This window comes from Ptiloglossa arizonensis, chromosome 9, assembly GCF_051014685.1.
Source record: "Ptiloglossa arizonensis isolate GNS036 chromosome 9, iyPtiAriz1_principal, whole genome shotgun sequence".
In the NCBI taxonomy this organism is placed as follows: Eukaryota; Metazoa; Arthropoda; class Insecta; order Hymenoptera; family Colletidae; genus Ptiloglossa; species Ptiloglossa arizonensis.
Genome location: NC_135056.1, coordinates 6,543,888 through 6,688,066, shown reverse-complemented (window position 1 = coordinate 6,688,066; position 144,179 = coordinate 6,543,888). Strand labels below are relative to the sequence as shown.

Genomic DNA, 144,179 nt, shown 5'->3' with positions numbered 1-144,179 from the left:
TATCGTTAATGTGGAAAAATTAACGTGTATACGGTACAACACGTCGATTGTCGAAAAGTAAAACGTTAATTTCTTCGAACGATGTTTGTTACGTTAAAAAATGTTTTAGGTCTTCGAACGATATTTGTTATGTCAAATAATTAGTCTTCGAACGAAGCTAATCGTAAATCTCGAAATATTTTCGGGTACAAACGTTTGCACACTACCTTTCTCCAAGCCTTTGATCGTTTTAATGCAACGTTTAATGCATTTTTAGTTTCGAGGCTCTCGCGAAATAGTGGGTTAAACGAATATTTAAATATTACAGCAACACGGTTTTATCGTCGAATAAAGTTAAAGGAATATCAATGTTATCGAATCGCATGGCTCGTAAGTATCGCTGTATCGTTGAAAGGGTCGACGTATATTTTCTCGTTGTATCCAAAAATCGTGGTCGCGAGATATTTCAGAATTTTTAATTTTTACGAATTGAAAATTGTAATTAACCTGCGCGGACTTCTATCGACGAACGAAAAACCGATTTCGATGTAATGCGCGATACAAAATTTACGACTCGAAACAACTTTCCGGGTTAACTCGATTTCACCTTATCGATCGATGCATAACAGAGTGAACGACATTCCACTATTTCGTATAAAAAATGTACACAACGGTATTTTACAGATTAAATGAAATACTTTGGTTTACTCTCGCTGGTTTTAGAGAAGATAACGAGAAAAGGTCTCCGATACGAAAAACGGAAATTAATTTACTCGAAACTACGACTTTTCGTTAATTTATACCCCTATTTGGGTCAACCTTCAATTTTATACGAGCTAACAATACGAGAAATTTCACGGGGAAAAAAGAAATTCGACTCTTCGTTCGTTATTATTTTACGCGTAAGTAATGTTCGTAAATTTGTTCTCTCATTTTTCAAATACCTTGCATCGATAGCTTATCGCGTATCATTCGAGGCTTGCATTCTAAACTACGAACTTGTCGTCTCGTTACTTCGCGAAATTTATTCCGTCCAATTATCTTCGAGTTGTTGGTGAAATAAAATTAGGAAAAATGAACGCGTCCCATTTGGTCGGTATCGTTTCTCCGTTGACGCGCGGGGCTACCGTTGCTCGTAAAACGCTCATCTTTGAACGTCGTTTTCCAAAGATAATTATCGATAACATCGACGACTCCGTCGCTCGACCGTTCCAAGGATTAATGGTTCCAGATTCGCCTGCGAAGGTTCTCGACGCGCGGCGCGCGCCACTAGCTTCTGACCGTTGAAACATCCCGCGGGATAGACCTCCAATAATTATTTTTTTCGCGAGTCTCGCTCCCAACCGGCGGAATTTATTCCGTACGGAGAATTTATCGTCGAATAATTGTATCGGTCCGCGAACCGTTTGTAATTTTCATTTAACCGAGCGGTCGAGCAAAATACATACATACGTCGAACGCCGGAACGAACCCGCGAAAAGTTTGACGCGCAACGCGGCGGAAGCGATTCGTCGATGTAATTTCTCCAATTGGAATTACCATGTAATTCTGTGCCGCGTTATCGCGTTATCGACTGTAACGTTTCGTCCCGTTCGCGAGTTCCGCGAATCCCCTCCCCTCCTCCGCGGCGCGCAATTAAAAAGTTATCCAGGATACCGTGTCGATGTTACCGAGGAAAATTAATATAATTCACTCTGCGAGAAACGTAGCGCGTCGTGGATAATGGAGACCGCGTGGGCGTTCGCATCGGTTCGCTTCACGAGAGCGTACAGATCGTATCTATCGAGGCCTGCGAATAGTACGGTTACATTGTCGTAAAGCGTGAACCGGTCTCTATCTCTTAGCGTGTACCTATATATCCCGTGGTTATTGATACCTATACACCGGACCGTCCGTCTCTCTTCGTACCCTGTCCCCCTACTCCGACTGTCCTCGCTTGCCCCCTCCCTAGCTCGGTCGACTCGAGACCGTGCCGAAACACCGAACAGAGACGGGCGTTATCCGTGCCCGAGCCACGGATTTTCAGCGAAGAATATGAGTACAGTCGCGGAGCGCAATAAAACGGATTTCTTTCGTCGAACGTCGGTCACGATCTGGATAATGGACACCACGTGGGTGTCTAAACTGGATCAGTCCACGGATACACGGTCCCCTCGGTTCCCCGATGGAAACATTCGACTCTGTCGTAAAGAACGAACCGGTCCCCGGTATCGATACCTACGCGTGCACTTGTAGATCCACGTGTATACCCGAACCGCCTATTAATATGTATAAGCGCGCGTTCGCCTCTTTCTTTTTCTTCTCTCTCTCCCTCTCCCTTTCTCTACCTCTCTCTCTCTTTCTCTCTGTCTTTCTCGTCCCTTGGCCACTCCCCTCCTCTCTTTCTCGTGCCTCGACCGCTTTCATTTCCCTCTACGTTCTTTATTTTTTCGGTTCTATCTCGGTTTTCTATTTACCGCGGCCGGCGATGATTCAACCGACCACCGGTGTCGGTGAATTGCAAAAATGATCGAGAGGCCGGGCCGCTCGTCGCTTGTAAAAATCCGCGTAACCGGATAATTCCGTGAAAATCGTCCGGGGTGGTCCCGGTACGAATAAATCGAAATCGATCCACGCGTGCCGAACAATTTGCGCTTTTGTTTAGGATCTCCTCGTTCCCGTTCCCTTCTCGCCATCACTGTGAAGATTTTTCAAACCGCCGCGGTATGCGGAGAAGCGGTTTTGTTTTTATCCTGGCAACTACCTGTTTAATAGGGGCGGGGTGGCGCGGCGACGGTGGGCGCCGCGGCGGTTTTATTTTTCCGCGGTACACGAGTTTAGTGTACGCGCAACTTCGAGTACGCGAATAGGGAAGGGGGAGGCGGAGGGAACGGAGCAGCGGCGCGGCGGTGGGGGGAAGGGTGAAGGGGAAAAAAGTAGAATGACGTATTTCTCACGTTCTCCGCGCGATGAACCGACTTCTGGGCTCTCTACGCTCGCTGCGCGCGTAAATTGTGTAATCTGCCGTGCAAAAATACGGCTTCGAGCGCGGGTGAAAACTTATCCACGTCGCGGTGCACGTTTCGAGGGTGGTGTTTTCCAAACTGGGTACGGCGCTACTCAAAGACGGGGGGAGGGGCAGAGAGAGGCGCGAAAGAAAATTTTTAACACGGATATATTACGCGACCGACTCGTAGATCTCTCCATCGCGGGGTTTAACCGGAGGTATTAATATCGTTACCAACGAACGGGAAGTACCATCGTCGTAATTGCTTTTTTCCACGATCTCGATGAACTTTCGTAAGACCGAATAACGCGCCGTTTTTTTCCTATCCATTTTCACGACTGTTTTTGAGAAAAAAAAACACGCGATCGGAGACGGAAAAAACTTGAGACCAATTGCAAAGTACGAATAAGACAAACGTGTAACAATGTATTCGCTATTTATTCGATCGGATCGATAAATTTGCATCGCGGAATATTTCGTTCTATAATTCATTCTATAGATTTATTAATTGTTATTCGAAGTGTCACGGATACGAATGTGTTCGACTTTCGTTTAATTGTTATTTTATATTTTTATCCGGATAACATTCCTCCCCATTTATGTGCACAACAACCACGGTGCAGAATTGGAGAAATTGCAAATTTCTTGTTTGTTCGACGTTATCGAACGGTTTAACTACATAGAAATACGTTCTCCAAGATTTATTTTCAGATTCGAAGAATACGAAGATCGTGGAATATTTTCGGAAGCGTGTCAAATTGCTCGCGCGAATTACTTTGAAATTGTATTGTTTGAACTGGTTGTCAGGATTTCTCGAAATGCAACAAACCTTTTTGACGTAAAATGCGCGAAATTTTAGACAAAAAATGAAACTAACTTTACACTGCAACCATTCTTTTTAAATTTATCATTTTATAAACGTCCGTGACACATTATTTATAAAACAAAAAAATACATTGGACGCGTTAAGTACAAATTTTTTACGTAGAGGAAACTCGAATAAATATCCACTTATGAGTAAGCTTCGTTAAATGCGAGAAATATTAGGTTCGTCCGAGTCATCGTTTAGATTATGATAATTGTCCGTTTCCTTGTCGCCCTTGTTCGAATAAATTAGTCAAGACGCGTGCAATTTCACGACATTGTGCAAATTTCTAATAAACAATTCAAATCGTGGAAACGTCGAGTTAAATATTCATCGATTATATAAAACTAAAAAATTTTGTTCACTTTATTTCTATGCGTTCACAGTTCGGCGAAAACAATGCGAACAATAAAACAATTGTAAACACAACGCGTTGCGCAGTTATGGCCGTTTATCGCAAAATGATATTACCGTAAACTGTGAAACTTTTGTCGATCAATTGTTACAAAATCATTCTCGAAGATACACCGGTATTCAACGAGCGAACTTTATCATAAAAATATTATTAATAAAATTCTTGAACAAAGGAACTATCCAAACTCTTAATTTCCAAATAACGAAAGCTTACAATTATACGAATTCGAGTTAAGATTATTAAAATATATCTGTCTTCTCTCAGTTACGGGTTTCTTATAATTTCGTTACCTAATTAATCGCGTTACGCTGTATCGTATTATAGAGTTACGTTATAATTCTAGTTCGTGTCTTCCGCAGGGAACCAGCAAGTGGTCGAAACGTTGGGAAGTAAATAAAATTACATATGTATTACTTCCGGACTAGCGTGCTCGGGTAACCGAATAATTTACACAATGGCTCTGCATTGTCTAATACAGAAATCTCTGCTTTCGAGTGTTTGCATCCGTGCAAATGCGAACGATCGCTACCTACCCCCGTTACAAAGCGGATCGAAGATCCGAGATTTGATCGGTCGAAAGCGTAAATTATTGTATCGATGCAACGCGTACAAATAAACCAGTCTTTTATCGCTTTTCCCCTCTAGGTTGCATTTGTATTATCGATGCATTTAAGAGTGCTCGTCCGCAATAGTAATGATAAATGCGCGTGCATGCCGTATTCGCGGTCTTTGATGCGTGTACACGTGAACGCCACGTCCCTTTTGACGTTTCACAAATGACCGTACGACTCTCGGCGTTTAAAAATTGGAAAAAACCAGCACTGAAAGCCCTTCGTTAATAACATTCGCCCAGCAAAGTAATTTGGCGAATCGAGAGATCGAAGTGCGTTAAATCAACACGGTGCGTGCGCCGAAACGTATGCGTATATATATCTAGATAGGTATGTGTAGTTTCGCGTAGATTGCACTTCAGGTGCAGTCATTAATTCCGTATGAAATGCCACTGAAATATTGTGTCACGTTCCAGCGCTCGTTTAACGGACGCGAAAAATATTTGCACGCCCCGTTTCTTGCAATACGCGTAGATACGATTTTTAAGCAGTACCGGTACGTCAAACCGAGTATTCCACGTATTTCACGCGACCGGAGCACAATGGACCAACTTCGAACTTTCTAAGCCGCGTGAGCAGTGTGTTCGTACGTTAAACTCGAGCAAAGAAACGAGAAACGGAATCAACCGTACGCGACACGTAAAATTATTTAACTATCTGCGATTAATGATAAGGTTTGCTCGATAAGTTTCGTCGTTCGATGAGAAACGAAGCTATTGGGGTTCGTCGTTTCATTTTTTCAAAGATGGTATTTACCGCTTGATGAACGTGCGCGAAGTTTCATGCAGATCTGAATATTCGTTCGTATATTTACGGTTGTTCAAGGTTGAAGCTTCGTAGTATTATTTTTACAATGGAAGAAACGACAAAACTTATCGAACGACCTAACAATTGCGATCGACGAGACTTACAATTTGTCGCAATTCAAGTGCACAATCTAGATAGCAATATTACATATTGGTGTTTCTTAAGTTTTATTTTCTAATATATTATTACGACTATCCTTTGAAAAGAATGTATTTGTTTGAGAAAATTATATACAATACAAATGGTTTCGTAATTTTCAATTCAAAATTCGTATACGTTATTTGCTGTAACAGTCTGCAGAAATAAATACAAATTGGGATTTATTTAATATTACTCGATGATAAATTCATTTCTTTTTCGTACGATACTAAATATTTTTTATCGCTCGATTTTCGAAAGAAACGAACAGGTACGTTACAAGAATTAAATAACGCCAATAAAACTGTACGACAAATTTCAACTGTTCCAATTTTCGTCGGTTTTGAACTTTTAAACTTTTATATTCTTTTTTCGATGTTTCTACTACCGACGATAGAAAACTTTTTAACTCGTGTATAACAAGAATAAAATACTACGAGAAGCATTCTTCTTATCTCGTAGTACGATGTACTATTTTTCCATCTTCCGGAAGTTCAATATCAGAAATAATGTTAGAGACGACGGTTTCGAGAATTTTTATACCTATTAAATCGGTTGTTGATCGATGTAGAAATATATTTCGATAAAAAGTACTTGGAAAAGAAAGCAATTTGTTCGTTTCTGTGAAACTTGTTCAATTCCATGATCTTTCGAGAAAATCCAAAGGCGAGGTTTTCCAATCGATAATTTAATCGATCTTGACACACATTTCTACGTCTGTATACCATTTCCTTCCGTAACCAACGAATGATCTAAATTCTTCTACGTTACGCGGAATTCTATGTGGAATGTTCGTTAGGATAATCGCTGATATAATTGGTGAATATCTAAAGGGATGTTTCTCATTTTACGCGAGCAAGAACTACATTTCTTTAAATTTTCTTACAATAAAATAATTCGAAAACGACCCATGAAAATTTTACACTCACATTCGACCAAATGGAATAATTACGAAAAGAAAGATTGTGGAAAATAATTATTTTCACCACATTTCAGAATGAAAAATTCATGCAGGAACATCGATAGTGTTACTCGAGGAACGTAAAACTTCCTTATCACTTTCCCGAGGAACGATGAGAAAGTTGTAAAAAATGAATGCAAACGTGCGAATGTGATAATGATCGAACTCACCTAAATGTTATACTTCACCGTCATCTTCTTCGGACATTGAACCATCTTCGAAGTAATTAACGAGGAAACCGGCAGATAAATCAAACGTAGACCGAGATCGAGCAAAACCAAAGTAAGTACTATAAAATCGTTGCTACGTGAGAGCAACTCATCATGTGTTCACCGACTTTGCATCCACATGTATATGTAAGAATTGCTTACAAACCTGCTTTACTTTTATCAATTAGTACTTAAACAAAATTCGAACGACGGGAATGCAATTTCGTTTCAGGTGAGATGCTATTCTTCTAGCTCCAATTCGATTTAATATTTTTGATAATAATATGGTGATTAAAATTCAAAGGCTCCGCTTTCATTTACACGATCAACGTAATGCCCTTGTTCTTGTTTAATTCGATATGTATCGTATATAAACAACGATCCTTGTAATTCGTTCTTGAAAAGAAACTCCAATTCTGTGGCTGTTATCCACCTAAACTGTGCTCGTTTCACGTTTAGATTTTCATCGCGTGTGACGTGCGATAAATTGCTTCGAATATTGTAAAATTCTATGTGCAATAAGATCATCGAAGCTGGATCTAGACACAGGTTTGGATCTAAGCAGTGCGGTGTTTCAAACATTTCTGTCGAAGCACGTGGAACGAATTTTTGCGCGATCGTTAATTACATCGACAATATATCGGTTTTTGGTAACTAATCGTGATCGACTCGCTTGTTCGATTGTTAACGGTCTTCGAGATGAGCTATGAAAATTAGTTCATTTTGTCAATAATGCTTCTATTGCGAAAAATACATAGACGCCAGATATCGAATTGTAAAAATAATTCGTTTAAGATCGAGGTATCGTGTTTCGATTCTGGATAAGGACCTCAAACCTTTGCGATACAATCATCCGGGCAAACTGTCGCCATAAGCTCGATTAAGTTTCCATGTTTATGTCTGGAGTAAGATTGACTTTGACAAGCAAAGATCGCACTGAACGAGAACCTTGTATATTTTCATGGACAGTGACATTACGCGTGATTGAGATTACATTTGCAGCGTTACTTCGATTCAACAACAAGTTTTACAACACAGTTCATCGAAGCAATAGTCATTTTTTGGAGCTAATTCTTTGAACGTCTTACCACGAGTTGTAGAAATCTTCTCCATCTTTCTGTTCGATCTTTATCCGATTATTATTATATTTACACTTACATTACATTTGTTATAATATATTTACACTTGCATTACACTTATTATAATATATTTACACTTGTATTATACTTATTATAATATACTCGCACTTATATTACATTTAGATAACACTTCTGGTGAAACGGTACTTTCCACTTTGACAATAGGAATATTTTCTATTCTCTGATTTTTAAAAGAACCTACTCTCCATTAACACCCGCACCGATCGAAATAACGATTCGAACTAATGCAGCGTTCTGTTTCCTCGTTAGAGAGCGTTCGAAAAGAAAGAGACTCTTATCGTAAACTGTAAGGTAAGACGCCAAAGATAAACACTTCTTCACTCGCGCGAGATAGACGAATCTTACGATAACAAATATCAGAGCTACAGCAGAGACAGCTACAGAGATCTCTTTCCGCGATACATTCTCCGTACCTTATGACTGCTTCGTTGTTCTTATATAGAAAAGACCTTTTGATACTAATCTTTCTCCATTATATACATATACTCGATTTCAATCTTCGTTTGATTTACCTCCCGGTTCCCTCGCTAATTACTTCGAAGATGGTTCAATGCCCGAAGAAGGTGAAGGTGAAACATTGCATTTAGGTGAGTTCGATCACAATCGCGTTCGTGCTATTCACATTTAAAAACTTTTCCATTATTTTTCGGGAAAACGATAAGGTTGGTTTTTGTTCCTCGAGTGACACTCTTAATGCACCTGCATGAATTTTTCATCTCCAGATGGGGCCAAAAATAGCCATTTCTTACCATTCTCCTTCAAAGACGTTCCATCGCGACGTGAAATAATAATCGGAAAGTTTGAATATCTCTAGAGATATTTACAAAAACTGATAAAAATCCTTCGACTTCAAATTCTAATAGCTACAATAATTGTTTCCTTATTAGTAAAAAAAAAGGATGGAGTTTTCGTACTTTGTTTCTTTCTTTAAAACGATCCCACTTTGCGAATCGTATCTATTTTTGTTCCTTTGTAATATGAAATTATTGTAGTCGTGGTTTCTGACACTCTCTCCTTCGTTTGTCGTTTTTATCGTTTATTTTACGTTACAAACTAAATAAGCAGAGTCTTTTATAAGACTATTCGATGGTTCGTTGTTAATTAGTATCTGTTATTTGTATCGCATGATTTCCGATCGATTCGTCGAATAACGGTGAAAATTAATCTCGATCGCAAGAATTTAGTAGGAATAATTATTAAAACGGAGATATAACGACGATTTATGCCCCGAAGAGTAAAAATGATACGCAGCGAGAAAGACTACGATCGCTAATATCGAAAGTATGTATCTCGATTGAGCATTCGTGGAATTGTAAAGAAGCTCGGGTAGTTTCAGGCGTACAAGAAATGCACTACCATGTAGTTAAACGGGTTAAAAAATCTTACGATATGTCCCGGTTGGAAAGATACGGGGCTTGTAAACTTTCTAGAAAATCGTTGATTTGTATTACAGTATTTCTGTCGATATCGTTTCCGTTACTTGGCATCGAGTACCAAACGAAGGACATCGAGAAGAGAAACGTTTCGTTATTAAAAAATGTCTACGATACTTAACACGTTAAAAAACCCTCTAATTGGAAATTTAATCCAAACATTCCATTCTTTTCGATGAAAAAGATTCACTCCGCTAAATCTGACGAGCAGATTTATTGTGTAACTTAAACCAATACCAACGTACAACGGTAACTTTTAAGTTTATACCCATATTAATTGTTCACGCCAACGGTTTTACTTACAATTCCCTCGGAGGAATTGATTGTAAAATATTCTAAGTAATAAAAAAAAGAAATTTAACACGTTAAACGTGGTGGTTCCTGAGGACGATTCAAAGTTACAATGATTTCCAAAAGCGCTTACAAGACACGAAATCTAATACTTGTAAACTTTTAAATAGCCCTACTCTCGTTAATACTATACAAAAATTGACAAATTATCGAATATTTCAACCTTTTACACTACGGTTCGAACAAATATCGAGTACATCGCTAGTTAATACCATAAAAAATTGACAAATTATCGAATATTTCAACCTTTTACACTACAGTTCGAACAAATATCGAATCCATCGCTAGATTCACCAACCGGTAAAAATGGCTGGTCTCGACTGCTTTTACAAAGAAATTTACTTAAAATTCCATATGATATTTTCAAAAGACGTTACGAGTTCTTCTATTTCATACACGTGAATCAATTTCCCAAGTTCCTCTCTTTGTCAATGATCGTTTCTCCCGAGACATGTTCCCGTGCAAGAAACATTTTAATATACTGAAATCAATCGGTAGTTCTAGCGTTAAATGCAAAAGACTCACGTCGCGTTTAACGTGCGAAACTCGGTGCATAACGTGACCGAAGAACCCCGGTGAAACGTACGAAAGAACCGTGGAATTCTATCGAAATGTTATATTTCGTTATTTTTTTTTTTTTTTCTTCGAGTAACCGTGATACCGTACACGTATCCCGTGTACGCGGCAAAGTGGAAAATGGCGCACGGCGGGGAGGAAGTCGTAAGAAGAATAATTTTCCTCTGGAAATATTTTCGCACTTTGTTCGAGTAACACGTTGCAGCTATTAATATGCATAAGCGTTCATCGGTCTTTCTCGTGGGTCCGCGAATGGTCCAGCAACTCGGGGCGTATACGCGTTATCCTTCTAGGATCGCACACTTGTCCGGTTGAGGTGAAGTCCGTGCACCAGCACGGCGGATGGGAGAGTACGCAATGCAAAGCAACGAAACGGAACAGCAGATCTTATAGCTCCGTTACAACCGGCTAGCTGACCGTTCCCAACGAATACAGCCGGCACCACACCCGCTCGGGTATTTTGAACGGAATGATCGGGAGATAAACTCGTTCGCTCGACGCTTAAACGAGTACGCCCGGCGTAACGAGTCTCGGGTTTCCCGGCGTGCGGGTAAACTATCGCGTTAGATCGCCTCGAATTTGAATTTTATTCAACAGGACACTTTCTATTTGGCCCCCGTGCCCCTCCATTCCTAGGGAATTGCATCTTGCTCCAATTGCGCGTCCCTCCTTTTCGACCACCTCTCCCCTCGTCGACCGATCTTCCGAGCCTAATCTCAAGTCTTTCCGTTTCGCACGGAACCCTAATTCCGAACGAATGTACAACGACGAGCGTGGAAATTACTCCGATTGTACGGTTCCTCTTTTCGGCTCCGTTTCGTCGACTTGCGCGGTAAAACTAATTCTTATTGTTTTTTGGGATGAAGAGTACTGAACAAGAAAGAAAAGTAAACGTTCTGTAGAAATATGCAGTAATTGGTGTAGAATTCTAATTTTGAAGAAATGTAGAGCGACAATTGTCCGGAACAGAAAGAAAAGTAAACATTCTGTAGAAATGTGCAGTAATGGGTGTAGAATTCTAATTTTGAACAAATTGTACAGTGACAAATGTCCTGAACGGAAAGAAAAGTAAAAGTTCTGTAGAAATATGCAGTAATGGGTGTAGAATTCTAATTTTGAACAAATGTAGAGCGACGACCGTAGAAATTGCATCCTGTTTCGATTGTATAGTCCTTTTCGACTACCTTTTGTCGACTTATGTGGCAAAATTGATTCTTCCTGCTTTTTGGAAGAAGGGTACCGAACAGAAAGAAAAGTAGAGAAAGTTCTGTAGAAATATGCAGTAATGGCTGCGGAATACTAATTTTGAACAAACCTACAGTAGCGGTGGTAGAAGTTGCAGCTTGTGCGTTTCATATTTTTTATTTTTTTCCGTTGACTTTTGTCGTAAGATTAATTCCTTTTGTTTTTTTGTTTTCTTCAGAATTCTAATCCTGCATAAACACACCGTAGTGGCTGCAGAATCGTAATTCTGTACAAATATACTGCAGTGGTCGTAAAATCTTAAATCCATATAAACGTATAGCAGCGGCTGTAGAAATTGCATCTTGCTCCGATTGTATATTTTTCCTTTTCGACTTTCATTCGTCGACTTGTGTTGCGAGATTTCTTCTTTATGTTTTTTTTCGTAGAATTCTAGCTCTGCACAAACACACAGTAGTGACTAGAGTATCGTAATTCTGTACAAATATACTGCAATGGCCGTACAATCTTAAGTCACAAATGTACAAATGTGATAGATTGTTCAATGAAACTTATCGTTTAAACTTAAGTTTTATCGAGTTTGTCGTTCGATGAAACTTATTGAACAGTACTGTTCAATGTAGTACTGTGCAATAAATTTTATCGAACGACAAAACTTATTGACCAACCTAGTACCATACTGTTCAATAAGTTTCATCGAACGACAAAACTTATCGAGCAATCTAGTAGTTACAGTAGCGATCATAGAAATTGCATCTCGCTCCGATTTTACGTTTCTTCTTTCCGACCTTATTCGTCGACTTATGTCGCAAGACTTTTTCTTTCTGTTTCATCGGAGAATTCTAATCCTGCGCAAACATACAGTAGTGGCCACAGAATCTCAATTCTGTACAAATATACCGTAGCGGTTGCAGAATCTTAATTCTACACGAATATGCAGTAGTGGCCGTAGAAATTACACCGACTTAAAACTATCAACGTTTTTGGTTTAACCTGCACACGAGCTGCAACCATTCGTGTTATTCAAGGGTTCGTTTACATACGAGAAAATAATTTATGAAAATGAAATAACCTAACGTAACTGCGATATTTACAATATGACAAACCGTAGTTTCAAAAAACAATGGAATTTCTCTAGCCAGTACACCGTACACGAAACAAAATTAAGTTTTGCGTTAACTCGAGCAATTTTTGAACATTTATTCGACAAAACGTTTTCGAACGTAATTTTGGCCAAACCTCGACGATACAAAAGTCTATAACGATTGAAAAAAAAACAAAACAGAAAGAATGAAATTTACAGTGAAAGCTTTTCAATTTACCACAAAAGAATGGAAACTATAGCTCAAGGTAGAACGAGTTTACGTAGCACGCATTATCGATTAAAATGTCTTCGTATTTTATTTTTTAACCAACAAGAAATCAGTTTATTTGTCGCGTTTGTGATATCGCCGGCAATACGTGACCATATTTTCCTCAACAACCGCCAGTCGCAATAAATCCTTAGCAATTATTATTCTTTCTTTACTCCGACCCTCGGTGTACACGATACACAAAAAATAAGTTACTCTTTGTCGCGAAATTAATCGTGTCCCGCTACGAATATAATTTTTTGACACTTTTCGTGACCATCGAGCAATTAGGGTTCGATCCACGTAAACGAAGATACATTGACGCGTTATTATTTCCAGGATCAACACTCGATAAAATCGAACAAACTGTAAATATTTATTCGTATCTACCGTACGTTGATCTATCACGGTAGAAAATATCGGCACGGTTTCGTGATATTTAACTAAGATACAAAGCGAACGAATCAAAAGCACCACGGTGTCCGAATATTTCTTACCGCGTGTGTGTTCTATTTACAGAATTTACGGGAAAGAGGAAAAATGTAATGCAATGTTTGCGTCCCCTTATTAAAAATATACGGTTTATTAGCAGGTGCGAGCGTGTATTCGTACGTACATAAATATTTATGATACCGAAAGATCGATAAAATGGGATGCGGTATTGGTGCCCGATACTTGAACCGCGATATAATGCGGCTCAATTTGTATAACTATAAAACCTGAAATGGTTTATCGACCCTCTCGTATTCTCTTCTTAAGAACTTGACCGTAAAGAAAGCCTCGTACACGTTTCTTTCGTATACGAGGTGAAAGTGGATGAAAATTCCGTTGCACGCGATTACGTATCTATCGGGTGTATTTCTGTTTCGTTTCGACGTACGAGAACGTATAATTGTAATTAACGACCAACGAAAATCGTGTAAAAGAGAGAAATTTCAAGAACGTGAAACGTTGACAATTCGAGCACGGTGGTGTTCAAACGACGTGAGTTTATCAAGGGAGTGCGCCAGCGTGTTACGTTGGAAATGCTCGTTTCTAAAAGTAGTGATTGATGGAGGTATCGATGTGGGTTCTTTTAAATTTAGTACAGGTCATTGCGCATGAAACGCCTGATTTGTAATTCATGTGCGTCGTGTTTGTTTTCACGCGCGTAGTTACAATGAATCGATTTAATTAAAACCGTCCGAGTCGCGTTATTAATAGAGACGTAGACCAAAATCATCAAAGACGTTACGTTTCGACGGGAAATAGTTAATTGTCGTTCCGTACTTGCCGAAACTATAACAACAGAACCGAGTGGATGGAACTTCGTAACAACATCGATTGAAAATAACTCGAGGTGAAGTTACGAAATGTTTCAATTATCTACGAAAAGAATCGGAGCATGTTTCAACGGAGATACGATTTCGAAATTCTAATTACTTACCGAGTGGTTGATTAAAATGTCGGCGAAAACGTGCAAAGTTTCGACGAATTTCTGTCTCGACTCTGGATAATCGTTCGATCGATTATGTCGCGTTTAAAAAAAAAAAAAACGTTTCTCGTTGTTCAAGTGCGTGGAAAAATCAATTCTGCGGTAATCCGAAATCCACGTGAAAATCAAATACACGAGATTCGATTCTTTTATTCGTTTCAAGACAAAGAATTTATTTAGCGCGATTCTTCCGTGATTAATCGCGCGCTTTCAATCCTGCACGATCCGCGGATAATTCAACCAGTGTTGTGTACAACAATAGGCCCCGTATAACGAGGTAAAAATATTGCGACAATCCTCGTATAACGCGATGGAGACAATTCTATTTACGGAAACACACAGGAATTCCCAGATGTGTAAAGACTTTTAAACGACTTTTACGTTTGTCTCGAAGCGAAACGAAAAATATTTTACAATAATGAGGATACGCAACAACTACGAGCAATTTATTGTTAAACGCTTTCCATTATCTTTTTCTTCGTCGCCCTCAGGACAACGGTGTAATTTGATCCGGAATAATGCCGGTTTATCGTGGAACAACCCGTACAAATGCGAAGAAATTATTATCAAATTGTAAATAAACTTTTATTCTTCTTCTTCTGCTATTTTTTTTTTTTTTTTATTAAATATACAACGTATATTTAAATTTTATACGACCTGTAAGTTTCGTATAAAGCAGAACGTACTCTCAGCGTTACACGGGAATTTGTTGTATAGTACACGTTGTTAAAAATTACTCCTTTTTTGTTACACGAATCGATGAATTTAACGAGATGGAAAAAATATGCTGCAATTGGTACACATTGACCCAAACAGAAGAAGAGCAAACGAACACTCGTAAATATTATTGATTGTGCAAATATAAGGGAGGAGGAAATTGTCCCAAATATCGTGTTAATTAATAACCTTTCTTACTCGATAACGTTCTAATTGAAAGACTATGTATACAATACTCCGTCCTTTAGAAACCCTTTGTACCATAACCTAACCGTTCTGTATTGTGTACAGTTCATTCAATATCGTACGACTTTGAAGCACGTACGTAATTATGGAATCTGTAAGTAAACGGAGAAAGAAATGAGAACATTACGAAACTCGACAAAAGACGTACATTAAGATTGTCTTTGTTTAACCATACTGTGATATTGTCGTATAGAAGTCACCTGTTTGACGAAATACTGAAACAGTGGATTTGGAAATATAATTGAACGTGTGATTAATTATTATATTGCCAAGTAATCAATGAACACGACTAATACAAATAATCGTAGGAAATGTAATCATCGAACGCAATTGATTGACTTGTTAATATTAAAAATCAATCACAAAAGGATCACATATTTTGTACGATAAATGAATGAATCAAGATTAACAAAAATATTGAACCTCGTGCAACATCAAATATCAGAAAATGTACACGGATATTAATTAATTAATTAAAAGCATTAAAAGAATTACTGGTTACAAATCGTAAATCATCGAGTACAAATTGGTTTCATCACTTTCCAGCTGCGACCTTGTGCCCTGCAATTATCATCCCGCGTGTGCATCGTAAACTGCATAAAGTGTTGCAAGCCATTTTCTCAGGTAGATATCATTTTTTCGAAACCAAACCTCGTAACGAACTTATTGGATAGTTGAAACGATGATAAACAAATGCGTGAACTCGCCAGGGTACGTGAATAAAAAATTATGAACAACACCATTTGTTTATAATTTTTTTCCGAATGTCTCCAAAATCGATTTTTATAAATACGAAAATAAAATAATTCAACGTATAAAAACGTTCGTCTATGACGAAAACATTTATTCGTTTCACTGATACGTTTCTATATATATTTTTCTTCTGGTCGGCTTGTTCGTGTATTTCAAACGTTATTGTCAAAATAGAATTAATAAATATTTACAAGTGCGAGTAAACCGTTTTAAACATTTTATAATTAATCCCTGTCCCGCGTCCTTCTAATAGAGAATGTTTTTCGTCATAATTCCATGATATACGAAATATTTCCAATGAATTTTACTAAATAAATGAATATGCTATTTTGTTAAATAAATATATAAACTCTGGAAATACCGAACAGGTATTTCATCGCTATTCTTCGTTGTTTCCGTGCGATTGTTGCTTGTAAAATTTTATGAGTCACACTGTACATTAACGATTCTATGGTTTACTGAAATAATGTCTCATTTTCTGATTACAAATCGCTAATTAATGATTACAGATTACAAATGTCATCTCGGCAATAATTAATCGATCAATGATTACTTTGATCATGATTATATCATTAATCATTTACGAAAGGAATAAAATAATAATCGATTACTATTCGACCCCATTGAAGAGACATAATTATATTTCTCCATGCCAGTATTGAGAATTAAATTGTTCCCGTGTCAATTTTTATTAAATACCAGATTGTGTACGCGTTACGGTATCCTAATGTTTCAATGAATTATTAATACACTTTGAACGGTTGTAGTAGATTTTGAAATTCTACGCGTTGTTTTTATTTTTGAAAGTTGTAATTCATTTTGAATACGAAATTTTGTGTAACATACATATTGAAATAATTTCGCATTATAATAATTACAAAATCACATTAAAACCGATATACATTACAATGAACAGTACTAATTAATTTCAAAATAATTTACAGAATGTCTGGCACAATAACAGACGACCTTCATTTACCGGAATAATGTTTATTTCGATCAATTTGCTTAATATTATCAAATACGATGTTTATTTTATACGTATAATACGAAATATTGTTAAACAAATATGCAAATTCTACTATAATATTAGAATATCGTAAAATTTCAACACTTAAACGTTACACGATCTTGTAATTTACTAATGAAAAAAGTATAACGACCTAAAAAATTATTTCTCTTGGTATTATTAAGTTACGATTTAAAATAAATAAAAAATAATGTCAGTTTGGATTAAATTATAGTGTTCAAAAACTAAAATATTCTAGGCTTTTTAATTCGAATGAAATAAATTTTTAAATAACAAAGGATACGCGAATGGAATGTAAAAAATGTATACAACAATAATTAAAAAATTTGTAAAACAATAATTATATTAACGAATATTACTGAAAGTAGCTTAATATTCCCTAGAGTATAATGCATTATGGTGGGTTCAGAGTGAACAGCGCTCAATACGCGAAGTACAGAACCAATCGCGTGCCGGCTATTACAAGGTGTCGTCATTTATACTTGGAAATACAAACTGAAAACAATCGATCGTAACGTGGTATTTTTATATATTGAAGAACAATGTATTAATATTTTATAGGTACTGATTAATGAAATTAAGTAACAAGAAGTGATAATGGTTTGTAAACGAACAAATAAATTAAAATCCTATTTATGTAAATATTTTGTCCAAAAAAGACAAGGTCGATGGAAAATTTTAATTAGATGGGCTAGAATGAGAACCGACAATGGAACGCACACAAACCAAGAGTCGCTGAAATAAAAATCACTAGATGGACGCGCACGTATGTATTCAAAAATACATATACCCACCTTACTACTGGTGATTCTGTGTTTGATAGTACGCGCGTATTTCGCGGCTATCATCGAATTTGACCGACGTTAACCGATGTTTAACGAAGCCTGCGAGTTCCGTGTGTGTTAAGTGTTCGTTGGTGTTTAGTTGGTGCGCCTCGACTGGGCAAAATCGCGTAAAATGGAAACAGAATTTCGTTGTGAGGTTGAGGTTGGCCGTTGAAAAAAGTGAACATGGGAAGGTCCAAGTTTCCCGGGAAGCCGCCGAAGACGGTCACCAGGAAACGGATTAAAGTTCTCGGCCAGCCTGAGACAGTCCAAAGCGATTCGGTAACCGTCGCCGAGAACATCTACTACGGACTTTCCCTGTTCAACGAAACATTTGGTGACAACGAGAAGGTAATTCGTAGTTTACTTTTGTGAGCAGTATCTGGTGGAGGGCGTCTAATTAGAATCACCTGGAAAATAATCCTTTCGCAACTTACAAACAACCGTATTTGTTTTATGAGCGTCATAGGGACCCATACGGCGCCGATTCGGTGACCAGAAAATCTCGAAGATTTGGCTGTATAATGAAGGTTAACCTATTAGAAGGGAATCGCAGCCTCGGAATGGCAGATGTGTATAATATGTACTGACATACTGCTATAGTTGAAAATGTCAATGACTCGATAAAAGATACTTTTCTGTCTTTGTTTTTATTCTGTAAAAACAATTTATTTACATTTTTATTTCCTCTTGTTTTGCTTTTAACAAACTGCAAAATTTTGATGTATTATTATAATGTATTTTTAAGTTATCAAATATCTTTCATTATACTTCATTTATCGTGTTCAATGCCCAAACAACAAAGATATTGTATAAGGATACACAAATTTTGTGTATACAACACTGATAGATTAATATATTTTTGAAATAATAGTTAATAATAAAATTAATATAGGTTGATTTATTTTTAATGTTTATATTGAATTTTTTATCAACAGGAACATCCACCATTTCATGGTTTTAGCACTAAAGAGGCTAATCTATCCGTGTCTTACATAAAAACGCAACAACATGACACAGAAAATACAACGGTTAAGTCACCACCTGATGCTGTTGAGAATCCCATACCAAAATCAAATGAACAAAATGTCACGGATATTAAAAATTCTCCTTCAAATAATGAAGCTAATACAGATCAGTTATGCAATAAAAATTTAGAACCAGCTGAAGATGTTAAGAAAGATGTGACTGTATTAAATTCCAAATGTGCTTCTAAATTTCATAGATCCAAAAATCGTAGAAGTTGCAAAAATATAAAGTTCTCCAATTTTATGAAAACGCCAGTATTAAAATCAGTGAACAATATCTTAGATCAGCATCAACGAACAAGACAACTACGTAACAGTACTGCAAAGAGATTACTACAAAGGGCAAAATCTAATAGTAATAATGCACGTAATATGACTGCACAATGTGGAGACAAACCAAACGCTGTAAGGAAATTTATTTTACCAGTTCGAAGTGCCCATTCGTCAAGAGTTATTAAACCAAATAAAAGATTTATCGAAGAATTGGAAGAAATTTCTGGTACGGAACACAGTGAAAATGAAATTGGCGCACATGTGAAGAAAGCCAAATTTGCATTAAATAAATTTTGTAACCAGGATCCAAAATTAAAGGAAGGAAATATTAGTAAATTATGTACAAAACTGAAAGAGAAAGAAGTAAAAAATAAAACTAAGAAAATTATTCAGCGTGCACATTCCAATGCCCAAAATATAATACAATCTGCAAAAAATTTTGATAAATTAGCACCTTCTGTACAAGATGTACAAGTATCAAAAATTGTTAATACAGATGTAAAAAGAAGTAATGTATCAAATAAGAACAAAGCGATAAAAACTTCATCCGATGAATCCAGTAGTACTCAAGATTGTTCACAAAATTCAATTAGGAAAGTAAAAAATTTTAAATTAACTGTGTCTAAAAGTCAGAAACCAATTTCTGTTCCTACAAAAGTTCTTCCTGATTCTGATGTTCCAAGTTCAGAGTCTTCCAGGATTCAAACAAGGTCAGGAACTCAAAGTGAGATCACTGATTTAGAAGTTGAAATAAATTCTGAAGATACTGCAAAACTAAAAGAAAATACTAATTCAAAGAATCAAGGTAATTCTGATAATGGGAATAAAACTACAGAAGGAAATTCAGATAATTTTGATACGGAAAGTACGTTATCTGAAAGTGGCAGCGAACATAGTAATCATACAGAAGATGAGCAATCAGAATGGACTGGTATGAAGTTAAATGGTGGAAAAGTCATTTTAAGAAAAGCAAGGTTAAAGTTAGATAATAAATGTGTTGGTGGAACTGAAGGACCTTTTTCAACAACAAACAATAATGTTACAAATGGTAACACCAACTTGGGTATGTCTAATGTTTCCTTTAATTTTATACTTTAAAATAAGATTGCTGATGAAATGATATTGCTGAATTTAGAAATTCAATACATATTTTTATTTTTAATAGTGTATTATAATTAAAGAGTATAATAGAAAACATTTTGTTGAACTATGAAATAACAAAATGATTTTATCTTTATAATGTTTCAGGATTAACGGGTACTATTAAATGTGGTGTTTGTGGTGCTGTTCGATTTTATCGATTTGTAAAACAAGCTCGAAAGTTTGGCATTCACAGTTGTGAATCTTGTCGAAAGTTTATCAGTAAAATGATTAAGCGACAAGCCTGCGCAAAATCTACAAACAATACACTTCCAGTCCTTCAATGCCACAAAGGAGATGGTTTATGCTTAGTTCCACCTGTTGTAAGAAGTCAACAATGGAATCTCATGAGATGTGTTTATAAAGCTAGATGTCCAGCTTGTTGGTTAAAAATGTGTTTGAAGTGTTATAACATTCCTTCTTCACTGAGAACAGGTTTAAATGCGTTATTACCACCAATAATGAGAGATCCTCTGAGTATTCCTTTATCATTGAATCAAGAAGACAATGATAATCAAGGACAGAAATTAATATCTTGTAAGTTAGGTTGGCCTGCAGAAGACAGTTCAGAGAAGAACTTGTTCAAATCAGCAATGAGTTGGAGAAACATAGAAATGGGACAGAAAACCAGTTATCAAGGCACTACTGGTTTTCTGTACACAAAATTAGATAAATGTACGTTATTAGTATGTTTCTTCTTAATATATTTCATTTCTGGTGGCAAATCTGTGTAAACCAGAGTTTTGTAATAATTATAAATATTTTTATAGTTGATTCATCACTGAATATATCACCTAGTAAAAAAAGAAGAAAAAACAATAGGATAAAAGTGAGGAAGAAAATAAAAACTCCAATATTCTCCTCATCATCTACAAATCAGTGTCCACAACCGCTTAGACAGAGACTTGAATTAAAGGGACCAAGAGTTAAACATGTTTGTCGAAGTGCAAGTGTTGCTCTTGGTCAACCAATTGCTACTTTTCCTTCTGTAGATGGAAAAGAAGATACTGAGAGCAATAAGCACATTCCGAAAACATTGAAGGAAAGTGATAGGACAGAGAAAAAGGATTGCATAAAAGAGAAAGAATCACAAAAACATAATGACGAAAATACTGTAAATCATAATATTGTCAATGCAACACAACAGTCTCATCTAAAAAGAGGAAAACCACAGCAAAATATATCCACATCAAATTTTCAAGTGGTAAGTAATAACAAAAAACTTAAATATATTATTGTTTACAATTCACTTGATATTAATATTTACAATTTAAAAAAAAAAACAATATTTCAGGTACCTAAAACAAATAATGATACACTACATACAGTATCCATAGACTTTTGGGAACAGTATGATCCTTCAGAGGTTGGTGCAAAAGGTTTTGCCCTTATTGGTTCAGAACTCTTCCATATTCCTGCTATTTGTTACCTTTGTGGAAGTGCTGGAAAAGAACCAGTAAGTAATGTATATATGTATATTATTATATACAGTTGTACATTGTAACAATCTTTCCAGCTCATCCATTGTCAATGCTGTTGTGAGCCATATCATGCCTTTTGTTTGGAACCCAGTGAATGGAATGCTTGTGCCCAACCAAATTGGTGCTGTCCTCGATGTACAATATGCCAATCCTGCCATCTAAGATCTGGTCCAAAATTGTCTTGCATTCGTTGTCGTCAATCATTTCATCACTCGTGTTTGTCAAAATCTGGTGTTAGTGCGAGACTATATAGTCCTGAAAGACCTTTTGTGTGTCAAAGTTGTGTCAAGTGTAAAAGCTGTGGTAGTGAAGGAGTTAATGTTCATGTGGGCAATTTACCATTATGCTCCATGTGTTTTAAATTACGTCAACAAGGAAATTATTGTCCTCTGTGTCAAAGGTGTTACAACGAAAATGATTTCGATACAAAGGTGGGTATATATACAATTTTGCAAGATTAGTAAAGTTTTAACATGTGCATAACTATACTACTTTTTCTATAGTATACAACTTTTATAGTAAATTACATTTTAATAATCTACACAAATTATGTATTTCTTGTTTTAGAAATGTTTGAATTGTCTATATGTTATTCTGTCTCTCTTTACAATTAAAAAATTTGTAAAGGAAGAAATACATAATTTATATAGATTGTTAAAACCATATTTAGAAATTTAACAATTTCACATTGTACTTTTCAGATGATGGAATGTAATGAATGTTCTTATTGGGTGCATGCCCGTTGCGAAGGTCTTTCCGACGAACGTTATCAAATTCTTAGTTACCTGCCGGATTCTATTGAATTTACATGCAGCCAATGTTCCTCTCTTCCTAATTCTGTTTGGAGAAATGCTATAGAGGCTGAACTTAAGGCTGGTTTCATAGGGGTTATTAAGGCATTAAGTAAAAATCGTAAGGCTTGTGCAGCATTAAAATGGAGTCCAAGAAAAGAGTGTTTATGCAGACCCATTCCCAGCATAAGAAAATTAGATTTTTCGAATGAGAAAACAGATTCGAATATAACAAATACTAAAGAAAATCTAAGTGTAGAAGAGTCTGAAGAATCTAATAATGAAAAGTCTAAGGATACCGAATCTGGTCCCAATAATAATTCAAAATCTGATGTAACAAGTAAACAGAATGATGAACAACCAACTGATTGTTCTAATAGAAGAGGTTTAAGACGACTTCGACAAAAGTTTCATTTAAAAGAATGTTCTGTTCGAGTAAAAAATTGTGCTCTGAAAGATATTCAAGATAGTGAAAAAAAGGATTCAGTGATCCAAGAAAATTCGAATAGTAATTCAAATGATACAGAGTGTCATTGTTCAGAGCAACAAATTATTGTTAGACCTTCGCCTACATTAATGTCAGTAAAACGGAAAGTTAATAACAATGAATACAAAACGTTATCACAGTTTCATTGTGATATGGAACATGTAATTAATTGTACTGGAACTATGGAACTGATTGATGCTTATCATGAAATTTTACAGGAGGTATTTCCATGGTTCAGTCCAAAAAGTATGAAAAGTAATAATGGAAAAAATGATGCAGTATCGGTCATCAAGGATAATAATAAGGATGATAGTCCAAGTACAAAACTTGGTGATTCTGTATTGGAAGTGTGGAAGGAAGAAGTGATGAAAGTGCCGAAAACAATTGCGGCTAAAACAGCAAATTTATATAATATTAATGTTGAAGACAGTCGATCATGTTGTTTGTGCAAAGGTTTAGGCGATGGTCAAGAAACAAAAGAAGGACGACTCTTATATTGTGGACAAAATGAATGGGTTCATTCAAATTGTGTACTTTGGTCCAATGAGGTATTTGAAGAGATTGATGGTTCTTTACAAAATGTTCATAGTGCTATTTCAAGAGGTCGTTTAATACGTTGTTCCGAGTGCGGAAAGAAAGGAGCAAGTATTGGCTGTTGTGCAAAAAATTGTAGTAGTACCTTTCATTATCCTTGTGCGAGGAACATCGGACTAGCCTTCAATGATGATAAAACAGTATTTTGTTCTTTGCATTTAAGCAATTGCTCACATAAATCGTTACAAAATGAGAGTGAATTTAGTTTACGGAGGCCAGTATATGTAGAACTGGATCGCAAGAAGAAAAAGTATGCGGAACCGAGTAAAGTCAAAGTTATGATAGGTTCATTAATGATTGATTGCTTAGGTTCAGTTATACCTGAGTACTCTGATACAGTTGAAAAATTAGTACCCTGCAATTATAAATGTTCCCGGTTATACTGGTCTACAGTAAATCCACTTAAAATTGTAAGGTATTACATTAGAACATATGTACAAGTGTATCTACCAGAATTTTCTCCTGATCTAGAAAACAATATAACCATTGATCATTCTAAAGAGGAAGAAAAAGAAGACATACTAGATACACAGAAAACAGAATATTTAGCTGTAAAACAAACGTTAGATACTTTAATCGATACAGTCTGTAATAAGGAAGTTGATGAAAACTTAGCAGAACAAAATAACACAGATCTTTTACCTCCAGAATTGAAAGAAGCCATTTTCGAAGATTTGCCGCATGATTTATTAGATGGTATTTCTATGCAAGATATATTTCCAAAAATGACATATGAAGATTTTTTAGCCATGGATCTAAAAAATGATGGCACTTTTGCAACTGATCTATTTAAAGATGATATGCTGGCATCTGAAGTAGATGAAATCATAAAACCACCTGAAAGCAAAATTTCAAAAGTAGATCCTTCTTTGTTAGAATTGGGACCACATAATGATCTTTGGGTTCATCTGGAAACAAAAACTTCTGTTCAAGACCTAATGGATGATTTATTGAATTCTAAAAATCAGAAACGTGGAGGTAGAGAATTAAAGAGATCTAAATCAGAAGTAATGTCAAATAGTCCATTAATTGTTGGAGGACAAAGACACCATCAACGATCTTGCAGTTTAACTTGGAGTTGTAAATTGGACAGTCCTTATGGTCCCACTATAAAGAGAAGAAAATTGTCAAGAAACTCAAGTATGACAAAATCTAGCGAAACAAGTGTAATGGTATTAGATTCCCAAAATGAACGTCCACCTACTTTGCATGAGTTAAGAATTCCAGATAGTATCATGGTTACTGTAGGCAGAGCAAATACTCCTAACATTTTATCTGATTCAATGCGAGAATTGAAATATTGTATCGAAGATGCAAATGGTATTAATCGTCGGAGACTATCTACAAACCGTGAAGAAGCAAAAGAACATAAACGGCTCTTTTGGCATGCGAGACAACAGCCGCGAATATTACAAGTTGATGGACCTGCTGATCCAAGCAGTGCCAGTGAATGTAGTTCACCAGAATATAATATCGAAGAGAATACTACAGAATTATGTGTACCAGAACATTTATCTATTCCACAGCTGGATGGCATCAACGATGAATCATCTTGTGACAGTAATGAATATATTTCATCTGTTGAAAAAGATTTTAATTCCTGTACAAAAACTTCAAACAACATTTTACGGTCAAAACGAATATATGGATTTATTACATCGCATATTGCCAAGAATAATGATAAACCACAAAAAGTAAAAGATAATGACAGCTTTTCCAATTGTTCAAAATGTGCGACGCATAAAATTAATTTTTTTAGAGAAAATAATTTAAAAGTAAATTTAGAAATTCCTCAATTAGACGGAGCCGATGATATTTCCAGTGACGATGAGTGCATATCATTGCAACATATTGAAAATGAAAGACCTAATGTAATATCTCAGTGTGATGCACCATTTGATCATATAGATCGTCCAGTAACTTGTAAACGATGCCGTTGTACCTACAGAACGCAAGATAGTTATAATAGACATTTGACACACTGTGATATCATGATAACAAGTGACAGTGATTCAGAGACTATGGATAATAAATTAGCATCACCTGATTCTAGATTTTCTCCAAGTATTGGTTCTGTGTCTCCACAATTTATAACTCTATCACCATCCGAAGGACACACTCTTTCTTCTGATTATCCAGACATTCAAGCTACATCTCCTTTAGAAGCTTCTGTACCATCACCTCATCCAGCCATTCAAATCGAACCAATAGCACAAGCAATTATTACACCACAAATTCATACACACGCCACTGTGGAAACTGTTCACCAAACAGTATTAACATCTAACGATATGATTGTACAAACACAGTATACTAGAACAACAACTACATTACCAAATGCTGCAGTATTACCTCAAGAGAGTACTGTTCAAATAACAGAAATTACAGATCCACCATCTGTTGCAAGTGATTCTAGTATTACACAGAATATCATCAATACACCAATAAATTCCCCAGATGGTGCAAGTTCTCAAACTGTTCCAAGTCCACAAGTATCGCCTACATTTTCTTCTACCGGTGTACAAACTACAAGTAACGAGTCACAAGGAAATATTCAGATAACAAAATTAGCTAAATCAAAATCTCCAAGGGCACCAAAGTCTCGAACAAAAGGAATTAAGACACAAATTGTGAAAAATACTGTACAGCCACAAAATGGGCATCCTAGGTTTCAAACAATGCAAAGTAATACTCCAGTTATACAATTGCAACAAGCTCAAAGACCAAGCGCGCCAACCGTAATATTACAGCAAGTTGCACCTCCTGGTATTATGTCCGCATATGTTGAAACATTGCAACAACAATCTGGACAAAATCTTCAGTATGTAACTACAATTGGTGGTCAACATGAAGCAGCATTTAAACCTCAGTTCATAACAACTAATCATTTAGTTCCTGGTGCATATATACAAGCACCTTCTGATAATTTATTAGCATTACAAAATGGAGGTATATCAATATTACCAGGTGTACAAATTGCCCAGACACAACCGACAGTTCTTGGAACAATTATACAACAACAACCTAGTGCAATTCAGTGTGGAGTTATATCATCCGAGCAACTACTATTAAGTTCAACACCAACATTGGAAATGTTTACCGATTCAACAGGCAGTATGTTTCTTTCGAATCAACCCATGTACTATGGTTTGGAAACCATTGTTAGCAACACAGTAATGTCTTCCAGTCAGTTTATGGCTGGCACGGTACCACAAGTGTTAGCAAGCAGTTACCAAACAACAACGCAAGTGTTTCAAGCTTCTAAACTTATGGAACCTATTGTGGACGTTCAAGCTGTTCCAGGTGTTCCCACTGTAACAGCAGTGCAGACTGTACCTGGAGTACCTAATGTACCTAATGTTACTAACGTACCCAATGTACCCAATGTATCCAATGTACCCAATATAGCTAGCATACCTAATGTACCTAGCGTAACCAATGTACCTAATGTTCCGAATGTACCCACTATACCAACTATATCCACTGTACCCTCTGTATCCAATGTATCCAATATAGCAAGCATAACAAATATTCCGAGTGTATCCAATGTACCAACAATACCCAATGTACCCAGTGTACCTAGTATACCTAATGCAACTAGTGTACCTAATATACCTAGTGCATCTAGCGTATCTAGCATACCTAGTGTATCTAATGTACCTAGTGTATCTAACATGACAAGTATACCTAGTGCACCTGCTTTAGCTGGTACTTCAAATGTACCTAACATACCAGCAGTATCTAGTGTTCAAAATGTATCCAATGTTTCCACCCTACCACCCAGTGTACAATCTGTAGGGAATGTTCCCAACATGCCTACAGTGCCCAGTGGATACGTAGTAGTAAATCAGTCAACACCTATAGCGGAATCTATTGTAACGCCACAAATTAATATATCTGCAACACCTGAACGAAGCTTTACTGCAGCCACGTGTAATACCATATTGCCTGTATCGTGTCATAATGTTGCTGAGCCAATAACATCGATACAACTACCAGATGCATGCCCATCAGAACCTCAGACTGGAACAAGAGTGACACCGTCTCCTAAATTGTTACAAAACTCCATACCAACGATTCCGAGGGTAGCTGTACGCCCAAGTCCAGTTTCTAATTCAATTGCGCAGCTAAATAATGCACCATGGAAAATTACAGAATCACTGTTCGGTTCGGAACAGATTATAAACAATAGCGTCCAACCATACTTCGACTCGAAACATGTGTCAGAAAATACCAGTATGATAAAGTCTAGCATATCATCTAAAATACTCCCATTACCTAATCACTGTATAACACAAAGGGATATAATTGTAAATAAGTTAAATCATGATGTAAATAATGTGCATAATAATTATAGTGGTATTGTACCGAATTCTAACAATATTAATGTAAGTACAAGTAATAATCCAGCTATCACTAGCTCGACTATACAAAATAAAATCACAATGTCTACGAGCAACGTACCAACGAGTCGACCGATGAATAGAGTATTACCTATGCAAGCTGTAACTCCGAAACAAGACACGACTAAAGTCACACAGAAAACGGAAATTATTATAGAAGAACCAACAAAACCAGTGATTAAACCAGCAGAACCGGAACTAGAACAAAAAATTACGGAATCTAAAAGGCAAATTGTCGAGACTATAGTAGCAACGGCAAAAAAGCCCGAAACGACTATAAGTAACATAAACGAGACTTTGAAATTGAACACTGAAGCTATCGAAAAGGTGAAAGAAAACTTTAAGTTAGAATTGGACAAAGAAAAATTACAAAACGCATCGTTGAAAATAGTGTTGCAAAAACAAATGCAAGATGGTTCCTATAAAATTACACACAATATGAAAGCAGTGACGCAGAATAAGAAATCTCCGCAAGTAACGTCTGTAGAAATATTGCCATCGAAGCAAGTACCTCAGATAGCCTCTTTGCAATTATTACCGATAAAAACGTTTACATTGAAAACAAACAAGATCGATGAGAAGGTTAAACCTATCGATAATAAATTTAACTTACTAAAAAACAAGACTCCACCGGTTGCTGTTAAAAAGCCGAGAATCATCAGCAAATCGATTAAATCTATTTCGCCCAATTTACAAAGTACCCACACGCAAAAGAACTGTGCGAGAGGGCCGACTTTAATGTACGAGATAAAGTCGCAAGATGGATTTACTCATACTGCTTCCTCAATGGCTGAAGTATGGGAAACTGTATTTCAAGCTGTTCAGAGTGCTAGAAAAGCACACAATTTACCTCCATTACCTCATAATCCTCTTATTGAAAATCTGGGCTTGGAAAATAATGCTACAGTATATCTAGTGGAGCAGCTACCGGACGTAAACAAGTGCAGTAAATACAAACCTAAGTTCCATAATTTAGCACCGCCTAAAACAGGAGAAGCAGAGAGTGACCTACCAAAGGCGTGTGACAATGGTGCTGCTCGCGCGGAACCGTTCAAAGGAAGAAAAGTGCATGATATGTTTAGTTGGCTCGCATCCAGGCATAGGCAGCAACCAAAAATGATTGCCATTTCAGAAGCTGAGTCCAGGTAAAGATTGATCCATTATTATGGTTGTAAAAGAAGATAAAATAAATACAAGGTACACCAATTTTTTTGTTTCTTCTGTTCTTTAGACGGGTGGCAAGTACAAATTTGCCAATGGCGATGCGTTTTAGAATACTTAAAGAAACGTCAAAAGAATCTGTTGGAGTATACCATTCTCACATACACGGTAGAGGTCTGTTTTGTTTAAGAGACATCGAAGCTGGAGAAATGGTCATTGAGTATGCCGGCGAGGTACGTAAAACCACGAAAAAGAAGTGCTTTCATTTGGTAAAATTGTTCTTCCACGAATCACAAAAAACTTTTTATTAAGTATATTTTAAGTTATTAACATTCTATACATATTTCTAGGTAATTCGATCTTCTTTGACAGACAAACGAGAAAAGTACTATGATAGTAAAAATATAGGGTGTTATATGTTTAAAATTGACGATCATTTAGTCGTCGACGCTACAATGAAGGGAAACGCAGCGAGATTTATTAATCACTCATGCGAGGTATCTATTTCCATAGTTTTTTTTTTTTATTGTTATTATTATTATTTATTGCATCTTTATAGCGATGAGATTTCTAAAGTCACAAAATTGTCTTACTATAGAATAGTAGGTAAATCTAGTTCATAATTGAAATTCATGCAAAATCTTTCTCTAATTACTTGTGTGTATACACTTTAAATGGAACTATTGAATGTATCCGTAACCTGTACATTCTGTTACAGCCTAACTGTTACTCGCGAGTGGTAGACATCTTAGGTAAGAAGCACATTTTAATTTTCGCTCTCCGTCGCATTATTCAAGGGGAAGAGTTAACATATGACTACAAATTTCCTTTCGAGGATATCAAGATTCCATGTACCTGCGGTTCTCGCAGATGTCGTAAATACCTCAATTGAGACTGCATATACAGTTATCGTAAGCAGCCAACAGGTCATCACAAACATATGTGCTATAATTATGCGCGCTTTGGAATAGGATTCATTTTATTGAACGTTATTCATTTAATCATCAAACTATTTTCAGAGATTGCAGCTTTTTATTACTATAAAGGAAATAGATATACATTTAAAATATTAGAAGGCCAGATATAGTACACGAAACATCGCGTTATGACAATGTTACTTTAAACGGCTACACTTCGTAGTTGATTTAAGGGGTATACTTGTAGCAATAAATGATTGAACATGTCCTGCTTTCATATCCGACGAGTCCCGCGTGTCCTGTCACGCCCCGACTCATGAAAGTGTTACTTTTATCCACGCCTGTGCTTTTATGCACGTCTTCTAGACTCTACTTATTATCTACTATTGAGGCTTAAGTGTACAAGTTATCGTCACTTTACACTAAATCTGAAGCGCCTTTAGCTTATATATATATATATATATATATATATATATATATATATATATATATATATACACACACACACACACACATATATATATATATATATACATACACGTCGTTTTTATATATTTTACTTTGCGTTAGAATTTTAATAATTCTATATACGATTGGACCAACGTGAAATGTGAAATTGAACAAAAATTGCACAACACAAAATCGTCGTACTTAGAGGGAAGCTTACGTTTTCCACGACTGTTACTTACTTTTTTTAATACACATAAACGTAGAAACAGTCTACATTTATTACATATTCAACAGGGCTTTAAAACCGGAATTATTTTGGGGTCGGTAATTTTTCGGTTAAATCGTATCAAAACCAGCAGAACCAAAAAAATACCGAAACGGTATTTTTCTGGTTTTCGACTAACCGATACGATGCTTGTCTAACTTCTTTCAAACTTATACATAGTGTGCATTATACAGATGTAACATTACGAATACATACGTTAATGAATACAATGTATACAGAATTTACAAAAATCGTACTAAAGGAGTGGGTTTTATGAGAAGAAATATCACGTATGAGAATATTTGCCGGTAAATAAGGATATACCGGTATTTTCATATCTCTATTTCTATAAAGGTTTTCTACTCGCAACCGGAAAATATTTATATAATACCGGTACCTTATGCTTTGGTTTAAGTCCCTGATATGAAATACTAAATAAATGATCATTGTGAACGTAACGTGTTAGTTAAAAACACACTATTTTATGTATACTATTTTATGTGAACTTCAATTTTACGCGTAATGGTATAGTTATAGACTTACATGTTTTATGTAAAATTGAATTTAGTGTACAGTGTACGACTAACTTTGTGACATTTCATGTCTGCTGTAGGGCCAGATTTTAAATGTTCTTGTAAAATATGTAATTGTTAGATTAGACACTGTCTTGATGTAAGTACAGCTACCAGTTTAACTTAAGTTAATGATATAGACATTAAGGAAAAAGCGCGTGCGCGAGAGAGAGTAAACGAGAGAGAGAGGGAGAGAATGGCAAGAAGGAACAGTTTCCTAGCGTGGGATACTGTTGGAAGGTGTACCTACTTTGGCAGACATTGATGATATTTTAAGTCTTATTGTAGTAAAAAAAAAAAAAAAATGAACGTGAAACGAAAACTTGCTTCCCGAAGAAATTAAAGTCTGTTTGTTCGTTTCAAATGGAGGATTATATACGCGTAATATTATTTTGATATGTTTTTATAGATTTTTAAACATTGCACCCATGCGTTTGTGCTTCCGCCTTGCCAATATTACAATATTAATCTCATTACTTTATTTTTATATATTTAAAGAAAGCCGTTGTAGAGAGAAAAAGTTTTATTTTACAGAAACTCGATGAAGCCGCTAATTGTATAAGATAGTTTACGATGTTTCTGTCCTAAATTTTTTACGGATTGTAAAAAAGAACGAATATTATGAAACTGATTACGTTGACAAAATGTAAAAAGGATAATTAGATCATTGTTTCAAGTAAACTTTTCTAGAGTACGATCTAGAAAATGTTTGTGATATTTTCCCACACTGGGAAAAAATTATAAATGTTCTTTATAGGAATATATTTCAGATTTTACGGATATTACGTGTTCCGTAAAAAAAAAACACCTTTCTGTGAAATGCAGTTTTGCCTTACCTTTAATGTACCTACGCTTTAACCCGGTGATAGATTTAGATATACCCCGATGACTTATATTCAAACTGAAAACTGTAATTGCGTCTATGCATCGATTAAGCTATGATAAAGTATTTTAGTGCGATTAATCAATTTCTGCCGAGGTGGTTGTCCCTTAAATTTGGTGCTCCATGGACACCGTTAAGTGCACTTTACAATGAAAAAATGGCCTAGAGTAAGAGATAGTAGATGGCAGCGGAAGAGTTTGATAATAATAAGAAATGCGTTATACGAAGAATATTGATCGCGAATTATTTAAAGAAGTAATATAAAGAATAAATGATGGCAGGAACATTATTTGAGCACGCGAGTAATGTCGGTCGTGCAACAATTTTAATCGGCCTGGTTTGGTACAAAATGCGTACGCTGATTTGTAAAAAGTTATAAAACAAGGAAAAAATGGAAACTTGTTCTGGTCACGAGAAATTGCCATTTTTTAGGTATTTTGAATCTTTTTTTTTTTTTAATATTATGATTACCAGTAATTAATAACTATTATTGGAAGATGAATATTGTTAATATAATGATAATTATTTTTAATCTGTAAAAAAGGTAATACGATATAAGAAAGGTAATTTACTTGAAAATATAATAGCAATGTTAGATATTTTATTGATATTTATTACTTACGGATGACGGTTCTAGGGTTGACGAGAAGTACTAATTAAATTAAACATGATTTAGAACATGGTGCACACGATGGTCTAATATTGTTGAGAAAAATACGAATGTCGGCTTTTCTTTTACAGAGAAAGAAAGCATCCTTTCCTCCTCTAAATGCACTGAAGTAATTGTTACACGTCTGGTCAATGTCACCACAAATTGTTTGGGATTATAAAATATATAATGCATTCGATATACTTTATATTCCCATTGGAAATTAAATAATATCCACGATGATTGTAACAACAGTTACAATCTCTACTGAGTATATTTCCGTATCGGTAGACAAATTAAGGACATCGTTTCTTAATTACATTTTTATTTATAAAAGTGTTTTATGCTCTGGGAAAGGAACAACGTAATTCTTAGCGCTCGCGTGACAAAATACGGAAGATTAAGTTCGTTATTTACACTTTTCTGAGAAACTTCAATGAATTTGTCGAGCGCTTTCTGAAACATATACTCTGTATCTTTTAAATATGATTCCCTAACTCGCGGAGTGTGTACAAACTCCTTAGTATTACGCATTCAGCCTCCATTATTATCATTATTATTATTACAATTAATTATAATCTACACAAGATAGCATAATACATCACCACTCATATTGTGCACCGTTTGTTTACTACACCCATCAGCACCTTTTTAAAAAGTGATTCGTGTGAAAAGAGCAAAAAAGTGACGTTAGAAAAATATACAAATATAATCTCTAAACTCGAATATGTATATGTATACTTTACCTCGAGATAAAGTTGCTTTAGGTAATGGAAGTGTTGGACATCTGCTAGTTTGGTGTGATAATGAAATGAGTGGTTAAGTTATTCATGGAACTGTACGGTGCCCGTTATTACTTTTTACAATTTCAGAGCATCGCAGCGTTGCATCCTCTTGTAAACAAGAGTTTCATCTCTTCGTGTCCTTTGGATTTCTTCGTTTCTATTCGTAAAATTAAGGAATTAAGAATTGAAATGTAAAACGCTTTTTAAAACATGTATAAACAAAAGAATACCACTATTCAAAATATTGTACTTGTTTAAAGAAAAAAAAAAAAAATGAAATGAAAGATAAATAATACTATTGATAAATTTAAAAAAAAAAAAAGAAAGGAAATGAAAGGAAAATTGAAAAAATTGTCTGTGATTATCAGTCATAATAATCTTTAGGTCGACATATTTTTTAGAAAATATTTTTTAGCAAATTACAAAATTTATGATATACCCCTATTATTGATATGATATTGGATCAGACACGCTACGCATAATATTAAAAATAAAATTGAAACTGTAAAAGTTGCAAACTGTTTAATAGAATTATGAATAGTTGAGATCGATGGCTGTTGTAAAATATTCAGTGTTTGGACAAATAATTATTGAAACTATTTATAATAACTAATATCGAGGTACGATTATATATTATTGTATCGCATACATATAATAGCGTTTTTATCTATTGCGTTCGCATATTCATCAGAATAGATTAGAGAGAGAGAGAGAGAGAGAGCGAGCGAGCGAGAGAGAGAGAGAGAGAACGAGAGCGAGAGAGAATGAAAGAGAGAATTGGTCGTAGGATCGTACAAGACGAAATCATGATGAATGTAAAATTAAATCGAAGAGACGCTGCGGGCAAATAGGACGTATTTACTGTATGCGTTCAGTGTCGTTATAAATCTATCTACTTATTGTAGGGAACTTATAAAGTAACCGTAATATTTACATTAACCAGATGATATGCGTACCGCATAGAAAACACATAACCGCTTTCATTTCACACACCACACATACATACATATTATACAGAGAGAGATAGACACAACAATCACACAAACACACATACACACCCGTACGCCCATGTTTTGTATTTAAATGTTTTGTTAGTATTATATGAGAAATTAACAAAATAAAAACACAAATGGAAATATAAAATATCCCGTACTGTGTAAACGTCCCCCATATTGTATCTCATGAATCGAATGATCGAATGAGAGAGTTCACGTTTTACGACCATCGCGTTCGAAGATTTTACGGGAAATCGTCTCTAATATCTGGCACTCGACTGAAACGCCGAAGAACAAGAACAACGCGTCTCCTCTTGTGTCTAATTAATATTAAATATTGTCAGCGCGCAATTAGTTTAAACATAAAGCGGCAATCTTATCTCTCTTTGTCCGTTCCCACAAACGGGTAGACTGAGCAAGTACCATATTGTAATCTACGATACCACTTGTTCATTGTAACAGCGACGTGCGTTATAGGTCATACTTTTTCCACGTGTGAGAATTTTTTACGTGCGTATTCGGTTGAGCGCGCGTCGCTGACTCATGCACGTTGCTCGGATGTTGTTGGTGCGCGTACCTTGTAAAAAAAGATAAAAATTGTTTCTTCGAAAGTTGAATTCACACACACATACACATACACGCGCGCGCGCACGCGTGTGTATATATATATATAAATATATAAATATATGTATGTATGTATATGTATATACATACGTGTAAATTTGCGTTTACTTGAAACCGAGCAAACGGACAGGAACGTTGAGATCGTTTAAAACTCGTTCGAAATTTAATCGTATTTACTGAAGTCGTCTCGAAACTGAAATAAATGTTTTTCAAACGAAGAACAATCACACGAATGGATTTTATCGGTACTGGAAAGAAAAAAAATTCAATTCTGTGATTTTTCGGAGAAAAAAGAAATCAGTATTACGAATCTCCAGATACGTATAAATTTATAGGAGCAATAAGTAGATAGTTTCAAACACTATGACTTGTAATATTAATCAATTGGCATTACAGTGATGTATCACTTCAGTAAAATATAATTGTGGGATAAGATACGGCGGAAACCATAGAAGCAGAGTATGTTCTAACGATATGCATACATTATTATCGCTATTTTCGCGTGTGTTATTAAATGCACAGTCCTTCCACAAACTATCTTAATCGTATTATTAAATGAATGTAGCGTAATCAAATATTATTAGATGATGTAGATAAAATGTAAATATGGTACTGTATCGCTTAACAAATGAAATTTTATTAATACATTTGCTTGTTTCGTATTTAAAAAAAAAAAAAAAAAATGAAGAAAAAAAAACGAAAAACTATAGTACAATTATTACTTAGAGATGCGTATTTCAACTGGAAACTTTCGAAAAAGGGAAAAGGTTATTTTGAATAAAATGAATTACTAAATAACTCAACTTTATTTAAGAACAATGATAAATTTTATTCATTGAGCGAGTAAAATAACAGATGAATTTCCAGAAAGATTCAATAACTATCAAAGATTTTAAAAGGCGTATTACTGTAACAACATCGTCGTGCTCGATCGTTTCCGTAGAACAGTGAATAACCTCCTCGTTCTCACGTACGAACACTTAAGAAGCTGGTATCCTACCCTCTCTCTTCTTACTTACAGCTTCAAGAAAGCCCAAGCGTTACATGCGGGCATTCGCCGCTCTTTTCTTTCTCTATCTTTGTTCTCCAAGTAACATCAAAGTGCGGTTCCTACCTCGTCGCCGTGTGTTCTCGGCAACGAGGGTTGGGTAGCTCCACTCACCTACTCCTTTTCCTCCTTTACCATTACCACCACCATCACCATCTTTTCCACCTCCTCGACGACGCTTTCATGCATCCCTCTCCGTACTCGCGAGCAGTGGACGACAAGGTGTTAGTCACCTCAAGGACGTTCACTGTAATTGGGATAGGTCGGATAGATATGTCAGAGGGGGAAAGAACGAATGTGATAGAAAAAGACAGAGAGATGTTAAAGAGGGGGCGATACGTTGAGAGTACGAAAGTGGGGAGGGACGAAAGTAGTAGGAGCGAGACAGGCATAAAGATAAAGAGAGGTCGCATCGATGCGTGCGTTTCTGTAAATGGCGCCCGGCTGAGCGTCGCGCGTCACGACTCTCTCTTTCTCTTTCTCGTGGTTGCCGTGACCAGGGTCCCCGCGCGTCATACTCGTGGTGCATCAGTTCTGGACCGGAGGTTGTGCCGCGAGATACGCGTGAAGCCGATGCGAGTGTACAGTTACCGGTGACGTTCTTTTCCTCGTGCTCGGCCGTGGCATGTTGTGTTGTATTTGCTGTAAGTGAGCGTCAATGCTAGTGGTACTTGTCGCTGATTTCGCGTGCATGCAACATGGAAGAAGGTGCGTTGGTGCTACGATAGTGGTTTCCAAGCGAGGAGAGTTTCGCGCGATAGCAACGCCGCCTGTACACGGAACGAAGAATATATCGGCTGCTATCGCCTCCTGCTTCTCCTCCTCTTCTTCCTCCCCTTCTTCCTTGTCCATACTATCAACACGCAGCCGTCTTTTCGCCTTTGTTCGGACTCGAGCGAGCTCGTTACCACGGACACGACGGAGGCCGCAGGTAAAGACCGATTCAGGGCCGGCGCTGTCACAAGATGCGAGAGCAAAAGAGAAAGATAGGTCGAAAGAAAAAGAGAATGCTCGTCACGATGCGCCGACCGGGTTTCGTCATTCTCGGTGAGAAGAGCAGACAAAAAGAAAAAAAAAGAGTGAGGTTAGGAACCGAGTCTGTTCACAGTCAGCGACGTAGGTGAAAATGCAATTAAGTTTCGTTCCACTCGGCTGACGTGAAACCGTGCGTTAGCGCAAGCCTGTGGGTATACGAACGCGTAATATATGCGAATGAAATGCGAAATATTAGTAGTGTACGCACAACGTGACCTGAAAATAGATGCCAAAGATAGAGCGAGACAGAAAGAGGTAGATGACCGTGGAGTCTTTCGGGCATACTTGCATTATATCTATCATATTTTTGATAGTACGAATTTTGTTTTTAAAACTCACGGTATAGGCAAACATCGTTCGTAAGAGGTATACAAGTAGAACAATAATCAAAATGACATTTTTAAATAATAACAATTCATTTTCATCTTTTTATAAGATATTTGTTTATACACATAATTTATTTTAAAACGCGTTAAACGTGTTTCAACTATCTTATAAACGACCAATCACAATGGTAAAAAGAATACCGTTAAAATATCCAATGAAAAGAAATTCGTGTGGCAACCTTCTGACACTGGATCTATAGATTTATCTATGGTGTAAACTCGTGGAAACCTGTTCTCCGTCGTGAGTTATTTCGATCGCAGCGATCCACAGTTTAATTTCTGCCTCGAGTGCGGACATGCGCATGCGTTGCGACACGGCTGCTCTGCTATTCTCACCGAATAATTTACGGCACGTGAGCTCCACGGGATCGAACGCGTTCGTGACACAAGCAATATTGTATATGAAAGATACGTATGCTTATCTCTATGCGATGCTTAGGCGTGACCTGACGATATGTATGTAAGTGCAGCGTGAATAGCGAGCGAGCCAACGATCGCTCGTGAAAGTTACAATCGATCGGATACACAAATTCATTCGATACATTTACGCGTCATCCTTGCATATTACTATGCATCGATAATTTGTTATCACCACGATGCACGAATACGATTTAATTTTTTTTTAGCATTATTGTAAACGTTACTTTATTCGACTAATTATTCGTTTTATTCTTGACGAGGAAATAACTTAATTTCAATGAATGACTACGGTAGCGTTATCTTTTTACCATTTATTCATCAGTTGGATCGTCACGATTATAATCGATTATAGCCGCGACAGATTTATTTGTACAACTTTGTACAGCATTGAAATGGCGCGATAGAAATTCGTGCGAAGCGGTTGAACCTTCGGAACGTGTGAATTCTTGTCTCTTTGTGGTTAAATATTTGTAATTTATTAACCATCGCTTTTTGCAGTATCGCACCTACTGCAAATAGTACAATTAGCTTGGATTCGTAGTGGTTTTGCTATGTTCTTACTATCTTTTGGTACTCGATTTCATCATGATCTTTTATTTTTTCTCAAGTAATCATTTTTTAATTCGTTTCCAAGCAAGTTCTTGGAATGCATACTAATTAGAGGTTAGGTTTGAGTTGCTCGTTCGATAACGTGTACGTTATTATTCACCCTTACGATTGTATGTTATACATTTGTATCCGATGTGAAATATGATTTCGTAAAGATGCCTCATGAAAGTGCATGAGATGCTGGTTCTCAGGTAAACAAAAGAACTTTCGCTGCTTAGGTCACCGATGCAGTGCGTGCAAACGATGAACTAAGCGGTGTTATCTTCTATGCATGGCAGACCAATGATGTTGCGCGGTAAAGAATAATTTTACTCTTTTTATAAAACCACTCTTCGACAAGACGTTGTTCCGCCAGAATTATTGCATTATGCACACAGTCATTCCCATGCGATATGAAATAATGCGTTGCTTGTGTCCTTCTTTAGTTTGTTTTTCCGCCGTTTAATGGATAAAGCAGTACAAGAGCTCGCTCTCTTCTTAAACAGGATAGGTAACTACGACGTACGCGTACTTTCTTTCATTCACAATCCAATGATTCAGTTCATTAGCGTTCACTATGTTTGATCGTCTTTGATACATTAATCTTCGATCGTCTCCATCCACAAATTATAATACTCATTACCGAGATCAAAATATAAAAATATTACTTGCTTTTCATCGTTTATGAAATACATCGCCAGATATGGAAATCAGATACATCAAAGCCGTGTGATTGTTGCTACGCGCAGTTTCCACTCTTTCTTATGCATGATATATGCATTAGAGTAATTAGTACCTTTTTCAATTTCTATACGTCTTCGTAACGGTCGCACTTTCATCGATCCGAAAATAAATAAATAACGAATGAATTTTCATTCCAATTTACGTTAAATTTCTTTTAACACAGAATGTCACAAAATACGCGATGCGATGAAAGTGGAATTCTATCCGAAGAAAGAAATCCAAAATATAGAGTACAATTTTACCGCGCGCGTCTTTGGTCGAGAAAAATTAATTAAAATTCGATTTGAAGAATCTCGTCGGACATCTATCGTTTCTATAATATATATACACAAATACAATAATTTATAATCGCAAATATTATTCCTCTATAACTAAATTCGTACACTGTGCGAGCGGAAAGATACGTAAAGTTCCGTCTTAGAGGTTAGATTCTCGTTCCATATTTTTCAAACGAAATTGCATCTTTTCGGGTGGCAGCACGCATTTTTGGATCGCCTGTATAACGTAACAAATCAAAGATCATTAATGGTATCGTCGTTCGCAAATTAAAACGGAGTGTAATGAAGCCAAGTGAGTAGGTGACAGCGTATGCCAAGCGGCTGGGAATTCAACGTCTGTTTCCACGTATGCTATCAGTGCCAATCAATGAGACATTGGGCAAGTCGCCATGCGTTATGAAATAATTCCGAAATTTGACTCGCAATGCGCACGTAACTCTGCCATTGCAGAAATGTTTGTCGCTCACGTGGCGTACTTCGTCCTGTTCGTTCGTTCGTTCGTTCGTTCGTTCGTTGTGTTTTATTTTATTATAGGGGGAATTCGCGGCGGAACGAATTCGTTCGTTTAGCGAAAGAGCGGATAGCCTGGCGGATGAGGAGAGTTTTTGATTCGACGGTTAGTCCGAACCTGGTCAAATCTGTTGCTAACCGCGACAACCGCCGAGCCGATGCTTGACGACGGCCACGGGGAAGCGTGTCGCGTCGAGACGCCCGCGCATGCAACTGTCGTCCGGCGTCGTTCGTGACGGTGCTCGTACACGTATTACTGTACATGCCGGCCGCAGGTACATGTAATCGCGAGACTGCAGCCTACTACTCTTTTAATAGACGACGGAATAGGTCTATAGACACACGCTAGACGTCGTCCACGGTCAATGCTTGGCACATGGCGACACCGGGACTGAACGTTGAATGAAATATTTTCGGAAGCGTATCCGATTGCGTTCGCACGCACCCGAGGATCGGTTGGGTTCGATGACGATTTTGACGTTATCGGGCACGATTAGATTATTGAACTTCGAATCGATGTAATTCTGCGGGAAATTCAATCAGCACCGGGGTGGCTTAAAATATCTTGTACAGGAATGGTTTATTTTCGGATCACCCAGACACCGGTCTATGGTTGACGTTATTGCCCTATTTATCGGGGAACGATCATTACTTTTTACGTATTACAGTACACCCCCTATAACGCGGTACAGGCACTTTCAAATAGTGTCGCAGACGTATTTCCAAACTGTGTTTTTATGCTGTGATTTTTACCACCGCACCGATTTAGTTGTTCCATTAACCACGGATTTCAATGCACAACATTCATTTCTTAGACGTATCGATTATTAATCGCAACGATCGTTTAATCTCAAATTGGTGAATTAAAGCTACAGCGTCAAGAAAGGTGCATCAATTATTATTCAAACGGTTCCTATCCAACATAAAATTGGCACCATTTACATCTCGCTCGACGTGGCTCTTTTAAAAAAAATATCTACTAACAATAGTTACCTTCTTATGTTCATTGAGAAACACATCCGAAATAGAATCTTCAGTCTGAAAGAAAACAATGAAACTCGACGCAATCTGAATTAAAATTCTTTATCGAATCTAGCGAATAACAACACGATACAACGAAATAATATAATAATCTTATCTTTTGTAAACACTTTGTGAAAAATATGTATAAATTTATAAACAATTCCAATGTTTACTTCTTACAATCCGATTAGGAAATTGAACAGAGGAAATCAATCGATTTAAGCGAAGATAACATTTACAAAAATCTTAAAAATAAATATTTATTGATCTTTGGAACCAATTATCGATATAACGACAAAAACACTAGTTGTAAATGAAAATATACTCGTACATCGAGATTCTATGTGTAAACTATATATATATATATATATAAAGTTACAAAAGAGTACAAATATTGTAAGATAAAAGAAACGTAGTCGATGGCAAGAAGAAAGTGAAAGAAGATTAATTATTAAAAAACCGAGAGATTTGTACATCGTAATGTTGCGTATTACAAGCAGGAACAATTTTGGAGAAAATTAGTAGATTCAGCCAAACAATGTTTCGACCTTTCACCACGTGCAGCTGACGACCGACATTCGAGAAAGATAAGGCACGAGCACGAGATCGAATTTCATCCAATAACAAGACTTTACTATTTTGCTATTTGTCATTTCATGTTCCTAGGAACACCATCAATGGATTATTCAAGTTTTTTCAATGAAAATAAACACTCAACTTTATTAGGATTATTTTTATTTATACTTGTTTGGCGAAGCATGCTCGTAATATTGTAGTGTACAAGTTGGACCGAATCAGATCGTGTTTGGACTCATTTTCATTGGGAAAATGTCCCCAATTCGTTGGTACTACTTTCGTGACGATATCTAAGAGTCGAGGAAAAAGAATCGTGAATGTTCCTCTTTCAATGTTCTCAACTCTTTTTCTTCTTGGCTTGGGAAATCCAATCCGACAGATATGTACATACAATGAAATATATACAATTTTTCCATATCAATATAGTAGCTTCGTACGCGAGAGTTTTTGAAGTTATAAAAAAAAATTAAACAAAAAATGTTACAATTACTTACATGGTTGTATACTCGTACTATTATGAATCAGTGTACTATAAATACGAAAGTATAATTTTACTTCAAAAAGTTCCTCATATTTTGTTCAACTACTTTAATATTTAATTTCTTTACCAGCACGTGATATTTCATTTTGACAACTGAAGATAATTTCCCCTTATTCCACCTTTCGAAATATATTAACGTATTTCCGTTTTTTGAAAGATTTAAAAAAAAATTGCTCTGCTCGTTTCAATTTTCATAGATTCAATCCGCCGAAAAAGCGTTTACGTTTTTCTGCCTCAATTTCATCTCGTTTTAATTATATCTAATTTGTCGCTTGGATTTTTTAGCAAAATCCATTCGATTGCAAGAAGAATAATAAGTTTTGCGAGGAGACGCGTCGAATAATTTTACAGTCGGCCGTCCGTTTCATCGATACGAGTGAGTGTATAAAAATTGAATCGTTGATAAACGATCTCGTCGTTTTCCATAATATTTTACAGAAACAAAATCACCGTTCTCGGTGTTTTGCGAGAATCGTGTTACGTTCGCAGATTTATGCGTAACAGGATCGTTACATGGTCTTCTCTGGGAGTTCTTTCAATTCATGTCTGCGTTTAGAATTCTCTTCGCAAAGGACTTACTGACCGAATATTGTATTTTGTTATCGACGTACATTCCACGTACAAAACGTTCTTGGTCGTGCACAGTCTTCGATTAATACGCGATATAAAAATCGGAGAACACTTCTCTATCATCGAGGTGAGAAAAATGAAAGACTTTTACTTCAATTCATATCTGATCGAAGATATAGAACGTTTTATCTCGTATGTGTACAAAATTAACATTAGAAGGGCGTATCGGAGTCTCTGAAGCACTTTATCAAATTTCATCGACAATACTTTCTTTTTTTTTTTCCTCTAATTACGATAGTAACAATTGATTGTTACTGTTTGCGTTATTTAGTCTTGCGAAGCACAACGAAGATGGTATCGATAAGAAGCACAACCAATCAGTTGGAAGATACGAAAAGTAATACTCTTAATTAAGATAGGCTTCAGAAGGAAGACTTCAGATACGAAAGTATGTGTGTTGAGTAAAAGTGTTATTTACAAGATTGGATAGATGTTACAAAAAATGCAAGGAAATCGTAACAGTCATTTTTACGAAATAATCGTAACGTTCGAGGAGATTCTAGCTCACCACGAACAATCTGAATTTACACGAAAGAGTAACAACAAACTGTACCATTTATCAATGGACGTTCAATTATCAATCGGTCGTTTTAACATTCTTCTATCGATCCATTCCGTTACGTATTGTTATTCTTCATTTTCGGTTGAAAGCATTGCGGAACATTGCAGCATTGGTTAAAGATAAATATATCGACGTGACGTTTAAGGATTTGTGTAATACGTGGCAACATTCGCTTATAGACAAACTGGTTTATAACCTTAACGATAGATCGAGACGCGAGGGGTCCTAAAATAAACTTCTCCTGTGCACGATATTTTAAGTATTGCGATGTCGATTGAATTTCCCGTTGCGACGTCCGATTAATGAGAATCGAGACATTCTCTCACGGACGAATGGTATCGTCGATAGTTGATACGAGCTGAATCGAATTCGAGGGGATAAAAACCAAAACCAACGTTTTTAGGGTGCGCGGTGTCTTGCAGTGAAAATAGATTAAACAGACTCGGTTTTTCGTTTTCCGAATCTGTGGTTTTCCCCCCTTCCCCTGTCTATCTCGGAATGAAATATTTCTCCGTTATTATCTTGCACGATTTCCCGTGTAAAAAACCGCGAAACCGTCCCGACTGAGAGACACTCGCTTTTTTCTTTTCTTTTTTTTTTTATAGACTAGCGTCGGTCTGGACGTTCTTCGATCACGAGATTCAATTGAGGTGCGTCGCTGTATACTCTAGTGGGTGATCAAACAAATTACATTATGTGGAATTGCAAGCTCAAAAGCCCGTCTATTAACTACCGTCTGCGGGCTGCGTCGGTGTACGTGCATGCATACTAACGAGATACGCGTGACGCAAATATATAGAGGACTTTCGATTGATTCTGCGTGTAATAATAGCACAACGGGGTGGTGCTGCCGGGCAGTCTGGTAGTGCGCAACTGATTACGAGGTACAGAGGCAGTATCACTGACAATAAGATGACTCCGCCGGTTACCGTCATCGACCGGCGTCTGTAAACGGATCTCGTGGCAACCGTAGAAAAATTCCACGACCGTGGACAACTCGCGAATTAACACGCGAGGACGTCGCGAACGAATCGTGGAAAATTGTGATTCGTCGAGGAAACGTTCACGAGGAGACCACGCGACACTCGCCGATTTGGCACAAATTCGGCACGCAGCCGCCGCACGAAGCATACAGGGTGGGTTCTCGCGTACGGTAACCGTGTGCACCCGGATAACTGATCGATTGTTCTACCCCGGATAACCGAACGACGATCGAATCGTCGTTGCACCGTCTCGTTCACGGTTGTACGACGTTCACTCTTCTCGTAGAGAGGTACCCGGTTAACTGAAATCCCAAGAACACGACGTGTTCAGTTCTCTGTTGCATCATCTCGTTCACGGTTATACGACGTTCACTCTTCTCGTAGAGAGGTACCCGGATAACTGAAATCCCAAGAACACGACGTGTTCAGTTCTCTGTTGCATCATCTCGTTCATGGTTATACGACGTTCACTCTTCTCGTAGAGAGGTACCCGGATAACTGAAACGCCAAGAACACGATGCGTTCAGTTATCCGGGTACCTTTCTAAGAGTAAACGAAGTACAACCGTGAACGAGATGACGTACCCGGATAACTGAACGCGTCGTGTTCTTGGCATTTCAGTTATCCGGGTATCGAGTTACACGCGTTACTAGCCGAGAAACGTGTTTAGTTCTCGATTTGATGCGTTTTTATCCAGTGATAAATCAATTGCGCACCATTGTTTATGTTCATCGTACGACTGAAAGAGACGAGATACGCGGAAATCGAATTTTGTTTTCTGACGAGAATTAAAGATTGCGTATTTGTCGTTGGATCTTCCCGAGTGTTGTTACGGATCGGTGAAGTTTTCTCGGTGAAAATCAGTCCAAACGCAGCCTCGTTCGGACTGTTTTAAAATATACATCGTTGAATAATGTACGATTAAAAATTGTTAAACGGAGGCCGTGTTTAAACTCGTTCTTATCGGGAGAATCTAACCGATCCGATTGACAATAACGTCGCGAAGGTACAACGAAAAACAATTTTTATTTTTATTATCGAAATTCGATGACGGTGACATGTAAACAGTGGTGGGGGACGATTCTATTTCATCCAGTTAGAGAACAAGTATTTCTGTCTACGACCAAAACATTGAGCCGGTCTTCGAATTCGTGAAAATCAACAGGACGTCCACTCCGAAATAGGGTAAGTTCACGTGCGAAATGTTGTTTCGTGTAACGAGTACTTCGAGGAAGCAATTCCTACGGAATGATTATGACGAGACATCCTGTATCTACGAAAGAATTTAAACACGGATAAGAAGAAGAAAAAAAATGAAAATGAATTATGTGTTTATTCTCGTATCATCAGTAATACAGATGGGAAAGCGGTAAACGTTAACGCGGCCGTGTTACCGATAATTCTGTTGTCTTCGGTATCGCTCAGTGCCAAAAGAGCTCGATATTTTGGCCGTTTCGTAGTTATGGTTCTACTCGAGCGTTGATTAACAAAAGTTCGCGATTGTCGCAAGAGTGATTGATATTCGTTCACGTAGAGAACGATTGTCAACGGACGAGCAAGTAACGCGTAAATAAATTAGAAAATTTATACAGTTTCCGGTAGATTTCGGTAATAATTCAATCACGATACAACTATTCGTACACCTGGTCATATATTCGGCCAAAAATTATTTCCCCCGACTGAACCGCGAAAGGTCAAACGATTCTAAGGCGGAATCAATCGAAGCTAACTTATTATTAGCGTGAGATCGATAAGAAATAATCTACATACCGGACTCCCGCAGTTTTTCTTCGATAACTCGTGATACACTCGCGAGGGCACCTCTTCAACTGATACGCTGCTAACACTGATAGCGTGCTCAATGTCGATTATCTTAAAATTATGCATGTTTGCCGCTGCAATCACAATCAGCGATACATTCAACGCAATGTTTGTAATATCGAGTGAAATATTTTCGACGATTAGTTTCAAGCACTATCATAGTTGTCACTACCGTGATCGGTTAATTAATTTTACTTACTAAAAGATAATGTTGATTGGATTTAGAAATCGATCTACCGTAACCGTACGAGTCGATTCGTAAATAATATTGCGATTAATCGTTCATGGTTTATTTATTATTATTCAGATTAACATTACCGATAGATTCTCTTACTTTTTGCGTTAACTGAAACGCGTTCCGACATACAGGGTAGATCATTCAAACGAAACCGCCTAAATTGTTTCCGTTACTTGTGAGAACACGTACGAAAAACATCCACAGGATTGTTCGAAAGGATTGAAACAGTAATAAGGAAAAAATGGTCTTCGAGGTTATTATTTATTTTTGTTTCTTGAAAATATTAAAAGATAGTCGTAAAAATATTAGAAGATAATTGACAAATCCATATTTCGCGAGGTATTTCGAGTTTCTTAATAAGACGAGCCTCCATTTACAGTTAATTTCTCAATTTTTGTTCATTTTTAAGGAACAGTATTTATAGCATCGGTTTTATCTACTTATTTCATTCAAACGTTGTTTCGAGCAATACCGTATCGATTGTTCGAAACATCTGTCTCTGATGCGCAAACGACAAGAGTGAATAATAAAAAAAAAAAAAAAGAATCGATTAATTAAAAATCTATTACAGAAACGATCGCGAGGAAAATTTCTCCCTAGAAATAATTCTAAATAGATTTTTGGTGTACCCACGAGCAACGAGTATATTTAGGTATCCCCTAATGAAAGCTTCACTCTGTATACAAAAATAGAATACCGTTCCTGCAATTGTTCTTACATCGTTTTACGTACCGATGTATTAAACAAATTAAACGATTTCGAGCCTACACAGTGTTCGAACGAAAAATTTTTACCGAAAGTATCGACGAAACGGTTGCCAATTGTTCGCGTTTTCGTGAAAACAAAAAAAAAAAAGAAGAAAACAGTATTGCACAATAAGTATACAAATACGTTCAATAATAACGCGTATCAATGACACGTATGTCGATAAAAGCCGCTTTACGTTTCTCTTAAACGGTCATAACACACGCGAATCTATCGAGTCTGTCACTAGACCGACGATTACGTATCGCCTTGCCTCGTTTACGCATTTTCCTCGTAGATCTTCATTCAGCTGGTTACTGTTAAGCACTTAACTGTTTTTTTTTATCGACGTTCCTTCTAAGACCGACTGGATGTTTTTCTATAATTATTTACCAGTATATTGTAACGTATCACGGGTGTCGCGTCGCTTTTTATACAAGTCATCTCCTTCACGGACGGCAACCAGTTATCGATTAGCTATTACAGCCAATGAAGAAGGAAAAAAGGCGTTACGCCGCGTCGCTACCGTGGGACATCTGTACAACGAGCGGGAGATTTATTATGTAATCTGTGTTCCTCGTCTCGGGACGCGTATCGTACGAACGATTCTGTAATCGCGTGGTTATCGGGATGATCGAGCCTTGATTATGTCACTACGCCAGACGTTATTTTAAATGCGAGACGTTGATTTATTTTCGACGAAAAACACAGTCGAACCGATACCCACCGAGCGGCGAGCTTCTCGAAATGCGCAATAATTCGAGTCGTCTTTCGATTTCGTGTCGAGCTGTCTACGCCGAGACCGTGGCGTATACTATATACACAGGTCCGATAGATCACGAACACCGGAGAGATACGCGAGTTTTTCGCCCCATTATGCGCGCTTTCGTTCACAAGCACCGTTAACGTCGGTTCCTCGCTCGACGCGAACTCTTTGGTGTTGATTCGTTACTTCTTCGGCTGTCGATAAATGAACTCACGTCATACGCGTGGTCAATATTCAATGAACGTAGCCTGTCGACAACGATTACTCATTCGAAAGGATTATCATTACTTGCCCGACTGTACCAACGAAACCGTCGATTTTGACAATCTGCAGCGCCCGCGAATTACGTTCACCGACACGTTTTGTATCGTGACCTATAACGATTAGATAATCGACGCAGATTATTGTCATGTGAATTTTGAAATCCATTGAACGATTTAGTAATTAAATATAACAGCGAAAATATGTATTACGTTTTATTCAATAACGAAGATCGATCGCGATTAAAATTATTTGTTCGCGGTATCAATGGTTTTATTATTCTTCATCACTGTTCGGTGATTTATTTTAAACGCGATTCGATTCGCTCTTAGATATTACCTTTATCGAACTCTATCTAATTGGATCCCGTTATTTGTTGATTTCGTTTGTAAATTTTCAACTTATTATTATTATTATATTCGATCAGATTTTTTGCTCGTTAATTTCGCTGCATTTTACACAATTTCGTGGAAAATGGTATCGGTAAAAATGCAGGCGCAATTCTGTTCCAGCCAAGTAATGTTTGCGATCAAGGTCAAGAAGATCCATTACTTTCGAAATTAAAAAAGAAACTAAATAATGTTTATTTCTTTGTATATTTTATAAACGTACTATAGTATTGGACTCTAATTGCGGTTAAAATACTATTACTAAAATCTAGACTTAATTATCAAAACCTAAAATCAAATAAACTTTTCAATGAATCGTAATCCCCTCAAGAAATAAAATAAAACGTTCGAATACGCTTACGAATTTTAAGCTTGTGAAAAAAGTAGCGTACTCTTAAGAAGCCTCGAAGGAACACGAATGCAAATTGTTTCTAAATTGTGTGACCATTTTATTATGTTGATTACTTAGAAAAAGCACAGTGGATTTACTGCAATTCTACCAAACCTTAATATTAATCAATATTGCACAATTATAATTTGAACTCGACATTGGGTAATTTATTTTGGCTTCTACAAATTGTAAAAATTTTTGTCGAAGCCTTTCAAGAAATAATTAATATTCACTACCAATGTTCACGAACTAACCGGTATAAAGTAATCGAAGAGACAATGAAACCTTAGAAATTGTAAAAATTTCTATCGAAGTCTTTCGAGAAATAATTAATATTTACTATCAATGTTCACGAACTAATCGGTATAAAGTAATCGAAAAGAAAATAAAGCCTTAGAAATTGTAAAAATTTCTATGGATGTCTTTCAAAAAATAACTAATATTTACTATCAATGTTCACGAACTAACCAGTATAAAATAATCGAAGAGAAAATGAAGCCCTCGGAGTGCTTCGAAAATCGTTTCGAAAATTCTGCTGTTAAATTACCGTCATGTGCGATAACTCAATAGCGAGTGTGGTTCAGCTTAAAGGAAATAGTACCACCTGAATCACAAGTCTCGAATATCTAACGTAGTAAAGTGTGGTGTGACGTGGAAAAGTAAATTTCCAAGTTGCTTCTGGACGATCTCGTAATGTAACAGTATTACGTTAATAATCCCGTTTACGAAACGAGCACTAAAAGTTGAATAGATTTCTGCAAAAGGAGGTAAAATGGGCCTGTCGTATCGGTTCTATCAAACCAGCCGTACACGTACAAATATACGCGGACCAGTTGTGGCGGTAGAATGAACGTCTAGTGGTGTGCACGTGACCTGAGGCCAGCCAATAGGCCGCGGCCCATTCAACACTGCTTCGGCTGCAGTATCGTATCTACTCGCACATTGTATTCCGAATTTAAAGATAAATCTGATAGTCGATCGTGCACCTTTTCATTGAATATTTCTCAGGAAATTCATAGAACGTCGCGTCATAGATTGCCCGGTTTCCTCCTCGTCTTCGGCCTATCTTTATTCATTCGTCGTATTTCACTTCCGTGGCGAGAAACTTTACGTTCGAACTCTTTCGTACGTAGTCGTGTTGGTTTCAACGCGTTCTGAAAATATATTCTTTCGCGTATAAGCTAATTATAGTGTCGTTTTTCGGGGAAATTGCACGTGACATAGATAATAGATAGCTGTTGGACAGTGTTGGCGAGATTGCTCGAATCTCGCGTTCTTCTCTTCGGCGCGAAAACGCGTAATTTCGAAGCTGGCTCGTCCGCGAGACTGACATTCCAATTTGTGTTAGAATTATCCTTTAATATTATTGTACCGTCTCACGGCTGTTAACATCAACGGGAAACGTATTAATATTTCGCTCCCGTACATCGGTACGTGCTCGTTTATAACCATTTCATAAAAATCCAAGCGTTAAACAACCAGGTACTGTGACAGCCTGTGCATCCTTCGTGTTTCAGAACTGGAACTCCAGCAATAATTCACGCTTTATGTTTCGGTACTTTCTGTTTTATCAACGTACGTTTGTTCGATCGTTTGCAGGAATTGAATCAAAAATTAAACATCGCGGATTGAAATATTTTTAAAATTTTCCAAGGTATCTGTCATTCTTTTATAATTTCTAGTAAATGGGACACTTCTTTCTTTAGTGTCCATTTAACCGTGTAATTGTTCATTGTCGATAACGACGAATATGTTGAATGTTTAAAAATCTGTGATTAACGCGTAATAGCAACACTTACCATATTCCACGTGAATGCTCATCTAATCGCAATTTATATGGAATATTATAAATAAAACACTACCGTTTCTTTTTTATGAACACTTACGTATGATGCCATTTCGAATCAAGCACGTAACCGTTCTATAAATCACAGTTGCTAGTTGCTCAGCCGTATGTCACACATCTAAGAAACTTTTTTCGTGTCTCGCGCGAAGTTAGCGAGAATACAGAGCTATCCACGTGAAGTCCCATAACGAGGTTACGCCATTCATCGACAGCGCACGAAAGTCTATGAAGGGAAATGCAGAAGGGGAATCGAGTCACTACAAGGTACTCCGCAGTGCCTCATTGATGAAGTCTCTACCGGACGTATTCTACCTCTGGCAGAGAATTGAAGTGGAAATCGTATAACCGATTTAAATGACCTTGAAATGATAGAGTTTTTAAACTCACGAATTAATACCACGGCAATAAGAAGACAATATACTCGGAACGATTTGTGTCTTCGAAGTTTTCATCGCGTATGGCATCGCGGGTCTTGTATAATATTTCGCTTCGAGTCTCGTTGCGTCGCATATTTTATTTTCCTCGCTTTTGCGTCGCTTCGCGCGAGCGTTGAATTTCTTTTTAGAAAATTCGGGTAAAAATTTTACACGATTCGAGGTTTCTAAAAATTCCGCCTTAAAAAAGGTCTGTAAAAATCGTACGTATCGGCGTATTGTTTATCATACTTGTTTTTTTCGCTTTCTATTAACGTTGTAAACGTTACGTTCGAGCAAAGGAAACAGTAGAAGTCAGTGAAATTATCCAACGTGGTTTAGGGAAAGTGCATTTGACGCTTGGGAAGAAACACACGGAGAAAATATTTCTACGCCAGTGAGATGCACGCACGGCAATACGCGTAGGGCTACATGTGTGCACGCATGCACCGAGTCTCTCTTTCTTTCTCCCTTTTCGTTTCTTACGACGTGCATGCACGCTTGTGTATAGATTGTGCGCAGGGCTGTAGCCAGGGACCACTTATACGAAATTTTGGTCGGCCGAAGATTACTCGAAACTATCGAATATCGGAGTGAAATATTGTCTACCGTACGGTTGAAGAGAGATTAGTTTACAGCTGGTTCGTACCGATTATAAATACACGTAGATCTAACGTGGAAGGAAATAGGAACTAGTCGATCTATTTTCAATCCAATAAAGAGAAAATGAATTTTATCAAAGACCATTACTGTGACTATTGTTTACCCGGTATAATTTTTTCTGTACCGTGGATTCTCGATTATCACATGGTGTTACCTATAGGGAGTTGGTAAGAAATTTTAAAACGAAAGAAAACTATAATATAACATTAGCACTTGTATATTCAAAATTCACGAAATATATGCGTTAGTTACTAGATAAAAGCAGTTCGTTTTTTTCCATCGTAAACATTCTTGCGTAACGTTTACAAGAAAATCTTTTCACCACTAGTAACATATGCTAACGTATTGCTCCGAACCAGCCGATCCTGGCTGAGATAATCGAGGGTCTACTGTATATTTCAGAAAAGCGTAAACTTAGTCAACGGATGCTAGTAAATTTATACATAAATTAATTTCACCGGTAACAGTGAACACAGGCTACGTTAATGATACTTGATACGTTTGGTATTAATTGTGTATATTTATTAATTACAGAAAGATGAAATATACATAAGGTAAAAATTTGATCGGTAGGCAGCAATCCAACGATCTGGTTTGACACTTCACGTCGTACTAATCGAATTTGGTACGGATCAAGTTTCCCTGAATGTTTCGAATAGATGAAAAAAAAATTTTTTTTCCCTTACAAAATTGCATGTTTACGAAACGTATAAACTTTAATGAAAATTCATTTTTCTAAAGTATGCTCGTAAATATGTACGTTTACCAGCCCGTGTATACATTCACCGACAGTAGTGAATAATATAATACGCGCCTATATACATCGTCCCTGCATGGTGCTACTTCTGTATGCAGTAAATATGGATGCACATGCGAGTGTGTGTGAGCGATGCACGAGCCTTCTACAAACGCTTACGCACGGGATACGAGAGGCTACTGTTACGCCAGATGTCTACTACGTCTACGATGCATGCGTAGATTTTAATGTATGGCCATGACACTTGACAAAAAACAAGTACTTCGTTTAAAGATGCTCCAAAGTAGAAGAGTCGAGTGTGCCTGCTTTTTAAAATCTCCATACGAGTATTCGGTTGGTGCACATCAATAAATATTTACGTTCGAGTATTATAAACGGTGTTTCGTGCATTCGACTGAAACGAAAAAATGAAGATTAAAACGTAATGCGGATCTGTATACGCAATGAACGTGGCGTGAATATGGGTATCGTGGCAGGGATCATTTTGATTCGTGCCTTATATTATTTGAAGGCTTTAAACGATGAATAATGATGTTGACTTAGAAGTTGCTACGTCTAGGCAAGCAGATGATTATCTCTCACAAGCAGTTTGAGTATCTTGAACAAATATTTGTAGTTTATGAATAGTTTGCAAATGCAGCCGAGAGAAGAGTTTGCGATCACTTTAATAGCAGCAGACTAAATAGATAACATCGATCCGAGTTCTACGCGAAACAGTTATTTCGTTACTGTAAAAAAAAAATATTGTCGAGCGCTTTATTTGTTAAGAGATTAAACTAAGGGAGGCCATGGATTTCATTGTATACGAATAAAATAATTTTAAATTTATAATTAACGATGAAGCGTGAATTGTTAAATATTATACAAAAAAATATTTTATAACTGTTTCTCGACATATAACAAGTTTTATGTAGAAGAAATTCTCTATGTACTTTTTATATAATACATTGAATTTTTTTATAAAATACTCTTTTTACTCTCTACACATGTATAAATCACGTGTACTTCAAAGTTTATGAAACTATCGATCATCATTTAATACCAATGAATTAGTATGCGCTGCTTGTTCCTTAAAGGGTGAATCAAAATTGCCTATCGAGAATGCCAAGAATAGATTTAGTTGCCCCTTTATCGAAGAACTTTGGAGAATTCGTTTAATTGTTTTCCGTACAAAAATCCTCTATCGATTATTGTATTATATGTTAATTTCTCTGCTCCAATTTGAAGCTCTAGCCTTCGTATTTTCAAATACGAGATAAATAATACAAATTACAATTTTGAACAATTTTACCAACGTTTGTTCGGCATTTTAGAGTTTTCCAAATAATCGAGTTCCAGTCCGGCATCCGAAAATATAAGAATCCGAAAATACCAAATTTAGAAAACTAAAAAAAGTTTACGATTATTTACCGTGTGGAATATTACGTGAAATCACCGTTCTAGAAGTGGAACGAATTGTAGGTAATTGCAGAAAGCGAAACGGAACCTTATATCGACGTTCCATTAAATAAATTCGAAATCATAATGCACCGTTCCTGAAAACGAGAGACCGAGGAATAGACACATCGACGAATTCCTTGGAACGAAGGAGGCGGTAGGAACGTGAGCCCACGGGTCCGCGGGGAGCGTGACGACGGTCCTGAGGCTACAGTCCGTCGGCGGTGTAGCGCTCGCTAGTGTGCGTAGGTGTGCTCCGGGTTAGAGGCTTCTACACGTACGAGTTGGCCGCGTGCTTCTCTGTGAGGGAGATCGTTTTGTATAGTACGCTCGGTGGTGTGAGTAAGGTAGCGAGTATCGGTGAGGGAGCATGCTTTGGTGCAAGTGAAACAGCGGCTGTCAGTGAGTGCGCGCGCGCCGTCTCGGCTCGCTCGAATCGGTCAGCGGTGTGTACACGGCCATGCGCGTGTATGTATCTGTACACATTCGACAAGAAGATATGAAGCAAAGGCGGTGGTGGAGAAGGACGAGGAGAAGAAGGTAGTAGTAGCAGTGGCAGCGGCGGCGGGGGCGGTGGTGAAGCTGGTGGTGGTGGTGGTGGTAATAGTAGGAATGGAGTAGTATAGTGGGTAGCGTGTGTGCGTATTGCCTGCTCGGTTATATGGCTCGACAAGTCGCAGGCAGTTCAGTTGAACAACTGAGTCCATACGCGTGCATATGACGAGAAAGAGCGAGGCGAAAAGAGAGAGGGATCGTGGTTCGAGTGAAAAAGAAAGAGAAAACCGACTACGAGGCACGTATAGCCGACAAGAAAGATGTCAATAATTCGGTGGTACAGCGGTACGCGTTTCTATGAACTATGGTAAATAAGAATATCCTGGAGCGTGCACCGACGACGACGTCATGACCGTGTCGTGGTATTGTAGTCGCCATCTCCTCCCGGTTGGTCGGTCGGTCTACTGTGACGGATTTTCGTGACGCGAGTGCACGCGCATTCGCTCGAACGAGTCGACGAAAATTACAGCAGTGGCAAGGGCAGCACAAGCCCGGATCGTTGTGGCGCGGTGCCGATGGTCCCCGGGAATTTGTGTCGATTCTTACGTTCATCATCAATACTCACGGTATAGGTGACACGGTGGAGTGGCGGTCTACGAGACCACGACCACGACGACGACAACGACACAACTACAGCAACGACGGCATTCACAGCCCTACTGTATACATATTATATATATATACATACATACATACATACATATACGCACATATATATACATACATACATATATATTATATATACACGTACATATACACACACGTATGTATGTATACATATATACGTATATGCGAGCGCGCGCGCGCGCGCGTGTGTGTGGCTACGCGTGCGCATGTGAAGTCGCTACGCGAGAATGTTCTTTTGTGTGCGTGCTATTCGTTTGCTCGCTCGTGTGCTTCCTTGTGGAACGTAGTTACGTGTGCGTGCCAGTGTACGCGTATGCACGTGCGCGAAGCTCTTGCATTATGTGTCAGTGACTCTCCATGCGCATGGTAGAAGTAAGTGAGGTAGTTTCATCGCTGTCACGAGCATCCACTACCTGCCCTAGGAGTCTTACTATACTATACGATGCCTATATCGTCTCTCGTCTATTTATACGACGACCATACACGACTCGTACTTACCTCTCCTCCCTCGCCTCTGTTCAGTCACTCCTAATCCTCTCTCTTTCTCTTAACCCCCTCCTCCTTCCCTCTCTCTTTCTTGTCTTCTTTCTCGTAGTTTCTCTGTCTCTTTGTCTCCCCCCTCTGTCTTTCTCTCTCTGTTACATTAACGTAGCTGCCCCACCAGTTTCCCCTCTCGTATCGGCTCCCTTTCTCCCGCCTCTCTCCTCACGTCTTTCTCTTCTTCTGTCTCTTCCCTCGCCTCGTGACGACATCCGCGAACGAGCAAGCGACTCGACTCGACTCGACTCGGCTCGACTCGACTCGAGGCGACTCGAGCCGAGAGAGCCGCAGCGCGCCGGAGTCCGTCGTACACCCTCGTATCCGTACTTACGTACACGCGGAATGTGCTGCCAGGAATTCTCTCTCTCACAATGGATTTATTGTGTTAGTGAGTAATAGCGACGTGTGCGCGATAGTGTGTATCGTGAGTGAGAGACGACCAGAAGACGCTGACCAGAACGACGACGACGACGACGACGACAACGACGATAACGACGATCAGGAGGACGACGAACAGAAAAAACGTGCGCGTCCGGCTTAACTCACGAGTCAAGATGGAGCTAGTAGACGCGGTACGTGAATTTCGCGAATTCGGTGCGATTTTTAGTAAGAATAGTGCGTCTAGTGTACGTCATGTAAAAATCATTGTCGCGATCTCGTTTCGCGTTTGCTCGTTACCCGTGATAGCTATTCTTTCCTCGCCGATCTCTCTCCTTCCTTCGTATCTCTCGTTCGTGTCACGTTTACACTTTCCATAACGCATTTTCGTACACCTTTTTTTTTTCTTCGAGGTTCGCTACGTATCCTAGGCTTATTCCATAACCTTTCGCGTTCCGTTACGCGCGTAAATGGTTCACGGGTGAATTTATCGGCCGTGTGTGTGCATACCGATGCTGTTTCGTTCCATGTGCGACTGGTTTTCTCAAAGTGTTTGTGCATTGTCGAATGCGTTTCCAGAATCCAGACGATAGTGCTCGTACGTAATATCGGCTTCGCACGGTACGATTGATCATGCTGCGGCGAAACTACCTGAATGGAAAGTAACTCTCTCGGTGACTTTGGATAATAATTAAGCAACATGGTTCTGTGCGCACAAAAGAGCCGTAAATGTGACCAGCGGCCAAGGATTATCAATTCCCTGTAATCCTTAATGGTGCCAAGCCCTAGTAAGTGTTATGCATTTTATCTGCTTCTATTACGCGCGTATGTAAAAATGTAGCCCTGTGTATAGTTCGTGCAAATTATTATTATTTATTTTTGCTCGGTAAAACGTAATGCAGACTATTCTAGAAATACACTGTAATATAGAAAATTTTGTACAGTGCATCTTTTCTGTGAAAGCCATATTGAGAATTGTATTTAAGATGGAATGGCGTTTTCAAGGTTCGATGTGGATTCGTTTCCTAAAACTTTCTTATCACATTTGCTGACATTATCGACTGAAAATATGCACTGATTCTATAATAGTTGTGCATTCTTTTAAAAATAGATAATCGTGTATATTTATGCAACCGTTTTTGTACAAAATTTTGATAAAACTACTATTTCACTGCTGTATAATCTCTTCATTCGGTTTATTGCAGTTAACTTTATATTTATCTTCTTATCTGCGAATGCATATTGTTTGTCGTTACTACGATGGACCAAAGATCACGTTCACCAGGCGATCTTAAGAAGTACTTTTTCAATGTGTATAGAATTCTAGCACGTATTTACTATTTCACTCGGGCAATTACAATATACCATTATGTGGATTGAGAACAAGCTTAGGAGTTTTCTATTTTCTTTTTCAATACTTGAAGAGGTCAATATCGTTTAAGTTAAATGAAGTTCAGCCGAGTCAGTCATTAGCTGGAATTTCAGTTCAGATATGCATTTATATCTTGAACAGAGCTGTAGGAATTAGTCGTTAATTGGCTGCTTCGAATATCATAAGCGTTAAGAGGAGCGTTACGATACTAGTCGCGCTTACGATCATGTCCACGATATCTGCATCGTTTACTGCATGCATTATATCAGCGATGCGCCAGTATTAAGTTTTAATACACCTCCAATGATCTTAATCTATCATCCATGCTGCCTTTCAGGAGTACTATTACACACACGTGCGCGCGCGCGCGCACGAACAGCCCCCCTCCCCCCTACAACCTCCATTATTCTGGATTTACATATATATGTATGTGTATAAATATATATATATATATATATATATATATATATATATATATATTTCTGTTCTAAAAGTGAACGAAAGTTCAAAGTTGATTCACACAATCGCCGATAAGATTACAACAATGCACACGTGCATCGGCTTCATTCTGTCGTAATGTTGGTAACCAAACGCGATCGTCGAATATTCATCGTTGGGTTCGTTGATACGTCGAAATTCTCTGCGTCGGTAATTATGTCCGCATTTGTTCCCCGTTGATATTTCGATAAATGACTCATCGTTCGACGCTCGCATATGTATGCATTCATTATTCGCGAGGAATCGCAACAAAATAAATGTTATCTTTCGAGGCTCCGAGATAATCGTATTGCATCATTTTTACGAGTCGATTGACTCACAACAGTTAATAATCGAATTTCAATGCAACGTCATTACCTTGTTTTACACGCGTACGCTACAAAATATATTTGTCATTCATTCGAGTATAGTTAATTATGAAAGATTCGTATTAAATTATACTCGACTGTCTGTGAAAAAAAAAAAAAAAAAAAAAAAATTGTAGTACCTTTCGTAAAAACTACTTACTCCTTGCCCGTGTGCAATAATTATTAAAAATTCGAATTAAATTGTCGAACGTGCGTTGTGTATTTTTATAAAATCACTCTTGAAATCTAAATGAGAATGTTGTCAAAGGAAAACGTATTTATACGCAAGTGTCCGTATTTGTAAACAAATTAAAACTTAATGAATGATACGGAGCATGATTAAGTGCTTGTAACTATGACGTTTCACTTGAATGAAAAATTCTAGTTACTAGTTTGCAAACAGGAAAGTGTTATTTTGTAATTGTTGTCTTATTCGCAATTTTATTGTATTGAATCGGTAGTATCGCTTAATTTCTAATTAAATTATAATCTTTTTAATCACATTTTGGTTTATCCGATCAAGTGTCTTATATTAAATTACAATTTTTTTCACGCAGTACAATATAATTAGAAAAAAGAGCCAGGTTATTTACCCTGTACGTGTCTCTTAAAACACATGCATTCTTTAATCGCGGTTAACAGCTAAACCGAGTGATATTTTGTTACCGGATGTTAGGAAAACAAGATGATGTTACCGCAGGATAAAATATAAATATGAAAAAAGTGTAATTAAAAAATTTCCGAACAGGAAACAAAAATTTCACATTTTTTAGTTTTTATTTACAGTTTATTTACTTCGATAATATAGCCACAAATATGTGAGAATGAAGTAGAAATTCTTGCAATAAACAATCATATCTATTCGACAGTCGTTGAAATACTTAATAAAAGAAATTCAACAAATCTGTTTCCTTCGCACTAATTGAATATACATCAAGATATTTATAGAAAGTATTTTAACTAATTGCATTGATTAAACAGCCTTTTACCTTAAATACCACAAATGGGTACGAAGAAAATGCAAAAGCTTTTATATCTGTTTGTATTACTTAATTCATTCATTATTTATCATAGATTTTCATTGTAGTATCTAAGGTACCATTCGGTCCACAACTGAGACTGAAACGTTGAGTTACAATTCAGAGTTATTATACTTTTATTTGCATATAAGAACAAAATAACGGACTTTTGCATAAATCATTGAAATATTTACAGAAAAAATTCAATAAATCTACGTGTATCTCTCTGTCATGTTTGACAAATTTCCTAAACGAATTATCCGAAAAATTGAATGTTTCGTTCCAAAGGGATATCCAACTTTTTTTCCCCCCCAGTGTTGTTTGTACTATTTTACAAGGATTTCTTGTCGCAAGTACGAACAAAACAACGATCAATATCGCTTATATTGAAAAAAAGACAAACGTGTCTCGATGGTCGCTGATAATGCGGGGAAAAATTGGTATCTTCGTTGCATAGGTCATGATAAGACCGTACCGCTTAATGATTTTTTATGCCGGCCGTAATACATTTGTATTGAATACGTTATCTCTATGTTCTGTGCCGACAGCATTTAGAACATCTGCTTTTCAAACGTATTTTGACACATTGTTTATATTGATGAGTTCGTGTATGCCCGTGCGGCTGCATCGAGAACGAAAAACTTGAATTTTTTCCACGTTTAGATCGTTTCCAAGGGAGAATACCACGGTTCACGAAGGTTCACGGTATACGAGAATCCTTATCGGTTCCACGTTATCAGCCGTTGGTAAATGAACGAAGTATATGTTATTTCTTCCGGACAGTAAATCCTAAATATCTGTAATCAATTATTCAATTAATCGGAATAATTATCGTCGTACTTACATAACAGACGAGATTAATAATTAATAAGATCAAAGATCGTTGCAACGTATATTTGCCAATACGTTTTAAATGCCAAGCTGTTATTCACTGTTGTACAAATACGAACTGAATAAGTAAAACTTGATTTTAACAAAAATTGTAAAATGTAGAAATTTGAACGTGATTGTACTTTCTTAAGTTTGTCGAATTCGCACGGAAGTGTCACTGTATTGATTCAATTGAATTTAAATCTCGACATCGTGCCTCTTTATCTTACGATTTATTTGTTTGTCAGTATATTCATTTCAAATTAATAATAATCACACTTATAACGTGATTATAAAATTACACTTTCCCAATCTATTATAACGATTTTTGGAATATGTTAATAAATTACAGTTCGGTAAAAATTGTACAATTAACAGTACTTTTTGGAATAAATAAATTATCTCTGTTGGTGAATTTTTCACGGATAATTGTGATATCGACATATTGTTCAAAAGTGGTTTACTAAAAGTAGATCACTTCAGTACTATCTTCTGCAATACATGTTCGCATAATTTCATAAAGTGAACTAGGATCGGATATGAATTTTTGAAAAAGCAACTTTTCTTCGAAGCAATTAAATTTATTAATATAATATATTTAAAAAAATAAAAGCTACATGCCTTTTTTTTGCATACGTTTGAAGATACTGTCGACGAAAATATGCAAACTCAAGATACAAACGTATCTCATTGATCGATCGATTGATCGAGCTTTACGATAATAATTCTTCAATGATAATACGCAATCTGAATGAAACAAGAGCGAAACAAATTGAGACCGGAGGATTTCTATTTAAACATCCATTGAAATTTATCTAATGAATATTCCACGGTAAATACTTAAAAAATTTGTGTCTGAATAAGTAATAGTGTATTACTGATTCATTAGTATAATTTATTATATACCACAACTATTGAATATGCCTTAAACAAATTTGCAACCCTATGTAAATAAGGATGAATAATCATGTTTGGAAAAATACTGATGCTCCTGATTATCGCCGGTAGAAAATTATTTTCTCGTAATATTCGTTCTATGAAACTATTCAACTATTGGCACGAGAAATTTTCGTATTTTTAACAACAGGGAAGATAATACAGTCTTTTGTTTGTTGTTGATCATTCTGGTCAATAGTTGGTATGTAACCACTCTGGTATGTGCAGTTTAAATGTAACCGCTCGATTATTTCTTAGTCAATTGAAGATACAAGGTCGTTGTTTATTGAGAAATTTTTCAATTTGGGAGGAGATCATAATCTTGATTTGTTTTATCTGACCGTATATTTTTTTGAATTTGTGTTACATGCTTTCTGAGATGAATTTAACAAGATATCTTCCTTTTAATGTAAAGTAGTGGTTATCAACCGCCATTCCGTAACATACTAGTATTTTACGCCATAAAATTCTGCGGAATAACAAACGAGACAGCGCTACTCTAACCTGAAAATAATGGATAATTTATTTCCAATGGTTCGAGTTATATCTCGTAAATTAGTCTTGGAATACGTAATAAAGGTAGCGTAATAAAAATATATCCTTCTAGCAAGTTATTTAAAAAGAAATTTGTATTTCAAATTTTCTTGCATCTTCAACGGCCCAAGAAATAAATGTTGCATAAATTTAAATCAAACGTGCTGAAAATGGATTTCACGAAGCGTAGGATTCTTTTCTTATATAAAAGTCGTACTTACGAAATTATATCACAGATATATTAAAATATCTTGGCAGTACGTGCCGCGATACAACAACAATGAATGTGACGGCATAAAGAGCTTTTAACATATTGTATTAATAGCGTTCTATCGCGTGTAACACACAGACTTGTAAAGTTGTCGCTTGCTATGCGCGCATTTATTATTTCCTTCAACTCTGTTCAGCTTACGTTTGTTAATTCGATACAGTACGGCTGTGCGGGTACTATATAGGATTTCTTAGCTGGTTGCCGTCGATGAAACCGCGTGATACGTTATCGTCGGGTTTTTTGCCGGAGCGTCGTGTTAATGACTTTTCTTCTTGCGGAGTATCGTTGCATATTTCCAAGCAATATCGATAAGCAACCCCAACTTATGTCACATTCCTTTTATCGCGGTCCGTCCGTCGTTCCTTCGCTCCCGGCTCCATGCTGACCCTGTTGCCTTTGTGGTTTCACTCACGACCTCTGGCGACATCGTAGTAAATATGGAACTTCTGTACACGAGAACCTGCCCTACACTTAAAAAAAAAAAACAATCTCGCCTGTTAGCACGCGCCTTTATTTGATCGCGTACGGTCGGTCGTGTGATACGGCCCGTACTATCACAGATGCACGCCAGGCGCTAGGTGCGTTTCAACTTCCGATTGGTGAAATGCGCATCACCAATCTCATTCTACCAATCGGAAGTCGGAATGCGCGCGGCGCCTTCCGTGCGTCTGTGTGTGGACAAATTCATTTGACCGGAGTGTACTGTGCACGCGTTCTCGGCGCTTACGCCGCGGCATTCGATGTATGTACCACACTGATCTCGCGTTCACGCGTTTCTGATTCTATTATTACTTTTATTTTTGTTTATTTAGCTAATAGACAGGTGAAAGTCTATCGAAGGACGAAAAGATTAGTATATAACGGTAAAGGGTATGTAAAGATCGGAGTGTAAGGTGCGATATAACTTTATATATTTGTGACTCGAAAGCAGATACGGATTTACAAACGAAATTAAGATGTCGCAGTAGTAGAGACGCGCGCGCGGCCATTGGTCCTTCGAGATGATGACACACGGTGCGCGGCGATCGTCGGCCATCGCCCTTCGGAGAATTGTTCCTGTTTTGCGTTTATGATCAACGGTCGAGTGTACGCGGGACGAAGTGAGTTGTCGGTCAGAGTATGTATGCCAGTTGTGGCTATACCTGTATCTATATATTCGAGGTATAAAGAATACTCGAGTTCATAATTTGTCCATTAATAATTTTGTACAGAAAATGTAAAGCTGCGATTAATCCCCTAGTTTACAGCGATATAATGTTGAATATTGTTACAAGTGGATCGTAATTATTAGGGTCTGTAATCATCGTTTTCTTAAGTTCTTAAAGGTAGAGTTTATACTTTAAAGAATACCTAGTGGTCTAGTGGCATTGTCAATACCACTACGGTCAATAATACTAAGGTAATGACTTGTAAAGGTCAATGTGACGAGTCAACTAGTATGCTTAGATCGTGTACGGTATTGACTGAAGGGAGTTTAATATCGTCTATTTTGTATGAGAATAGTAGACGACTCTCGCTACAGGAAAATCTTGGAAATTGGCATTTGGAAATGTTGAAATGTATTTGGTTTTTGAGACATTAATCGCTCCAAAATCTAGACGATTCGGGTGCAGATCGAAAGCACTTTATTATTTATATTCTAGCATTATCGTGCGTTGAGCTGACTCAGTAATTAGGATAAATGAACCGACATAGTTTAATTCAAATATTCATCTCGAGTATAGAATAAGACTGTAGGAGGAATCGAAGCAGTAGTCGAGAACGTGGTTATTTGAGTAATAATTCGAGCTAGTTGAAACGTTCAAATACTTGGCTCGGTTTGGATATTCGAGCTGAGTGCTCGACTCAGTTTCTACGAGTACTCGAACGACTCTAGTACAGTAGTGCAAGGAAATTCAAGCCGAGTAAGACCTGTTTTACCGAACTGCACCGAACACTCAACTCGATACTTGATAATATTACGTTATAGCATCACGATTATTCAAGTAATACTTTGAGCGAGTAAATGTTTCAAGTGTTTCGAAAAAATACGAATCGATGGTTTCGATTCGTTCCACAAATACTTCGGTTATTTATATTATACATAAAGAGATCAAATATTTTTTGTTGATATAAAAGGCAGCCTTGACGATGATTTAAAATGATTCTAGCATCAAGAAGATAATAAATTAATATTTAAAAAAAAATTCTTTTTCTAAAATTTGGTTTGTTCGAAGTAGAATAAGAAACTTGCTTCGTTTGAAAAAAATATAGAAATTATTATTATACGAGTTCATTTTTTTTAAATTATTTCGATTACATCAAACTTGTTCGCGTTACTTAATGTTACGAAGCATTATTTATATACACTGTTCGATAAAACAAGCATTTTACACGATTCAGATTTTAATTGAAGGAAATATTTAATGCCAAGACATTTACATTTTTATGTATATTAGAAACATTTTATATTCTCTTTAAATTAATATATACACAATTATACATTAGTCACTATGCCCAACACATTTCATTGTGTAACAAATTAAATTAATTAAATATAAATGGGATACGTATGTTTATTGAGTTTTTTAATCAAAGTCGCAGACATTTACGGAAATTACTATTTTTCTTATAACATATTTACCGTGTTAATTATTAGTAATGTAAATGTAATCCAACTATTATCTTGCTAAATATTTCCAACACGCATTTCGCTAATAATACATATTGATCAAAATTTTGAAACAAAGTATTCACAGAGATTTATACATATTTTCCTTACTGAAAATATCATACTTAGAATTTGTACTAGTCTTTCACAATTAAATTTTCTAAAGTTTGAATTTTGATCGATTCGTATATTTTTGTATCCTTTTTCCACACTAAATATTTGATATCAGAGTCTTCGAATAATTTATGATTATATTATTTATGAATTGTAAATTATCATACTTGTACATCCAGTATGCTGTCCAAGATTCCATAACTAATTGAACAGTGTCAGAAAATGTTCACTCGGCAAAAGGATGAGATATTTTCGAAAGGAAATAATCTTCGTAATATAAAATAAGAACTACCGCAGAAATGATACCGAAATTTTTATAACACGCGTTCGTAATTTTCGCAAACATTTTCAACTGCTTCCGAAGTTGCAAATACCGTTAAAAAATAATTCTAGTGAAACAAATCGGTCAGATCCGAATAGAAAAAAAACCATGCTACTCAAATCGTTCTCCATTTACTTGCAAGAAATCGCTGAAAAGAAACTTCAACATCGAATCGAACGAACCGGTCCATTTTTTTATCAATCGCGATTGCAACGTTTACAATATATATTTCGATCTGAACAAAAATCGTTTCAGGTAACACCAGGAAACGATTTCCGAGCCAAACAAACAGAACGATATTTTTAATTCATTGAAGATATTCTAACGGTTCCTCACAATTAATGATGGCAAAACACGTTCGAGATAGTAGGATGAAAGAATTTCAGAGCGCGGCGAGCAGATATCTGGTCTACGTTTTAATCGGGCCGACTACAACGGAATTAACAACACGTTATAAGAGAGGACGCGCAACAGTGATCGCAACGATAATAATCGAGATTATTTGAATTTCAATGGCGCGTATCTTCCCAATCGGCGGTTTCTACTTACGCGGCTGCTCTGTTCGGCGCACAAAGCGTTCCCGGTGGTGTGTGCACACGCGATGCAACTTAATGTCTGCGCGCGGCATTTCACGTGTGCTCGTCCCGCAGAAAATGTGACGTCACGTCGGAGTGGTTTGCACGGGTCCGTAGTGTCAGTCAATCTGTTTATGGAAGAGGATCCCTCGCGCGTAACTCGATTGCGGGGCTCGTTGCTGAACCGAGGCTATTGCTATTCCGGCTAGAGGCGTACGCCAAGAACGGAACAGCGTCTCAGACATTCGGCGCTGGTGTGAATAATTCCGGACGGCGCGTGAATATCCTATATCAGTTTAAGTTGACCGATCGATGTGCCTCGACGTTTGCTCCGCGGCGAAATTTTAATTGAATCCGCTCGGTAATGTCGTATACCGACCACGACGACAACGACAACAACGACGGCGACGACGACGGACTCCGTTTCTGAATCGGAGCGTCGACGACATCGAAATTCATTCTTCGCGTTTTCGACGACACGAGAACCAACCCGATTCGTAAATAGGTCTGCGGTGTAGGTATATTCAGACACACAAATAGCTGGACATTTGTAATTAGATTAATGCCGGCGAACGAACGCTCGAAGCGAACGGAAGCGAAATAATCATTATCGAGTTCGCGTATTTTTACCCGAAAGGGCTGAATATTGATTTTAGCCGAGTAGCGAGGGAAGGGGGGGAGGGGGCGATAGTTGAACTTTTGAAGTTGTCCCGTGACTGCGAATCAATTTATAATTCTATTTGGATATCTTCGTGGTAACGGAAAAGAGATCTATGAACGAGATATTTCCTAATTCGTTTTCGCGACTGAAGTGGGGGGAGGTGGGGGCGGTTCCTTATTTAAAAATGGCTCGAAAAATGTGGAATTGAATTGAAAGGAAAAAATCCGTTTAAAAGTTCGAACTGGAAAGTTCGAGTACAGGGCTGTTTGTTTAGTTGCAGTAGGATCGGGACCCGAGCCTTGGAAGTAAAAAGTGAGAATCGATCGGAGTGAGTAGGAAACTGTGAGACGGAAAAACGGTTCGAATGACTAGGAAACTGACAGAGTAAGGAGGACATAGTAAAAGCAACTAGGACACGAAGTTAACATTTGATTTTCGGACGCGTTTCGTAACTTTAAATACGAATCGGATGTGTTTCCTAGATAAATTAATAACTATTCGACGACGATCGGGATCAATCGCAATGTATTTTTGCAAAAAGTAACACATACTTGCAATAATGTTCATTATATATTATATTTTCTTATTTGTACCCGATATTATTTTACGGGGTACAAAATAAGTTTAATAAGAATCAATGCGCGATTAATTGACAAAAATTGTTTTTCTTAATGTGTATGTTGATTGAATTAAAATAAAATTCATACATCGGATGAAGTAATCTTTAGGTATGCGTTATTGTCATTTGCTCTAAAACTGTTCTGTCTCGTTCGTGCTCCAAAATGTCCGCCAACAAAGGGATGGTCATACTATGCCAAAATTATACATTTCATTGAATAATATATTGGGTCTGGCTGAAATTTTAATAGATGGTTGCTTGTTATAATATTTAAACGTGTCTCGAAGTATTCTTAAAAATCTTGAAAATTGTTAATACGCGCAACTAAAATAATAATATTGTCGATTATTATAAGCGTTGAATTATCAATCGAATCAACTTTCGAGTGTTTACACCGGGAACAAACTATTACTGAATAAAAATTATTTCGTTTAAAAAAAAAATTCGCCTAATATATTTTTTGCAATTGTTTTAAATAAGTATTCATTTTTCGAATCTGAAAGAATTCAAAAAAGCTGAAGCTTTAAAATCAATTCATACGAAAATGAATTGAATTTATGGGTTGCCTATTGTTGTATCTTAATATCAAATAACAATACTACAGAGCATTCGTAACTATTACAAAAGAGACGCGAACTTGCTAAAACAATTCGTAACGCGAAATTTTCATTCATTTATACCATAAGCTGTAATATCCAATTTTGTCGACCAATCTATTCGTGCAATCAAAAGTAAAAAATTCAACGGACTAGTTAATTGTATAATTCATAGGATAGAATATTTATCTATTAACACAATCCTAACATTCCATCCTATCCAAATGGAAAAATACTTACTACCTTTCAGTAGTTTCTACTGAACAGCTCCTAATTGAATATTTACAATAAGTACTATCGACAAAATGTGAGTTCTCAATATTTGTCGACTGTATTATAAAGAATGTTTATTTCAAAGAATTATTCTTAATTCTTGTTGCGGATTTTACAATTGCGTACTCTGTCTAGAGGGTGTTTAAAAAAAAATGGAACCAAAAGGACGTAGAAATTCTTCGCGCGAAGAGAAATCGAAAAGTTCTTAATCATTTTGCAACTTCGGGCTCCGTTTTTGAAATATAAACAGTTGAAGTTTACTAATGTGACATCCAGCACGCGCTATTTATAGCCCAGTCAGCTGATCGTGCGGCTGCGTGTACACGCACTTACACACGAGAAACACGTGTCTATGACGTTTACACGCGTAAAAATTTCAACTGTTTATATCTCGATAACAAAGCACCAGATTGCAAAATAGCACGGAACTTTCCGATTACACTTTGCGCGAAGAATTTACATAGTTCGACTTGCTCGATAGTTTTGAGACACCCTGTATAAACAGTCATAACTACCCAGAAGCAGAGTTAATTTTAAAATGTCACTCTTCCTCTCAAATTGGTTCGTAAAGGGGAAAAATTGGAACTATTGTGCATTAGCAATTTTTTCCAATTTTTAAATTTCCCTGGTCTATTAAAAAAGAACATTCTTTTAAAACAGTTGCACACAATTTTTTTATTTCGTAATTTTTTGTCTTCGATTAAACTGTTCGAAAATTTTAATAAACGATTTAATTTATAATTCGTTACAAAAATCAGGACTTTTTTTTTTTATGCATATCGAGACGCGTTTAAATGTAACGAAAGGTTACAAGCGTATACAAATTTCAAACAAGATCTGAAAAATTACACCAATAATTGGCGATCTGGATGGAAACAGAATTCAAGTACATGCACAACTTTCAATATATTATCATAATTTAAAACACTGAAAAATCATATTTGAGAGACACAGAGACATAAATATATATACATGTACTACAACATTTACTTTATGCGCTTCACCTACATTTCCCCGGTTATATATTCCTCGTCTAATCAAAATCGTTCAAATATATTCGTATTTGGTATCATTTTCATCTTTAGACTTTCGTCAATTCGATTAAAATAATGTTACAAAGATACAATAAAAAATATAGAAATTTTACTTTTCTGCTTCGCTGGCTCGTTAATAACTTTTAATAATAATTAATAATAAAGTAGCGATAATTACGTTTCGACTAAATAGACATTATTGCACACTTGAGAAAAAATCTGACCGCGCTACTGCAGATGCACGGTCCCTTTTTAAGATCATCTTTTCTATTCCTGAGTGTACAAGTCTGTTTGAGTATCTCTCTGATCAACGATACAAAATTTGATACAGTAGTCCCCGGTTATGTGAAATCGTGGTGCTCGAATCTATTTCATTTAACTGGAGAAGGTAGCGCTTCGTATCCATGGATCGACCTCCTTTATCTCGAGTAAAAGGCTAGTCTCAAACGCACCGCCTAACGAGGAACTGAATGAAACTCACCGAGAGTGAGCGAGATAAAACAAGAGCGAGTGAGTGTCGGATTACCAGTGTCCGGTGGCTTCCTACCGAGAGCGATAAGCACACGCACAAAATGAGTCACTCGTTAACGAAAATAAAAACATACATATTTTTTTTTATATAATGTCGTTAGGTTGTTACCAATGGATTGGTGATGTTTTTTTGATAAATATGATTTCAAATACCACCTCCTTTGAACCATTTTTACAGCACTGGACAAAAATATAGGAGACTTTACATATTTCCATGTAACATATGTTTGAAGAAAGAAAATTTATATTTTGTACAATTTATGTATCACATACCATCGCCAGAATGTATATAAAAAATCTTAAGTTTGAAAGAAATACAATGCAGAGGTTGTAAATAAATATTAATATAAGATGAGTTTGGTTGGACAAAAATATATGGCAGTAATATAATATTGACGTTTCAATGATAAAAATGTTTCATCAAATGTTACTGTAATTTCGATGAGAGCTCTTTTTAGTTGTATCACATCTGGTAACAGTTTTCGAATTGTTTCGTATAATTTTTTTTATTCGTTTTTATGATACTACGTTCCACTTTTGAACAGTACATTCTTTTAGCTTGTTAACATTTTTGAATTGCCTTCCACCCGCATAAACACTTTTAGATAAATCACCCCAAACGTTTTCGATGATATTTAGGTCAGGTAAACGGGCAGGCTATTCTAAAACTTGAATTTTCTTTGAAATAAAAAATTCTTGTACAGCTCCCGTGGTACGAATAGCAACGTTGTCTCGTTGAAAAATGTAGATATTGCCTGCAATATCAACTGAATACCTGTGTAATTACACGTATATCGATTTAATATACTTTTTACTATTCATATAAAATATATATTTGTTTCCTGTTGTATCATATACCGATCCAAATTATGGCACTGCCACCGCCTATTTGATGACGACAGAATTGAAGCAACGGCCTTCATTAACCAAAGAACATAAAACAGTACGTTTAAAATTTGATAGTGAGCACGTTCACTGGATGAAAAAGTGGAAAAAAGTAATTTTTAACGATAAAACGAAATTTAATTTATTATAGATGTACCTGATGGGCAGAACTTTGAGTTGTGTTTAAGTTGTATTTCCTTTGAAATTTTGTATAAATATTCTAGGGATGGTATATGATGTATAAGATATATAAAATATACATTTTCTTCTTTCAAATGTATAATACATAGAAATATGCAAAGTCTCTTATATTTTTGCACAACATTGTAATTATACGCTATTCAAATTATATCCAAAGAATTTTCAATTATATAATTATTGAAATATTTGAGTATTCGCGTATTAAATGAAAATAAAGATTAAAAAAGATCGATGAACTTGAAGAACTTAATCTACGTCACACTGTTCAAATATTACGATTATTTAGACGCTCAATTAGTAGATAAAATATTCAAATTCTATTTGCTGAATATTTGAATCACTGAATTCCTTTCAAAAAATTCCAATCCAAATTCAAATTTTAATTCTTCAAGCCAATTTTGTATAATGTTTCCGACCATATACACATTTCCCAATGTATAATTTGTTCAAAATGCCATTATCCGATAAATTTTCAAAGACGAAACTTCGCGATAAATTGTTCTGCACATTTCGAGTTTATTTTTACAATATAGTTCGTCTCCTTTATTGCGTTACGTATTTCGAAACACCCAGTGTAACCTAATTGACTTACAAAACCGATCATTGATCCCGAACGCTTTATACATAATGTGCGGACGTTATGTACATCATTTAGTATTATGTTATCGTGTGACATAAACGTAGGTACATTTTCATACAACGTTGGAAATGATTACGCTACTCGTGCACTATCTAAATGAAAAATTGATGTCTCCTGAGTTCTTAGATTCCGTGTTCTTGTAATGGTGGGAAATGGTTTACGTGTACAAAGCGAATTGAAAAGAAATGCAAATACTTATCCAGTGGATTCTAGAGCTAATTTTAAGTGAAAAGTGTTCTATCGACCTAACCCAGACTCTCAATGGTTATCGAGACACGAGTTATTTTTTTAACAATTGCGTTAATAGATAACAAATAATAGATTTTGCACAGCTATTTAATGATCGTTAAATTGAATACACATAAATTGTAGCGAACAGCTTTCGAAATCCAAGTATTGGTGCATTTTCTATAGGATTCCAAGTTTGTGTCCTTTCGTTTGAGGGCACCTCGTACACAGAGTAATAAAGTTAGATCACCTTGTATATATATGTACGTGGAACACTGTTACCTGTGTACACACATTTGTTTCAGAGTAAGTGCGCGTATATCGATGAAACATTAAAGGGTAATATCATGCTTTTATGAGTCCGGAAATTTATTGATACTTTGTTAAAAAGGTTATAAATGTCACTTAACGCGCTTTATACATTATTTCCTTTTTTGTTCGCTGTGATATTTTTACACTCGACAGTATCTCAAAATTTGTAATACTCGTGCAAAGGAGAAGTGGGTCATTCGATAATAATAATAATAATAATAATAGATATGGATCTATTATTTGTGATTATATTCAAGTCATTGCATACAATAATTTTCTTTTTTTTTTTTTATTTTGAGTTTCACGTTCGTTCGATACCAGTTGCTCTCGACTGTTCGCTCTTTAAAATGAATCGCATTCATCATTGTAATAAAAATGGAGCAAACAATTTTGTCATTAGGTGTAGGTCTTCTTTCATTAGACTCTGTACTAATTTAATGCCATTCGTGTGAATTTTTTTCAGCGAATAATTACGTATTTACTACATGCTGGAAGCTAGTTCTCTAATATTAACATATACCTTCGATCGATCAATATTTATTCTTCGGTATATACAGAAACAAGTAAAGTTGTTTAACCCTCGTATCTATACTTTTGACCTATACGAAAGTTTCTGCTGAGTGTCAAATTAAAACACGCCCGTACCAGATTTTTATTCAATTTTATAAAATCTCTTCTTTCAAACAATTAAAAAATGTCATAAATATCTTAATAATACTTATTCTTTTTCCTGACGATAAATCCTACTTTCGTGTACTGAATATGTGGAACAGAAAGATGTTTATTCATACTACATTGTATTCTATGTCTATAGTCTTCATCTTGAATACCGTTATTATGATTATTTTCACATTCATTAGACTTTTAAATATATGACCTTCGTTTACTGACTTTTTATATACTTTTACATGATATTTTCATACCAGAACTCATATAAATCGAATAACAAGGTAATGTTATACGAATCTGACATATTTTATGTGAATATATATTTCATTTCACGTGGCATACTGAATAATGCTAGAAAATGCTATTCTTCCAAGCAAGCTTTAACATAAGCGTTAATCCAAGTATCATACGTTGAATAGTGCAAGTGTTGACGGAAATAGCAATATTTTTGCACATTGTACAATATTCAGCCACGTGCTATACGTGTAATACTATAATTGTATACTTTTAGTATACAATTGTGCCATACGTTTATAATTCGTTCCAGACTTATCTCCACCATTTTCGTTTGCTCCTAATAAACTAATCGTTAACACGAAGAAACTATAAAAACCACCTTTGGATTCACACAGTCTTTGTTCCAAGTTCTTATACAAACGATATTTAGATTTTAGATCACAACAATCACAGACTCGATATCGATATAATAAATGAATAATAATTAATTATTAGTCTTAAACAAGCTATATTTATTGCGATGTTTTAACAAAAATAATAATATCAAAGTAGGAAAGAAAATAGAAAATACAATAAGAGTAAAAGTAGATTAGATATGGAATAATGTTAATTTAAAAGACGTAACAAAAATAATAAAATACGTATAAGGTAGGTAATTCCTACACATGGATTAAGCATTACCTGAAAAGGAAATGGAAAGAAAATTATTCTGCAAGATTTACACTGTACTTATTTTTACTTTGATATTCATTATACTGATGTATAAAAAAGAAGAAATGGTGAGAAATAATAGGGAGACATTTAATGAAAAGCCATTAATATTAAAATGTGTGACTAATAAATACGTACTATGATAAATACAATATATTTTTTTATCTTTATTGTTCGAGTTTTTCTACAAATGTTTCCTTTTTTGTAAAAACAATTGCAGAACTGTATACTAATGAGAGATTTTAATAATTGATTTTCTACGTTCATAAACAATTAATAGTGTTAGGTTGGAAAACAGCAACTGGCTGAAATTCTCTTTAAGATTGATTAAAAAAGTTTCAATACAATCGTGTTAACAGACATACAAACATTTGAAACAATTTCTTATTATTTTAATACTCAAACCACGATCAAGCTCTAAAAACGTATTTTTCCGTAAAGAGAAGTATTTCGAACATTTTTTTTTTTTGCATTACAACACTTTCGTCTGGTATAGGTCGCGAAGTAATGAATAAAATGAAAAAAAATTCTGCGATTCTCGGTTCGAATGAAAAAAGGCACGTGTGTGATCGAGTGATAAATCGTGAACCCGTATATTTGTCTAGAAATTTCGTACCGAAATCGCGGGATCTCACGAAGAATTAAGTGCATCTGATTCAGTTTGCGGGAACGGTGACTGCAGTTTTTCAACCAGTCGTGCATTCCAGCGATACTATTATCTTCAGAACACGCCGGAAGTCGCACCATACTTGCGTAGGCACAAGTTGTTTTCGAGAGTACGCTTGTAGCCGGCACGGCACTGTACCAGAATCGCATTGTATACCGTGTATGAATTCAACGGCGCGTCGCGGTCAATATGTTGCACTTCGAGAAATAAGTTCAAGCCGAGAAGTAATAATTAGCTGGATCGATGTTTAGCCGTTTGCGTAACACGATTAACGGTCCCGATCTGATTTATTGCCACGGTCGAACGCACAACCAGCGCGGTTATTCTTCGACCCCGTGGAGCTTGTGGGTTTTTTCTTTGCCGAAAAATGGCCGGTGCCTTTATGGAGAGAGAGAGAGAGAGAGAGAGAGAAAATTTCTCGCGTCGCTTGCAACACACCGTACGTACGTACACCATTATGGTGCTCGCGTGTGTAACGCAGGAAACGACGTGATTCGAATGGATTACTTCCTGTTGAATCTTAATTTTGCAAACAACAATAAAGACATGGTTGTGTGGTATCGTTCGTTAGTTGCGATTAACAATCGCTTCTTTTTTTATTTATATCAACCTTCAATTGCGAGCCGGCGATAAGACTTGTTGCGATATCGGTGATAAATATACCTTTTGAATCGCAATGTTTTATCCTAATTTTTCGTCCAAACGATACAAAAGGTTAAATAGTTTTATTTTATTAAGTTTAGATATACCGGAAGATCGATAAGTTCAATTCTATTCGTTGGTTTTATACTTGATGTTTTGTTGGTTCCTAGAAATGTTTATCGAAACGTTTAAGAGATAATTTATTTCTCATTACAATATGAACTGTATGCTTTCTTTTTTTCTTTTTTAATCAATTTTTAAAGTTGGTACACTACTTGCAAGTGTAATTTTTTAATACAATGGTAAAACATTCATGAAACTAACGTTTGCGTTTCTTTTTTTGCAATATTATTATATTTAGGATAAATCGATTCGATGCGTTACATAATTTTATCAAATATTCATTATCAAATATTCATTTATCAAATATTTAAATATTAATACTTACAAATAGATGTATTTATTAAATTACATATGTACGAAATTTTATTTAAAAACCTTGATTTGTGAAAGAGTCACGGTCAATTACGTGGAGCGCTTTGAAAAGAATCTGTCGAAAAGGACATCTAATCAGCAAATTATTTAAAATAAAAAAAGAAAGAAATTTTGTAATCTTCGTCAGTGTCGCGTGTATTTTTTACTTTTAATTTTTGATTGTTTATACTGGTCAAATCTTGAACTTTGGACCTTTATCCTATATTTGTATTTCCTCGACTACAACTCGAAAACTCTTTGAAAAAAAAAAAAAAAATAAAATAATCTGTACTCTTAACGAGTACAATATTAATGCAGATTATACGATTTGCATGTTTCTCGTTTTCGGATAATTTTAGATACCGTTTTTGCTCGTTTTTTTTCGGGGTACTTCCACGCGAATAGCCATCATCCTTATACAAATAAAGATTCCCTAGTAAAATTTAATAGATTTGTAATTTAATAAATCTACATATCTTGGACGATAGGAAAACATTCGACAAAATTACATACCAGTCTTTGAACGAAATTTTCAATTGGCGTAACTCCTTAAGCGAAAGTTAATTAGAAGCAAACAGTTTTATCTCGGCGATTGGCAAATATAGAAAACTGTTTAAAGCAACACGAACTTCGTAGCATATTTCACGCCAGCAATAATTGATACACAAATACAATATTTCAGAGCTGGCGCAACAATGTTCCTCAGTTTTTACGTGCTACATATTCAACCAATCGATGTAGGTATAGTGAATTATGACTGTCAGTATACATTGTAACCGTATGACAAATCGTTGGACGCAAGTAGCGCACTTTTGTGCCGTGAGTGTCCAAGGTTTCGTGAAATTTTTATGTTTGCGTTATTATGTCAGTATTAAATTTAGTAATTGATGTCACGTGTATGATGCTATTCGTTAACCAACGATATTGATTTCGATCAATAGTCTTTCGCGGACGAACGTACAGCTGCAATCTCGTAAATAAAATATCCGCGAGATCGTGCTCGTCATTCAATGTTTTGCAGATTATCCCACGTGACCACAGATTAGGACGAATTGCACGCGATGGCACTCCACTTCCGTTACGCCTGACATTCCAAATAATAGGTTGCTCGATAAGTTTTGTCGTTCGATAAGAAACGGAGCTATTAGGTTCGTTGTTTTATTTTTCTAAAGCTGGTACCACTGTTTGATGAACGTCTGTGAAGTTTCATGTAGATCTGTCGACTCATTCGTAAGAGGTTGTCCAATAAGTTTTGTCGTTCGATAAAACAGTACTGTTTAATGTAGTACTGTTCAATGTAGTACTATTCAATGTAATACTGTTCAATGTAGTACCATTCAATGTATTACTTTTCAATATAGTAATGTTCAATGTAATACTATTCAATGTAACAGTGTTCAGTATAGTACTGTTCAATATAGTACTGTTCAATGTAGTACTATTCAATGCATTACTTTTCAATATAGTGCTGTTCAATGTATTATTATTCAATGTATTATTATTCAATGTAATAGTTTTCAATGCAGTACTGTTCAATGTAGTACTATTTAATGTAATACTGTTCAATGTAATACTGTTCAATATAGTACTATTCAATGTAGTACTCTTCAATATAGTACTGTTCAATGTATTACTTTTCAATATAGTACTGTTCAATGTATTATTATTCAATGTAATAGTTTTCAATGCAGTACTGTTCAATGTAGTACTATTCAATGTAATACTGTTCAATATAGTACTATTCAATGTAGTACTCTTCAATATAGTACTATTCAATGTAGTACTCTTCAATATAGTACTGTTCAATGTAATACTGTTCAATGTAGTACTATTCAATGTAATACTGTACAATGTAATACTGTACAATGTAATACTGTACAATGTAATACTGTTCGATAAGTTTTATAGAGCGACAGAACTTATTGAACAACCTAGTACTGTTCAATAACTTTTATCGAACGACAAAAAAACTTATCGACGAACCTAGTATATTTACAGTTGTTCAAAGTCGAAGTGTCGTGGTATTTTTTCACAGTGGAAAAAACGGCAAAACTTATCGAACAACCTAGATGTATCCATCGATAACATCTCATTGACTCTTGCACGTCTCCGGGTCAGCGAGACGAACGTTTTAAAAAGTGTAACATCTCGCGTGGTCGAGAGCGGTTACAGTGGGATAATCGCGGTACGGCGATGAGATTGGCTGAAAAAGCAGGTGTTTCGAAAGACAGGAGATAGGGATGCGCAACAATAGCGTAGAAACGAATAGACCGGACAATTGTCACGGGGGGATGTCCCCGCCTTTCTACCTGCCACAGCGTAGTAGTACCCGTCGTATATCTGATTTATGCCCGAACTAGCTGAGGACGCGTCCCAACCCCTCTGGTCTCGCGTTCCATTGTGGCTAGGAAGGTGCCTCGTGGAACGCCCGACAGGCCACGTATACAATATTCGCGCGACGATTTGGCTCCTTTCATTCAGGCCATTCACCATAGCGGAGAAGAAAGAACAAAAAATAGAGAGAGAGAGAGAGAAAGGGCACAGGTATCGGTTACAAGTTGTTAAGGCCCGTTAAAAGGAAAGCTCCTCGGGGGCCTTGCGAGTGAACGGCGGATCCGCGGGTGGTACGCTCCGACGGTGATGGTCGAGAGGTATCATCCACTGTTTTCTTTTTCACGCGTAATTCGTGTAGCCGATACCACCGGCGTCTTTCAAAGCATCCCTCGTCGACTCCGCTCTAAAGTCAGGAAACTAATACCGGGGTTATAATACTACCCGGGGACCCCCGTGTACCGTACTTGAACTTGAATGGCACCTGTGCGCGATGCCGTTTCCGGGAGAGACGAGAAAGTATCGGTTGCAGCCACATTTTTCACCGGGGGGTTAGTGTATTTCAAACCCGGTGACGTCATACCTGAAGTCGTAATACTTATTGCAGATATCGGCTCGGTAGAAGGTTGACGTCCAACGAAGCACAAATATATCAGGGCTCGAGGATTCTTCTATCGATATACGCGTTTACGCAGGAGTAAGATAAGTTTTGTCGTTCGATGAGAAATGAAGCTATTAGGTTCGTCGTTTTATTCTTCTAAAGATGGTACTACTGTTTGAAGAACATTCGTGAAGTTTCGTATAGATCCGTCGACTCGTTCGTATATTTACAGTTGTTCAAAGTTGAAGTGTTATAGTATTTCTTTACAATGGAAAAAACGACGAAACTTATTGAACAAGCCAGTACATCGGACAACTTTGATCGTTTTGAGCGAAGGATAAGGCAACGTTTGAATTTTTTTGTAGACGGTTACATCATTTTATCGAACGTTGATCCGTCACCTAAAAGTACATACGTTGCGTTACGAATTTATTGAATTTTATATAAAAAAATTCCAGTCGTGTAAAAGTTACGGCTGGTCATGCGAAGCCTTACCGCGAGAGCTAGGAGAAGAAGTTATCCAATGACCGAATTGTTCGAAATAAAATGACAAGGAAGTTTACGATCTGCACTGGTGTCGCTAGCGTTGAGCGTATATATTTTTTATTTTCGTCAAACTTTTCCACGTTACTATCGAATAGATGCAAAAATATAACGTTGAAAGCCCAATGTACAAGTTGAATTGATATGAAAAATCGAAAAATAAACATCTTTCGTTTTCAATTTAAGATGATTTGATCATTAGGTATCTACTTTTTATACCAGCTTTTGCAGAAATCAAAATTTGTTGATAAAATTTAGAAAATTTGTGGTATGGTCGATAAGTGATGCTTGAATATTTGATAAAACTGTATAATCGTGTTTGAACAAAATTTCCAAAAAACTAACTCACTATTTGCAAACACCAATACCTCCTCGTTCTGTCATTGTATATTTTCTAAAAGATTCGAATCTGAAAAACGTGTTTCTAAAATTTAAATCCAAAATTCCAATAAGTGGTCATTAAATAGCAAAAGAGTTAGTATTTTTGTCGAATATCTAATTTATACAGTTATTTTTTTCCATTTTAAGCAGGATACATTACTCGATTTTTTGTTAGGAAATGTTAGCAAATGGTAATTATAATAGCAAAATGTGCTGTTATTTATTGAAAGATAAAGAAAGAAATAGGCCGAAAAGAGTCGAAGATCGTAGCAGGATCAAAATATTTGAAGAACGATTACAATCGTTTCGTGTTTTGGATAACATCAGCATTTATCGATGCTAATAACATCGTAATGATTCATTACATACTCCGGTTACAATCCCGAAAAAAATTATCTCGTCAAACAACGTTATCTAGGAAACGAATACACGAAATACGTAGAATTGGTTAAAGCCGTGAATACTATATTGTAACGAACGTTACAGTGACTAAGGCTGCCACGGTTAAACTTACGTTTCGTCTATTTGCATTGCAGTAATTGTTAGGAAATGCATTGAAGAGGTCCCAGTACACGAAACACGCTAGTAGAAAGCTGCTTGCGAACGCGTAGTAGAAATTGATTAATTCCCGCTGGATGGTATAATGTTATGATCGCGATAAATTAAAGTGGAAACGATTTTTTTTCACTCGACTACGAGCGTTGCACAGTGGGAAAGCGGACCGCTAATAAAGACGTTGCGCAAACAACTTTTTGCATAATACGGTATCGCGTGGGCATTCGTGTACAACTGCATTCGGATTTCCACGTGTTATAGTACGCTGTGTTGTAACCTCGTGTGCGCTGTAGTTTTCGAATTTCTACAATCTCGACGAACATCTGACTGAAACTTCAGAAAGGTTCGTTTCGTCCATTGTGTTGTACAATCTTACGTATGGTACTATACGTTCTTTCTAATTATTTTCATATTTTTCTTACCCTTTTTTTCCTTTTCTTTTCTTTTTTCTTTTTCATTAATGAAGATTACATCATTATCCCCGAAACATTGATCGAGGTAACGGTAACTCGAACAAGAATTCGTATGTAATTGACTATCGACGCCGACGTTATCGTCGTTAATTCAATTACTTTCGGAAATGTAATTCTCCGAATACGGTTTTCTTCGCGCGACACATGTACTCTACACTAATTCACTTAGAGCGATATTTTCGGCAGGCCTTTTCCGATCGCCATTGGGGTGACATCGACCCTCGGTTCTCTTTGCTAAAGAAGTCTCCTGTTTTGACAATATCGAGTGTCTGGTAACTCGACACGTCTCTGATACCGACGTAAACAACTATGTATACCGAAAGATGTCTAAAAGTTATTTACACTACATCTTCTACGTGTTTTAATTCTGCATTGATATATTTGAAAGTGCTATGTATACCGGTGTTACCGTTTCTCGTTGGTGTCGATCGTTCGAATTTGTTACATTTAGAAATACCTCCGAATGGTCAATTGTTTAATTTAACTTCGTTAAGCGTGTAGTGGAATTACGACCTTTCGTTTCATTTGGAACGGCACACGTGTAGTTGTTTTACGGTAGTGCGACTATACAACAATTAAAATCCTACTTTTATCATATTACTCACGCGCGATGACTCATTTTCACCTTGATGGTAGCGAGTTAATCTTAACGTTGCACGCGTGTATATCAGTGTCGCGAATTTACTATTTTACGTACAACATTGTACGCGTGATCAGTACGGTAAAAGTTTGATAGCTTTAAATTAGTGGATCAACGAAGCTTTAAGGCACTTACGATTTACATATTTTCTAAAACTCGACGTTGTAGTTTATTCGTGTACGAGTATATATATATATATACTCGATAGAGTAGTTATCTTCGTGCTATACTCTATGTATTGCTTTATAGCAATGTTACACGATAACGTAAAACTTTGCCTCGGCGCTTTTCATTCACAGCAAATGACGAGATGAGATCGACTACACTCAAGATAAAGTTCCGTAGCTTTTATTACACGATAAGCCTCTATTTTTGTAATTTTCTTACTCGCAGCGATATATATCGTACCGACGAAATTTTCCATAGTCGTTACCTCTCGAAGGAAAATGTACCGAGGTTTTTAAAACGTATCTATTTTCTTTTTTTTTTATTTTCTCGCATCGTCGAGATGATTGCAAACTCTTGTTTCGTACGGGATCGGAACGATTAAGGAAAAGGGCGATTGTAAGGCGACCGGAATGTTATGTACTTCGAAAACGATCCAAGTAGAGACAGATGAGAATTTCGAACGAAAACGGGCGAGTTCGATTCAGACACCGACACTATCTTCCCCGGGCGTCACGTAACAGGTTTTGAATTTCGTCCCGGTACACATGTAGACATTCGGCCACCCTCGCGTACCTGTAAACGCGCGTCCACAGCGTACAGCGCGCTTGTAAAAGAGACAAGAGATGAGAGGCGAGAGAGAGGCGACCGACCGACACGACACGACACAATGGCGGAGAGTCTTTCGGAGCAGGCAAGCCAGGCAACGTGAGTCAGCCTCGTGGTAGGGAGTAGCGAGGTTAGTGCATTCCCCCTTAGTCCTTTACCCACACTACAACGATCGCGAGAGCGTTGTTTTCCTCCGAGAAACCCTGGCCACGGGGCGAACTCGGACTCGGGGCTCAGTGTCAGTGCAGCGATCGCGTCGAAGGTGGTAGGACGTGGAGAAGCGCGGTAACGTCTCTCTTTTTCTCTTTATCTCTTTCTTTCTTTCTTTCTTTTTCTCTCTCTCGCCCTCGCTCTCTTTCTTCCTCTCCTCTTGTCTCTTCTTCTACGTTCTTCCGCGACGAACTTAACGCTTCCCGCCCTCTCTTCATCTTTCCTCCCGTTTCGCGTTCGTTCTTCGTCGTTTTTCTATATGCAGAGACTCGGCGAGACGCGATCGGGGTAGTAGGGACACTACACGGCTGCTCGGTACCGTGCGGTGCGTGATTTCCAATCGATGCGCGAGGAGGATCGACCTTGTCTCACCTCACCTCACCTCGCCCCGAAACTTTCCTATCGAGCTCTCGCCTCACGTTCGTTTGTTTCTTTTCACGAGTGCGTCTCCTCCATCGTGCGTGTGCTTCCTCTGTTGGTGTGTGTGCGCGCTCGTACTTCTCCATACCGTAATTCGTGTCGGTGGCGGCGGCGGCGGCAGCAGCGGCGGCAACTAAGTGCCTGTTGACTACTCGTTAGTCGCCCCTGGAATCTTCGTCGGTACTGCCACGGAAGTGAGAGCCGACTCAAAGCGCAATCGTTTTTCTCCGCTTTGAAGAAAGAAACGCGGCGGCGATTTCTTGAATAGGTTATGTCGCGCGTGCCAATCTTCTCTCGCACTCCTCGTTACGGCGCGGCACACACGTGAATCGAGAATTGTGTACACACTCGTGTCGCACTGTTTTTTCCAAAGACCATTCCTGTCAGCACGAAGGTCGAGGTGATATTCGACACGCGAGATTTCGACTCTTCGTTCTTTGTGATTCTACTCCGAAAGCGGGATTGAATCGTCCAGTGATCCAGTGCCGTAAAAATGCAAATACTGTGGTCTTCAAGCGCAAGCTGTATATCGATTCTGTTTGCACAATTATCGGGCAGTTTCCTAAACCTCTAATGCACGAGGTTCGTTGGCTTCTTTACTCTTGTGGGTTGTAAATGCTTGTTCGGAATATTCTTTCGCATATTGGAGCGTTAATGGGTCTAATCGCAGAGAAATCTGTACTACAAAGAAGGGTTTTCACTGCTCCAACACAAATGTACGTTGTTCGGCTTAACAATTGTATAACGTATTGTATTTCATACATCTACGTATATTGTAACTTGTTGGTATTTAGATAATTCCTTTTTGGCGATTATTCTTTCAAAAATAAAATTGCTATAATTTTATGGCACGTGTTTTCCGATAAATACGTGCCGTTTATTTATAAAACTATACCATTTTCTTTTCGCAATTTGAACGCAAGTTTTTGCCGCACATCGTTTGTATTTAAGAATCGACAATTTTTTTTCTATACAAAAGTTAATTTTCTTCCAATAAATACCGTTAAAAACTCGAAATATTTAAATCGAACATCCAATTATAGTTTTTTTTATTTCTTTGTCGCGGTTTCCTATAACATCAATTACTACATTCACACGACGTATAAATTCCAGTAATTTCCATAGATTCGAAGGATTAAGCCCGATATTGTATAAATTATTATATCGTTAATTTTGTTTTAATTGATCGTGACGATCTTTTTCACACGAATTTTATATTTATGCGCGGAATAGTTGAAAAAGAAACGTTTACGAAGAACGCGATCAACAGCTGTTTTATAAGTTTCGCAACCATTTTGTAACAGCATACGTAAAATCTGATTATACAAATTAAATACTTTCCGTCGCGCGTTCTTATTCGATGTGTCAATCGAGTCATTGAAATTTTACGTGTTTCGATGCAACGTGTCCAAAGTGGACCAATTTCGTCCAAAGTAATTCATTGCTTTTAACGCGTACGCGTATAATTTAACGTTTCGAAGACGGTGCAACGCGTGTAAAACAAAAATCTTTCTGCAAAACAATCAATCGTCGTACATCTCGTAATTCGAAGACAATTTCTGGAATTTGTTCCGTTCGTTAGACAAAATTTCACTACGAAATCTTTACGTTCGCGCGACCGAGCTATAAGTTCTCTTGTATTTATTACGTGACCGAACGATTTAACTCGCGGTGCTGTAACTAAAATAGGATAAGAATTATGTTTCTGCGATATAAGCCAAAATAGATTTACTAATCGAGATTTATTAAATGGCTGCACAGTTACTTTAAATCTGAGCACTTTCGGTTTAATCCGAATGGATAATTGAATTTAATAACTGAACTTTGCAACAAAATTGCCCCGTAACCGTTGAAACAAAGAATACCTTGATTTGCAAGGAAAATACAATCAAGTCGAGTTAACGATTAATTTGTTATTCATGCCGGAACGACGACCGGTATTTCCACGATTTAAATTAACCATTTTTCTTTTATTTAAGAATTTTACGTATACCCGGGCATGAGAAACTTTTTACCGAAAATTTTCTTTCTCACGGCGCACGAAAAATTTCGTAACAAACATACTTCTTTCGTTGGTCGAAAGAATCGATGATAAGCGTCGTCGACACCCTCGAAACCAAAGTAAACTTACCGAATCTAAAAGTACGGTTGAATCCCGTTAAGTGCGCCGGCGTAATAATCAAAACGAATCGCTCGTGAGAATCGAATTCGCAGAACCCTGGTAACCGTTTCGAAACACGTTCTGTTGTGCAGGACATTGACTAGAGGTACAAAGCAATTAAGAAAGAAGAGAAAAGTGTTCGCCTAAGAGGAGAATTTTCGGAGGAGGATGCTCGGCAGTTGGGGCTGGGAAGAAGAATTGGAGTTGGGAGAGGGAACAGCAACCCCGTCGCAAGATAGACAAAGACGAGAGAGCCCAGACTCGACGCATCCTGTCCCCGACAGCCGGGTGCTGAGGTATGCACCCAGCCGGTGTCACCACCCTCCCAGCTTCAACTCGCCACATTTCAGCACACAGCCTCCTCTCGACTGTACGGACTGTGAGTAAATCTCGATACGCTTAAGGTACCAATCGCATGCTTTCGCGGTTACCAATATACGAAATCTCGAAGAGTCTTACATCTGTCCGAGTAGTCGGAAACAGCGAGACACGAGTGCTCGAATACATAATAGGTTGCTCGATAAGTTTTGCCGTACGATAAGAAACGGAGCTATCAGGTTAATTAAATTGAAATCCGTGTATACATCTTTTTGAAAGGACAAATCGAAGGGAAAGGAAACTTTATTTAATATTTCACTGCATAATAGGTTACTCCACGCATTTCGTCGTTCGATATGAAATGGAGTTATCAGGTTCGTTTATTTTTCTAAAGATGGTACTACCGTTTGATGAACATGCGTGAAGTTTTGTACGAATCTATCGATTCATTTGTATATTTACGGTTGTTCGAAGTTGAAGGGTCGTAGTATTTTTTTTCTTTTTTACAATGGAAAACACGACAAGACTTATCGAACAACGTAGTATTTCTTTATCCCGATCGAATAATCGAGCCACTTGGGTTTTGTTGATGTTCATAAATTTGATATCGTACGAATTATCGCGAACCGCTCGAAAATTTTCGAGTCACTCGGAACATTCGAATACTTTCACGTACTTGAAATAACCGAATACTAAATTTGTCGAGTTACTCGGAACATTCGAATACTTTCACGTACTTGAAATAACCGAATACTAAATTTGTCGAGTTACTCGGAACATTCGAATACTTTCACGTACTTGAAATAACCGAATACTAAATTTGTCGAGTTACTCGGAACATTCGAATACTTTCACGTACTTGAAATAACCGAATACTAAATTTGTCGAGTTACTCGGAACATTCGAATACTTTCACGTACTTGAAATAACCGAATACTAAATTTGTCGAGTTACTCGATGTATTCGAATACTTGATTCTTCGAGATGTTCGGTATTTAGCTATTCGATTTTTCCAGGTTACTCAGACTGTTCGAATGCTCGATTTTTGGGTGTACTCGAAATGTTCGCGAACAGTGAGTCCTCGAGTTACGTGGATTAGTAGATATACGATTGTGTTCTCGCTTATGTCGAACATAATTTGTATATACGTGGAGGAAGCGCTGAATACTTGGAATACTGGTTTGTTTAAGATGAATACAAAATTACAGCTGCGAATGAAAAGAAATAAAACTAGATAATATCGTAAGGAAACCGATCAATTTTTGTACCTTAAACTCTCGGTTGTAATGTAAAACGATTTTGTTACGGTGTAGATAATTTGAAATAATGGTATTACTATTTACTTTCACTTTAAAACATTAAAAACACAATTAGATAATAACATTATTTTCTCTTACGATCTAATCAAGAATAAAAATCACAATATGGGAAGAATTATCTTAAATAAATATCAATTCTATGTTTTCATATTTACTTGGAGTAGTCGCAAACGTAACTTCCGGGGTCATAATCAACACATTCACAGTGTACCCACATTTCACACATAAAACACTGCACCCATTCTTCTCCTTTTTCGTCTTCACCGTAATTCACATTGCAGAAGAGACACGCAACATCCTTCTCAGTATGTTTGCCTATTCCAAATTACATTCATCTTCGGTATCCTGAATTAGCAACATGGCATTGTAACTTATAATTTCATCTGACATTTTGTATTCTCGAAATGATCGCGAAATGAAAATGAAACCAAATTCGCTTGAAAAATTTAACTTATTTTCACCGTGATTATCATGATTATTGCTCACTGAAAAACTTGCATATCGATATAAAGATTGTGTATTTCTTCTGTCTGGATTCTTGTTTACAAATGTTATCGATTAACGAGTCGTTTGCCCCTATTATTCAAAGTGTTACCAATTAGAAAACATTGGCAGGTTTTTAGATACTTTGAAATTCTAAATTATCAATAGTATTTTAATTATGCTGCGCTACCTCTACGTATTTATGTATTAAAAAAAGATTTCTTTTCTTTTTATCGCGGTTCTGTTTAACTTCGGTTATCTTCCGAAGTTAAAGTTCTGTACCAAAAATACGTATTTGTGCAATCTGGAAGTTTCTTTTTATTTTGAAAACTTCAAAACGAATGAACCTCGTGGCTTACTGTACACGATTTGCCCCAAGGTATTCGAAATATTCGAATGCTAAATTCTTTTGGATACTTGAAATATTCGGGTACTAAATTTTACGAAATACTTGAATTAACGAAATTTTGTCCCGTTTCCTTTTTTCTTTTGGTGCGTAAAATTAGAGGCTAGTTAAAGTTTAACCTCTGCTCATTGATTTGTTTCATTGATGAGATTCTTTTTTTGTTCTATATACAGTGACTCATCGATTTATTTGAATAAGATCTATATGTTTACTCATTCGAATGATACAGTCGTATTGGAATTATGAAATTTATCTGAGGGGCATGAGAACTATAAATAAAACAGAGTTTATACATTTGGGAAAAAATGTTCGAGTACCTAAAAATCGGAACAGCGTAAATCAGAAACATTGAAAAGAATAACAAATTCTAAGACATAAATCCTTTTCTTCTACGCAATATAAACATTGCGTTTTCGTTACTAAATTTATTATATAAGAATTGAAAACTGAAGAGTACATAAATTCTCTCACCGAACAAATGATTTATTTTACAAATAAATCTCAAAAACGTATCGGATTAAATATTTTAGGACCTTTGTTTCATTACTATATCACGATTCATTGAAAAATGTATTTAATAAATAGAATAATGAAATACAATCAAATAAATTTCTTCTTCCCAATTTACAAATTCTATTCTGAAGTTCAAAAAGACAAAGTTAATACAATTAATCATTATTGTAAAATATGAGAACAAATCTGTAAGTCGTTGAATTTGTTACATGTATACTGGTGCAAATAATGTGACCCAATTTACAGTAATAAAAAAAAAAAAAAAAGTATAAAATTTGTTTCATACTTGCTATAACAGCTCCTACTGTCCAATAGTATTTTATAAAATAAGTTTATCGACGTCAAATGTACTTTTTCTTATTAGTACAAACTAAAGTTATGAAACGAAGATTTAACGAGGCAATAATTATGTCAGATAACAACAAGTAACTGCAATTCAAGTATTATGAAAGCAGAAGTAGAAATACATGTTATCCGTTGTGATTTCAACGCTCTAAATGTATAATATACGGAATACAATACGTAAAAGGTGATGATTGAACGATAACTTACGGATTTAATTGAAGTTCTAAGGCGAATTAGATAGAAAGTGATCTTATTTGTGAACGATTTAAAATTTATTTTGGGTAATTTGATGAATATTTAACATTTATTGTGTAAATTTGTGCAATGATAGTACGAAATATTGAATCGTATAACAAATCTTGATCAAACGATGGCGTAGGAAAGTGATTAATAAATAAATTTTATATTTAATAAGCATTTGTAAAAAACTTTGTTTCTTGATTAAGATATACCTAAATATATATTAAAATATATGTGCATTGAATACATCTATTTAATACCGTTATTAACGAATCATAGTTGATAATTTAAAAATAACATTGAACGTGTAACTCATATATAGTGTATATATGAGTATAGATAAAAAAGATATGATAAATTTGCTTTCTAGTATACATGCATAATGCAATACAAAATCTATAGAATTTGTGTTACTTGATTTATTACTTATATTTCAGATTCATAATTTATAGAGAGTATATTATAGATTAATACAACTAATGCGAACTATGCTGCTATATTCATGAAACATTGTTCCCTTAATATTAACAGTTTTCATGAATTATACACTACTCGACAAAATTAGAGGGTAATAGTATAATTAGTCAATGTACAGCTTATATTGAGTAATTAGCCAGCGATAAAGTCGCTAGTTTTCAACAGCGTATATAGAAAACGTTCAATTATTGCCTCATTGTCGCCTTCGACCAATTATTGTGATCGAAAATAATGTTCAACAATAATAACAAAATTTGTATTTAGCTGGTTAAGCGCCGGAACTATTTCCAATGTGTACTATTTGTTGCTTACATATTTTCCATTCTGTATGTTTTTCTTTTCTTTTGTTACACAATATCATCACGTTAAATAAGTTATTTTATAACTTGAAACAATAAAGAAACGGCAAGGTAAATGGTCGCCTTATCGATTACGTAAGAATATAATCGTTTAGAAACAGACATTCTTCATTAATAGAAGAAAAATTCAACGAAGTATTGAATATTATAAACATTTTCGGTTTACAAATTAGATCAATTTTGATACGTGACGTTAATTTTTCAAAAAGAATCCCCTCCCAAGAGTACATTCGATGTTTTGTTATCTTCGTTCATCTGACTTTTAATCAAAATTAATATTCTTCCTTTTTTATTAATATTAATAAGTTATTTCGCAACCCGACTCAAATTCCTCGTAACATCTGTTAATCATGTTAATATCCGTTTGCTGGTCCATTAATGAAAACTGTCAGAATTGAATATTTATTCAAATTACTAATAAATTTGTTAATCGATCGAGTATTAAATAAATCAATAAATAGAATACTTTTAATTTTCATTTCCAATCGTATCCGGAGAATAAAAACAAACGATCGGTGGAGGGTGTGGTGTGGTGATCAAATGGGTGGCAATAAACTTATATGCATCACATAAACGAGGAATTGACGTTAAACCAGTTAACGAATCCGAAGAATAGAGCGTTGTGTCTGTGGTAGGTAGGAAGTGAAATTTTAGTGTCATAATTTTCATTTACAGAGCAGCGTGAGGTGGCCAAAATGCTGACTGCTCATTCTGAGATGCACGAAAAACGGAATCCCCTTGGAGGCGGACAATATGGAGCAGGCGGGGGTGGTGGCGGCAGTTCGATTGAAGAAAAATCTATTCCGGAACAACCACCCCCGCCGCCGGCGCCTCCTCAGCGGGATCTATCGGATCCAACGATCAGCGCTAAGAAACTTCCAAAGAAACGAAAGTTCGATCCATCGGAACTCGAGGAGATGGATAAAACCAGCAATGTAACAAGCAATATAAACAATATGGTAAACATACGGGGACCGAATATATCACTCGGTCAATCAGGTTTAGTTCAGCAGTCAACCTTAGTAACTCGGCAATCTCCACAACAGCAAGAATCCAATTGTTATCAAGTACGTACAAATATTCGTGTCGAGGAGTTTGCAAGAACGTTTCACCCCTTTGAATTGGCGTGGCACTTGTCTATCGTACACCTCCAATTTTGCGAGAACTGCCAATCGTGCGGTCTATATTACTTTATTTGAACTAATTTGCATCGTTCTCTGTATCGCACAAGTCCAGTTTGAATGTAAATCGTATACATTTCGAACGAATTAGTTTCCACGTGTAAGGTTGTAGGTAATGATACCCAATGCGCGTTAAATTCGGATTTTAATTAAACTGTTACGACAGTTTACCAAATCATATAGTTGTTAACACTTACGTGAATCATCGGGGTACTTTAATTAAATCTAAATCAGCATTCTGAATAAGCTTACTTTAGTTTCATTCGGATATCTTCTTGGAAATTTTGGATGAATTTTTTTTAATCTGAGTCTATATATTTATCTGATAAAGAGTCTATATATAATATATATATTTATATATGATAAGTTTCGAGAGTTTTCACAAGCACAGCCCAAAATGATTTAAGGGTAGTAGGGTAAGGAATACGTGTAAACCGAGAATATATTTTTTGTTCGTGCAAGTAGACTTTTATATTCCATGATAAATTTGATACAATCGAACTCAACTATTTATGTAACTCGTGTTTCGTGAAATATTTCTAAACCCTTTGATCGATTTAATTCTGATTAAAGTACCGTTTAAAGTTTAATATTAAGAGAAATAATTATAGTACAACTGTTAAAAGTACTGTTTATAATATCCATCGCGTGTTAACTTTGACAAATATTTTTCAGATATCCTCGGCACATTCGGTGGTAGTTTTACCACCCCAAAGTACAGCAGTAGATTATTCTCTTCGAGAAGAACCTTTACGTTCTCGTCCTCGGCCTGCTACTGTTGCTATTGATCTCAGTGAGTGGCGCGACCACAGAGTGTTAGCTTTAAGGGATTCATATTATTATCCAGGTGTTATTCGTAACGTTGTTCAAGGAGAGATTTACATAGAATTTGACGGTGAAAGGGAATTAGTGCGTTACACTGACGTTTTGGGTGCGGGAAGGTACGATGTTATAGGCGATGCAAGCCCTTCCGTAGGGCAAGTGACTTTAGATGCAAAAGTTTGTATCAGGTGTCCAACGTCAAACAATCACATAGATGCGACAAAAGTGTTTGTAAAAGGGACGGTGTGCAAGATTTTAACAAAGCCTAAGCGTTTTGTTGTTAAAATACCAAGGGAAGATGATCAGAGTGATAGTTGCGTTGTGAAACGTGCAGATCTACGATTAGTGCAACCTCCTTGGTGGGACGAACTAGAAGAGGGATTGGAAGACTGTGATTCTTCAAGGGTTGAAGGAATTGGTATAGTTTCCGTATATAATACAGTAGCGATTAACGTGTTTTATTAATGCACACTTCTCTTTTTTCTTATATCGACTTAACGTTCTTTCAGTTCCCGAACATGGCTATCGAAATTCTTCGGAAGCTCCAACAGCAGTGCCAATTTTGCAACTCCATCACACTTCTCACCATACATCTCATATATCAACTCATAGTGACACAGGTGGTTATTACAGAACGACTGGTACTAGTCCTCTCATGACTTTAAGCACTCCTGCACATCCTGTCAGCATAGCATTAAGTAATGGAAATCGACCGTATGATGATTTAGAAAGTGAAGATGACTTAGATAGGGAAGATATAACATTCCCTTCGGATGCAGGTTAGACGAAATTCTACTCTATGCGTTTAAAATCTAGAAACTTGTTTAGTTAAAATGTTTGACAATAAGAAAACGTGAAGCTTTAAGGCAAATTATTTCAAATTTTTTTCAAATCAATGTCAAAATATATTATTATAAGTTTTACTGTTTAAATTATCTATAATTTCATTTAATTCGTTTGTAGTTCAATGTAAATTCTTTATATACGTTTTATAAAATATATATGTATTTTCGTATATTGTATAAATTGTTTTATATATATTATGGAACACGTTAATAAAAACTATAGTATAGTAATTCAAATATATTCAACTGACAGATGCAAAATTGTCAGGCAGCAGTAAAAGGAGCAGTATGCAAAGTCGGGGAAGTACCAGTAGTCTAGTTGAACAACGCAGTATAACTCCTCGTTCTCAAGCAGCCACGCCCAGGTATTACTACTAAATTATTCGTTAATAATGATTTGGTTAAGATAAAAAAAAAATACTATAGATGCATGACTTTCTTATTGCACGTTAAATAGATCTCAGGCGGCAACGCCACATAGATATAAAAAAGGTGATGTAGTGGCTACACCAAGTGGAGTTAGAAAAAAGTTCAATGGTAAACAGTGGCGTCGACTCTGTAGCAAAGACGGATGTTCCAAAGAAAGCCAACGAAGGGGATATTGTTCTCGTCATCTTAGTTTGAAAGGATCTGGTCTCAGGGGTCCAACAAACACTTTTCCTGGGTAAGAGAATTTTCGATAACTTTAATCGTTAATAAAAGTTACGTTAACAAATTTCACAACAATATTTTTCCGCAGTGGTAAAATGGATGGTGAAGAAACATCAAGAGACTCTGATACTTCTCCAAATTATGGAGATAGAAGAATTGCCGGTCGATTTGATCAAGACGAAACTGAAGCTGCTAATATGCTTGGTGGGTTTCCTATTCATAATGTTAACATGTTAAATCTCTTTTATAATTTAACAACAATTGCGTAATATTTTTTATTCTAGTGTCCTTGGGAAGTTCTAGATCAGCAACACCGGCTTTTTCATCGCCTACAGGACAATCTTCGATATCTCCTTGTATCAATCAGTCTCCAGTCCCACCACCGGGTCTTAATCAAAACAATGTGTTTATGCCTATTTCAAGTCCTGCTCATCATGCACCTCCATTGATTTCGCCTGGTGCGAAATGGAAGCATTCACCTACTCAATCCACGTTTCTTACTCAGTATCAACAACAGGTGATAAAACCTGAACCTAATCGAGTGGTTAGATCAAATCGACCAGCTCCAACAGCACCTGTTCCTGCTAGTATAGGAACAAGCGTGATACGAATCTCTCCTGTAAGCCGTGGTATACCTGGACCTAATTTAACTTTGTCATGGTCGGAACAAAGCCCACCACCGCGACATCCTTCGGTTGTGACAACTATAGCCCAACAACAACAAGGCATAATTCTTCAACATGCACTCACGACAAATAATGGTTTTCCCAATCACTCGGAAATTCCAGAGCAAAATCCACAAATATTAAAACCATCTCACTCACCTCACATGCCACTATCTGCGCCAACACCACAAAACTTAACTCTTCTGCATAAACCTCTGGAACAACCAGTTGATTATGCTCAACCACAAACGCAAAGCCAGCCAATTTATGTGATGCAGCATCAACACGAAAAAAAGTATCTTGTAATAAAAAATAGTATGGATGTATCTGCAGCAGGCCATATAACTAATCAGGATGATAAATATAGACCAGGATTAATGAATCACTTAGGTCAACTTCCACCATCGTTACATCAAACACAATGTCAGCCTCCACAGTCACCTGCTGTTTCATCCGTCCATATCGATAAATTGTCGGTTCTACAACAAGTAAGCAAATTATTATTAATGTAATATAATAAATTAGCACTTTCTGTGTCATTTTACAATATTTTGCTAAACTACGTAAATTAATAAATAAAATAATAATATATTATCATTGTTAGGCAAGTAAAGTAGCCACGCATGTGTCTACACATATGGATATGCAAAGAAGTCAACCACCACCTACAAGTGTTGTAATGACAACTACTACAGAAGCTTCAAATCCACCTACCCCAACAAGCGTCTTCCAACATGTAATTGTTCAACCTGGACATTTGGTACAAATTCCAAAGACTCAACCATCCAGAGAAGAAAATTCAAAAAACAATGGAGTTCTGTGTAAGTTTGAAACACATATACTCCATTCAAACTTAGATTCTGTTATTATATTTTTTTTTTCGTCTTGCATAATTAAGCATTTGTATTTTAATTAATAACAAACATAAAATATTGTTACAAAAACATGATGATATCAAGAATTGTTTCAATTTTAATATATTCAACTTAATTTAGCTTAACACTGAGCGCCACAGTAAAAGTAGCTTGTGTTCATTTAATACTGATATATACTACCAACGGTGTATGCGACGTTCAAAATACACAAGTTTACTTTGTGAAGTGTTCAAATGACTATTTAATCTTATTATTTTACATTAATATCATCGTAATACTAGTGAATTTGACTAAACAATAAGGCTTTCACAGATGGCAGCCATGATGTTCCTCCTGTATACCAGCCCCACCCCCCATCATTATTGAATAATGCAGTGCGCAACTGGAAAAAAGGTTGGACTTCTCATTGCCAAAAATGTACAATTATTTTCATATTTGTTATAAAGCATATTACACAATGGTACATATGATTACACGTGATCATATTTTATATTTGTTAAACAAGTAACTTATAAATTTGTACATTAAACATAAAATTATTATGTATAATACAGTATTAATATTTAGTTTATTCTTCTTTTTTATATGTTACAATTAAAATAATTTATTAGTATTTAGCATATACTATTGCTAATATAAGCAATTTATTAGAATTTTTGTTATCAAAAATATATGATATTTTATGCATCTTTATTTTTTATGATTGTTGATCTATTAAAAGTCAGTGACTATAAAATGTAGTAATTACAAACTGTATCTATTGAGAACATTTTTATACAATATATGATATACATTTTATTATTTTAACAGTTCAATGCAATTATTTATTTAATTTATTTTAAGTAATATATTTATAAAATCTACGATTTTTTATTTTATAGTTTTTTGCTCATTTTTCGACTGTATAACATATCATCTTCTTATTATTAAAATGTAAATCATATTTAATATTTAATATTACTTTAATGTTGGTGAAGGGTGATTTCATTAATTTTTACTTTAATCTTATAACTTATTGGTAAATAAATTATTTGTATTAGATTTTAAGTTATTTGGAAGTTAATATTAATTATCTTTTAATTCGTTCGCTAATTTAATTCATACAATAGTCTTTATTTCACATATTAACATTCTTTATGAATACACTAAGAAGCTTCATTCAATAGATTATAATAATATTATTTTATTGGTTGTTGTTCCTTTATCATTATCAAGCATAGTCATCTAAACTAACATACAAAATTATATTACAGCGTTTCCCTGGCCGACGACAGTACTGGATCAGTCAGAAGTGAGCCCTCCACCATCTGCATTGAGTCCACCTTTGAGCGCACCTCCAATTCCAATAAGCATGAGCACGCCTGGTGAAGATGGACCTGGTCCAGGTCCAGATCCTATCACTCCTGCTGAGGAAGAAGATGATGATGTCTTTGAAGCAGAACCAACAACACCTGCAGAAGTTGAGGCTAATGCCAATAAGAGACGCAGTCAGTCCCTTAGTGCGTTGCATTCCAAAGAGCCTCAGAGTCCACTTAAAGTAAGCTAAAATTATAAAGGAAACTATCTTTCTAATTATGACTATCTTTCAATAAGTTTATTCTAATGTAATATATTCAAATTAATACTAAAAATGTTATTTTATAATATAATTTCACAGGCTAAAGATAGAATACGCCGACCGATGAATGCATTTATGATTTTCTCAAAACGGCATCGTGCAGTGGTACATCAGAGACACCCAAATCAGGATAATCGTACTGTATCAAAAATATTGGGAGAATGGTGGTACGCTTTAGGTCCAGACAGAAAGCAAAAATATCATGATCTTGCATCAGAGGTGAAAGAAGCTCATTTTAAAGCTCATCCAGATTGGAAGTGGTGTAGCAAAGACAGGCGAAAATCTTCAACAACAAGTTTCAAAGGTAGTGAATCTCGAGGGAAATTGAACAGTACTGGAGAAGAAACAGATATGGGACCACCAACAGATGACGTACTATTAACACCAAGAACTACCGACGAAATCACTGTTCCCGTCACTACAGTCTATAATGAAGTTCCCACCATTGAGGTAGAATTAACTTAAATCATTGGCGATGTGAAAATTTTATTTATTATTTGTTACATTAAACATTTTGTTTTTTTTTTATTTAGATTATTAATCAATCACACACACATCGGATAATGGAAATGCCTGTTCCAGTAGAAAATGTAGAATCTGACTTAAAGCAGGACGAAGACGGTAATGCATCGGACGAAGATCAAATGGTAATCTGTGAAGATCCACAGCCTGAAATAGATTTGAAATGCAAAGATAAATTGACAGATAGTGATAATGATATACAAGATGAAGACGGCGAAAAAAAATGTTATACGCAATCACGGTTCTCGCCTGTGAGCGGTCAAAAGAGAGAAACAATGAGCGTTAAACAAGAAGTCACCTGTAGGCCTAAACCTATAAAAGGTACATTTTGATATTTGATTAAAAATTATAATGTTTCATGGCGTAATAGTCTATAATAAAGACAATTTCTTTATTTATCTAGCACGAATACCTTCAACAAGTATAGAAACTACAACAAAATATCATCACACTTCTATGGACAAGGGAGGAACTGGGTCAGTTTTATCGAGCACGTATCCTTATCATAGTCCTGTTAATCCGACTGGAGTATCAGGTTTTCAACCTACTGGTGGAGCATTCATAACCATGCCAATATCTCCAAAAGTTATTAAACCAGAACCAGTAAAAAATGAACAGCAGTACAGTACTCAATACAGCATGAGCAATCTGGTGGCAAGCATTCACGAAAATGGAAGAAACATGCCTAAATTTACAGCTGCTCCGGTGTTACATTCTGTAAGTGTTATAAAGATAAATAATCAAAAATATTTTGTGTTAACATACATATTTAAAATAACCGAGACGATGTTGGGATGTATATATAGCAGTGTTTTAATTTTCCTTTCCATTCAGGCATGTGTGAATACTTGAGAATTCTATATTCATCGTTTGAGTGACAGATTAGTAGACAACTCCATGTCCAAATAATATTGTACTTAGTATATGTCAGATTTGTTAAGATTTAATTTCTTTTTAGATTTTTACTTTCTTTTTTATAAAAGAAATATTATTGAAATTAGTAACTATAGATTGGCATATTTATAATTTAAAATATTCAGTTATGCTCGTTCACGCTCAAACGATTAATACTTTATTATTTTTAAAATAGTTAATTTTTGTTAATGAATGTCTGAAAGTAAGGTATGAATAGTTACTATATTGTCGATTCGTGCAATTCGAGTGCTATTCGCACGTGCCTACTTACATTGCTACAATATTATTCAATTTTATTTTTATTTTATTTGTTTTTTAAATATTGAAACCTGAATTGAGGGAGCAATGGACTCTACACTTCTTCTGAAGGTTTACATGTAAACACATGCGAATAAACTCAAAGATTAAGTTACAAATTTAACGATATTGACAGTGTGGATCAAAATCCATGATGGCTCTGTTTAAACAACAGCAGCCGTTGCAGTCCTTAGGCACTATTCTTCGCCCCCTTACTTCAGCTGTCCCTTATCAACCATCGTTCACTCTAACATTGCTCGATAACGATTTGGTGGCTGTTTCCAAACCGCAGCAGGGATCGCAGTACCTTGGTCCAACACCGCCGCATCCCCGGATGCACTGTGGCTTTCACATCCCAATCTCTGGTAAGTCTGTTTAAAAAATGACCATTTTAGAGTTAATACAGTTTTTGTGTTATTTCATTATATTTTTATATTATTTATTTTATTCTAATATTGCGTTCCTTTTGTTTAGTATCGAAATTTAATCAAAATTTAATATATTGAGAAAATACATCCTACAAGACTATAGAATGCATAAAAAATAAATATATATTATTTATTATAGATGCTGGCAACCGCAACATATCTGCACAAGGTTTAGTTTCTGGTAATAAGCTGGAAACCCAAAGTGTTATTGTGAGTAAACCTTACTCGGTTTCGACAACTTCTACAACGTCGACTTACCGAGGAATTGGTCATCCGATAGCACGTCTTGCAGAACCTGAAAAAAATGAGAACCAAGTAGGAAACAATCACGCTCAGTTTTATGGTAAGGTATAAAAAATGTTTTGAATAATTAACAAATTATATACACAGTGTTCAAAACAATTCGGAATTTTTCAAATATAGATGTTTAACAGAACTGGAGATCAATTTATTTTTATTGCAGTAACTAATATCAAATCCGATCAAGAGAGAAAGGATACAGTGAGCATTCTTCTGCCTGCTACGAATGATAAACATAAGCAACCGTCTACTCCACATACTCCTCATACACCTCTTAGTAATCACGGTAGCACTGACGTCTCAACAAATAAATCATATTCCATGGATGAAGCCCAAAATAATGATATAGGTCCAAGTAAAGGTCCTTTCATGCTTGCCCCCACTCCAGCACAACTTGGTCGAGCACCATTACAAAGGAGACAATCAATGGGTATGGCTTTGTAGTACCTTCTTTAATCAATATTTTTAATTATCTTTTATTTATTATTGTATATACTTTTACGACATATATGTTTGTATTTAATAAATCTAATTTTAATCAGTAAAGTAATTAAATATGTTATGTCCTTACAGCAATGCCTCCCACATCCAATGCAGGAGACCATGGGCCTCTGACGTCTCAACATTGTGACAATCGTCTACAAACGAACACATCACAAGTTACAGAACAGATGCAGCAGCAACAAAATTTCTCAGAATCTCATGCCTCGCCTTCACCATCCACGAAAAAAGGATCTTTCTTTAAGAAAAATGTTGAAGATGGAATGGACAGGTATTCAAAGATTGCTTTAGATTTGTGATTTTAATTATTACAGTGTGTATATTAAATAAATAATTGTAGAGTTCTCGAGCAAGTTAATTTCCAAGAAAAGTTTTCGTCCTTACCGGAATTTAAGCCAGAAGATATACAAAGTCCAAGTGCAATCAGTATCAATACAGCAGGTTCGTCTGGTCACGGTTCAGTAGTAACGTCTGGCTTACATTCGTCAAATTTACAATCGTCCATGCAAATGCAAAGTTACCGAAAAAAATCTGCGCAAGGACCTCATAGGCCTACAAGTAATTGTTCTAATAATATCGCAAAAATATTTTCATCTTTCAAATTTCTACGTTTATTTTAATAAAAACGTTGTGTTTTTAAATAGTGAATGAGGACGATATTGAGTCAGATACGTCAGTTTCCGCTACTCCAAAATCAACTTCCAGTGTCAAGTTGACAGGAAATACATTCTTTGGTCCAGATTTTAACGTTGATGCGTATAGAACTAACGATCTAGTAGGAGACGTTGACGCTAACTCTCCTAGGACACCAAAGACACCTGGAGGAGGTGCTGTAAACTCAGTCGGAATTGGTAGAAGTGAGAATGAACGTGGCCATAGAAAAGTTTTAGAACAACGTCGGCTTCTTGTGATGCAATTATTTCAAGAAAATGGTTACTTTCCTTCAACGCAAGCAACTACAGCTTTTCAAGCAAAACATTCGGATATATTTCCTAATAAGACAAGTTTGCAATTAAAGATCAGAGAAGTCAGGCAAAAATTAAAAGCTAATTCAACGCCAATGAGCGCTAACAGTCTGGTTAGTCCATTACCTGTTTCTGAACCTTCACCTAACGTAACTGGTAATTATTGATAATTTTTTATATTCGCAAATATTAGCAACGATATAATATGTATTTTACAAACATTACTCTTCTAGGACCATTGACTGCTCCACCTTCATCGATGGGAGCTCCACATTCACTGCCTGTAAGCAGTAGTGGTAGCTAGCACCCACGTGCCAACTGTGATACTATGCATCCCCTTACTCCACAACACGAGTACATCATTATCCATTGAAAAGGGAAGTTTTTATTGGGAAAATTGTTGATGTACACGTTTTTGCGAGTTGTAAAGTGCTGCAAGGCTTTAGTGCAATTCGAACTTTGATGTAACCTGTTTGCAGGTAACTTAGACAGGCATATCAAGGTGAGTTGATGTACACATATCAGTAAATTTTTCATATTGTATGTAATAAAGTTAAAGAATAATCGAGTGTTTCTCAATATTACTGATATTGACTTAATGTCGTGTGTTCGAGTATCTGTGTTCCATTGGATAATGATATGTAAAATTGTGAAATATTCGCGTGGTAAAGAATCTACTGTATTTTAGCAACGATAACGCTCATTAGTAAATTAGAGACTCAACTTACAGGCTTAATCATATTATATTGTTTGATAACAAAGTGAAAAGCAAATAATATAATCGCATACTAACTGTTTCGAGATATGTAATTCGAGCTTTCTTCTCTCAGAAGGAAAGACAATACTATTCTGCATTCTAAATCCAAAGATGATTTATGAAAGGGTAATGATAGAAGTGCGGAAATTATTTTACTACATTATGAAATCACAATTCATAGTTACTTGTACAATTGCAAATACGTGACCGATATTTGTACATCGAAACACCTTGGCAGGATTATGGAAGGCCTAAGCCGTTGTTAAACATTGTTAAAAATGTTATGAGATCCAGGTAGAAAGAAAGAGAGAGTATGTGTGATATAGGACAATGAAGTTGCGCGCGTGTATAGGATGTGTCTGGGTGTGTTTGAAAGAAAGAGGAAGAGAAAATCGTAATTAGAGAGTATTAGAATTAATGAAGCATTATAAAATGAAATCAGAGTTTATATACTTTAGTTATACTTTATATATGATATAGATGAAAAAGAAAAACTATAGAATGAAAACTGCGATAAATATTGCACAAAATTTATGTAATGCAGTAACAGATATGTTTATTTTACTTGTACATACTATGGCATGACTTGGAATGGGAGATATCTGGAGAGTTTAAAGTATCTATGATGCTAGGTCTGAAAATTTTAAGACAAAAGCATTCTTTGGTGATTCATAGATTATAACAGTGGAGATAAAAATCGTGCCATTGTGCGGCGACAAACAAGGGAATGCATGCGTAATAAGTCCCTTAAATAGTAAAGAATTAATTGTTAGACACCACTTGATATAGATAGTATCTAATATGTTTCCAATATTCTCGAAAGTACTTATCAACTGTTTTTAGAGCTCTGCTGAAATTCAACGCATTCGTGTGCATTTTATACATATTTTACAATTGGTCCGATTGTTTCTTTTTTTTTAATTTTTTTTTGAGGGGCCAATTTAGTTGTAAGCGGTTTTATACAGGCCGTTTTTTTTTCTTTTTTTTTCCTTTTTTTTGGCCGTGACAAACTAATTTGTTTTTATCTTTAGCTCCATTGCCAAATGCGTGTAATTTAATAAATGTAAAATATATTTGCAAATTAAAAACGTATATACCGAGCATCGAGGTAGAAAAATATGCCAAGAAGAGTTAACGTTAAATTTATTGTATACATTGTTGCGATTCGAATTTTGTTACTATGCTTTTAATGGAACTCGTTGTTCATTATGCAAATTATATATTGTATTCCATTTATTTTAACGCATTTTATCGGTAAAATGATTACTTTTATGTTACAGATATTTTCAAATTATCTTTGGCAATACGCTGAATTTTAGCAGAGATTGTTGAATTTGGCTGTAAAATAGATTATGTAATTAGTAATATGTTTATAAAAAGCGCACCTTGAAAGGTTTAAAGTCTCGCGCCACGGCACGCATATTGTAGTTAGGATAGGAACAATGTCTATTCTACATATTTTGTAAATAGAAAAAAAATACAATACACTAACTGAATATATATTATAAAATTTAGGGTACATCCGAAGTGGTAGAACATAGCATTGTAATTTGTAGAATAATAATTATAATATAAGCGCAGGCAGGATTAGGATAAAACAATTACAGATTGTGGGCCTTCGTATGTCGTGGATTCTTGCGCACGGGACGGTCCCCCCAACCTCCTCCAAAGTTAACCCTTTCCTAAAGTGTTAGGATATTATTCTTTGTATATAATATAATTACATTAACCTCTTACCATCTCTCGATTTATTATTTTTTATGGAGCGTTAAACGCACCGGTGGCAAGCAATAACTTAAGAGAAGAGACACTTGAAATCTGCACTGATCACTTCTGTAAACAATACATCAAGAAAAGAATTCTTTTCCTCTGAATGAAATCTTTTTCTAAAACTGTATTTATTATGTAAAAATATAATTTAATGTTCATATTCAGACGTTCCTCGATCAAACTTGTTAGAAAATATTATACCTTTTAAACAATATAGTTTTCATTAATAGATTGTAAGGTTTTTCATTATTTTGTTTCCGCAAGTCTATTTTATTATACATAGTATTTTAAAATTGTTATGTTAATACTTCACAATGATATTTAAACAACAGCTTGAGTGCACTCATAATTTGCAACACTTTTACAGTACATTACTTCCATTTAAACAAAAATTTTTAAATCGGTGTTATAGATTGTATCAAAGCACAAGTTATCTTGACCCAAAGGTATCAACATTTTTTTTTTGTAAGTATATTATTTTATTATGGAAAATATTTTAGATATAATATATATCTTTATTTTAGAGTTTCGGTTTGCGCAATATATATTTTATGTTAGCTGTATAATTTAATTTGTTACAATTAATATAAAAAAAGGTAACAAGTGAATGAAGACAATCGTTTTTAATAAAAATTTCGTATACTTCAGTCTATATGTCATGAATATTAGAAAACATTTTAACATATCTTAGTTCGTTCCTTGATTAATTAAATTATTTCCCATAATAGATTTGTACATACAGGAAGAGATCTTAACAGGGATCGAGTGTCTCTCACACTTGCCCCCTCTCAAAGAATTTAAATGGAATATTATATTTTGTACTTGTATAAACTAGTGAACTATTTTCCAGTATTGATAAGATTTTGAAAGTACTTTCATATTTTCTTCCTCTTTACTTTTTTTTTTCTTTTTTTGTTAAAAATGGTGATGAAATATGTTCCGTGACTTAGCAGCCATACATGTGACTGTGATTTAGGAAAACAGAAGTAAAGTAAAGTGGCGGCTACTCTACTGGCATTTTCTTCACCACATATAATTCTCTTCCTAACTCCTTCTTCTGAATTCCCTCTCCGTGTATAAAGCAATACACACATGATCAAACCCCTTATTTGCACCTACTTTTCTCTTCGTAATTTTTTTATTATTATTATTTGCAGTAATTGTATTTTTACTACGTTCTAAGTTGCTATCATCTATTATAGTCATTTTATTATTTCTTGTTTAATTCTGAAATATTTTTAAAATTGTTATATAATTATATATCAGTCACTGAACAATGTTGTAAAAATATACCGAGCATAAGAAAAGTAATACTATACATAGAAGTGGTAAAATGACTGTGTATAATCATACAGTGAATCTTTGTTATGTACAGCATTGGTGGATTGTACTAGAAAGTACACGCATGTATGTACATGCGTAGGTAATAAAGTGTAATTGTACGAAAAATGAAAGACGGTCAAATATTTGACGTTTTAAAATGCATATACATACATATATACACATACGTATGCATATATATTACACATATTGTAGGACAAAATAATAAGGCTGAGGTATTAAAATCTGTACCAATCTAGACAATGCAGTCTGCAGATGGTTCAACAAACTTTCAAATTATTCTTGTTAATATTTTTAATTTAATGCATCCTTTGAAATTAATTTCCAGCTTTTATTAACCAAATTTATGATAGCAATCTTAATACAATTTCACATGTGAATAACTTCAATTTTCATGTGTAAATTTTACTTAAGCCGAAGTACATGATTATCAGTGTTGCAGTATAAACTATGTAAATATTCTTCTGCGTTTTAACATCGCATTACAAACATTTTTAAACTACAGAAGCGAAGTAATAATCAGTTTGCTTGTACGTTAAAATGCTCGTTTAAAATTATACTTTCTATAATATTCACTACGTTTCCCCGTCTTGCGAAGAGTATCCGCAGCCTTCATTTGCGATATCGATGATATTTCATGAGCTTGTACGATATAATAAAAAATACGTATTTTTCTTATCGACGATACATTTGACATGTGAAAAAAGACACCGTTTCCTCGGTTATATCGAAATTCACGAGTGTCGTACGAAAATTACGTGAATATTATTTTCTGTCATTAGTATCGCAACTATGTACGGGGAACAAAAGAAAGATTATAATGGTAAGTTTTAAAAGACATTATAGAGCCAAATATCACCCGTGATAGTAATATCGTCGCACTGCTATAAGTTCGAACCCTTGAAAGTAAACTTTGTAGTATACCGATTAAAGAAATGAAGAAATTGGTATATTTATGGTCCAAGAAAATATCGATCATTTGCTGGTGAATACTTGAATGAGAAATAATTTGAAATTATTCGTAACAGTCGGTGTTAAATTACATATGCGTAGAATACTAAGGCATTGACAGTTTTGGTCTTGTTCCTTTCGAAGTCAGATCCGAATAACATGGACAATTACGTACATATTCAGTGTTTTCTTTATTCTTTTTTTTTTTTAAAGAAAAACATTTACCACCGTTTTAACGAAGGAATACGAATGACGTTAAATGTCTTCAAAAACTTTAAACTATATCGTATGAACGATGAAAAAGGGCACTGCACGAAACTATGCACATAATATGTTAAGTATCAAAAGCAGTTAAGATTACAGTTCGCTTAATTTTTATTATCGCGAAGATGAATGTTTAGGGCCATAGTTTTGTAAGGAAATTCTACTTAATAATTTTGCATAATGGAACGTCGTTACTCGTATTAGCAATTTACCGTTAATTAAACGTCACTTCTATTCGATTCATTCGCAGAGAAGAAAACAAAAATAACTGCGTCTGTTACGTGGTAGCTGTTCCAAAAAGAGGGTACGAATCGAGTATAATATTGTTATTGTTTTCCAATGCATCGATGTAAACTCGATACAATTTCTTTGTTTTCCCCGGGCTTATTTTTCACGGAGAGCATTGAACCCTGATTTAGGCGTTAATGTTATATCTGTGTCGTATAAATCGTATAATTTTATCCCTCGATATACTCATTTTGGTACACTCCACATTACATATGTAGATACATGAATTGTAAATACGCGAACAAGGTATGCAGACAGTTGGTCGCGATTGGCAGATTTTAACTCCGATGCCCTAATACGAGAACCAGTTGTTGGACCAAATTGCCAGTGTGGCCATTTTGACTTACAAATGCGTTAAATTTTCTAAAGAACGATTCGAACGATACGAGGCATTAGTATAACAAAAGCAACACGTAGTTTACTCGAAAGCATTGTGACATTTGCAACGGACATATATTTACATCGCGTGGAGTGCGAAAGAAAAAAGAAAGGGCCTTTTTAAAAAGATGTATGCATGTACTTCTTGGAAAGGTACACGCAGTAGAACTTCGATGATTGCGCGAAAACGGAGCTGATAATTTCTACAAATATCGAGATAATAAATCTGGTTGGAATCATTTAGAGCGTGCGAGTAAATATAGCGATCTTGTAAAAACTATAAGGAGTGAAGGTGCCCTTTCGTGTAAAATGTCACCGGTTCAAGGTCGATTTGGAACGATCGTTTTTAAGCACTGGAACGGATCTAATATTCCGAAAAAAAAGTTCAAAGACAGATTTTTACATTACATTTGTAAACAATTTTTATACAAAATTACTATTATTTTTACAAAAATTTACCTTTTCTCAGAAAATGTCCTTTCGAAAACGTAACAGTGATCGAAGATGTACAATATTCACGCGTGATACTCTTTCTAATTTTTGTTGTTTTGAAAATATTCGTTACATCTTGTGCTATATTTTTTCTCTCGTTTCGAATGGATCTTTAACAATACAAAGATTTTCAGAATTTCAATTATTTTTGTCCATTGTGATTTTTTGCCTGTAGAATTCAATTGAATTCACAATACGTATAGGATGTATTGCACGTTTCATTTTCAAATTCTACAATTCTACATTACACGATTTGTATTCAACAAGGGCAACGTTTAGTCGTCACTTCCTATGATCGCTACTACTTCTTCCTTTTATCTTCAACTTCGCTCGTTGCTAAGTAACCATCCCTTCCACCTGTCGATACAATGCAACAAACGAGGTTCTCGATGCAATCATCGAAGAATGCATTTATCGAAGTTCTATTCCGTGAAATAGAAAAGTAAATATAAAAAAATCAATAAAAAATGTTGCTAATTTTCTGGATAATTTCATAAATTAATTTACCCGTACCAATTTTGAAATAAATAGATCAGTGCGTCGGTTTCGATAAATTTATCGATGTATTTTTGAAAAAAGAGCAATGCACAGTATATCGATGTAACAAAATACAGAATTTTTCTATAAGTGTTTCCACAATTTGAGAAAGACATTTTAAATGTAAATATAATTTTCACGACAGCCACGAAACTTTCATAAGAATACAGTAGGCAGATGGTTTAACGAATGATAACAGTCGCTGAACTAATAAAAAGAATACCTATTATCTAGAAAATTATGGCTGCCTTGGAAAACCTTTAAATTTCTAAAGACTTCTTCTTTTGTATTTGGTACACGGTAAATTGATATGAAATAACAAATCCGTCGATTACATTATCTAATTTAACGGAACGAACAGATTAATAACAACACGATTCTTTCCGTTTCAATGGAACGAAAAGTTTGTTCAAAGTTAAGGCATATTTATCGTAATTAAATGTTCGTAATAATCGTAAAGTGTCACAATGCTCGTACTTTAACGCGTACAAGAGATACTGTACTTGTTCATCCACCGAAGCTTCTTGATGAATTCACGAATTCCTTTGACCGATCGTGTATCGAGTATTAGAAGTGATTCTCATATTTCTTCAGCAATAAGAACCGGATCTAAGTTCTTGAATTCGTAACCCTTCGCGGTGTTTTATCGTCGTACGAGAACAAAGTAAGCGTTGCAGTCTGCTATTGCAACGAATCGTAACGTTGCACACAACATAATGCATAACGTTCCGTTCGTTTTGGTAGGGATTTTGTGCCGTTTCTTAAGGTGAAAATCGAATCGAACGATATCGCAAGGAGTTTTTATTTGTAACAAAAGTCTGTGCCCGTTTATTGTATTTGCCTTTTAAAAAGAAAACGTACATCGCCATACGCTCCTGGACACTATTGTATTCGATAAACGCGACGTATTTCAACGACGATTTGTTTCTTTGTACGATATGTTATCTGACAATGCTACGCATTGATGGTCTGTTCTACTTGCTTTTCTTAGAGGCTTCGCATATATATATAAAGATGTTACGAATAAGATACATTGAATCGATATCCATCAACGGAAATATTTAACACGTCTATCGTGACAGCGCTTTAATAAGACGAGAATTCTGTGTCAAATCTAAATTTATTATAATTTTAATACAAATTTTCAGATAATGTATACCAGAGGGTGTAACATTATTGTTGTATAAAATATTTTGTTAGCGTTTGTATTAAGATTATAATAAAAATACTTATTGATCAATCAGGAAATAGTCCATCACAGTCGACAAGAAGCTTCTAGGTGCAAAGGGTTCGTTGATTGGTAAGAATGTGTGGGTACCTGAAAATTTTCATTCAGACTTGGTATTTTAATCGAAGTTTCTTGCCACGTAAGATCGGTCGACTGTCCACGACAAGTGAAATAACATTGTTTTATCGAAAATTGAAACGTACGAAACGTAATTGATCCATATATCTTCGTATCCATTTTCGAAACCAGAGGCGTTTCGTTCCAGATCTGTTAAGTGAATTCTTCCGTAAGGTTTTATCTAGCAGACTAATCCAGTCCCTGCCTTAGACGTAATTAGGTGTCAGACCGATTTTTTGTATGTATAAGATCCGCTGGAAAATGCCTTGACGAAGAGTCCAATCGAATCGGATCAAAAGTAATTGGCCGCTCAAGGTCACCAAAGAGCTACCTCTACCTGTATCGTTTATCTGCCCTTTGAGTTCACGTGTTTCACTGTTCACATTTTTTACTCACTGTTTGTCAAATAGAGAGACAAGTCTTACACGATGTAAACAAAACAAAAAAAAAAATACCTTGTTACTTAATTTTACAATTGATACACGATACGATTATTGTTTGAAATTAATACACGATTTTAAATCGTTCGCATCGGCCAATTGAACGCTCGCTTTAATTATTGTACGACATGAGTTCTCGATACTTTATCGATAAAGAAGAAATAGTTTCGTATTCTTTGCAGTGATATAACAAGGTGTTTTGAATATTGCAAATTGTCATTTATTTGTTCGTAACATTAAGGATTTACCACTGCGCGTGCAGTCCTTGGAATTTCAATTTGAAAATCCCAAATCGTACCTGAGTATATATACTATCACAGAAATCCTGTGTGGCAAGGAAAAAGATTTCGGTTACCCATGCACTCCTATTAATTAGCTCTCTCCCTTTCAAAGTAAATCTAATTAATGCGAAGGCGCTGATACTTTCAGTGGAGTGCACAAAGAGATGTTGTTCCAACATACACGGAGATGCATTGTTCTCGGGGAAACATTATTTAAGGGCCTCTGTACATTAACATTATTGTATACATATATATACATATATATATATATACATATATACATATATGTGTGTGTGTGTATATAACAAAAAAAAAAGAAAAATCTTAGCAGATTACCAATTACGAATTTCCAAAAAGCAGATAAATATGGAATATTATTCGCAAGAAATATTCTTCATGAAATATATATTAAAGAATCATATATATATTATATACTGATGTCTGATTATAAAATATTGAACAAGTGTTATCAAATAAAATGTTGTAATCTGTGTTGACAATCGCCGACGTTCTGAGTTCTGAAAATCATCGAACAGGTGAACATTATGTCTCGGGGATATTTAAAATGTTTAAACGCGACACGGGAGGATACGCTACGATATCGTATATGTAACTCTTCAGACTGTAAGCCCGTGCAAGGATTGCCTACGTCTGATAAACAGACAGTTCACGAATTGCAATTTGTGTAATCACGATCGAAGAATGTCAAAAGTGGTGTTCAACGAAAATTATTGTAAAATTGCAAGAAATGGATATTACTCGTTTAATCGTTTGCTTGTATTTTATTATCATGGCATTGAAAGTTCAACAATGTTTACAATCAGAAGTGTGGAATTTTAATCTGTAAATAGTTCGGTTACTTGCTTCAGAAACACGTTATTATCTGTGGAAACAAATAGATATACGAGATGAATACATTGCTACAATTTTGTGAAGGAATATTCATATCTTCGAGACGTATGGTCTTGATATATGTGTACAATCAATATTCACGTTTATCAAGGACGTTATTAACAAGTTCTTCAGTTTCTTCATCGAAAGATCGCTAATACATGCCAAACGTCGTCACGTTTAGTCATTCTTTTTGTACATAATGCACGTAGCATAAACTGGATTATAAATACATACGACAGAATATGTAAAAAATGCGTACACAACTTTTTGTTATTAATTTTGGAGTAGTAGTCGGATCTAAAGTAAAAATAAGAAAGAATAAACCTCGACGAGCATTTAAGAGTTATTCCTTCAATATTGAAAACATAAGTTCAAATATATAGTGGCAATGTTATTAATCAATGTATTAAAATGTACATCATACTTTGTACAACGTATGTCAACAAAGAGCTTCATTTTCCTCCTAAGTTGTCCACATTTGCCAATTATGTAATTGTAAGATTACAAGTAATATAAACTGATCATAAAATTTATATTTTACTGCCCTCCTAGATCTGGTACAAGAAGACATGAGATCATATAACAACACAAATTTTATTCTAAATAATAATTCGTTTTGTTCGTATTGATAGCTTTATTACCACTACGACTTTCGGTTCCTGAAATTATAGTAACATTTTGTAATAATAATATACACAGGTTAAAAATGGAAGATATAATTTACATAATTTAGTAGAAATTTTTTAAATCTTTATATTAAAAAAACTTTATTTTAATTTTTTATATTACTTCGTTATATTTGTTTACATTTTCTATAGTTAAATTATATACAGTACACGAAGAATGTTATATTATTTTACAATAGTTCTATATCCCTTTCAGCTAATTAACAATATATATTATAAGAAAATATGAAAATTAAAATTATTAGCTTACTTAGACATTAATAATAAATTTAAAGTTTATTTACTAAAATATGATTAATAGTATACATCTCCCATATATCGTTTGGAATACCATTGGAATAAAGTCAGGTAGCTAAGTTTTAAAAAATCTAGCTAAAATCTTAACTAATATTTTTTCTTCCAATATATTTTTCACAAATCTTATCAATGTTTCACTTTGTTCAATTCTTCCGTAGTAAACCGTAATACTGTAGAAATAGCATTGAGCATATGACGTTTGCTGGAAACATCGTTCGTAGTTAAGTAGTTTATGAAAACATTTTTTAAATATTCAAGATTAGCACCTTCTCTAGATTTGCACGCTTCGAGCCTAAAATATTAATTACATATATAATGCATATATTTTCCGTTCGATGTATCTTTCGAAATATAAAGATACAAACTAATAGTTTAATATTTATATAAATTGCAAAATTTACCTTGCAATTTGTGCTTGGAAACTTTTTGTTTCTTCCTTTTGTTTTTCTTTTATATAAATAATTTCTCTTTGTTTCTCTCGTAATGTAGCTTCCAATTCTAAAACTTTCTTCCTAGAAGCTGATACTTGAACTTCTCTTCTTGCTAATTCCTGACTGTAATGTAATATTGGAGGATTATCACTTGTTATTAATCCTGTTACTATGTCAGTGACTGATTCTCCTCGTCTTTCGTATTTTGAAATATCTGCTTCCTTTTCTACAATAGTCTTTTCTTTTTTAGGTAAAAATGCATGAAAAGAGGATTTTAAAGTCAATATTTCTTTGTCTTTTTCTTCAATGAGAGCCATTGACCGTTCTCGTTGACGTGATAATTGCTGCTCTAATGTAGATATTTTGTTACGAAATTCGTTATCTTTTTGCAGCAACAAGTGTTCTAGTTTTACACGATCATCTTGAAAGGACTGCAAAAATAATACTTTTAGTTATGTTGAGTACTTTAAATTCATTTTACATAGATAATAATAATTTGAAATCACTATTAAAACAAAGAAATGGAACTTGCTTTTTTCTGATGTTCTAATTTTATTCTTAATTCTGTTTCTTTATTAATGATCTCATTACTTAGAATACGTATCCGTTCTTCTAAATTATTATTGTGTGCTTTAAGAAGATGTAATTGCGTTTTATTGTTTTTATCATGTGTTGTCATGTTTTGACTCTGAATATTCTGAGATATATTTGCATTATTGTATTTATATATCATTTGCTGTTTATAATCTTCGAATTCTTGCAACAGGGTTTCATATTTTTCCTTATAATCAACCATTTGTTGCTTATCATACAAATCTAAACAATGCAGCAGTGCTAAAAATAAAATAAATTATTAACTTTGTTTTTAATAAATTCATTCATATTTTCAGTTATTCGATTTAAAATCTACTCACATTTAACATGTGCAGATTCATTCTTTTTATTATCTAAATCTAACAATTTAGTGTAAAGACTTTTTATTTTAGAAATGATTTCGTCTGGTTCATTATTTAAAGTAAGATAATCATTGCGCTCAGTGTCCTGTAAATTAGTTAACTGGTCTTTTAGTTTTTGAATAGCTTGCTGATCTTGTTGTCTGAGCCTATCATATCCCCCAACAATTTCAGAAAGTTCTGCCAGTCTTGATTCTAAGCCTGCTACTCTTGTTTCATGAGTCAATACCAAAACTCTAGCTTGTTGTTCTGCAACAGCAGCTCGTTTTTGCTCCTAAAGAAAAAATTAATAATTTTAGTTTTAGTTACAAAAAATTAATTTTTTGATTTCATATTTATTACAATTACTTCATGTATTGCATTTAGATGCTGTTTCTTCATAAGAGCCATTTCAGATTGGAGCGAGAGTAAAATTGGAGGTGTCTCTTTAGCTGCTTCTTCTGCTTGTTTAAGCTTATTTCTAGTTATTTCTAATTCAGCTTCAAGTATTTTGCATTGTGTCTTATTTGCAAACTGACTTTTCAATTGCGCCTCTAATTGTTCTTTATTCCGGCGCTCATCGTAAACCAACTTCTGAAGCTCTCTATAAAGACAATAAAAATACGAATTTAATATCTTTTTTGTAAAACAACATTTCTGAATATTTTAATTTTTATTTACTTTTTACGTTTACCACATACTTTAGCATTTTAGCATGACCAACTTGTTCTTTCTCCCTTTCATGACGTTCCATAATTAATTTACATTTTATATGTTCAATTTCTGAATAATTTGAAGTTTGCGCTTTTTTTAATTTTTCTCTCAAATCTTTGACTAATTTTTCATACTGTAACAATATTATATTAAATATATATATTAAATACGATTAATAGTAACGGTACAAACGTACTTCATCTCGTTCATTCCTGAGTTGTTTTTTATCTATTTGAAAATTTGCTTCCATTTTCGATTTTTCTGCTGAAAGAGTAGCTAGAGAATTCATTACAGTATCCAACTGATTTTTTAATTCCTCTATCGTTTCTGTGTTTTCGGGGTCTGTTTGAATTCCACGAGACTGAAAATAAATATTTAAGATTATTATTTGTTTTTAATTATTGAAACTTGTTAATATTATTATACTTGTAAATTTGGTGTCTCGTTGTTTGCAGCATTTGTAGCTTTAGATTTACACGATTCCAATTTTTCGGCACTTTCCATTTTTTCCGTCTTTTCTATTTGTGAAGAATTTTTTGCTTTTTCTAATAAATAATTTTTTACTATTATTAAAAGATTATTACTGATTAATAATTTAAAAATTCGCAGTACTTTAATAATGACATCGGTATGTATAAAATTTACCTTTTGCAATTTGATCTAAATTTATTTCCTCAGTTTCCTTCTGCTCGGTAATATTTTCCATTGTATCTCAACGTGAAATATTAACGGACAGGAAAATTCCTAGAAAAAAGTGTAAAAATTGTTGCAAGAGAATAATTCTCAAAATTAATTTTTATAATTTTGTGTTCGATATTTATAATTTATTTGATGTAATACTCATATGTATTTATCACGTATTAATAAATAAATTCAATCAAATAATAAATAAAGTAGGAGCAAAAGGACATCCAACTTTTTAAAATAAAGCGATATATAAATTTTCGCGCGTTTTAATAAATGTATAAAACCAGCAAACAATTCTAATGTCGTTGTTATATGTTCTAAATAACGACGGTAGAAAAATTGATAAATGTTTACAAAAGAAGATACATCGTTTTAAATATTTATTAAAATGACTTTCGACTTTTGCCGATTTGAAACTCTTTCATCGCTACTAACATCGATCTTATTTTCCTAACAACGTACGTTTTTTGAAAATTGTTTACTATTCAAAATGATATCTCTTTAACTAATCTAATAAAAATTAACGATATCGCTCAAAAAGTTGTTTAAAACAATTCACTTTGTATAATTTCGTAGCAAGAAAGTTGAAAGTTCTACTGAAGAATATTTTGCCTTACATTTCTATGACTACGTAAAGTACGAAAAAATGTTTGAAATAAAAATTATTTATATTTAAAAGAAATACCTATAAATATTACAATTTCTAACATTACTTTAAAAAAAGGATGAAGTTTTATCCTTACTCTCTAAAGGTAGTTCGACGTCGATACATAATATTTCACAAATATAAGAAATAAAAATAAATTGTATCACTACCCCTAGTAGCTTTCATAAAAAGAGTATGCAGTACCTTACATAGCTTCTACCTATAATTAGTTTTGGTCATAACTATCATATGAGTATTAGAAAATTATAATTTTGTATCAACACTGTAAAAGAACATATTCGTTAGGTATTTAAATATGAATATTAAAAATGTAGATATAGGGTAAAATGATATTATACAATACAAGATGGAAATATATTAACGCGTATGCATATAGATACCTTTTAAAATTCGCGTAACGTATAATCGGAGAATTCTTCACGACTTTCTATGCGGGCAAATGTACGCGACTGGATATGTAGATTTGTTAAAGAAAGCATCCCACGAAATTGATTTTGATCTTGAAATTTAAAGATAAATATTCTCTGTATTCTTACATATTCTATTTGAAAACAGGATATTATTTAAAAGAAACTATATCTCGTAAACGAAAAGTTTCTTTGATAATAGTTCGTTGAAATTTTGACAAGTTGTATATCTTATTGCATTCGCCTAAATAGAACCGTAGAATGCGAATTAGAGATGATTTCATTTCATCCAGACACTTCATCCACTTCATTCACTTTAAGTATACAAGTAAAAGGTATTTGAAGGATTGATACTTCACGGAATTTTTTGAAATGAAAAATCTAAATGAAAACGTCTTGCAAAATGCATCTTATATGATCGAAAAATGTTCGAATACTTAGAATTAAAACTTTATTAAGGAATTTCGTGATATTTGCCCGTCACCTTTCCATAGTATTATTATATGTAGAACCAAGAAAAAATCGATCTATCTATACAAAATATGTTTACATTTAAGAAACGATTGACAACTTTGAAATTGCAAACATTGAGCTTACGAAAAATTTGTACCCTATCACTGTGTTTGTTTCTTTAGAACAGTTAAATATTTCTGTTACTAATAAGTAACTAATAAATAATTCTGTTTCAATAGAAACAGAAAAATCATTCGAGTTAATGTTAAACTGTAAGTTTTCCATTTAAAAGGTTCATCTTGTATACATCAGTGCTGCTCACGAGAAAGGGACACTATCTCCTAATAAACGCCTTACGGTGTTTGTCGTATATGCCAACACAATGTTGCATTATTACTGCGACATCAACAATGTGGGGAAACTCCATAAGCTGAGGTTAACTTTTATAGAATATATATCTACATAAACTTAAACTTCATAAACTTCGCATTAAATCTGTCACTTACTTCACGCAACTTTAACGAAGTTTTGTACAAAAATTTCATCAAATCAACTTTCCTTTATGAAATATAATTAAATTGCAATATTAAAAAAAATTTACGGCAAATTTCTTTTACAAATTTCATCGATCTAAAATCATAATACATTCGGATGTGAAAGCCCTGACAAATGTTTGCATATCCATTTCTATATTTAGATTGATTAAGTCTTATACGAATATTAACGAATAAAAGTTTCATATTACACCTTAATTGCATAAAAATTGATATTGCGATTTTTATTAATTGTAATTAAAATTCGCTTTTTAATGAGTACAGAAAAATATTTCATATATAAATGAAAAGTATCGCGTTTTGTTACTTACTTCGATATTGTTAAATCACTACTTGGATGTCTTCTGCAGCGAAATCCTCGGAAAATTGCGTTTGACGTTGAAATTATAGTTTTTTTCGATAGATAAAATGATCTTCTAAAGATAAACACATTTTTCTATGACAAATAACATTTATTATAACGATGCGGAAATATAAGGGGTTAAAAACAGTGTTTGTACATGTTCACACTTCTACTTCTGACAGTAAAATGCATCTGTTCTTCAGCTGATTAAATGTTATATTAGAATCTATTTAGTGTCATAATGTCAAACGTTTTATAAACTTACAATTCTTGCTTCTAAAAGATATGTAAAAATGTCAAATAATAAATAAAGGGAAATCTTGTTACCAATAAAATGTAACAAAAATTATTTCAAGTGTTAGGATAACACTTTTTAAGAAATTAGTGATACTTTAATATTTACACTTGTAAAATTATATAATATTAAGAAAAATTTTCTTACTTTTTATTGTGTACCAAATTATTGTTTATAAAAATGTATGTATGTTGTATATACAATATTATTGTATATAAAAATGTTATAAGTAAATTCCTATCTATTACACAAATAATTAATATTTATTTGTTGTCTTTAAATTTTCATTAAGATTGATTAGGCTTCATTAGATTTATTTACTTTATCAGATTTAATTGGAGATTCTATTTCTAATGTTACAGGCCCACTGTTTTGTATATTAACTTCCATTATTGCGCCAAATTTACCATCTGTAGAAAGTAGTTAAAAGAATAAATATATTATTACCTGGAACGCATAGTTAATAATAATTCGATAATATCTTTTGATTATATTCCAATGTAATACATCATGTTATACAGAATTTTTTATAGGAAATTATTTACTTATATTTGTTGTTATTACCTTTGATTAATTCTGGTTTATAGTTTTTACCAAGTTCAGTAAGAAAATTGCTATAAAATAATTCTGATTCTTGTGCGGGCATAGCCCTATGGAAATCTAATCTATTTCCCTTTAGATTTTGATATAACGTAAATTGACTGACACATAATATTTCATATTGTTTATCCATAACATTGGCATTCCATTTCTTACCATTATTGTCATCAAATATTTTAATATTCAATAGTTTTCTTACTCTAAGGAAAACAATAGTGTGTTGTTTATTTCGTAGAATGAATGTTCTTTAAAATTTTGTAATTACAATATAAAGTAAAAATATTATTTATTACATATATTTCATGTCTTCATTTGAGTCGTTTCTTTTGATACCAATTAAGACGCAGAGACCATTTCCAATATTACTAATAACTTCACCATCAACTGAAAAATTATGCTACAGTCGTATCAGTACTGCGTAAGTAACAATCATAATAGCACGAAAAGATAATAGCTCATATATCCAAATGTAAAATATTAACAAGAGTTCATAAAATATTTTATGACTCAAATTTATATTTTATACATAATACATTGTATTTCACAAAATAAATTTGTCTACATAAATTCTTTTTGCTCCATATTATATTAATTGTTATGTTTAAAAATTAAACAGGAGGAAATATGTATAGTAACTATGTTTTATTAAATACAATATAACGTAACATATTTTTTTCATTGTATTAACCTAGTGACGTGTAATTTCCTTTTCGACCCTTACATGCATGTATTTTAATGGACGATAATTTGGTTATTGCAATAAAACATCTATAACCTAATCATTACCTGAAACACTAGCTTTTGTCACTCGCTGTATTACTGCTTTCATATTGAATATAACGTCGTTTCTTATATCGTCGAAGTAATCGTTGTTAACGTATCGATAGAAGTTAATTTTACGTTATTGAATATTTGTTTCAGAAAAGACGGCACTACACTAAATACGCTGCTACTAGTAATATTCAACGAATGAACCAATAGGAAAGGCGGTATATTCGGAAGGCTTATTTCCGCGTATAGACTTCCTGTAGTGCAGTTTGACTTTTCAAAGATTGTTTACAAGCAAATTGCAGAGTGCATAATCGTTCAAAAAGTTTAATAATCTCGGAATTGTTTATAGTGGACTTATTGAGATTAATAAAAAATGACTTTATTAAGACTTTGTAATCTATTGCTGAACTTAAGATGGTAGTTGAAACTAATTTTCTGTGACCCACTTGTTGCGTTTAGGTTATGGTGTTATAAACAAAAATATGTTGGGTATAAATGTTTGGTTTTCATGATCAGTTCTTTTATGCCAGACGGTAGGGATGGAGGGCCCAGGTCTGAGCTTGTTCCAAGGCTCAGAAAGTATACGATTAAATACAAATACACAAGGCTTAGAAGAGGATGAAGAACAAGAAGACATCAAGCGACGTAATAAGGAGGTGTATCTTATTTTATGTTAATTTGCCTTTGATAAACCTTATTATATAATGTTGTCTTTAATTTTATATTTATTTGAATGATTTGATTTAGAAGGAACAAGTATAGTGGCTGCAATCGTAATACATGTTTTGATATTTTAGATCAAAGATCTCTTGACTAATGCATTTGATGACTTGGATGAAGATGATGACATTAGTTCTGTCAATAGCAGTCATTATCGAGATAGTACTAAAGAAGTAGAAGATTCAAATACAGGGATAAATTCCTGTGCTCAAGGTGTTGTATCACCTAATAGCCAAACAGTATCACAATTGCAGAAAGAATTTGGGCTTTATGATCATGTTGAAAATTCAAATAACTATGACAATGCTATGACAAATCATAGATCAGAGTTAGAAACTGGCTCTTCAATCTCTGATATACAAAGAGATTTTAATGTATATGGTCAAATCGGTACACCATATTCTAAAAGTAACAGAAGTAAGGACACACATAATATTGCTGCTGAAACACCATACGAATTGGCAAGACCACCAAATTCTGGATTTGCTAGAGATATAAGATCTGAAGTTGATGAAAATTTTACATTTAATGAAAATTATCCATATAATTATCAAACACCAGCTAATCATTATGATGCTCAAAGTAAAGCTTATTCAAATAATGGTTATATTGATGGTTATGAAAATAATGTACAGTGTAAACAAATTCATGATTTTGGAGGTGGTGATACTATTACTTCCGATCACTTAAATCATTGTTACAAAACAAGCCCGAATGGTAGGCCACGGGATGAAAATGTGGCATATAAAACTGCCGAATATGAAAGTAAAGAACAATTAGAAGTTTTATATACAGTTCGAATGAGAGAGATTAAAAGATTAACAGAAGAAATGCAGCAACTTCAATTAAAAAAAGAAGAAGAAAAGAATAAGCTTAGTAGAAAAGTAACACTTTTACAAGCAGAAATTGAAAGATCAAGCATGTCTAGGAATCAAACACAGCATGCTTTGGGTAAGATTTAACAAAATACATTCGTAATATAACTAGTAAGTACATATAAAAGGATTATAAAAATTCTTAAAACATACTTTCTTATAGTTGATGCAAAAGCTGATATTTCTGATCTTCACAATCAAATAACATCATTAAAAGAAAAGAATGCAGTTTTAGAAAAAACTAATCAAAATGTAAGAGTTTTCTATGTTCTATAATCTGTCGATATAATTATTGTCTCTTATTGTTAATTTGAGTTACAACTTTTAGACAAAAGAGGAACTATGTATTGCAAGAGATTCTGTCATAGAATTACAACAGAAAGTAGCTGTATTAGAAAGAGTACAAGTGTTGCAAACGAATGACAAAACCCACGAAAAATTTTTAAAACAGGCACAAGAAAAACATGCAATTGAATTGAGAAATATGCAAACTCAAATAGATGCTCTTACAGAGAAACTTAATGTGAAGGTATTTATAAATTTGTATTTCAAAGTTTTGTATATTTATTTTTAATTAAATAGTATGATATTCTAATAAAAAGAGATTTTGATGTATCTGTATTTTTTTAATGTGTATATGTTTTGTGTGTGCGCGCGCGCGCGCGCGCGCGTGTGTGTGTGTACATATATACATAATAACAATATTTGTCATAGCTGCTCAATGTGGATACCAACACTCATTGTATATGGGCAAGTTTTTGATATTGTATTTTTCAAAAAACTATACTATAATTGTCTATTCGAGTTTAAAAAAATATTAATATTACATAAATTATGTTGTTGGTTTTCAGTAAATAATTATTTTTTTAACAAATGAAAAATATTGCATGATAACATTTATTGTCATTTATAGACATTTTCTAATTTTTTTTCATCAACAGGAAACATCATATGTTGCTTTGGAAAATAAATTAGCTGATGTGCGAAGAGCACATGAGATGCTTATGGTAGAGAAAGGGGATACTATGAATCGTCTAGCACAAGCATTAGAAGAAAGCCAAGCACAATGCCGTAATCTCATGGCTACAAATAATGCTCAACAGTTAATGCAACTTCAAGCACAGAATAAAATTCTAACACAAGAAAAAGAAGAAATGCAAAGAGTGGTTCAAGAATTGCAGGTATTCTATATACAAATTTATGATTATGAAAACAAATTTATGTACAATTTATTTATGACTACTTAAATTATAAATAAATTATTTATAAATAAAAATGTATTTACAGAATAAGTTAGAAATGGCAAAAAGTGATGTAGCACAGTATGATTCGTTATTAACAACAACATTAGAAGAGGAATCTGATTCCATTAGACAAATGAAATTAGGTGAACTTCATAATAGATCGAAATCAAAGCCATATGATGATATCACAAATAAATTAAGGGGGGAATTACAAAGGTAGTTAATATTTACTTTAAATAATATAATGTTGTTGAATCGTCCTTCAATTTAACATCTTTTGGGTTATCAATTTTCAGGTGTTTAGCTGGACAAGCGGTTAAAAGAAAGGAAATAACTCGATTAGAGAATACCTTATCGCAAAAAGAAAAAGAAATTGATAAAGCTTTAACGATAGCTGATACATGCAGGCAAGAAGCGGCTCTATATGCGAAACGTACTAACGAATTGGAACAAGAACTTAAGTCTGTACTTACAGATCAAGCTATAAAAGCGAATGCTCAAATACAAAAGTTATCCAATCACTTAAACGAAGTAAAAAAACAATACGAATTACAACGAGAAGAAAAAATTGGATTAGAACAAAAGTTAGAAGAAACGTTAGCAATTAATCAAGAAACACTTAAAAAGTTACACCAAGAAAGTATAAATCAACAAGAAAAAGACGCCATTGATGAGTACAATAAAGAGTATTTAGAAATACATGCTAAGGCTGTAGAAAGAGTTAAGCAAGAGGCACAAATTGAAGTAGTGCAATTATCGTAAGTATGAGCATGGCTATTTGTATAAAATTTAAATGTATTATGTACAAGGAACATTTTAATTTGTAGCGTGCAATTAGAACAAACGCAAAAGGAGTTGGATCGTGTTAAGGAATTGTATATAGATGTCTGTAGTACAAAGGAACAGTTAATAAGTGAACACAAGTCTGAAATCAAAATGTTAAAAGAAAAATATGCTAATCTAGAAGAACGCGAAAAGGATATTGAAAAATATAAATACGACTTGCAGGCACAAGTGAAAATAGCAGAGAAATTAACACAAGAATGTGACATATATAGAATTAAGGTAATCGAATTAGAAAAAGATTTAAATTATGAAAGAAAAAAAAAAGAAGAGTACACAAAGAAAATTCATCAAGAAATTGAAAGAGGTAAGAAAGAGATATTATTGTGCAAATAAATAGGACTCAAATGTTCTTTATCGAATTTAATATTAAAACAAAGTTTTATCGACGTAATGTTTGCAGCTAAAGAAGAAGCATTAAAAGAATTACGCAATGCACATCCTAATCAAGAAATAAGTGTTCTCTTGCCAGATCATTGTTCTGAACATTTAGAAAAAATTAATCAGGTACGTATATTTTAATGCAAATTATTTTATTCTTGTAATTGTTTAATTCTTGATATTTAATGTACTTATAGCTGGAAGAAGACTGTAAACGTCTAGAGGAAAAGTTGCATGCTGCGGTGGATGAACATAAAAGAATGTCAGAATATCAATCTGAATTAGACGATGCCAGATTGAAAATAGCGCAAGTAGAAATTTCTCACGAGTCGTGGAAAAAGAAGTATGAAAATTCAATTAGCGAAAGAAATGATCTAGTTACTAAAATTTCTCAACTCGATTCTGAATTATCGAATATCAAGAGAAATTCTAAAATGGACGATTCTGACGATGTAAAACTGAAAGTAACTCGATATCAAGTGGAAAACGAAACTTTAAAAAATAAATGTGACAATTTATGTAGTGAAAGAAATATGTATAAGGATAAAATTTCACAGTTAGAATCAGAATTATTGGAAACTAAGAAGATAATTGGAAATTTTGAGAGTAGGTTCAAAAAAAGTAGTGAAATATCCTTAAATTCAAAGTGTGAATTAGAAAAAGAACTTTCTCATTACAAAGATTTGGTGACGCAATTAAGTAGTAAAATAAATATTTTAAAAGCTGGAAGAAAAAGTGATCTGGTTGTGGAGCAAAGAATTAAACAATTAGAAAAAGATTTGCAAGGGAAAGATGAAAAATTGGAAAGATTAAAAGACTTTGAAAAAATTAAAGAAGAAAGGGATCAACTTGTCCAAAAATTGAAAAATCAAGCCAAACAGTTTGAACAGTATGTTAAAAATCAAAAGCAAGTATCTGCTGAATTAAATTTATCACCGCGCAGTTCGAGTGATGGTACAGATTTTCAAAAAATTAAAGAAATAATGATAAAGGAGGTTCGTGAAGAGATGGAACAAAAAGTAGTTGAAGAGCTTAGGGGTATTGAAGAACAGCATCGAGAGAAGAGAAAGGAATTAGAAGAAAGGTATAAAACAGTTTTATTAGAACTACAAACCAGATGTAATGAAAAGGCGCAGGAAGTGGAAGCTTTGAAAGAAGCTATGCTCTCAGAAAAGGTAAAAATTCATTCGTCTTTCAAAGCAAAGGAGCAATTTGTTAGTCAAATGATTGAAATAAAACTTGAAACTTACTACAAAGAATTGTTAGCACGAAAGTTGAAAATCGAAAAGTTGCAGGAAGAATTAAAGCAAAAAGAAAATGATGTGGAGGAGGAGAGAAATCTAATGGCTCAAGTAATGACTAAATGGGCTGCAGAGATTAGGGAAATAAAAGATAAAGAAGCAGAGATGAACGAAAAATTACAACAATTAAAGGAAAGTGAAGAAAATTTGAAAGCAGAAATAGACACACTGAACGACAAGGAGAGAGAAATGAAAAATAACATGGATACGTTAAAACATAAGTATCAATCAGCAAAAAAGACGGCAAATAATTACAAGGTAATTTCGTGATGTCAAAATAAAAAGGAAACTTTTTATTGGCGTTATTACATGCATTTTATTAACAACATTTTACTGTTTCAAATTTAATACACAAATTATTTTAGGAGCATGCGGAAAATAAGGAAAAATTCTTATTAAGTGAATGTAAACGTATAGAAGAAGGGTACAAAAGAGCCATGAATCAAGTACAACAAAAACTTGAAGCAATTGTTAGTACTCAAGAAGAACAAGTAGCAACGAAGCTTAAAGAACTTGAATGTCAGTATACAGAAAGGATAGAACAAATGCGACTTACACTGAAGTACAAAAGTAAATGTTGAAGTATGTATTAATATTTTAGTATGCAATATAGCTTTCGTAGTTTAAAAGCAAAACGTAGTTAGAAGAGGCTAGATATTTTTTAATTTAAAGCACTTTATTGTACAACACTGTATTAGAAGATTTTTATTTTAGGGACCAATAAGTTAAAATTTATATATGTACATTGATAGAATTATTAATATTTGTTTGCTGTATTATAGCAAATACTACAGCAAACAATGTAATTTTAAAGGCAAATACGAAAGTACAATTTCCCGGTTAATTAATAGAGAGTACTAGTTAACTATTAAAATCTATACATTAGTTGGAGAAAAAATGAAATTGTAAAAAGAGAAAAGAATTATACATTAATCATTTCATAATTTTATAAATTATCTAGATCTAAAGCATAAACAAGTACTCCTGAATAAGTGAGATAGAAACTCTTAGTCACGTGTTTTCATTAAACATTATGACATAATATTATAATGCAAGACTGGATCATTACTAGATCTTTTTTTTCTTATAAAATAGATAGAGTTCTCGTAGACTTTAAGAAAGATTAAGTTGTTGTAGCAAAATAAATATACTTTCCTTATGACTAAGAGCGTCAAAGTATACCCTTGAGTATTAAGAAACTGTTCACAATTTATATATAGAAATTTAAATTGATATATTGAACTTGAAAAAGTTTATATCGATCTAGTATTCAGAAATTTGAAAGAATTTAGGAGTTGAGCTTAACAATTTTTTTGTTCTTTTTATCTCATTCTTGAGCACATATATATAAAATGTATTGTACAAACTAATACATATAAACTTTTTGTAAATGAAATAAGAAGCCATAATTTTTTCTAATCTTATAATTTATGTTATAAGATTATCCATGCGTGTAATATACTCACAAGTAATTATCAAATTACAGACTGCTGCGATTACTTTTTTTTTATAAAACTTTTTATAGTAATTTTAAGGTTAGATCTTAATAAACGTTCATTTATTCTCGAAAACATTCTCAAAAGAAGTGTTATGATTTAAAATATATATTTTGAAAATTTATCATATCTTGATTAAGATTCATGACATTTATGCATTATCTATTGTACATTATATACTATTAATTGTACCGGTGTCATCATCGTTATGTTTTGATAATAATGATCTTTGATAATAGTATAGAGAGTATTATTAATATTAGTTATGTATTTTTGTATGTAGAGTGAATTAATTTATTTTTTGTAATAAAGATTTTATGTCAGTGTCATTAATTATTTATTTATTTTATATAAACTAAAACCATATACACTTATTTTCAAAATGCATTAATATAATATATTACTATAAAAACATTAATAGATGTAAAAATTATAAACCTTTGGAAAATTGCATTGTTAGAAACATTTTATTATAATGTTGTATTGTATTATAAATAATAACACAAATGAGCCTTGTCTTTGGTAATACATACATATGTATAGTAATGCCGAAATTTATTGAAAATACATGTAGATTAAATAATTTTAGCTTTGGCAGTTGTAATAAGTATATACATTAACAAAACAAGATTTTTAAAACCAAAACACTTTTAACCTGAAAAAACTGAGAGAGTGAAAATTAATATTATCATTAAAGTTGCGTTGACTGATACATTTGTGTTTTAGTTATTGGACTAATGGTAAGAGGGGGGGGGGGGGGATACATTTATTTGAAAGATTACGATAGTATCAGTTCAATATGCTGCATATTAACAAAAATATATTGGTATTACTACATTACGTTCTGCCTATACATATACATAGGTGACTGTAGTAAGACAGTCAACACAATATCCGCCTCGTTTGCCACTTCGCTTGCTTATGTTAGCCGCCCAGCTACTGATCTTTGGATTATCTTGAAAAAAATCGCTCACACGGAGAGTGTAAAGCTTTCAGAGCACCGATTCAGTTCAAATTTTACAAATTTTACACAAAATTTTCTTACTTTATACTATTTATTTATTCGTGAGAATTTTACCAACTGATTTACGAAATTTTCTAAATTAAAATGAGTTCAAACACGGCAAAGTAACTTTATTCGATTCGTAACATGATTAAAATTTTGCCCATCTCTGCTTTTAAAATAGTGTTGTGCTTGATAAGTATACATATGTATTGTACATATACCGATTACGATTATGTTACGAGTGATTGATCGCGCTTAATTTAATTTATAAGCTCTTGTGTTTTAAATTAGCATAGCAATATCGATTTATCGCGTTGTTTTAAATTAGTATTACGATTTGAACCGATTACGTCGTAATACATTAGTGTTGCGACTTGTGAAACACTCCAAATTTGCCACTGGAGTCTCTTTCAAAATCGTAAACCAGTTGACTCAATTATTATTTAGTTATTGTACTAAATTATCAATTAAAAGATAATATTGTTCAGGTGTTTGAAGAAGATAAAAAATCGAACCTATTATTTTTAGTTCGCATTTCGTTAATTCTTCGAACAAGAATATACCTACAACATCAAGAACATTTTCAACATTTGTAAATTAAAATAATAGCATATCCTAACCAATATTGTTTACGAATATAAACATTAAAATATAATTGTACAACGTAAATCCATGCCAATTCTTTTCAAGTCCTTGTCTTAAAACAAAGATTGAATCGAACTTGATCTTTTACTCACTGACTTCCATTTGTATTGAATTAACGAAATGAATCTTTTCTTTTTTTGTTGCTGTGATTTCTGGGAATGAGTTCAGCGTTGTCACTGAAAAGACGTTGTGTGTAATTGCGTACTTTATTTAGATCTCTATAAAGTCTAATAGTTTGGTTCGTTAAGTAAAAATGTTACAATTTCTCTCGTAAATGCGATCGAATAATAGAAACGCAACTATTGATGTACATGTAGATCTGTGATATGATTGAATACAATTTTTAGGTACAGCAAAACTGTACGTAGTGGAGATGGTAGATGACTTGTGTTCGGAAGTGTCTACAAAATGATTAAAAACAGTTTGAAGTGTATTTATCGTTTGAAATTTTTTGAATGTCAGAGTATCTGATCGTGGAAATTTACAGACCCTGTTTCGCGTTACATGTTAGCACCGATCGACTATTATTTCTTTGTAACGCAAATTGCAAAAAATTTGACAACAATTTGATACAACGATACGTTAAAAATTCGTGTAAATGATCGATCTTACGCACTTTGGTGGCGAAAACGAAGATTTTTGTTAAGGCCTTTATGAAAGTATCGATTTATTGTTATCAATCTTCATAAATAAGACAAGAAAGCGTTATAACCAGCAAAGAAAGCAAATAACCGTTTTTATCTAAATTAAATATTTATCGTCAATCGATTCTTCGTTTGGACGTTGGTCGACTCTCGACTCTCAGAAGTGGAAAATAATTCGGTGGTGATGCACACAGAGCACAAGAATTACGATCTTCAGCTATAGATATTTATTTGAGAACAAATTTGGCGTAACACTTTTGTGCTCCCTTCATCGAGGTTTATGAACATATGGACATTTCTTTACGATACAAGGTTTAAAAATTTAAATCTTAACTCAATTTGTCGCGAGAACGAGTGGCTAGTACATCCTGAAAAAGAGGTATGTCATAAACAACTCGTCGAGATCTACAATTTGAGGTATGAGACGTTAATACGTTTATTGTTATGACGCATATTCTTACGGGTATGATATTAATGTTTCACTTGCTGCTACGATATTCTTTAAATAATGATAATTCAAATACGTATAATACTATTTATAAATCCAATGAGAATTTAAAAGTGTAGTTTCTGCAGAAACTCTTGTCTAGTAAGGATAGTTAGTTGAAAATATAAATTTAAGAAAAACTTAGAACAGTGCTCAAGGAAAGTTTTGCGAAATTGACTTGGCAGTCAATGTGTTAAACATGTTTATACTTCTGCTCTTGTTCGTGTCAGTAGTGCTAGGATTAGTACAAGTATTAATGATACTCGAACAATTCGATATTAAAATAATTACTTAAGTTTATAGGGATTATCGAAAGTATCGAAATCTCATTGTATTTGGTATCAATTTTCTGTACCAATATTTTTGCAACGAATACTTTAGGCTTCGGTAAAAATACTGCATGATACCGAGTAGGTATCAATACTATTCTAAATATATAGAAATTAACAAACAACATTTGATCGGTTTGAAATAAGCAATATAAGCAAACAAATAAGACTTCAAATGATTACACAATCTAATCGGCAAAACTAATTACTTGACATTACAATATTATGTAACTGCTTATTTCATACTGATTAGATTGTGTTTCTTAATTTTAATACATTTTTAATAGCATTGATGCCCGCTCGGTAGTAAACTAGGCGTATATTACCGATCCTCTATTGTACGATAGTTTACTTGATGCGATAAAGGGCATTGACTTATCAACTGCTTCTCGTATCGATAAAACAAATACAGTGTGTTTAACTACTAAGGCTGTGAAATATATATTGCAAGAGATTTCGCACGATACGACTCCGCTAATGCTATCCGGCTACCCTCAGAAATGAGAATTGAACAATATAGTATTATATTTATAATGAGCCATTCTTTTAGAAATAATAACAATTGAAACTCAGGTTCACGAATGAATTTGTCCAATTTTAAAAAGGTCGTATGCAATTTTTTGATGTCTTAACATTTCTTTCTTCCATTCTCTGTACTCTCTTTGCGAGGAAATTCTGTACATTTATTGAGATTTTGTACCCAATTCTGCTGATGCTTCTGCAGTTAAACACTTACTGTTTTGCTTTTATTATGGGAAACCAATTGTTTTTATAATCTATCATGTGGCCACGGGAAGTAAGTAATGCAGTGGCACGACACACCACATAGTATGTATTAATTCATTCTCGTATATAAAATACGAACAATTTTAGCAATATTATAGCTATCTTGGCAACTTAACATTCTTTGACTCATGATGTAGGATCAGAAAAAGGGAATGGAAACAAAGAAGCGAAAGAAAGAAAGTTGCTCGAATTGCTTCAAATTTATTGAGATGAATTAAAGTTACATTCATATTCCTGCATCTTTTTGTGCATTATTTATTCTTATATCTGAAGAAACTATTTTACACGAGCAGCCGATTGGTTCGGCATTAGCCGCGACGAAAGATTGTTCGTCGTGAGTAATACCAATTACCTGGTCTCACAACGTGGAGGTTGCTGCGAACGGAGACCGTGAGGGAGACAGATGGAATCAAAGTTCCATTGATCTCCCTCAACACGCATCACAACTTCCATACACATTAGAAAGTTGTTGTACTTTACAGTCTTTTACTTATTCTAATATCTCAAGAAACTGTTCTGAATTCGCAGCCAATTAGCTAGGTATTATTTGCAACGAATAATTATTGTTCGTCGCGGGTAATACCGAGCTAATTGGCTGCGAATTTAGAATAGTTAGATAGTATATAAGAAACAATAGAATACTGTCTTACAAAACATTGTAGTAACGCCAATAATACTTTTGGAAAATTTAAGAATATGAATGTCGGTTTAATGTATTTCAATAAATTGATTAAGTATAACATGAGTTGCTCTTTTTCCCATACATTGTTCCTATTTCCTTCACCTGATTTTGAATACTAAGTCAAAACAGGAGATTTGCAAGTTTCAACCAGCGGAATTTTTTGAAAATGACGTCATTTCGAAAAATCCGTGTCAAATGAATACCTCCTGGGCGAAAATGTTCTCCTGACATCAAATTCTGAACAAAAGGGGAAAATTTTTAGAAAATGTTTGATTTTGGGACCCCTGGTATCAGGAGTACATGATATGCGAAGAGGTGGCACGATTTCGCGGATTTTCAGAAATGACGTCAAATTCCAAGAATTTCCGCGAATTGAAATTTTGCGGGATTTTCGAACGAATGTCTTAACTTTTGCTAGATCTTTCGCTGATTTTGGGCTTTTGTATCAGAAGAACATGACAGTCGAGGACGCATACTTTTAAGTAGTTTTAGCAGTGTGATAGGATCGGGTTAAGGAAAATGAATCAAACAATGGGCAAATATAATGTTTCTGTTGTCTGTCAAATTGATTTTATTTCAATACATCAATTCATCGGAGATACAATCGCATTCCTTCGATCCATTAACATATTCGCACATTCATACTCATTACAAAAATATTGCTCTTTAAAGTACTCTACTTGTTCCTATCTCGTAAAAATTATTATTCTAAATACGCAGCCAATTAGCTCGCTACTACCCACGACGAATAATTATTGTTCGTCGAGAGTAATACCGATTACCAGGTCTCACCACGTGGAGGTTGCTGCGAGCGGAGACCCGGAGAGAGATAGATGGAATCAAAGTTCCATCGATCTCCCTCGACACGCGATACAAACGAAGATACTAAACCAAAGAGATGGAAGGAATCAATGTTCCTTCGATCTCCTCGTTTAGTACTGCCGAGCAATTACATTATGGAAAAATTAGGCAAAATTGGGAAAGACGCGACACGAACCGTGCAGTTGGTCCTACTAGGTCTATCCCGTTTCCCCTCCGTGGTTCCGATTCCAGAGAAAACGAACGACGCCTACCACTCCCCTAGAGGAGTGCCCCGTTTCTCCATCTTTACGACGAGAGGGTCTTATTTTGGAGACTTTCGCAGGGACCGGCAAAAATGCCTGCTCCTGTGCTCGCAACATGCCCCCTCTGGAAGCGGACACACCGGAAGAGACGGCGATAGACCGTTCGGACTACTTACACGGCCGGCCACTTGCTTGTACAAGAAGCAGTGGTGACCGGACCGAGGAACGAGGAAGCGAGCAAAATTAAGCTAAAGATTGGATAATTGCTTGGCAGATCACAGCCTTAAAACTAACTTATTCTACCTGCAGAGATAGAAGGAATCAATGTTCCTTCGATCTCCTCGTTTAATTCTGCCGAGCAATTACATTATGGAAAAATTAGGCAAAATTGGGAAAGACGCGACACGAACCGTGCAGTTGGTCCTACTAGGTCGGTCCCGTTTCCCCTCAGTGGGCCCGATTAAAGAGGAAATGCACGACGCCGTCCACTCATATAGAGTGCCCCGTTTCTCCCAACTCCGCGTCAGGAACCACGCAAAGCGTGGACCTGACTTACGGAGGATGACGAAGAGAGGGTCTTGTGGCACAAGGGCTTCCGCAGGGACCGGTGCGAACACCTGCCCCTGTGTTCGCAGCATATTCTCTCTCAAAGCGGACGCACCAGAAGAGACGGCGATCGAGCGTTCGGTCCACCTACACGGCCGGTCACTTGCTTATGCAACAAGCAGAGGTGGCCGGACTGAGATACGAGCAAGCGAGCAAAAAGAAGCTAAAGATTGGATAATTGCTCGGCAGATGACAGATATTCGTACATGGTGACCTTAAAACTAACTTAGTCTATACTTGGAATTAACAGTCCCGCGGAGGATGCAATACATCAGTCCTCTTCGTTCTTCGTTCTTCGTTCTTCGTTTTCCGATACATCTAAGAGAATGTATCTAAGAGAAACCTAAGAGAAACCTAAGAGAAACCTAAAGTCAAGGCATAATAGAAAATAGAAATGAATTTGGTTAGTGGAAAAGAATAAACATGTAAAAACAAGTAGAAATTAAAATCAGAGAACAAATGAAATGAATTAGACAAAGAAACAATTAAAAAAAAAAAAGAAAGGATTGAGAGAGTGGTCGCCAGTACTGACCACCGCCTACCGGCAGCCAGTACCGGTTACCAAAGTGGGGGGCCCCCCTTCCATAAACCTAAAACGAAGAGATCCGTCCACCTCGGAGGCTCCAGGAACAATGAAATTTCAAACAACCGGGAGCTCCTTATATACCCTCCCCAAGGTGACTTACCGTTTCTTCCATTGTCTTTGTTCGATCTAATCGAAATCTTCGAAGGTGAACGGTTTCGGTGAATGTTTGTTCATTTCCGCGATTGTTACTAACATTTATGCATGTTCCCAATATTGATCGAACAATGTGCATCTTATTTATGTATTGCAATTAATTAAGAAACATATAGAAATTGATTTTGATCGATGCTCGATGTTAAAACGTGTTTCGTAAAGTTTTTAACCATGGAAAGTAACAATTGTTCATTAAATACATTAATTTAACATTTGTTTAATTCTTATAATTTACACAATACGCGTAGAAGTTGTGTTTTTTACATAAAAGTGCCGGAATTCAATTAATCGCTTTTTTAGATAGAAAAATCATCGCGATGAAGACTTGTGAATCGATAATCGATACCTGTAGTCTTGAAAATGTCAGTTGGATCTCAGCGAAAAATTTCTTCGCGAACAAAGAATATTTCAACGAAATGATATTTTAAGCCATAATTTATACTAGGACATTGTTAATAATTGTTTAATCTACGGTCCTACGACGGTTGTTAATAAATATGATAAATAAACATCGAGATATTGCGAAATCTTCGAAGGCGAACGGTTTCGGTGAATGTTTGTTCATTTCCGCGATTGTTACTAACATTTATGCATGTTCTCAATATTAATTGAACAATGTGCATCTTATTTATGCATTAAAAATGATTAAGTAACTTATAGAAATTGATTTTGATCGAGATTTATAGTAGAACGTGTTTCGGAAAGTTTTAAAGCATGGAGAGTAACAATTGTTTATTAGATACATTAATTTAACATTTGTTTAATTTTTATAATTTACACAATACGCGTAGAAGTTGCATTTTTTACCCCAAAGCGGCGAAATTCAATTAATCGCTTTTCTAAATAGATAAATCTTTGCGATGATCGATACGTGTAGCCTTGAGAATGTCGGTTGCACCTCAATGAAAAATTCCTTCGTGAACAAAGAATATTTCAACGAAATGATATTTTAAACCATTATTTATACTAGAAAATTGTTAATAATGGTTTACTCTACAACGATTGTTAATAAATATGATAAATGAACGTCAGGATATTGCGAAATCTACGAAGGTGAACGGTTTCGGTGAATGTTTGTTCATTTCCGCGATTGTTACTAACATTTGTACATGTTCTCAATATTAATCGTACAATGTGCATCTTATTTATGCATTAAAAATGATCGATTCGCCTACAACAATTAATTTTGATTGATCTTCGAATTATAAACGTGTTTCTTAATGTTTCAAAGCATGGAAAGTATCAATTGTTTATTAGATACATTAATTTAACATTTGTTTAATTCTTATAATTTACACAATACGCATAGAAGTGGTATTTTTTACATAAAAGTGCCCAAGTTCAATTAATCGCTCTTCTGGATAGAAAAATCATCGCCATGAATACTTGTGAATCGATAATCGATGTGCAGCCTTCATTTCGAGGTATTAAAGATTTTTTTAAATCTTTAAAGAATGGCTAGAATGCAGGGAAATTATTATACATTATGCTGGTTTCGTTTAATTTTACATTTATTCGAAAGATCATAAATACAAAAGTTTGTACAGAAATATTTATTTATTTTATGGCACGGTAGGGAATATCATACAAATGGAATTACTTATATATGATATCGGTAAATACCGGTAAATATATTCTGAACGTGCATTTCCAAACATTTGTGGCGTAATATTTACATGGGTTGCCATCTATTGGAAAAAGGGTTGAACTACCCTTAAGGTGGGAAAACACCTGGCGGAGAAACGCTCAAGTTTGTCGAAGAATTGTTTCGACTTTCATCAATAGATGGCTCCACAAGCATTATATACCGACATTACAGATAAGTATCTAGTTTCGAATGATATTCGCTACCTTGCGATCAAATAAATGAATATTTCTCTACATATCGAAATTACAGTTTGTATGTATGCAAATATATTTTGAATGCTCAATTTTAAACATTTGTGACGTGATAATTACATGGGTACTTAGCTGTAATGTCGGTATATAATGCTTGTGGAGGCATCTATTGATGAAAGTCAAAACAATTCTTCGACAAACTTGAGCGATTCTCCGCCAGGTGTTTTCACACCTTAAGTGTAGTTTAACCCTTTCTCCAACAGATGGCAATCCATGCAATTACCACGTTACAGGGATTTGTAATTGCGGGTTCAGAATATATTTTCATGCATACAAACTATAATATTATATAATTCCGATATGTAGAGAAATATTCATTTATTTTATCCCACGGTTTCTTCGATTGTATTTGTTCGATCTAATCAAATATTTCAAGAAATTGATGGCTTTCTAACCATTATTTATACCGGAACATTGTCAATAATTGTTTAATCTACGATTCAACGACGGTTGTTAATAATTATGATAAATAAACGTCAAGATATTGCAAAATCTGCGAAGGCGAATAGTTTTACTAACATTCATGCATGTTCCCAATATTAATCGAACAATGTGCATCTTATTTATGCACCACAAATGATTAAGAAACTTATAGAAATTAATTTTGATCAAGCTTCGTAGTAAAAAGATGTTTCTTAAAGTTTTAAAATATGGAAAGTAATAATTGTCTATTAGATATATCAATGTAACATTTGATTAATACTTGAAAAATCGAAATGCATACCTCCTTGGCGAAAGTGTTCTCCTCATACCAAAGGTTGAAATTCAGACATAAATTTTAGAAAATGTTCGATGTTGGGATTCTTGGTGTCAGTACTATACGAGATGCGAGGAAGTACCACGATTTCGCGGATTCTTAGAAATGTCGCCAAATTTCAAGAATTTCCGCGAATTGAGATTCTGTGGGATTTTGGAACAAATTTCTAAACTTCTGCTAAAATGTTTCGCTGATTTTTGGCTTTGGTAACGGATGGAAATGATACTCGAGAAGGTATTCCTATTGCGGGGATTTTTGGAAAGTCGTCAAATTCCAAAAGTTTCTGCGAATTAAGATTTTGCGTTATTTCCGAATGGATTTCTGAACATTGGCCAAATTTCTCGACGATTTTGAACTTTGGTAATTTAGCAATGTGATAGGATCCGATTAAGGAATTGGTGGCAAATAATGGGTAAATAGAAACTTTTGTTGTTACTAAAAATGACTTTATTGAAAGATATCAATACATCGGTGATACAATCTCATTCTTTCGTTTAATTAACATACTCAAGCATTCATACGCACTATAAAAATGTTACTTTTCAAGGTATTCAACTTTTTCTTATCTTAAATAACCATTCTAAATTCGCAGCCAATTAGCTCGATATTACTCGCAGCGAGTAATACCGATTACCAGGTCTCACCACGTGGAGGTTGCTGCGAGCGGAGACCCGGAGAGAGATAGATGGAATCAAAGTTCCATCGATCTCCCTCGACACGCGATACAAACGAAGATACTAAACCAAAGAGATGGAAGGAATCAATGTTCCTTCGATCTCCTCGTTTAGTTCTGCCGAGCAATTACATTATGGAAAAATTAGGCAAAATTGGGAAAGACGCGACACGAACCGTGCAGTTGGTCCTACTAGGTCTATCCCGTTTCCCCTCCGTGGTTCCGATTCCAGAGAAAACGAACGACGCCTACCACTCCCCTAGAGGAGTGCCCCGTTTCTCCATCTTTACGACGAGAGGGTCTTATTTTGGAGGCTTTCGCAGGGACTGGCAAAAATGCCTACTCCTGTGCTCGCAACATGCCCCCTCTGGAAGCGGACACACCGGAAGAGACGGCGATAGACCGTTCGGACTACTTACACGGCCGGCCACTTGCTTGTACAAGAAGCAGTGGTGACCGGACCGAGGAACGAGGAAGCGAGCAAAATTAAGCTAAAGATTGGATAATTGCTTGGCAGATCACAGCCTTAAAACTAACTTATTCTACCTGCAGAGATAGAAGGAATCAATGTTCCTTCGATCTCCTCGTTTAATTCTGCCGAGCAATTACATTATGGAAAAATTAGGCAAAATTGGGAAAGACGCGACACGAACCGTGCAGTTGGTCCTACTAGGTCGGTCCCGTTTCCCCTCAGTGGGCCCGATTAAAGAGGAAATGCACGACGCCGTCCACTCATATAGAGTGCCCCGTTTCTCCCAACTCCGCGTCAGGAACCACGCAAAGCGTGGACCTGACTTACGAAGGATGACGAAGAGAGGGTCTTGTGGCACAAGGGCTTCCGCAGGGACCGGTGCGAACACCTGCCCCTGTGTTCGCAGCATATTCTCTCTCAAAGCGGACGCACCAGAAGAGACGGCGATCGAGCGTTCGGTCCACCTACACGGCCGGTCACTTGCTTATGCAACAAGCAGAGGTGGCCGGACTGAGATACGAGCAAGCGAGCAAAAAGAAGCTAAAGATTGGATAATTGCTCGGCAGATGACAGATATTCGTACATGGTGACCTTAAAACTAACTTAGTCTATACTTGGAATTAACAGTCCCGCGGAGGATGCAATACATCAGTCCTCTTCGTTCTTCGTTCTTCGTTTTCCGATACATCTAAGAGAATGTATCTAAGAGAAACCTAAGAGAAACCTAAGAGAAACCTAAAGTCAAGGCATAATAGAAAATAGAAATGAATTTGGTTAGTGGAAAAGAATAAACATGTAAAAACAAGTAGAAATTAAAATCAGAGAACAAATGAAATGAATTAGACAAAGAAACAATTAAAAAAAAAAAAGAAAGGATTGAGAGAGTGGTCGCCAGTACTGACCACCGCCTACCGGCAGCCAGTACCGGTTACCAAAGTGGGGGGCCCCCCTTCCATAAACCTAAAACGAAGAGATCCGTCCACCTCGGAGGCTCCAGGAACAATGAAATTTCAAACAACCGGGAGCTCCTTATATACCCTCCCCAAGGTGACTTACCGTTTCTTCCATTGTCTTTGTTCGATCTAATCGAAATCTTCGAAGGTGAACGGTTTCGGTGAATGTTTGTTCATTTCCGCGATTGTTACTAACATTTATGCATGTTCCCAATATTGATCGAACAATGTGCATCTTATTTATGTATTGCAATTAATTAAGAAACATATAGAAATTGATTTTGATCGATGCTCGATGTTAAAACGTGTTTCGTAAAGTTTTTAACCATGGAAAGTAACAATTGTTCATTAAATACATTAATTTAACATTTGTTTAATTCTTATAATTTACACAATACGCGTAGAAGTTGTGTTTTTTACATAAAAGTGCCGGAATTCAATTAATCGCTTTTTTAGATAGAAAAATCGCGATGAAAACTTGTGAATCGATAATCGATACCTGTAGTCTTGAAAATGTCAGTTGGATCTCAGCGAAAAATTTCTTCGCGAACAAAGAATATTTCAACGAAATGATATTTTAAGCCATAATTTATACTAGGACATTGTTAATAATTGTTTAATCTACGGTCCTACGACGGTTGTTAATAAATATGATAAATAAACATCGAGATATTGCGAAATCTTCGAAGGCGAACGGTTTCGGTGAATGTTTGTTCATTTCCGCGATTGTTACTAACATTTATGCATGTTCTCAATATTAATTGAACAATGTGCATCTTATTTATGCATTAAAAATGATTAAGTAACTTATAGAAATTGATTTTGATCGAGATTTATAGTAGAACGTGTTTCGGAAAGTTTTAAAGCATGGAGAGTAACAATTGTTTATTAGATACATTAATTTAACATTTGTTTAATTTTTATAATTTACACAATACGCGTAGAAGTTGCATTTTTTACTCCAAAGCGGCGAAATTCAATTAATCGCTTTTCTAAATAGATAAATCTTCGCGATGATCGATACGTGTAGCCTTGAGAATGTCGGTTGCACCTCAATGAAAAATTCCTTCGTGAACAAAGAATATTTCAACGAAATGATATTTTAAACCATTATTTATACTAGAAAATTGTTAATAATGGTTTACTCTACAACGATTGTTAATAAACATGATAAATAAACAACAAGATATTGCGAAATCTACGAAGGCGAACGGTTTCGGTGAATGTTTGTTCATTTCCACGATTGTTACTAACATTTATGCATGTTCCCAATATTGATCGAACAATGTGCATCTTATTTATGTATTGCAATTAATTAAGAAACTTATAGAAATTGATTTTGATCGAGGCACGATGTTAAAACGTGTTTCTTAATGTTTCAAAGCATGGAAAGTGACAATTGTTTATTAGATACATTAATATAACATTTGTTTCATTCTTATAATTTACACAATACGCGTAGAAGTGGTATTTTTTACATAAAAGTGCCAAAATTTAATTAATCGCTGCTCTGGATAGAAAAATCACCGCGATGAATACTTGTGAATTGATAATCGATATGTGTAGCCTTGAGAATATCAGTTGGATCTCAGCGAAAAATTCCTCCGCGAACACAGAATATTTCAACGAAATGATATTTTAAGGCATTATTTATACTAGGACATTGTTAATAATTGTCTAAAGTATGGTTCTACGACGCTTGTTAATAAATATGATAAATAAACATCGAGATTTTGCAAAATCTGCGAAGACGAACGGTTTCGGAGAATGTTTGTTCATTCTGCGACTGTTACTAACATTTATACATGTTCCGAACATTTATCTTACAATATGCATCTTATTTATGCATTAAATATGATTGGTTCACCTACAGCAATTAATTTTGACCGAGATTCGAGGTATAAACGTGTTTCTTAATGTTTCAAAGCATGGGAAGTGGCAATTGTTTATTAGATACATTAATTTAACATTTGTTTCGTTCTTATAATTTTCGGAATACGCGTGGAAGCTGTATTCTTTAAGTAAAAGCGTCGAAATTCAATTAATCGCTTTTCTAGATAGAAAAATCATCGTGATGGACGTTTGTGAATCGATAAACATTTCCAGCCTTGACAATGTTGGTTCGATCTCAATAACAACTATTCCATCGCGAAATAAGAATATTTCAACGAAATGATATTTTAAACCATGATTTATACTAGGACATTGTTAATAATTGTCTAAAGTATGGTCCTACGACGGTTGTTAATAATTATGACAAACAAACCCCGAGATATTGCGATATCTGGGAAGACGAACGGTTTCGGTGAATATTTGTCCATTTCCGCGGTTGTTACTAACATTTATGCATGTTCCCAATATTGATCGAATAACGTGCATCTTACTTAGGCATCATAAATCATTAGTTAGTTTTCAGAAATTAATTGCGATCGGAAATGAAAGTAAAATATTTGTATTCATATATTTCTCGATTTGCAACCAATATTTATCTTCATAAGGAAATTATTGATTTACAATGCAAAAGAAAATGCATTTTGTAAAATTAATAATCCCAACTTTTACAGTGCAAACCATTAATTAGTTTACAAATATTAATTTTCATAAAAAATCGAGAAATATATGTATACCAAACTATTAGTTAAATTTTCCGATAAAATTTAATTTTCATACTGTAATATAAAAGTTGGGAACTTGCAAAAATGTTTATAACAATCGCCTAGAGACAAACATTCGCTATAGCAATACGCCTTCGCAGATTTCGCAATATCTGATGTTTGTTTACATTATTATTAACAACCGTCGTAGGATCATACATTAGACAATTTTTAACAATGTCCTAGTATAAATAATGCCTTAAAATATCATTTCGTTGAAATATTCTGTGTTCGCGGAGGAATTTTTCGCTGAGATCCAACTGACATTCTCAAGGCTACACGTATCGATTATCGATTCACAAGTAATCATCGCGCTGATTTTTCTATCCAGAACAGCGATTAATTAAATTTTGGCACTTTTATGTAAAAAATACCACTTCTACGCGTATTGTGTAAATTATAAGAATGAAACAAATGTTAAATTAATGTATCTAATAAACAATTGTCACTTTCCATGCTTTGAAACATTAAGCAACACGTTTTAACATCGAGCCTCGATCAAAATCAATTTCTATAAGTTTCTTAATTAATTGCAATACATAAATAAGATGCACATTGTTCGATCAATATTGGGAACATGCATAAATGTTAGTAACAATCGCTGAAATGAACAAACATTCACTGAAACCGTTCGCCTTCGCAGACTTCGCAATATCTTGACATTTATTTATCATAATTATTAACAACCGTCGTTGGACCGTAGATTAAACAATTTTTGATAATGTTTCGGTATAAAAAGCCATCAATTTCTTGAAATATTTGGTTAGATCGAACAAATACGATCGAAGAAACCGTGCGATAAAATAAATGAATATTTCTCTACATATCGGAATTATAGTTTGTATGCATGCAAATATATTCTGAACCCGCAATTACAAATCCATGTAACGTGGTAATTACATGGGTTGCCATCTATTGGAGAAAGGGTTAAACTACACTTCAGGGGTGAAAACACCTGGCGGAGAAACGCTCAAGTTTGTCGAGGAATTGTTCTAATTTCCACAAATAGATGGCGCGACAAGTACAATTTACCGACATTAGAGATAAGTATTTCCATTTGTATGATATTCCCTACCGTGCGATAAAATAAATAAATACTTTTGTACAAACTTTTGTATGTTTCATCTTTCGAATAAATGTAAAATTAAACCTTCCACGGTATATTCTAGCCTTCCTTTATACATTTAAAAATCTTTAATACCTCGGAATCAAGGCTTCACGTATCGATTATCAACTCACAAGTATTTATCACGACGATTTTTCTATATAGAATAGCGATTAATCGAATTTCAGCACTTTTGAGAATAAAATATAACTTCTACGCGTACTGTGTAAAGTATGAAAATTAAATAAATGTTAAATTATTGGACTAATGCACAATTATTACTTTTCATGCTTTTAAACTTTACTAAACAAGTTTTTACATTGAATCTCGATCAAAATCAATTTCTATAAGTATAATTATTTATAATGCATAAATAAGATACACATTGTTCGATTAATATTGGGAACATGCATAAATGTTAACAGAAATTGCGAAAATTAACAAACCTGTTCTCCAATAGAGAACAACCCATATAATTACCACTCTACAAATGTTTGGAATTGCGCGTTCAGAATATATTTCCATCCATACAAACAACAATTTCGATATGTAGAGAAATATTCATTTATTTTATCGCACGGTAGGCAATGGCATTCGAAAGGAGATACTCATCTGTAATGTCGGTAGATAATGCTTGTGGAGCCATCTATTGATGAAAGTCAGAACAATACCTCGACAAACTTGAGCGTTTCTCCGCCAGGTGTTTTCACCCCTTAAGTGTAGTTTAACCCTTTCTCCAATAGATGGCAACCCATGCAATTACCACGTTACAGGGATTTGTAATTGCGGGTTCAGAATATATTTTCATGCATACAAACTATAATATTATATAATTCCGATATGTAGAGAAATATTCATTTATTTTATCCCACGGCTTCTTCGATCGCATTTGTTCGATCTAACCAAATATTTCAAGAAATTGATGGCTTTTTATACCGAAACATTGTCAAAAATTGTTTAATCTACGGTCCAACGACGGTTGTTAATAATTATGATAAATAAATGTCAAGATATTGCGAAGTCTGCGAAGGCGAACGGTTTCAGTGAATGTTTGTTCATTTCAGCGATTGTTACTAACATTTATGCATGTTCCCAATATTGATCGAACAATGTGCATCTTATTTATGTATTGCAATTAATTAAGAAACTTATAGAAATTGATTTTGATCGAGGCTCGATGTTAAAACGTGTTGCTTAATGTTTCAAAGCATGGAAAGTGACAATTGTTTATTAGATACATTAATTTAACATTTGTTTCATTCTTATAATTTATACAATATGCGTAGAAGTGGTATTTTTTACATAAAAGTGCCAAAATTTAATTAATCGCTGTTCTGGATAGAAAAATCAGCGCGATGAATACTTGTGAATCGAAAATCGATACGTGTAGCCTTGAGAATGTCAGTTGGATCTCAGCGAAAAATTCCTCCGCGAACACAGAATATTTCAACGAAATGATATTTTAAAGCATTATTTATACTAGGACATTGTTAAAAATTGTCTAATGTATGATCCTACGACGGTTGTTAATAATAATGTAAACAAACATCAGATATTGCGAAATCTGCGAAGGCGTATTGCTATAGCGAATGTTTATGTCTCTAGGCGATTGTTATAAACATTTTTGCAAGTTCCCAACTTTTATATTACAGTATGAAAATTAAATTTTATCGGAAAATTTAACTAATAGTTTGGTATACATATATTTCTCGATTTTTTATGAAAATTAATATTTGTAAACTAATTAATGGTTTGCACTGTAAAAGTTGGGATTATTAATTTTACAAAATGCATTTTCTTTTGCATTGTAAATCATTAATTTCCTTATGAAGATAAATATTGGTTGCAAATCGAGAAATATATGAATACAAATATTTTACTTTCATTTCCGATCGCAATTAATTTCTGAAAACTAACTAATTATTTATGATGCCTAAGTAAGATGCACATTATTCGATCAATATTGGGAACATGCATAAATGTTAGTGACAACCGCGGAAATGGACAAATATTCACCGAAACCGTTCGCCTTCCCAGATATCGCAATATCTCGGGGTTTGTTTGTCATAATTATTAACAACCGTCGTAGGACCATACTTTAGACAATTATTAACAATGTCCTAGTATAAATCATGGCTTAAAATATCATTTCGTTGAAATATTCTTATTTCGCGATGGAATAGTTGTTATTGAGATCGAACCGATATTGTCAAGGCTGGAAATGTTTATCGATTCACAAACGTCCATCACGATGATTTTTCTATCTAGAAAAGCGATTAATTGAATTTCGACGCTTTTACTTAAAGAATACAGCTTCCACGCGTATTCCGAAAATTATAAGAACGAAACAAATGTTAAATTAATGTATCTAATAAACAATTGCCACTTCCCATGCTTTGAAACATTAAGAAACACGTTTATACCTCGAATCTCGGTCAAAATTAATTGCTGTAGGTGAACCAATCATATTTAATGCATAAATAAGATGCATATTGTAAGATAAATGTTCGGAACATGTATAAATGTTAGTAACAGTCGCAGAATGAACAAACATTCTCCGAAACCGTTCGTCTTCGCAGATTTTGCAAAATCTCGATGTTTATTTATCATATTTATTAACAAGCGTCGTAGAACCATACTTTAGACAATTATTAACAATGTCCTAGTATAAATAATGCCTTAAAATATCATTTCGTTGAAATATTCTGTGTTCGCGGAGGAATTTTTCGCTGAGATCCAACTGATATTCTCAAGGCTACACATATCGATTATCGATTCACAAGTATTCATCGTGGTGATTTTTCTATCCAGAGCAGCGATTAATTAAATTTTGGGCACTTTTATGTAAAAAATACCACTTCTACGCGTATTGTGTAAATTATAAGAATGAAACAAATGTTATATTAATGTATCTAATAAACAATTGTCACTTTCCATGCTTTGAAACATTAAGAAACACGTTTTAACATCGTGCCTCGATCAAAATCAATTTCTATAAGTTTCTTAATTAATTGCAATACATAAATAAGATGCACATTGTTCGATCAATATTGGGAACATGCATAAATGTTAGTAACAATCGTGGAAATGAACAAACATTCACCGAAACCGTTCGCCTTCGTAGATTTCGCAATATCTTGTTGTTTATTTATCATGTTTATTAACAATCGTTGTAGAGTAAACCATTATTAACAATTTTCTAGTATAAATAATGGTTTAAAATATCATTTCGTTGAAATATTCTTTGTTCACGAAGGAATTTTTCATTGAGGTGCAACCGACATTCTCAAGGCTACACGTATCGATCATCGCGAAGATTTATCTATTTAGAAAAGCGATTAATTGAATTTCGCCGCTTTGGAGTAAAAAATGCAACTTCTACGCGTATTGTGTAAATTATAAAAATTAAACAAATGTTAAATTAATGTATCTAATAAACAATTGTTACTCTCCATGCTTTAAAACTTTCCGAAACACGTTCTACTATAAATCTCGATCAAAATCAATTTCTATAAGTTACTTAATCATTTTTAATGCATAAATAAGATGCACATTGTTCAATTAATATTGAGAACATGCATAAATGTTAGTAACAATCGCGGAAATGAACAAACATTCACCGAAACCGTTCGCCTTCGAAGATTTCGCAATATCTCGATGTTTATTTATCATATTTATTAACAACCGTCGTAGGACCGTAGATTAAACAATTATTAACAATGTCCTAGTATAAATAATGCCTTAAAATATCATTTCGTTGAAATATTCTGTGTTCGCGGAGGAATTTTTCGCTGAGATCCAACTGATATTCTCAAGGCTACACATATCGATTATCGATTCACAAGTATTCATCGTGGTGATTTTTCTATCCAGAGCAGCGATTAATTAAATTTTGGGCACTTTTATGTAAAAAATACCACTTCTACGCGTATTGTGTAAATTATAAGAATGAAACAAATGTTATATTAATGTATCTAATAAACAATTGTCACTTTCCATGCTTTGAAACATTAAGAAACACGTTTTAACATCGTGCCTCGATCAAAATCAATTTCTATAAGTTTCTTAATTAATTGCAATACATAAATAAGATGCACATTGTTCGATCAATATTGGGAACATGCATAAATGTTAGTAACAATCGTGGAAATGAACAAACATTCACCGAAACCGTTCGCCTTCGAAGATTTCGCAATATCTCGATGTTTATTTATCATATTTATTAACAACCGTCGTAGGACCGTAGATTAAACAATTATTAACAATGTCCTAGTATAAATTATGGCTTAAAATATCATTTCGTTGAAATATTCTTTGTTCGCGAAGAAATTTTTCGCTGAGATCCAACTGACATTTTCAAGACTACAGGTATCGATTATCGATTCACAAGTTTTCATCGCGATTTTTCTATCTAAAAAAGCGATTAATTGAATTCCGGCACTTTTATGTAAAAAACACAACTTCTACGCGTATTGTGTAAATT

At 34.9% G+C, this 144,179-nt stretch overlaps 4 protein-coding genes across 20 annotated transcripts; 3 read left to right on the top strand and 1 right to left on the bottom strand.

Moving 5' to 3' along the window:
* Positions 1-18,205: 18,205 nt before the first annotated feature.
* Trx (histone lysine N-methyltransferase trithorax) lies at positions 18,206-30,814 on the top strand. The gene is made up of 10 exons (XM_076320274.1): positions 18,206-18,441; positions 19,029-20,454; positions 20,640-21,206; positions 21,302-21,735; positions 21,826-21,987; positions 22,048-22,443; positions 22,714-29,432; positions 29,519-29,681; positions 29,799-29,945; positions 30,167-30,814. Exons 1-10 carry the CDS (start codon positions 18,277-18,279, stop codon positions 30,338-30,340), a joined length of 10,353 nt encoding a protein of 3,450 aa, XP_076176389.1. The 5' UTR covers positions 18,206-18,276; the 3' UTR covers positions 30,341-30,814.
* A 25,147-nt stretch (positions 30,815-55,961) lies between these two features.
* On the top strand, positions 55,962-109,371 carry Cic (Putative transcription factor capicua). 3 transcript variants are annotated; one of them, XM_076320635.1, is made up of 22 exons: positions 55,962-57,526; positions 84,808-85,094; positions 89,851-90,242; positions 91,032-91,596; positions 91,688-91,957; positions 92,292-92,388; positions 92,481-92,687; positions 92,763-92,878; positions 92,959-93,827; positions 93,944-94,160; positions 94,527-94,607; positions 95,468-95,751; positions 95,872-96,282; positions 96,366-96,675; positions 96,758-97,071; positions 97,703-97,931; positions 98,134-98,337; positions 98,458-98,724; positions 98,868-99,066; positions 99,136-99,353; positions 99,440-99,916; positions 99,994-109,371. In XM_076320635.1, exons 3-22 carry the CDS (start codon positions 89,871-89,873, stop codon positions 100,062-100,064), a joined length of 5,778 nt encoding a protein of 1,925 aa, XP_076176750.1. In that variant the 5' UTR covers positions 55,962-57,526; positions 84,808-85,094; positions 89,851-89,870; the 3' UTR covers positions 100,065-109,371. The 3 variants fall into 3 exon arrangements, with proteins under 3 accessions (XP_076176750.1, XP_076176751.1, XP_076176749.1); XM_076320636.1 differs by having other exon boundaries at positions 92,277-92,388; positions 97,742-97,931; XM_076320634.1 differs by having other exon boundaries at positions 92,277-92,388.
* A 957-nt stretch (positions 109,372-110,328) lies between these two features.
* Positions 110,329-117,519, bottom strand: Gcc88 (GRIP and coiled-coil domain containing 88 kDa). Of its 11 annotated transcripts, XM_076320144.1 has the most exons (12): positions 117,351-117,479; positions 115,638-115,742; positions 114,293-114,411; positions 113,204-113,302; positions 112,985-113,121; positions 112,755-112,919; positions 112,546-112,691; positions 112,214-112,448; positions 111,827-112,139; positions 111,445-111,746; positions 110,883-111,343; positions 110,329-110,773 (listed from the first exon to the last, which is right to left on the bottom strand). In XM_076320144.1, the coding sequence occupies exons 4-12, from the start codon at positions 113,262-113,264 to the stop codon at positions 110,608-110,610; spliced, it is 1,986 nt and encodes a 661-aa protein (XP_076176259.1). In that variant the 5' UTR covers positions 113,265-113,302; positions 114,293-114,411; positions 115,638-115,742; positions 117,351-117,479; the 3' UTR covers positions 110,329-110,607. The 11 variants fall into 11 exon arrangements, 10 of the variants coding, with proteins under 10 accessions (XP_076176259.1, XP_076176256.1, XP_076176254.1 ...); XM_076320141.1 differs by lacking the exon at positions 114,293-114,411; XM_076320139.1 differs by lacking the exon at positions 114,293-114,411 and having other exon boundaries at positions 115,638-115,762; positions 117,351-117,464.
* LOC143151220 (uncharacterized) lies at positions 117,469-125,824 on the top strand. 5 transcript variants are annotated; one of them, XM_076320133.1, is made up of 13 exons: positions 117,469-117,991; positions 118,133-119,006; positions 119,094-119,182; positions 119,259-119,459; positions 119,645-119,680; positions 119,872-120,111; positions 120,218-120,390; positions 120,471-120,932; positions 121,002-121,324; positions 121,421-121,524; positions 121,596-122,957; positions 123,065-123,281; positions 125,730-125,824. In XM_076320133.1, exons 1-12 carry the CDS (start codon positions 117,875-117,877, stop codon positions 123,278-123,280), a joined length of 4,197 nt encoding a protein of 1,398 aa, XP_076176248.1. In that variant the 5' UTR covers positions 117,469-117,874; the 3' UTR covers position 123,281; positions 125,730-125,824. The 5 variants fall into 5 exon arrangements, with proteins under 5 accessions (XP_076176248.1, XP_076176250.1, XP_076176252.1 ...); XM_076320135.1 differs by lacking the exon at positions 125,730-125,824 and having other exon boundaries at positions 121,596-122,573; positions 122,688-122,957; positions 123,065-123,975; XM_076320137.1 differs by lacking the exon at positions 125,730-125,824 and having other exon boundaries at positions 121,596-122,573; positions 122,694-122,957; positions 123,065-123,974.
* Positions 125,825-144,179: the final 18,355 nt, after the last annotated feature.

What these genes read in the sequence shown, in the direction of transcription:
- Trx (XM_076320274.1), top strand. Translation starts at nt 18,277, where the DNA reads ATGGGAAGGTCCAAGTTTCCCGGGAAGCCGCCGAAGACGGTCACCAGG. An exon ending in CATTTGGTGACAACGAGAAG is followed by an intron (nt 18,442 to 19,028) that starts GTAATTCGTAGT and finishes TTTTATCAACAG; the next exon opens with GAACATCCACCATTTCATGG. An exon ending in ATTTCAGAAGCTGAGTCCAG is followed by an intron (nt 29,433 to 29,518) that starts GTAAAGATTGAT and finishes TCTGTTCTTTAG; the next exon opens with ACGGGTGGCAAGTACAAATT.
- Cic (XM_076320634.1), top strand. Translation starts at nt 89,871, where the DNA reads ATGCTGACTGCTCATTCTGAGATGCACGAAAAACGGAATCCCCTTGGA. An exon ending in TGAAGCTGCTAATATGCTTG is followed by an intron (nt 92,879 to 92,958) that starts GTGGGTTTCCTA and finishes TTTTTATTCTAG; the next exon opens with TGTCCTTGGGAAGTTCTAGA. An exon ending in ATGAAGTTCCCACCATTGAG is followed by an intron (nt 96,283 to 96,365) that starts GTAGAATTAACT and finishes TTTTTTATTTAG; the next exon opens with ATTATTAATCAATCACACAC.
- Gcc88 (XM_076320144.1), bottom strand. Translation starts at nt 113,264, where the DNA reads ATGGAAAATATTACCGAGCAGAAGGAAACTGAGGAAATAAATTTAGAT. An exon ending in TTTAGATCAAATTGCAAAAG is followed by an intron (nt 113,122 to 113,203) that starts GTAAATTTTATA and finishes TTTTAATAATAG; the next exon opens with TAAAAAATTATTTATTAGAA. An exon ending in TGAATCTGCACATGTTAAAT is followed by an intron (nt 111,747 to 111,826) that starts GTGAGTAGATTT and finishes TTTTATTTTTAG; the next exon opens with CACTGCTGCATTGTTTAGAT.
- LOC143151220 (XM_076320133.1), top strand. Translation starts at nt 117,875, where the DNA reads ATGGAGGGCCCAGGTCTGAGCTTGTTCCAAGGCTCAGAAAGTATACGA. An exon ending in TTAAGGGGGGAATTACAAAG is followed by an intron (nt 120,391 to 120,470) that starts GTAGTTAATATT and finishes ATCAATTTTCAG; the next exon opens with GTGTTTAGCTGGACAAGCGG. An exon ending in AGACGGCAAATAATTACAAG is followed by an intron (nt 122,958 to 123,064) that starts GTAATTTCGTGA and finishes AAATTATTTTAG; the next exon opens with GAGCATGCGGAAAATAAGGA.